The following is a 121,896-nucleotide window of genomic DNA, read 5'->3' as shown; positions in this document are numbered from 1 at the left end:
TGGTGGAAGGGAAGGGCAGACACTTTACTGCAAGGTCCTGGGATTTAGCTTAAACCCCCCATCACTGGCAGCTGCAGCTAGACTTTGTATTGATGCAGCTTAACACGCACATAATGCTCTGTGCGAACAGTTCTTCGCTAGGAATGATAAGCAGTGTTACCACAGTGCTACAAGAGGCAACGCACTTAAAAGGACGCAGTGATTCAAGCTAATTCTCTCTTCCCTTTGGAGGAGTTAGCAAATGATGGGTAGTAGAGGCCTCAGCTATGCCTCTGCAGGGACTGTGTTAGGGATTTTGGATAGCAGAGATGCCATTAAAACACCAACACATTCTTGTATAAAAAAGGAAATACTCCAGCTAGATGCCAAACACAATAAAATAACAATGATTTTTAAGGTCGCACCAACAAGAGAAGCAAACATTTGTAATTTACTGTTTATTTTCATATACAAAAAGATAAACTTGAAATAGTTCTTTCTAGTTTTTTTTCTCCTATCTGTTGGGGTGTAGCTGCTTCACACAGGGCAAATACTACATTCATACTGGTTTATTCGGACACCCAGTGCAAAGCTGAAGCAGCAAAACTCCAACTTGGCAGATCTAATTTCAAACTTGAGACTCATTTCTAAAATACCACAGTAAAAAGGAACAAAGATCCACTGCAAATTCATGAACTATGATACAATGTTCTTTCCAAAATGTCTTCATTTCATAACTGCAATACAATGGATGTCTGCATTAGGCCATTTTATATATACATTTTATATATATATACTTTTGCAGAATATATATATAATATACATATATAAAAAATCAGCACACTTCAATCCAAAAGGGGTTACAGCAACGAGCTTAACTCTCTGTATACTTTTTTCTTTAACAGGATACTTTAGTATAACTTTTGTTAACTCAGTAGTACAAGCTATCTCTGTTCTACATTTTTATAGCTACAAGAGTGAAATATAACCTACAACATTTACATTTCACATATCTTGGTATACAAACAGTACTTATTGAATTTGAGCCAAGGACCAAAAGACTCTTTAAAAATTATTTCACCATCTGATAGAGCTTCCTGTAATTTACACTCAGTTCATTCTGCAATCTTCTAAATCATTTACTTAATCTCATAGTTTGAGTTTAAATCCATTCAAACTGGAAATCCTGGAGAAACAGGTTACTGCAAACTTTTATGTATACTCTATATATACAAGTTAAGTAACACAGCGTAATAAGACTTAGCTATTTATCCTAAAACTGATATACACATATTTCACTACGCTAGACAAGTCTTAGGATTTTTATTTTATTTCTTTAAATAAAGCACAAATTTAGAAGTAGCTGGTAAAACTTACAATAAGATGGTTTAAAATGACAAATGGTTAGGGTGAGATTTCTTTCTGCTGGTGCCAAAACATTTTCTTGAGAGTTTTGTACTATGCTGTGTTGTTTAACTGTATGTGTCTAATGTTACATGCAGAAAGCTCTTTCCACAAGAATTGACATCAAACTGTACTTAAGTCAACTTTACAGTATAAAATTTGTCAAACTTAGGGACGAATGTGAAAATATTAACAGGTGAAAGATCAAGCTTTCAACTCTATCATGAGGATCATGCAGAATTCATAAGCAGATAGTTTGAGCAGATTGACAATGGCATTGTGCGGACTTATGGCATAGAATTGAGGTCAAGAATGTTACTTAGTTTGCAGTAACCACCTCCTTCAATTCTCATCCACCAACAGATCGACTTTTCCATCATCGTTATTCCATTGGAAGGCCAGCAGCATTGCAAAATGCCTCCTTCTGGGAGATTTTAGTACTTTTGTAAATGATTTACCAAAGATAATCATAAACCATCAATAGCCATAGAAACATTAGACAGTCGAGGAAAACATGGGGAAAGAGAAACATCTCCTTTTCTTCCTTTAGTAATAGTAAATTAATCATTAGCCATTAATTACCAGTAATTAATTAATTAAACAAATTACTAGTAATAGTAAATTCATTACTATTCGGATTGGAAAGCTACTATTTTGTCCAAGTAAAATACAGACTGCGATGTTGCATCAGCTACATGGATACATTTTTTAAAAACAGACATTTGGGAGGGGAACACGTACAGTAAAATGTTCATGAAAAGAATGGTCTAACTTTTTGTTTTTCCCCAGAAAATATATCCTGAACAGAATTCTCTTCAGCAAAGTACCATTAAGAAGTCACTGTAGTTGCAGGTCTGCTTTTATGAGAAGGTTCTTGGGAGAAGGTAGTTGGAAAAAGGAAAGGGCTAGACAGGTTCTAGGTCTTGCCAACATGTTTTTTGCTATCCACAAAGTTGCTCTGGTGCTAATTCCGCCTTCAGGAGCTATGAAATGCTCCAACCTCCTCCTCCTCCTCTGTCATGGTTGGATTTTTGGTTTGGGTTGTTTTTTGGGGGTGTTTTGTTTTTAATGGGTGGCAATGCAGAGATGCCAGTGACTACTGAATTAGGATTTTAATTGACTAGGATGGTTACTGGTTAAACTTCAGTTCCTCAAAACAGTGGAAAAGTTGAGTAAGGTATGGCCAATGCCTTCCTCTTCACAAAACAGAAGCCATGAAGTCTTCCCAGAACATGCTTTAGTTTTGCAATACTAACCTTACTGGAATGTTGTACACTGAGGGTTTTTTTTGTTTGTTTTTTAACAACTGGAAAGATTAAGAGGCCTCTGCTTCAAAATGGGCCAAAAAATGCAGAAATAGTGTTTTAATCACATCATCTGCCCCATTAAAATACTGAAATAAAAGGCTAACAAAGGAAGCACTTTTCTGAAAACACTTTCTTGATATATATCCAGCACAATGCCATTACAGAGCTTCGGAGAAGCCCTTTTGGTTTCAATGTTGGAAAACAAAAAAGTTTTGCTTTTTTCCTTCAGTCCTTGGGGATCACTTTCCATTTACATATATATATCATATATATATGTGTATATATGTATATGATACATATATATAAACACCCATATATAGCAAGGTTCCTGTTTGTGTATGTTACAATATTGTAGTATCAAGGAGAATCCAGATAGCAACACTGTTTAACATGAGGTTTGAGGTAATTGGTTCTTGAAATACCTGGATCACAGACTGCATCCAGAAATAACAGCTGGGCAATGAAAAGTGTTTTTTCAGACAGAAAAAACTAGTAAAAGAAAAAAAAAAGCTTACAGCAGTTGCTTTTACATGGAAAAATAAAGGCACAACAGAATAGCATTACATTTCAGAACAGCTGGATGGACATAACACAAGTATGATCTCTTTCTGTGGAAGTGTCCCGACAAAAAGGACTACTGCTTACTCGATAGGTTACTATTTCAGTCAGGGAACCGAGCGTCACCCTAAAACTAGAGTTTTAAAAAAGAAGTCCCATGTAAGCAAGGGACCAGGTGTGTTTAGAAGGTGCTCCAGGAACACACGCACACTCGTGGTCCCACTGAATTAGATGGCAAGTCTCCCCCTGGCTTCCACAGGGCCAGGACTTCACCAAGAACACTGATGTAGGACTTGGCGACTGCAGGAGCCTGCTTGAAGTCGTTGAAGCGCTAATTTCAAAAGGCGCACTGTCAAACCAGCTTCAAGGTAGCGCAATGTATTGTTTGGTTTAAAGCTTTTTTCAGTAACTCTTACCCCACTGACACTGTGCTGTCGAGGTTAAGGGAACCAAAAGACCGGAGTGAACTTTCAGTCCAATGGGAAAAGTTAGCTCAAGTGAAAAGAATACATTTTAAGGTTTTTTCTTTAATACTTTTAGAATACCTTGGATTGGTTACACAAATTTGGAATGCCTTTTTTCTAAGTAGGATGTTGGACATGACAGCGCTCCTTTTCTTTAGTGCCTCCGACCCAGACCGTAAAATCTGACGTTGGGAACACAGAGCACGTATCTGTGTGTTCTGGTGAAGCCTGATTAGTTGTGTCACTTCAGAGAGAAGGAACTTCTAGGAATTGGTTTTATCAGGACTCTACTGGCAACAGCTCCTTACAGATCATATTGTCAATGCAGCAGACGCAGCTGCTATAAACAGATACGGCAGCGAGCGAGATCAGCCTGGCTATTTGGTCTCGGTAAATTCTTAACACCCTGACTTCACAACTCACTGCAGCATCATGGCATATGCCAAAAGACACACTGCTCACACATGGCTACTTGCATGAATACATGAAAAAACTCTTCCTGGTTAAACTGAAGATGGTCATAGAAAAGCAATAAGCATCTTTAGCAGAAGGGATGTGACATGCAAGATAACCTAAACATATACTCAGTGCCGTCCTCAAAGCATGTCCAAGTACATCCAAACTTGCTCCTCAAACTGGTTTCAGGCTAAACTTGTTCTATCCTCTAGATTTTGATGTAGTGCACACTTAATTTAAACATTATATATATATATATATTTATTTATTTGCTGTGCGTACACAGACCTTTCTCCCTTTTCCCTGCAGAAACATATTAGACATTACAAAAATAATTTGTGGTATAAAAGAATTCTCACACAATGTAGAATTTTTGTTTGTATATGTAACTAAAATATATATATTTTTCCAAAAGTAAAAAAGTCAAAATGTCCTTATTTTTCCTCTATTATATAGTCTATTTTATTTACAATGTTACCAAACAATATTCTGTATGTAAAAGTGATAATAGTTTGCGGGACACTTCCTGCTTAGCAACTTCTCAAGCGGAGTGTGGCTTGAAGAGGACTGCAACAACAGCACTGTCACGTTATCAACCAGCACCTTCCTCTGCAATACGAATTTCTTCCATACTAAGTGAAACCAGATCTTTCCCCTGCAAAACAGGGCAAGTTCTGACAGTCTGCCTAGAAAGTAGCACAAGAGGAATAAAACGTGTGTTCTCCGGTTTCTGTGCTGGGATATTAAGGGGGATCAGGATTCCTAATGGCGAGGCCTGACCCAGCCAACATGGCAATATCCCCCCAGCAATGTTGCACTGAGTGGACCCAAGGCTTCTCCTGCTTCTACTGAAACCAACAACTTCAAGTGGAAACAGCCGTGAGTCAGGAGACCCAAGTAAAATGCAGTGGAGTTACTGGGGGGCACTCACAGACCTTCTCTTTGAAACAAACATAGACAAAGATCTCGGCATTTTCATGGGTGTAACCTTACCTAGCATAGTATATTCTGCAAGAGAATTTCAGCTGAAGAATGAGGCAGAACAAAAAGTGGTTTTCTTTTGTCTTAAATAGAGAAAACTTTATGATTGGGACTAGCTAAAATCCTTAATCAATATGAATAAGCCTGGTGCTGCTTAACTGATGGTTAGACTGCTTTATAGCCATCTCTTACAACATGCACGTATATTTCAACATGAGCCACATACAATTTCCAGCCTTGCTGTACTAATACAATTTCATCAGCAAGTCACAGCTCTATCGTCTAAAAAAAAGCAATTTTAGTTCCTGTAGTATTTCCAGTTTCAAAATGTGAACTCAAACTTCCTCCACCTAGGAAACCAGTCCAGCCAGTGCAATAAATTCATAAAGGGAGTTACACCGGAGAGACGGGGAATCCTGGCTCCTAAAGTCAAGGAGAATTTTCACCCAGGATATTCAAGGTTAATATTCACCTAAGAACTGCCACAAAAGAGAGGAAGGTCAACAATAAACTTCTGCGGCAAAGTTTCTGAAGAGCTACTTCCTTTAAGTCTGAATGGGAAGTGAAATTTAGTGCTTGGGAAGTAACGTAAGAGGTGTTGTACCCATCGTATTCAAGGGAGTGTTACGAGGAAAAGAGCCACAATTGCTTATTACAGCTACACCTATGGACGTGCCCGATTGCTGACTCAGAAAAAGCCTCTGCAGTACTGAACAGAACCAAAACCATGTTGTCAATGAGAGTTCAAACGCTAGATTAGCGGTGAGGAAACTACTTGCTTGACAGCTCAAGTGTTGAAAGACCAGTAAGTTAATCAGAGCTTGTCTTCATTAATAAAATAAATAAATAAATCCAGTTTAAAAGAACAGCTTTAGCTAAACTGGTACAAATTTGTAAATAAGCACAAGTTCAGGATTTCCTTCTCTGCTGCGATAGCAAGACACACATACCTACATACATTTGAAATTCGTAACTGAACACACAGGCAATTTGGAAATTCTTTTTAAAATCAGTTTCTGAATCCTGTTGACAAGATGATCTATAAGGAACCATTACACCAGGGAAGATGTAATACTTTACAATCAACGTTTGGTCAAAGTCTGTACAGTCGTGCAGTTCCCTGCAGTAAGATAAGCTACACGTGAGAATTTTTGTTCATGCTTTCTCAAAAGAGAAGATTTCAGAGACTGTCTAATAGGCTATGAAAATCATATGGCACTTTCAATAAATACTTTAAAGCTTCTTAAAGAAATCAGGATAAAAAAGCAACTGCTGTAATAAGCCTGTTTTAGTCATAATACATAATGCTGAAGGAAAAAATCCAGAACAGCAAACAGATATTAACAGTTAAAAGACAGTACAGCTTTTTTCTTTCTGCAGCAATATGAACTGGCTCCCATTCCAGGAGAAATGGGAGCAAGCCCACCTCGAAACAAGTATTCACTCAATCTTAACTGCTCTACGCTCCACCCCAACCCTTACATCACTTCACTTCTAAAACAGCGTCACATTTTTATATAAATCTCAGTGCAGAAATGTATTAAACATGAAAAATACTGATCCTGCAAACCTTTACGACCATGCTTAACGTTAAGTGAGTGCCTAATGTTATGACACCAGAAGAGCTACCTCCATGCTTAATGCTAAGCATAGGTATGTTGCAGCATCAGGCCCAAAGATGTCAACCACCACAGGGGACATTGGCTGGGTCAAAATGGTGTCCTTCTGTCTGGTTTTGTCAAGGTGTTCTCAACAGAAGCACATTAAGAAACAGAAACTTCCAAACCTACGCACGGAAATACAGTTACGTGTGTGTACATACTAATATGCAATATACATTCAGTAACTTGAAAGAATAGGTTAAGACTTTATTCAGATAGACAAATTAAGGCAATTATCTTAATGTCTCTTCAAGATAAAGGATCGTGTCCTCATTTCTGACCTCTAGGTTTTAAAGCTATATTTTTCAAGAAATATATTTCAATTTTCTTTATATTTTCTCCAATTAGTGATTTTGTTCGCTTAATAAATTATATCTGTGCAAGGGTGCACGCTGACAATTTGGCAGTGGCAAGAAGTCCAATTTGTTTATATAATACAGACTTTTTACATTTTTGTTACAGGGTGATTAGTTCAGGACTGCATTTTGGCTTAATGCAAAGAAAAATTTAGAAGTTCTGGCCATCCAATGGACATAACTTTGTCAGTCTAGCAAGACACAGAATACATGTTATATTCAAAGTCAAAAAAATAAAAAGAATTAAAAAAAAAAGAAAAAAAAAAAGATGTACTGTCCTTTCACTAAAACAGACCAAAAAAATAACACAGAATGGAAAACAGCCTTCACAAATAAGAGTGAATAATGCCCAGGTACCTTATATAGGCAGTTATTCTACAACTGTATACAGTTATTTACAATGGTGCTTTATAAAACAAAAAAAAAATGGTAGCACTTCCTAAAAGATTTTGGAACTTTTTTTCTTTTTTTTCTTTTTTTAAAACTCCCTTGTCATAAAAGCCAACTTACATTAAAATATACTTACTACAAGACAACACAACTAACAAAATATATAATAAAACTCATACAAGTAGAAAATTCTGAGGTATTTCTGGTTTGAGGTGGTCTGTGGTCATGAAGTTTTTAATTTTTTTTCAGTTTAAACCTCGGAAGCCACGTAACGTGTGTGTGTGTGTGTTTTGTGGTATTTTTTTTTTTTACTTTTTTTTTTTTAAACATTGCATGTTTTGCAAATTAAAAAAATATTTCAATGTTGAATCAGCAGCATTAGGAACATTCACTGACTAGAGCGAGTTTATGGCATAATAAGAGTAACGGTATTTTAGAATATGCACCACTTTAAGACAAAAGAGTTTCGTCACAGAGTAAGGAGAAAGCAGCGTCAAAGAAACCAGTCGGAGAGATGCTGCGATAATCACTGCTGCTGCTCAGCTGCCTCCGCACCCTGCAACTGGGCAGTTCAAAGGCTTCTCAGATGCTACAGGAGCCATCTGCCACCAGTTCAGGTATTTCCAACCCCTCACAACCCCAAATTAATACGGAAAAAAAAAATTATAGAGCCAGTTTTCACACTTTTCCTCTTTCCACCATCTGCACCGGTAGCTTGGGCCGACAGATCATCAACCTCAAGGCCGAATTTCCTGAACTGACTCACACTTAAAGCCAGACGCAAAAATTTTCCCATCTTCCAATATTTTACCGAAGTGCTTCCGAGAACACACTTTCCCACCTCTTCCAATAACACTGCTTAAAAGAGTCCTTCCCATTACCATCTGGAGTCGAAGAATAAAAGGTCATTATAGTTCTGCTTTGTTCTTTTACCACCCAAGCCCGAGATACTGGAGGAAGAAAGAACTAGTGCCTTGCTTACAACCACTGGCTCTTTAACTCAGCTTTCTCCATACGCCACAGCCGTTAATACTCTGCCCAGAAATGTCCTTCCCCTCCTCTAATGGTTACCTGAGAAGTAGCTCCATAGCAAATGATGTTTCCCCAAATGCTGCCAAATCCAACGTCACTCTCCCCACCCCTATTCTACGCTCCCCCCTTCAATTCTACCATCCAGAATTAACATTCTCTGCCCAGTTACTTTTTTTTCCATGTTACAATGACACCCGTTAGATCCGTAAAAGACACATCTGCTGTTTTTTTTGAAGCTCACTTCCAAAAAAAAAAAAAAAAAGGAACTGAACCCAAAACCAAAACAAAATGGGGAAAAAATCCTTTTGAGGAAGGTGTATTATTTATATAACAGTCTTAAGTTTCCTCCACAGTTTGCAGCATTGCGTTTTCTAAGATGGTAGGTGGTTTTCCTTTATGTCATAGATGCTCCGCTCAGAGACAGACCGATAAAGAGAAACCCAGAAAACTGAATAAAATAAAAACAACTGAAGTGAGTTTGTTGAGGTTCTGAGGTACCTGCACCTTTTCTGCATTCATTAGTCGGCACCTGAATGCTTGCTGAAATGTCCATTTTTTTAATACAGTAGAGCAATGTGCTGGTAAAATTGATCCAATCCAAAAAAATAATAATAATAATAATAACAATAATAATAAAAAGTCAAGATAAAATAGCAGCTGCATTCATGTGTTTGTTGGATTTTTGTGTTTTCGTTTGTGTTTCTTTTTTGTGTGGGTTTTTTTTTTTAACTTTTTTCTTTTTTTTAAATCCACTGAGTCTGGAAAGACAAAAGTGAACCAGGACTTAGATACTAGACTCTTTGGGCGGCAAGTCCACGTTGGTGACGGACGTCACGATGGAGACGAGGCAGTCCGAGGTAGTGCCGTTTACGGATTTGCGGATCTGCGCAATGCGCTCCTCGACACAGCCCGCCGAGAGCCGAGCCTCCGCATCGTGGTCCCAGCACTCTTCGATGGTCACGCAGAGCTGCGCCAAGCCCTGCGGACAACAAGGGAGAAAGCACCTTCAGCAACAAAGTTTGCTCCGGGGACCATCTTTGCAGCGGACAGGGAGGTCCACTTAACACAGCTGAATGCTGTAAAGAAAAACTAAGAATATTTTCTCCACGGTATGCAAATTATCATGAAATGAGCTTTAAAAATTACTTTAAATATGTGTTTTCAGGTTTTTTTAAGCTTCTGCTTTCTAAGGCTGCAGGGCTTGGTCACATCCAGCTTTTTTTTCATAGCCCCAAAAGTACTTTTTTTAATATCAAAATACACCCTGAGATTCAGCAGTTAAAGCTTTAAAAGACAAGACATCAAGTATTACGATTCCCATGATAAAACCATGAGAGCTGGCAGCACCATATCAGTTACTACGAAACCGTTGCTTTGTTTGCAATCACTTCTGTAGATATCCCCAAAGTAACCAAATTCAACACTGCCGGAAGAGCACAGCTTTTATTTGAACCCTCATTTGAACTGGAACACTCATCTTTATCTACAACCCGCGGCTCTCCTTGACTTCTAGGCAATGAGCTAGTACACCTGAGTCTAGCCAAAACCGTGGCAGTTTGGTCAGAATAGAGGCATTTAGCTTCTTACAGAAGCCCTGTGAGATTTCATCACCTGCTCAGTTTCCCAGTCTGAAAAAAATCACCTCTTTTATTAAAAACGCGAGCCTAAGATGACCTACCTCTGGGAAACCCACGCTGCATTTTGCTTCATTGTCTGCTTGCCTTCACGTCTAATTAATTTTTCCTCAAAAAATTGTTCAAGTCTTGCATGCTATCTAGCTTGTGAGGAACACGTCTCCAATGGTATGGATCATTTTCTTAATGAAAGGGACTTTATTTTCCATTCTTTCACCATATTAAATGGGTCCTACTAAACCACCACACGCTCCACGTTCAGCACTGGCTGACTTTAATCAGCTGGTTTACTCTCTAAATACAAGGGACAAATGGAAAGGGGAGCAGGAAGGTGTTAAGCAACCCCTCATTCCCTGGCGCTGACTCGCTCTAGCACCGGGGAGCAGGTCTGTGCACTGGGACGGACTGGTTAGCTTCCCTCTGAAGCTAACGAGTGATGCATAGCCACATCCCTTGTTCCCGTCACACAGGAAAACATTTTCCACCGTTAACCAGGAGGGACGTACGGGGTGTTTCAGCCAGTGATCCTTAAACACAGGGCGCATCTTCTTGTGAACCACCACTTCTTGCAGGTCCTCAAGGGATGGGTGCTGACCTATTTCTTCTTCAAAAGGCAGCATGTATTCATCCACCGGACCTAAGGTGCACATGGAGAAGTGGGTTAGTACAGAAATGTCCTCCACAGAGCCACATCCTCCCCACGCACGAGTGAGCTGCGGCTCCACAGCAACCTCAACCCACCGCAGCAAAGCCTGAAGTTCACATGTCATTGCAGACAAATGTGATTTACATTCCTCCTGCACAATGGACTTTGCTGTCCCCGCTGCTTTTCTGGCCACACATTTTCCACCTCGTCAAGTTACGAATCCGACCCCTCAGCTGGGCCTCCCAATCCCACCGCTCTCCTTGAGGAGGCTTGCCAGGTAGTCCATGATTTATTTTAATAGAAAGAGCAAATCAGCCCATCCTCCTCACATTTTAGCATAGCAATTCAACACAAAATAACCTAGAGAAAGGTTTCAGCATGAGCATAATTTCATTTTAGGCCCTGACTAGCAAGGTCAAGCATATATAACACTTATAATTTCTTGCTTTGTGATCTGGCTGGCTCATAGGTTTGAGTCAGCCCTGACACGCTGGAGCCAGATGCACTTGTCCTAGGTACCAGCTCCTAAGTGCAAAATGATTTCTGAACGCTTTAGTTATACCGGTTATGGCTGTGAACTGCCCTGGGCCATGGGAATGAGACAACTGTTATGAGTATCAGTGCGGACGCTGGACGGTAGCAATAACTTCTGCTTATTGAAACGTCATTTGGCTTTTGGCAATGTGTAGATGCTCCCTCACAAACGGCAGCCCAGCTTAACTGATGGGCTTTTTCAGGGTGCTCCACGGCATCACTTGTGGTGTCTCAGTAGCAGAGTGACCTCTTTCAAGAGTGGAGATATTTCAAGAGGGCCTTTCCAGACCAAAATAAAAGAGCTGACCACTTTATCTGGTCATGAACTGTGACACCAACAACATGACGTTTAGGTACTCTAAAAAAAATGAAATCACTAAAACAGCTTATCATTATTCTTGTTGACACAATGCCAGTCACTAAACCAAACTGAAACACTCGTTCCAATGGAAGGCACAATAAGGCTCACAACCTTTCCTTCCTCTTTCTCCAAGAGGAATCAAAGCTATGAAGAGCTGCACTGGTGATGTCCAAGCCAAACGTGCTGTTTACACAGCATCCCTTCTGAGCTAGAAGGGCAGATGAGGATCAGTGTAACTCCCCATCATCCCAAAGGAAGCCTTCCCTCTGATTTAATGGTGCTGTGTATGGCACCTGGAGTATCGTGGCCAGCTGCTGCCTGAGAAGAGTTGGAAGGAGATCACAAACATGACAGGCAAAACTCCAAGTGGATACTTGGGGGCCCTCAACAGAGAAGGGTTATTCCTACCTGAGTGATCTGGGTACCACTGTTTCACCCCAGTGTGCTCCTACCTCCCTGCTCCTCTGGCATTTTATCTGGTTAGACAGTAAATTTTTGAAGAAAAGACCTTCTCTTACCACACACCTATGCAGACATCCTAATTATAATCAAGCTCCTTGGTCCTACTGTAATACTAACAAAAGCATATGAAGTCCAGGTGAGGTACTGTTACTTTATGAACTTGATAGTCAGTCCAGAGCGCCCATATCTATACATGAAGAAAGAAGTTGGAGCAAGCAGCCTTGGAGCTACTACAATGAAATGATTGCTTCCCTGACCAGGGGCAAGGTCCTGCAAAGGGTGAGGCTGTCACCAAAGGGCAGATGTGCTATTAGGACAGAAAAGATGACCCATTTTGCAGCATCATTTTAGGATAAAAAACCTGAGAAAGCAGACACCATGAAAGTTCATTCTTTTGGATCATTCTGGAGAAAGTGAGATCCTCTAAAGTTGTAGATGGAACAACAAACTCAGCCCACTGCTGAAGAGAGGGCTTGATCAGCAAAAGTCAGACATTAATACCTAATGACTTATGATAGCAGGGAAATGGGCTTACTGACCCAAGAAGATCCTTCCAGCCCTGTGTTCCTGCTGTTTCACCAAGGTGCTTCAGTTCTGGGCTTTCCATTAAGGCTACCACACTGCCCTGCAGAAGAGAGGTGTGACAGCCAAGCCGGAGCTGAGCGCAGCTCTTCTCCGGAGCTCAAAGCCTGCCTTGGTCACAGGAATGCAGAGTGCCATGGAGAGCAGCACAGGGCAGGCTCAGGACTAAAGGACACCCACCACTGACGGAGGAATCACCTTCTCCTTCTCCCTCTGAGTTCTCAGCCAATTTGCAATGTAACTGGCATAGTTAAAAGCACTTTGAGGCTTGAACACTACAAAGGTTATTATCTACAGAGAACGACAGCTTACGTTAAAAAACAAGCAAGTGAAAAACAGGTTAGCTGCTTAATAAAAATATGCCATTGATTATTATTTTTTTAAACAAAGCCATTCTTGGACCAGTAAACCACACTGCAACAGAGCCCTCCAGGGAAGAGACGATCTTTATTCTTACCATCAACTGCTCTACATCTGGAGACTAGCTCCCACAACACCAGTCCCATTGCATACATGTCTATTCTCAGGAAGGCGTCTCGTTGGAAGTTGATTGCTCCCTCTAACACTTCGGGAGCCATATACCTCCTTGTTCCCACCTACAGAGATAGAAAACAACTCAAGTTACGTTCCAGTTGGGCCCCTCAGCCTCCGCTGGTTGGAGATGAATGACAGCTCATTTTATTAGCCTTAAGACTACTTCTGCTAAAGTTGCACCTCCCTCAAAAAACAAGCAAAAGGGGGCTGTTTTTTCTGACACCGATTCTCATTAAGATCACTTGAGTCTAGATAAGCTACCTGAAGGAAAAAGCCAAAGTGCACAGCCACGTGCGTGGTATTCATTCAGCGTACACTATAGGTCTAATTTAAATGCAGCGTGGCACAGTGAGTACGGATGAAATCCTGCCTTCTCTGCATCCCACCGCATCTTGCTCCAGCAGCACATGCTGCATGAGAAAATGCTGTCTTTGGAGACACACAAAACACTCTGAGGTCAAGTCAGACTTGGTTATCATAGTCGTTGAAAGCTCAATCCCCTTTCACTAAAAAAAAATTAAATCTATTAAAAAAAAAAGAGAAGAGTAAAACTGATATATCCTGAAATGGTAGGAAAAGGTGTTGGTTAGACAGCCCTGGATAAAACAAGTCTCCTGCATCCACAGGAGTAGTAAAGCATGAACCCTTCAAAGTCTACCGTACCCTGGCTTGCTGTGATCTGTTTGGAAAAGATCCCCTCTCACTTTGAGGGGATTCAGTCCTCATTATAGTGCCCATCTTGTTGTGTTTAGTCCAGACAGAGCCATACCGAGCTCCTCGTGTGGTTGTGGTTATATACGTGGCAGAATTATAGCCCATAATGTAGGAGAGTGGAGAGCAGAGCAAGGGAAAAAACCCCACCTTTTTAACATGGGAATTGAAATGCCTTTAATATTTTCCTTTAGGAAATTCTCATCTGTTCTTGCTGTTACCTCAGGCAGTGGGGATGGGGAAGCAGGATGTGAAAAGGCGTGGAAAATACTGGAAAAGCCCCCAAAAAAGAGGGCAAAAATGAGGAAAGCTGGGGGGGGGGGGGCCTAACCCAGAAAAGTGTTCATTTCTTCTGAGATAAAGGTAAAAAGGGAGCCTGCATCGGAGACGGGCATTCAAAAATCCCCAGAGGCACAAGGGAGGGATGCTGGCCTTGCTGTGCCCCAGCACGAGAGCAGAATGGGGGCCGCTCACCACAACGCAAAGGCAGAAAATTAAGAACCCATAAAAACATAGTAAATTGTTTATGCAGCGCACAGCCAGCTCGCAAGATCTGCTGTTGCAAAAGGTCACCCAAGCAGCCAGCCTGGCTGAATTCTTAAAAATAAATGAATAATTTTAGGAGTATTAATATTTAATACCAAGACAATACAGAGTCAGCAAGTCCCGTGTTTGACGGAAGAAGCCGCCTGCCTCCGGGGCCGGGGGAACTCCACCTGCACAGCGGTCGGGAGGGCCCGAGCGCTCTCCCCGCTCACCCAGATCAAAGCAGCTCCTGGAATTTATGTCTGAGCACAAGCTTTCATGGAAAATACATATCTCGAAGAGAATTAAATGCATCTCTACAAACTACCCCCCATTCCTGAGGAGCTATGGCAAGCCCAACTTTTTAAAATGTTATTGTTAAAGATAATGATTACCTGTCCATGAGTGTCCCCTGGAGGTTTTCCAGGTTCAAACCGTACAGCTAGTCCAAAATCGGCTAGCACTGCCGTCAAGTCGTTCTTCAGCAAGACATTTTTACTCTTGAAGTCCCTACAGACAAGCCAAGAAGCAAGTTTGGGAAGGGTTTATTATGGCACGCATCTAAATCACATTGCAACACGTTGTAAGTCTATAGGCTCAGCAGCCCCCAGTAAATCAGCTCCTTCCTTCCTTCCCCGGCATGGCCAGCGCTGGCAAGTTCAGCTGCTCCTGGCTGCCTGCATCCCTGAAACACAACCAAGCAGCCCTGTGCTGCCCGGCACAGAGTCAGCCGAAGTCTACCATGAATTAACCTCAAAATAAAAGCAAGGAGTGATACGAAGGGGGTGTTTTAATTAGAGCAGGCACTATAAGGCACCATTTCTTGCTCTGAGCACCAGCTGTGGACCCCCACCTCTGGGCACTTCTTACATTTCTCACTCCCAACAACAAATGCAAGACAGGTTAAGGAGGTGAATTTACTCTTTATCCTAGTAAGGATGTTTGCTGCTATCTACAAAATCAGATCTTTCTGGAAATTAGCAGATGCCAGTGGGACTCTGTTCACCCTGACTACACATTTCAACAGACTTTTGCCATAGTCATCTATTACACTTATGTTTTAATTGCTGGACCGATCTTCCCTGGAGAATTTGGAGGGTTGGAAAGCAAGCAGAGGAGGGGGTGAGCCCACACTCAGACGAGCTGTCGGGATGGGACCGGGCAGCTGACGGGTAGGTGTAAGCATTTGCAGTAGAGATGGTGGGTCTGTGCTTGAGGGTGGCTTTACGGGGACATTTGTGTCAGTCCTACGCTGCAGCAGGATTGTGTTTCAGGGTAGCTCAGGTAAATCTGCAGGGGCTGGAAAGGCGGGGTGGAGGAGGGTCGAGATGCCTAACCAGTCGAGCCCTGTTCCCTGGGCTTCCCGCATTTTCATCTGAAAAGGAATGTTTGGCAATGTAATTAAATTACAGACCTTAGACAGCAGATGGCAATTGTCCTGTATGCTCAGCATTATAATTTCCCTATCATCAATTCACTCGGTGACCCTGCTGATTGCAGGACATTGCAGGCCTGCACAAAATAATTAATGAGGGCAGATACAATTGTTCCGCACTAGAGAGACCTGTCAAAATTCTTTGGGAAGAGAGAAACTGCTGGACCATAGAGAAGGGCTGCTCGCTGCAGCCTCAGATGCCAGAGCACCAGCTCAAAGCACCACGAGCAAAAATCATCCTGTACCACCCAGCCCCTGATTCTGAGCTTAAAAAATCAGAAAAAAGGATTTTTCCTTTCTAAGCGAAACACAGCATGATGGGCATTTCTGGCTCGAGGATTAAGACGGGGGAAGTGGGTGTGAAGTTGGAGAGCATCATACAGACAGGGAACCCTAGCAGAAACCAGCCTCCATCACTTCAAGGGGACACACGGGGTTTCTAGGGACACAATACAGTTTTGCAGAGCCTGCAAAACATTTGTACCCCTCCGTTACCCAGAAAAACACCATTTACCGAATACCTGTCATCTTAGAGACTGACTGCTTCCATGCTATAGCAGTTTCCCCACAGGCTTAGAAAACAGCCATCATCTAATGACACAGATAAACTCCTTTGCTTGGGCAGCATTAGGGGATTATGCCCTCCAGAATGGTACAGATTGTGCACGAGATTTTTGCAGAACAGTGGCTCAACGAGGACCACACAGAAATTATTAGACAGCCTGCCTGAATGATACGGTTCCAAAGCGAAGCGAGATGTAAACCAGTATTATTGTATGGGCATTTGCTGCTGTTGTTCACCCGCACTGCCCTTTGGGCGTGCAACAGTTAACTACTACATCTTGATATGTGATGCAGGGACTTCCCTTTGCGCTTCCTTTTTTCCCCCTATTTCCGTATATTTCCCCATTTTTCCATGCTTTCCTTCCTTTCACAAACCACCTTCAACTGGCAAGTGTCAGCTGCAATGCAAACATATGCAGGACAGGGAGAAAGACCTGATCCAAGCCACGCCAAGTAGAATTCCCAATAACACCGTATGCATTAGAGCATCCTAAAATGGTCACTGATAAAGGAAAGTGGCCTGAAAAGAAGAAAATCTCTTTCTCCGTGTAATGCTTCAAACTAGGGAATAAGGGAGTGAGCAGACTATGAACGACGGGTGCGTTAACTCGATTCAGACACCGGAGATTTTATTTTCAGCTTCCACGTGGGGGCACTTTCGCACCAACAAGCGATCCCATAACCTTAATCCTCCTTGTAGTGCCAGGGGCCAGGAAGGCGTTAGCTGAACCCCTGCCCAGCAGTGACTCGGGCAGTCCCACCTGGCAACTCCGGCATCTTCGCACGCATTGTGTGAAGCCGTTCAAAAATACTCCCTCCTCCCAGATTTAAAATGTATTTGGTGTTTTCTTTTAAAACAAAAATAAAACTAAAAGGAGTGGGGTAATCCAAGGGAAATCCCTTGTGTCCTGAAATCCCTCTGCCGTAGGTATGTGCTAAATTCACACAAATGGTGCGTTCTCCATCTTTTATCATTTGCTAAATGGATGGGGACACTAATGAGCATGATCTGTTGCTTTAAAGCCTTTCTATAGCCTTTCTCTGTTCCCCACCCTCAGGAATTTTCATGTATAAACCACTGCCTTTATTCCACAGGGACAAATGTCAGGGACACAAGGGTCAGCTCCAGGAGCAGCACAAAGGCAGCTGCAGGCTCTTTCAACAGCCCCCAGCTCTCAGAAACCTTCAGGTTCAGGGAGGGGGGGTGTTTCGGGAACAGGGACACCTTGCAAAAACAGGGATTGGGTACAAATTGCTGCAGCTGGACATGGGGTTTAAGTCCCTCCTAGATGAAATGCGGTGGGTGGCGGGTGAGTAGGGCCATGGATTACGGCGTGTAGCCCACATAAATCCCTTCTGGAAAACACCCCCCTCCTGCTGTGCCACTAGCAAACTGCTCGGTAGCGATGCTTTAGTCCAGGGCAAGCAATGTGGGACTGTGGAGAAGGGCTAAAACAAGTATTGTTGCAATAAGGACGGTTTCATCCACTGCTTTCTGGATTCTCGCTGTCCCCACGGTGCTGCCACCCAGGTGGGTTGAAGTGTGTGCCAAGAGGTCTCGGAGGCACCGTGGTGCCTGCTCTGGTGTCTCTCAAAAGCACCCTGGCACGATGTGGGCACTATAAGACTACAGTGAAAAATAAATAGCAGCCATTTTCTGCATTCTTACCTAATGATCAAAAGCTCTGTGGGAAGACACGCAGTGCAATTATCAGTCTGAAAAACTTAGGGAAAAATAGGGTCCAAATCTTGGTACGGCCATAGAAATACACAGATTATAATGTGATTTATCAAGTAAAGTCCTTTCAAAGAGCAGTTCTGCAGCAACCAGATTTCCCTTCCCACGACATGTCAAGAGAAGAGTTGGTGGAAGAGGGAAGCACCTACCCTTCAGACATTTGCCATAAACCACTACCAACCATACTGACTGTTTCACAGACAAGATGCTTACTTCCCCTTCACCATTTCATATGCGGGTAAAAAAAATTCTTGTCTTAGCATAGGATTTGTTGGGTTAAAAGGCATTTACTTCCTAAAAGCACAATCTCCTCCTCCGTTCAACAGCATAATTTCAAAGAGGTTGCAAACATTTGAACACAGCACTTGAATGGCATCAATGAAAAGAGGCCATACCTGTGTGCTATAGCAGGTTTGTGTCCTTCACCTTTGCACCAAGGGACATCTTCATGAAGGTAGGACAAGCCACGGGCCATTGTTTCTGCAACATGGCAAAGCTCATTCCAGCTGATAATATTGCCCTTCAGGTAATCCGTCAGAGAGCCCTGCGAAACAGGACATCATATGTTCTTAGTTGCAGACCCTGCTACGTGACAGATGTGCCAACTCATCAGTTTAGAAAATGGTTTTAATGACTGCTTGAGAAATTTGAACCTTGATTTAACAGGGGGGAAGAAATCACTAGCGAAAGTAAAAAAGAAGAAGAAATAAAAACCAGAAGCGTTCATGGGTCCTCAGCCCTTGACAGCACAGAAAGTACCTGGATGTCTAAAAGGAGTCTACTAATCTGCTAGGAAAGGGGAGGGAGGTAAGGAAGGGACAAAATTATCTCAAAACAGAGCAATTCATCTAACCTAAGAAAGGGGAAAGCCTTCCATGCAAGAAGATGATGCATTGTATCAGCTGGTTGTGGCAATGATTGACTCAGTAGACCTTGGATTAAACAGAGGGATAACACTGCTGGCTCAACTCCGGATTTGTGCGTGTTTGTTTTATTCTAAGTGTTAGTCATGTTTGATAACTAAAGCAATCCATGAAATGGGAGATACGCCCCAAGCTTCAAAAGCAAACACGGAGCCCATCTGCAACGGGTGAGTTGGGACTGCAACTGTCTGCAACGCCCAGCTCCCACGTGCTCATCTATGCACGTTAAGAGATGGTGACCACCACATACGTGAGCTGTGGCCTTTTGTGCCTTTCTCTCTCCCCAAGTCCCACCTTTATTAATCCTATGTTTGTGTAGGAAAGCCTTGAAAGCTTTTGAAAGGAAGGGCCTTTGAAGGAGGGGAGCAGGAGCACTTCTCCACTACGAGTGAGCCATGGCTCACCAGGGACAGACTGGATAGATTACAGGGGAGCTTCTTGGAGAATATTAGACACCAAATCCTGCTGCTTCACAACCAGCTGCCTCTCTGCCTTCCCAAAATGTACGTGCAATGATACGTTACCTTGTCGTGGAAAGCTGTGATCAGCCAGAGCTCTGTCTCTAGGTTTGTCCCTCTTTTCTCTGCTGCGATAAATTGCAAAAGGTTTTCATGCTTCATGCCAGGAGTATTGAAAATCTCCCTCTCGCTCTGCCACGATTGCTTATCCTAAAGCAGGGAGAAATGCACCATCAAAGATCACGCTTCCCTTAGAGCAAACAGCTCCTGCAGCTCAGTCAGAGCTGCTCACGTTCCTCTTAGTATCATCCTCCGGCATTCGGATGTGATGTACCCCTTCAAAATGAGGCTTTTCCTAAAGGGTAGATGCTGGAGAAAGACTGGAAGTTGCTGTTCTTGGTCTCCCTTCTCCACAGTTATCCTCAGCTATTCCTAAAGCACATGTGTGGGGAGGGGAGAGGAATCCAAACCCAACCTCACTAAGAAATAAGATTTATCAAGATTTCCTAAGGATGCTTGCAAGAATAAAGCCTGTGCATACAGCACCCAGATCTGCATTGTAGCTGTAATTGTTACAATTGCAAAATCTAATCTAGGCCCTATTGAATATTTACTAGCAGGTCACAGCTGGCTTGGACAGAAGATGTGCAAATCTCCTTCAGCAACGCTATAACAACAAATATAGGGCAAAAAATTAACAAAGAAAGAGATAGATGAGGAGCACAAAGATGTTTCAGTCATTTTTCTTTCATTTGACTTTTGATTGCTTTTCTCTTTCCATCTGCAATTCCTAGAGAGTCAATTCAGGAGTGTGCAAAGGTTTCCTAGAGCGGAAGACGTGAGCTGACAGAAACGCTGCAGTGCAATTAGCTTTCACAGCGCCGGGGCTGTGCCTCTGTAAGCTGTAAACCATTTGCTGGGTTCAGGTCTGGATTTATAATCTACCCGGGCAGGACACACAAAGCCAGGGCTTTGGTCCTTTTTGTGCACTTTGGGCATTGCAGCTGCACACTGCCTTGCTGGACTTTAACAACAGGGATATTCGCAGTGAAGCTAAAATACCCTGTAGATTTCAAAATGTGCTTGGTTTTGCCCTTCTTGCAACAACTACTACTACAGGAAGCATTTGGTAATGAGGTAACAGAGAAAAGTGTAGGAAGGGAGGGTCCTTGAACTTTTTCCCCCAGCAGAAGAGTCCAAAATGCATCTTTATTATGGTCTTAAAAACACCTCCATAGGCACTTAGAGCTTAGAGCATCTCAGCACCAGTGAGGAAGCCTGGCAAGTGAGAACATAATGCAATACCCTTCTCACCTGAATAGGGAAGATTTTCACTGCTACGTAGTCATTCATCAGCTGAGCTTTCCACACGCAGCCAAAGCGTCCCCTTGCCTTGATCTCCAAGAGCTGCAGAGGCTTTAGGCCAACCAAGGGAGAAGGGGGTGGCGGGCTGGGGTCCTGCACGGAAGAAAAACATTGTCACCAGCTGAAGCTGGACTGTAAAACAGAGGGAGGGGAGGAAGGGAGAGACTGCATATGGGGAAAGAGGCGTAAAGAAGTGACATTTAATACAAATTATTTAGAGGTACCTTTTGCAGCAAGAGCAGCCCGAAATTCCCTGTCTTGCTTTGTAGGGTATTTGTATAGAACATATATAACAACCTACGCCTCCAAGTGTCACTCTGTGTGTCGAACTACTGCCTGCCATCCTCTGGCAAAATCTGAATTCTCCTGTGTTTTCAAAGCAAGAGCTATTTTGGGCTGTAAAACACCGATGACCTCAAGGCTACCTCCTGACAAAAGTAGGAGCTTTTTGATCTTTGTGACCCAACAGCCAACTACACCTAAAACCTCCCACTGCTTTGCACTTCATTAGGCGTGTTTCACATAACCCTAGCAATGGGCAGTAAACAGGTCTGTCAGCATCATAAAGATCGTATCTGTTTAAACTCTGCATTTGTCCAGGAGAACAACACAACCCCGCAGAATGCGTGGGGTTGGAGCTCTGTCCTATCTGCTTTCAGATGGGAAAGGTTCACGCTATGGGCTGTAATGGGCAGAGGAGGGAGGGAGAGGTAGCTGCTTGGCCCTTCAGAAGAAACCAGAAGGCTCAGGGCACAGCAGAGCCAGCAAGGACCAGTTCCCGATGGCTTTGGGCCATGAGGATGACCTCCTGCATGCATTCTCTGATGGCTCATAAAAACTGAGCTTCTGCAGGGAAAGCATCTCCCCTCGCCCCATAAAGCTGGTAGGAACTTTATCATCTCTCTGATCTCTGCTCCTCTGCAAAGTTGGCTGAAATCAGGCAACGGGTTTGAGAGTCTGGGGGGAAGGGTAGCCACCAAGCAGGGCTGTGTAACTCCATCCCTTAGGAATCTCAGACATGGTGGTAACCCCGTCTAAACCCATCAGCCTCACAGGGGATGCTAACACCACCACGGAGGCCAACTGTACCACCAACTATCAAAAAGATAGAGAAGAAAAGTTAGGCCACCTGAAAAGAGTGAAGCAAAAGTGGATATGAACATGTACTGAGCAGCCTCCACGCCTTTTGTACGGTCCAAATAAAGGGGAGTGACTCCCTCACCTCATTAATGTCGACGTGCCCGTAGGGAGGCTTGCGGTGACGGTACATCCAGAAGGCCAAGAGGATGGCCATGGAGAGGACAGCGATGGGGAGCAGCGAGTACACCAGGATGTTGAGCAAGGAGGGCGTTGGCGGCGGTGGCTCGTATATGACTGCGAGAAAAGAGCAGGGTAAACGAGGGAAAGGACCCTTCAGGCATGCAACAGCACTGTCAGCTACACGTCCAGATGCAACCAAACAAACCCCATCCTTCCTTCTACTCCAAAGCCGACAATGCTTAGTGGCATGTCCCAGCACATCCAACAGTATTCATAAGGCTCCGCAGTTTACTCTTTTCCATATGGCTTTTAGTAATGAAGTTGCAATGGTCCAAACCACACTTTGCAAACCAAGCCTCCATCTGACCTTTATTTAAGATGGGTATTTCTTGCTGGGATACGTAAAAGCAGAAAATTTCCTCCTCTTAACCCTTCCGCATGTATTAAGTGAGCACAAAATCCCTCGCAGCGTTGCTTTGCCTTTTACAGTGATTGACAAGATGTCAGTTTTTAGTAAAATGCTGCCGGAGCCACAATCAAATGCACTATTCCCACAGTAGTTCTTGTTCCAAATTACATCAGTGCAGTTGAGACACAAACAATGGGAATACTAAATGGAGCCATGTTGCTATGTTGGAGACAGGGAAGGAAAAAATAGCAAGACTTGCCAAATTAAACAAAAAACTGTGAGAGAAAGAATATTTGCTACTAGGTTGCTACGGGTACATTAATAACAGGAGATAATAAAACCCATGTAAACAATTAAAAACCTAACAGGAAAGCGCAGGAAAATCTGATAATGGTCTACTGGAACATCTCAGTAAATGCAGGTAGTTGATAGCAAAAGAAACCATCCTAAAGAAAAGATCCACCTGCTTTAATAATTTTTATTGAATGATACTTTAGCAAGCCTACAGCTAAAAGAATCATCATTTTTCTATTAGCTTCTGAAGAAGGACCTGCTATTACTTTTCTTCCTTGAAGTATATCCGCAAACTGAAAGCTAACACACATACCCATTCCCTCTCAATCCTCAGACCAAGAAAAGACCAATCAAGTGCAAAAATCCTTGATGCCCAAGATATTTGGAGACCTATGACCTATGAAAATTAATGAAGAAGGTGTCAAATACCTTCTAAGAGTTTGAGATGACCCATACTGTATAAATCACACCGCCCTCTTCCCCTTGTGTGGGATTTTGTTTTGTAAGAGCCCACTGTGAACCACTGTCCACCATAAAAATCTAATCCTTATTGATGGTATACGAGGTGTTGGTACAACCCACAGAGTGAAAAAACATTAAAAAACTATTCTTGAAGAATCCCAGCAGAAGGATTTCTGGACTTTGTAACCAAAATGGTACTTTGTGTCCTGTCGGCTCTATTTTTTTGTTCAACATCCTACAACTCAAAGTCATCACAAACTGCGTCTAGAGGAAGAGACCCCAACTCCCCGTCCACCCAGTCACTCACCTTCTGGGCCGGTGACTTCAGGCAAATGGGTAAATTTCTCATTGCAATAGTTGCCCTCGCAGCAGCAGAAAAACACTTGAGGGTTTTCTTCTGTAGCTACGCACTCCTGCCTGCATCAGGGAGGGACAAACACGGCAATGAAGGGAAGAGAAAAAACAACGTCAGCCAACTTCTGCCTCTAGTCTTTGGGAGCCGACCTGCCCCGAATCGTCTTCTCCCTGTGCCTTCTCCTGCTGCTGCGCTGCACAGATCGGCAGACTCCGCTTACAGAAAACAACTTGGCACTCAAATACCCCAGTGGATAGCAAAGATCCTTGAAAAGACCGTAAAGGATACAAATGCTTCCATATGTACCAAAGGCATTAGATGGCGAGTAATAAATAACAGCCGCTGCCGCTAACTGAATGAGGAGCAGAAAAACGATGGAGAGATGCCTCCTTCCTTGAACAGTGTCTCTCTCGTAGCCCGTATGTATGCTGTCAGGGGAGAGGAGTATTTGATCATGCAATTAAAGATTGTGCCATAAAGCATGTATGACGAGGGCTGAGCTAAGACTGCTCTCACAGCCTTGAGCATCACTATATGCACTAGAAGGGCACCAGACACCAGCAGCAGCAACAGTCCTGCTGCAGGCAGGAGGAAGGCTGAAGGTTTTGGTTTTGGGGGTTTATTTTAAAGTTTAATTTTCAAGTGCCATCTCCTTCTCCTTTAAAAAACTTATTACTGCACAAAAGCCCTTAAGAAAATCAGGCTGCTACTCTCATTTTTCGCATTTGCCTCTTATCCAGGTAGCACTACAGCATTCTCAGCACTGAGGTTTCTTTCCACACTGTGCAAGGCGTTAGGGGACTTCCACGGATCAGACCAACTCCACTTCCACACATCCTCCCTCTCCCGCAGATCAATGCCAAAAGAGATGTGCAGTGATTTTTGCAGTGCTCTAGCAGCCATTTCTTTCTCTTTCTTAAATGCCTGCTTCCCTTCCCTGCCACCTTTTGCTACGTTAGCCTCTGCTTTTAGCTATTAGGGTTGCAGAGCTGCTCTCTGCAGAGAACTGTATCAAACTATTTCCTGAAGCCCAGCTAAATTATATGCATAACTTCCTTCCTTCGACCACTCGGAGGAAGTAGCAAAACAATCATATGTGTTTGACATTATTACTCATTTATGAACCCATGCCAAGCCTCCCTTTCTGTGGTATCACTGACACGCTGCCACGAGAAGAACGGAAAGGGCTCTCTTCAATCACAACGCAGGGTAGTTTTCAGTGCTTTATTCCTTTTGGGGAAAAAAAAGTGGCTATAGCTGAAATGTCTTCTGCAAGGTCTCAGCTGGGAAGCACTTGGTTTGTTTTTCAGGCTTCTATTTTTTTAAACTTCAAAGAAAAAAAGCAGCTATTTGACTTATTCAAATGAACAAAGATGTTTCAACAAGTTAAGCAATGTTTCCAGATGCTTTTTCATGAAATCAGATAACAAGCCGTTTGGATTTAACAGCATCACTATTGGAGTCTTCAATAGAAAACACATCCTTTGCTAAATCTGTTGGTGAAGAAATCAAGCTAATGAGTGAAAACAGCCTGCTCCACATCTGCAATTCATTATCCCTGTCTTTGAGATGGTGTGCGCTCAGGGCAGCCATCCAGGTACATATGACATGTTATACTTAGCAAATATTACAAATGAGACAGTGGGAGAGAATGACACATTTTTCTATGGCAGCAAGGGCACATTTCGTAGGGGTTCACGTGCTCTTCAAGGGAACGTGAACACGACCTCTCCAGTGGGGCTGTGTAAATAAATGAAGAGCACACAAGTCGATTTTTAAACACTACCTTTTTCCTATAGCCTTAAATGTACGTGTGCCACGTTCTTGTTTCCTTAAGGTAAAGAAGAGAGTAAGAAGCCATCACCCTCAATGTCCCAACCCTTGCACTCCTGAATTTTTCACCTTCCAGCGACAAGGAGGCAGCGCTTGGCATGGACCAACACGTGCCGCCTGTGCTAGGAGAGGAGCTGCAGCCTGGCAGAACGGGACCGTGCCCTGCATGCAGGGGACGCTTTTGCAGATAGAGGTACAGGTGCATCTCCCGAGGCTGCACCCAGGAGCTCAGCATCCAAAGGTGCTGAAGACAGAGACAGAAAGGGCATCAGCACAGCACCGTCAATCGAAAAATCATCTTTTTAGCCATTTTTGCCATCTTGGGATGCAACAATACCTGCATGAAAGACTGCCAAGGGCACTCAAGGGAAGGGAAAAAAAAAAAAAGATTCCATTCAAACAGCCTATATTTAATTAAAGCTAACCTTTATTTCAAATGTTGCTTTCAACACTTGTACTGTTTGTTAATTCTCAGAAGATCTTTTAGCTTTGCCCTGGAACTGCGGCTGTGAAGAATCAGGCTGTAGGATAATGGATGCTCAACCCCAGGGCTGCAAAAAGGCTTGTGAGGAGCCCTGGAAACTTTTTACTGTTGTAACAGAGCAACACATTATGACAAAGTTTAAGAACCACTACATCCCTGCACAGAGACACTCAGTGACAATACAAGTGTCACTGTATACGAGAGCAGGCACTGAAAGGAGAAATCTGTTTACAGTAAACACTTCTGCTTGGAAGTAGGAAACTAGAGTGACCTTCTGTTCTCAGAAGGATCGGCATTAAGATGACTAATGGGCCAAGGAGGATTGATTTATCGGGAAAGAATAAAAATTTAACTATATATAGAGCTTGGCTACGCAACTGGCAAGGGAATAGGTGTGGTGGGAAAGTAACCCCAGAGCTAATAATAGAAGGAAGATGAGGAACGACTCACAGTTGGGATAAGCTAAGACAACGGGCACAAAAGCAGGAATAGTGTACAGGGAGAAAACTCTCCAGCCATGGGACAAATCTAGTCCCAGCTTAAGCCCCATGGCTTAGGACCTGATGTCCTAAGACTTTCAGAATGTGAAGCTACAAAGATGCGCAGCTGGGAATTGCACAAAGGCGAGATGAACCCACATTGGTATTATACCAAGGGAAATCCTTGAATTTTATGTCCTATTAATCCTTATCGAAAGGGTTGGGTTTGGGTTTGTTGGTTGGTCATTGGGGTTTTTTAACAGAAACACTGAGTCCAGAACTACTGAGCATTTTCCTTTTAAACCGTGAAACTTCAGAGGGCTATTTTCTTTAGCTGTAATTCTTTTCCTCTCTGTAGAATTGCGTCAAGGGGAATGAGAAAAGACTAGTTTATTTTCCCAGCTATTTAATGAGGCTGGAGCCTTCGTACTACAAAACCTCTCTCCTTTTCAGCTCACTACAGGCAGTGACACACAAATGCACATATTGCTTTTGCTGCCCTGCTCTTTCTCCTGGCCTGTCTCTTAACTGAGCCGAAGACCAGTGAAACTTTTTGCAACATCACCAACGCCAGAATATCTCAACCTCTAACCACCCCCAAATATCTGTGCTTTTCTAGAGAGCTCCAAATGATTCCAGGTTTTCCTCTGTATCACCAAATGCTCCTGGAAGAACATATTGCTCTTCATTTGATGGTACAGGACACGTTTTTCAACACATGCCAGAATTATCAAAGCTTTGCTAAGGAAAAGAAAAAAAAAACAACACACAACAAAAACACCCTTAAAGTGCCTTCTATTTGGAAAGTCAAGGCAGATAAGTGACAATTCTGAGAGCTGCATTAGCAACAGAAGTAATTACAGGGGATGAACGGGCCAATTGACTTGGACTTGCTTTCTTTTCCTCGATGCAAAAATCACGAGCCTTTGCACTTAAGAGGAACAATTAAACCTGCATTCAGAAAAAACAGTTAGGATATTACCTGTCATAACAGTTGAAATCGTCCAACCAGCAGCCTTTCTTCACCAGCTCGATGGAGCCCGAGTTGTTTCTCCAGGAGGCGTAGCAGTGGAGCCGCTTGTCTTTCTCCCCCTCGCAGCGCTCCACGCCGCTCTGGTTCGTCTTCTCCAGCTCCCAGTTGGCATTATAGTAAATGCATTCCCTTGTCTCAGCCTCCCCATGGCCTGGTCCTGAAGCAAAATTCAAACCCCAAGTACGCTGAAGCAGAATCAAACAGATCCTGGGAGATGCATCTCCACGTGGCTTTTCTTTAGGTGATGCATACATTTGCCTCCCTGGGAGCTAAGCAGCTCATCATGTGGAGGGTTATTCTCCTTTGCTGGTGTGAGGTGGGGAACAGAGAGGTCAGGTTTGCCTAGGCTCACAACAGGAGCTCATGGTGAAGTCAAGAGCCCAGCTGAGACCTGCCCTCCCAGGTCTCCTCTGGCCAGTGCTTCAATCATAGGACCCCAACAGGGGGATGTACAAGGCAACCCATACCCAGTATTTTCTAACCACAGAAACCCTGTTTAGGAAAGACAACCTCCCAGGGTGCTACTTGCCGCTTTCTGGGATGTCACACAACGGAGTTACCCTCCCTCTCCACCACTATCCTGGGAAACACCACCTAAAAATAAAGGGTTTCTTACATGGGTAGGATGTAACTGAGAACAGATAATATTCACCCTGGAGAGGAGGGCCAGACCAGTGCCTGTTCCTCACTTAGAGCCCAGTTCAGGCTTATTTGGATAGTCTCCATATGATAAATATCATGTTTTTAGCTGCAGTTGACAAAGATCACGCTGCCTCTCCTCCCAAGCAAGACCTTCAGCAAAAAGCAACTCTGTTCCCCAAACAACTGTGGCCACCCCAAACGGAACTTTGGCCACCACAAACAAAGGCGTGTCCATAGCCTGTGGGTCCTTCCCCCTTTAGAGCCTTGTACCAAAGCACCAAGGGGTTCCTACTGCCCCAAGTGAAACAATTCCCCCATAGCCACCATGGCACAGAACTGAAACACGATTACAGACACATCCATTAAAAATGGAGTCAAGTAAGGGAACACTGATATCTGCAGGTGACCTGTTTTGTCCTAAGACTTAGAAATCCTCTCTTCATTTGAAAATATTCTGCTTTGTGGCATTTTGAGGATTAGTTTAAAATGAGAAGAAGAATGAAACAAACACACAACATGTAAGCAGACAACCAGAAAAGGTACCATGAAGCTCGTGATTTCGTAAATCCTGAGATGCCCTGCAGCCATCTCTCTTTGGGATTACCCAACATAAGGTAAGGTCAGACCTAGCCGTTATTTTGATGGATTGCAATCATGGAAAATGCAGGTATCCCAATAAAATGTGTTGACAACTGGGTAGAAAACACGAATTGGTCCCACAGGATGGTGAAATGAAAGTGCTACGCTCCCAGAATAGCTAGACCTTTGCAAAGCACAGAACTAAGTTTCTGGCTGGAAAATTTTGCAGTGCTTTCATGATTCTCTTCTCCAAAGGCTGTGCAACCTTCAATGTTGAGATTAAGGCAGTCGGGGCCATGTCTGGATGATCTAAATGCAACCCAGCCTGTGATTCCCACTCAACGTGGCAAACCAGCCACTTCTGAAAGGTCTCTACAAGGTGAGGCAATTCAGTCTTCATAAGACACTGAGAAGAGAGTGGCTTACAGCCAGCAGAGAAAACACCCAGCCTGGGCACAGGCACCAGCTCCAGGCCCCGGATACCTTCTGTAGCTTCATCGTTTCCATACCTGAACACCCATCCGCTACTGATGTAAGTACCCTCACAACACCCAGACAGAGACGGGAGTATTACTTCCAACTGAAGACTGAACATGCCAAGATTAAATGACTTGTCCCAAGTAAGCAGGATGCTGGGGGGAGCCTGACCTGCCTTTCCACAGCCTGCAACTCCTCAAGTTGCCAAGTCTCCAAGCTGTTACCTGGTGGCAGGATTCACCTCCAATTTTGCAGTGCATGGAGAGCCCTTTAGAGATGGTGCGTAAGCTAGAGACTGCATTCAAGCTATTGAATGTAGCCTGATCTGCTGTAGGGAATCAACCTTCTGCTGCCAACAGCGTCAAGCAAGGAGTGCAGATGATCTGGCACAGAGAAGAACTGGAACTGCAAGAAGGTTGCAGGAGAAACCATAGTTTCTGCACAAGCTAGGGGTGATGTGTCCAACCTGCTCCTGATACCAACACCTGGACCCAGCGATGGGTAATTTTCCTGGTATGGAGCAAACTCATCAGACTAGGAAGATCTCTTTGCAAGTTGAAGAGGTGTTCAGTCCTTCAATAACTCCTTTTTTGGGAAGAATGTTTAATCTGCATTGTGGGAGAGACTGCAAGGGAGGAGGGGTATGAGAAAGTCATAAAGCTGACTTCTGAAACTGGAAATTATATTCAAAGCACACACAAACAAGAGCTCGATTCTAATAGCACCTGCAGGTTTTATCGGCACTTGCAAAGCTCCATCTGAGTTTTCCTCTGACAAGTTGCTTACTATAATAAAAACTACGTACCAATATCCCTCAACACAGAACAGTGTCAATATTGACACTCCTTGTTAAAGCCTTGATATTTGTTCTCTTGATACTTACATCACGCTTTGTTAGGGCAGATTAAGCATTTTTGCTAAATACTGGTTAAATCAGCAGGAAAGCGAAGGAGCGTTGTCTTGTGTGCAGGGAGGGTGGTATCTTTTTATTTATAAAGGAATAACTAAATATCTTAGCTTCATTGTGATCCTAGACATGGCTTCCAGCTGATACCTGATAGCTAACACTCACTATCACCTTCTGGTCCAGTCCTTCAAATACATTTTGTAATATCATTTCCATCAGCCCAAACCGAATCCCTAGATGGAAATTTCCTCTCCCTCCCCAACCCCATCTCACAGAAAGCAGGAAGGTTTAATGAACCATTTGCCTGGGAAACAGCCCCAAAATCTAATCCTGGCTCAGCCACCTCCGTCTGTAACCTCGAGCAATATTGTGTAGCCTCTGTTTTCTCCACCTGCAACGAGGGCCAATGCAATGCACAAAGCTGCGGTGAGATTTGATGTTTCCACTGTGCTTTGAAAAGGGAATGTTAAAAAGATGTGAAGCAGGAGCTGTATCAGCTCTGGGACCAGCAAACCGAGTCTGCTAAATCCTGTGCTGAGCCCAGGCTCCCTTCCCCCAAGACAGTTGTCTTTTCTGGAACAAGTTTCAGCTGAAAACTAAGATCTGCTTGCAAACACACAAACCCAACTCAGCAAACAGCAACCGCGCCAGGAAAAAGGCCTTTTGCAGTTTTTCCCCCCGCTGTCAAAGTTTAGATGAATTGAATAAAAGCATGTATAAAGTTTTGGATGACTAAATGCATGCATGTTTTCTTTAAAACAGTTCCTAAGGATGCTTGCATTAAGGAGACACTTTAAAAACCTGCGTGTTTGCCGCCTGCTTTCAGATCTTTTTTAAAAAGCCGTTTAGTAAGGATCCTCATCCTGCTGGGTGCTCAGGACTGCAAGAAAACCTTTTGTTTGTGCCCAAGATGGTCTCAGCAGGAAGGGGCACAGCTCCAGGACTGGGTGTTAATCTACCTGCTGCTTCAGCTCATCAAAAAACACTCACACCTTGCTCTGTAATGGATCACACAGAGACCAAAGTTTGTAGCTAACTGCCTTATCAGCACCCTCAACTGAATGGAAGGAGAGGAAACGGAAACAGGCTTTTGTCCCTTTGAGGGAGAAGGGTGGGGTGGTGGTGAGTAAGAGGAGGAAATCTGAGCTCTGCTCCTGCATCTCTGGGAAGCCATGTAGTTTTTTCTGCCTCTTCTTTCCCCCCTGGGCAATGGGTATGGAAGTGCCCATTCTGTCAAGGCCACCGGAGGTCTGTAAGAAACACAGAGCTGGACACTTCTGCAGAGCAACACAGGTGGGAGAAGCACAGATCAACCATGTCCTGCTTCTCATTTCAAGTTGCAAGAAAAATCGGAGGGTATTGCCCCAAAATGGGTGCAAGAAGTGCTTGTCTCCTTCCATTGGACACAGCTGATGAATTAGCGCAACAAGGGTTGGACTTGAGTGGGCTTCCCTCAACCCACAGCAGCAGGCTCAAAGGAGGTGTTGAACCAAACCTGAGCAGCTGAGGGAAAGGACAGGATTAATTTTGGCAACAAAAAGCTTCTCCTGAAACAAAAGCCTTTGGGTGCAGCCACAAACCACAGTTTGAGATGGACTAAAGGGGCTGTGTCCCCCGCCCCGGTCCTGCCCTTCCCTCCCCACGATGCTCTTGCCGTCTCCCTCATGCCAGCACTGGCACGTGGTAGGAAAGCTCCTGACCTCCTTCATTTGGTGGCATTGCCTGGTAGGGACACCCATGCTTAGCTTTTGGCAGAAAGTCAACAGGACTTGCGCGTAACGAGATATAAAACATTTGCTAAGCAAGTGTTGGAAGACTGCTGTTGGAACTTCGTCTAATTCATTGGGCCCCCGTTCCCCTCCCACCTAACCCAATTCCACCAGCCACAAAGCAAAAGTTCGAAAAAAAGCTGTTTCCTACCCAGCAGGGAATCCCATTAGGTACAGGCAAGAGGTACAAACGCAGGAGTGATCTGCTGGCCCCTGCCACACGTATGCATTTTGCAGGGAAGATGTTTCAACCATGTCTGCAGAAACTACCGCAGGCAGAACCACCTCGCTGCGTAGGCACTGCTTTGCAGAAAGTGCTGAGCAAGCAAACCAGGAGCATGCACATCAGGCAGGAGCATGGCATCTCCAGCAGCGCAGCCTGCTATCAGCCCTAGTTCTCTCCACGGAAAAGAGAACATGCTGCCTCATGTCAGCAGCCAGGCAAAAACGATAAACGTTTTAATACCACAATCCACAAATAGTCATTTAAGGAATAAAGTCTGAAGTCCTGTTTGAATTCAAAGTCTAAGGAAGAATTAGGCTTTGCAGGAGCAGATGGGTTTCTGGTATCCCACTGCATCCACCCAGCGCTTTGGGGATGACGCAGAGTGGCTTCTCCCAACACCTTCCTCAAACAAAAGCCGCACACAAATACCTTTACAGAAAACACCACCGAGCCCATATAACTCTCAACACATCATGAAGGCAGAGGGAGGCTACCCACCACCACCTATTTTTGGGGTGGAAGTCAACTTTTTGACCTCAGTCCTGAGAAACTATCATTATACCAATTCCTTTGGGTCAATTTTCTGCTCCAGTTGACTGAAGCATCACTAGGATTTTGCCGAGCAAGACCCCCAGCACCTATCCGAGGCATGTAATGATGGGAAGAGCAGTCAGAACACTGTGCGACGCAGGAAGACCTCTCTCCTCTACTTGGGAGTTGCAAGGCACAGAGGGAGCTCATTAAAAAGGCTCCTCTTGAACTGAAGGACTTCAGCCTGCTGAGGCATGGGACCTCGCTGCTGATCTGAGACTAAACTCTGCTCTCCTAATTTGGAGCTGCCGACAGATCACTGAGGCTGTGTCATTATCCAACAGCTGCTAAACTATAGGCAAGATCCAGTGTTGCAACTCCAGGTCTAGGTGTTAGCAGTTGCTGGGCTCCTAACCCATAATTAGATACACAGGGAATATCTTCCCCAAGGCTGAAGGCTGCTATAAATCTCAGCTCTTTATCTCTGCCTGTCCCCTTTTTAAAACCTAAAATGAAAGTATATACGAAAAGATGGGATGTGTCAAAATAGTCTGCATAAACACTGAGTGATTTACCAGACAGTCTGTTTGCCTAACTGTCAAAACCACCGGGCTTTATACATGAAACTGTGTATGCAACTGAAGTTATTTGCAAACACTTAGTTATGTCCCTATATAGCTATTTGTACATGTAATTTTATAATATAAAATGACAGAGATTGTACACTGAATTGGGGTAATTGCCCTCTAATTTGGAGGGTAATTGCATGTAGCAATTAAGCAACTGCGGATGCATTCTTGCATGTGTGATTATGAAAGTCGGGCCCTTTGTTTGAGGTTTGGGTTTGTTTTCAAGAGCTATCCCTCAAACCACAGTATGGTTGAGCAGAGCTGGGAAATAAGAGGCTGCTGGGCGCTCACCTTGCAGCGCAGCATCTCCTGGGATCAGCCACTTCAGCATCAGCTCGCGCCCGCCCCTTCCCATTGCTCAGCGCCTGCGGGGATGCTAAACCAGCCGCCTCCGAACCCGGGGCTGAATTTTGGCACATCCTGGTGGGGACCACAATCTAAGCATGTGTAGAGCACACTGGGAGGCACTGGTGGGGAGGGAAAGGCAGGGAAAGAGGGCTGCTGCCCCCCAGCTCTCCCTCTTCCAGACACCTCCCCAGAAGTTATATGCAGGACTGCAAATGAAAGACATTCAAATAGTCGTTGCTAGCATTTTGGATCCCAAAATGAAACCAGAGGAAGGCTTGCAACTGGGAAAGTTTGGAAAATGTTGCTCTGGAGAGACCACCCAGCTGTATCTCTACAGAGCTGATAATGAATTCACAATTAGTAAGTGTTGCTCCAGCACTTATTCCCCAAGCAGGGTGATTTCATTCCTGCTGTACTTAAATAATAGGATCTAAATACATTTTTAGGCAAAGCATCAAACTAGCGATGACATCTGTGGTTAAGTACGTAATTGTACATGAGGATTTAAAGACTTGTTGCTTGTAACCCCCGTTCTTTCACAAAGCCTTGAAACGGCGGAGCCCCACATAACAGCAATGAGCTCCATGTACCAGAAATGAGCCCCTTTCTCAAGGCAAAACTTCACCCCACCTTTGGGGACCCCCGTGGCCAGCGTACACCCAGGCACGGAGCGATCAAATACCCAGGGCTTGCCCCTTCCAGCCGGCTGGGTGCAGGGATGGGCAGTGCCCTGGCTAATTACAAAAAACTGGTAAAGCATCAACTATTGCAAAATGTTTTAGCTCTTAAGCCAGATCAGGTAAAACCGGGCCCATGCAGCACTGAGAACGGCAACGGTGTAACACCTAGGGAGGATATTACTTTGAATTTTGTTTTCTGTCAATACATTTGGCATATCCCACGATAAAAGAGCTCTAAGTTTTCAAGTCAATCGATGGCTGTTAATCTATTATCTCAGCATATATTGCCATGGAAACCTGCAATGATGCCATTGACAACCAGTCTCAAAAGGACAGGAGGCTTTAAGTCATTTTCTTTCAAAATTAAAAAAGGAACTTTAATATTAAGAAATACATCCTCCCTGCTCACCAGGGATGACAACTCAGGGCTTCTATATTCACACCATGACTCACGCTTCACAGCTTCCACGGACATCTGTGTAGCAATCCCCCCCCCCCCCATATATCTCTTTTTTAACTTGGGCTTAAGTCAGTAAAAGATAACAAGGAAATTATTCAAAAGAATTAGAGCTTTATTACAATTTTCTCCCAAACTGCTAGTAAAACCTGTTTTGTAAAATATAGGGAGCATGTTTTAAGAGTCATTACTACCAGCTTGGGGGAAGGATGCAATAAAGATTTAATTCTTCTGAATAATTTCCCTGGTATTTTAAGTGGAATAGGGTGGATAGAAGAAGGATCTAGAGAAGGACACGCAGCATTCCAGCTCCTTACAAATCCATAAAACCAGGCAGATTCCTGGTTAGGGAAGACGGAGCTGAGTGAGATGACAGTGTTATTCGATTTAGTGAAATACTGAGTGTACACACACACACACAGAGCTGATGAGATTAATCTCTTGGCCCAAAGGGGAGGATCACTCAGGAAAAGGTTTAGTAAATCATTCCTCTGGCCAGGCCGAGCGATCCAAGGAGGTTTGGCCAGGTCACTGGCTGGATTGGCGTGCAGCAGGACAGAAACGTTGCCAGTAGTTAATCAATTTTTGGAAGCAGTGCATTTTTTACTTGAACTCAGCTGGTCATTTCTATATTTTATTTAAAGAAGAGATCATTTTAGTTATCCATTAGAAAAATCCTATTTTGTAGCATTTCAGTTAAGGACAAAGCCAAATGTAATTAGATTTCTTCCTTCGCATCACTAACTGTATCTGTCTCCCCAAAAAAAGGTTTTAGTTCTTTAATAAAACCATCAGGGAGATCAATCAAAAGCATTTAATGCCGTGGTGCTTCTGCAGTTCATGTTTAAATGCACTTTGGGTCACAAATGAGGCAATTTGGACAGCAGAGCTCAAACCAGATTAGTAATAACACACAAAAAAGGCCCAATTTATTTTTCTTTTTTTTTTTCTAAATGCAGATACACACTTCTCCGCTACACCCAAGAGGATAAAAACAAAATCAAGTCAGCCTTGATGAACAGAAAAGTTACACATCCAAAAAGGGCACCGCCACCGACCGCCTGCCTGCACGCGGCGCAGGGTGGAGGAGAACACACGAAGCTGCAGACCACCCGGCCAAGCTTCCCAAGATGCTGAGCTGCTGTCTACCCGTGTGTGACTGTCCCCAAGGATGCCACCTCTTGCAGGACCTCCGCCACAAGCGTAGCAGGAGAATCCCGACTGCTCCTCCATCCACCCCACTCATCAGGAGACACCTCTGGGCTTCCTTTCCACCACTACACCAAGAAAATGCCTTGCTCCGTATAGGATTTCCACAGAGCAGAGGCTGTGTTTCCCCCCCCCAGACCATGAGTTTTCAAACAAGCATGTAGGTATTGAGATTATTTTTTTTTCTTAAATTCGAGGTGTGCATTTATAAAAGCATTAAGCAGACCATTTATTTGGCTTGTAACAGCAATGACTACTCTCTGGCATGAAAAATGGACCCTTGTGGGCTAAGCACTGTGCAAATAAGCTACCGAGAAGGTTGTCTCAGCCCCCAAACTTTGCAACCTCAGTGACAGAAAATATTAAGAGTTTAATCACAAGATTAAGATATTTCCAACTACACTCCTAAAAATCAAATAGAGGGCAGATTTTTACCACATGCCACAAATCACTAAGTAAAATATGCAGCAAATTCTGAAATGACATTTAAAACATAATCATTTGTTCTTTCCCGTTCTCCTCGGGAGCCAGCATGAGGTCTCCAAAGAGCATGGGAGGAGGAAGTGAAATCACGTATGTTCGTAAATATTTCCCCCACACAGAGTGAAGTTTTGAAAAGCTTTCAGAGCAAGCTTACAAAAGAAATTTCCTTCCAGGCAAAGGGATGAGGATATGGCAGCATCTCCTTGTAGAGTGCAGAGATTTAAGGAACGGCACTAACCACATGGCAATACCTTTCCCAGCTCTTTCACGTGTGCCTGCTCCATCCCACTGTCCTCGTCCTCCTGTGCTGCTGCCACCAGCAGAAATGCCCCTGAGAGCTCCTGATTTCTAGGGTCTTCTCCAGGGAGAGACTGATGTGAGTCTAAAACACCACAGCCCACCTGGCAAGCCACAGAGAGCTTCAGTACCCAAATGGCAGCACCTCAATTCATAATCTACATGTGGTCCTCCGAGATTTATCAGCAGGGACATTTCAAATATGCTTTAAAATGTGCTGAGTCTACTAAGATTGGACCCCAAGTGCTTTTCTATTGATTCTGCTTGACATTTCCAAATACCACAATTCCAAATTTAATTCACTGGTAATTGGAAAAACTGTAATGCATGTAAATGGACAAGAAGATGTTGGAAGTCCAAAAGGTCAAGCATCAGGAAAGCGTGCCCCCAAGAACTAAATGATGTTTGTTTGTCTTCTTGTCACCCTCTTCCACTTGAATAATCAAAGCTCAGAGTTGGGCAGTTTTCTCAGCAGGATGGAAGAAGAAAGGAAGTAAAAAAGCACAATACTCTAAACTGTGGGACAGGGTTTAAAATCGCTGTTTTAAACTCCATCATTGACCAAAATTCAAATACACCATAGAGATGACTCAATCAGCAGATTACATGAGCAAGTGGGAAACTCGGGGAAGAATTAATTTGATAAATCTTTGTCAGCAGAAGAAGATTCTCTCCATCTAGAAATCGGGTTTCTAAGATTACTTTCTGCTACTCCGTGGCTTTAAAGGCACTGAGCTTCTCCTTGCCAGCCAGTTGAAGGGGAAGCAGTGGCCAAGAGAAAATCTTACCAGACGTATAAGTTCAAACCTCAGTTCCAGCACGATGATGGACGTTTGTTGGCTGATCCCAACTGGGGTCTCTACTTTATTCACCCGAGAAAACCAAACTTCTGCTTCAGAGGAACCAAGGGTTTCAGCAAGAAGAAACACTGCAGGACCATGCGGGGGATGCTTGTCCAGCTCTTTATGGAGGGCCCTGAGTTGCAGCAAAGCCGGTGGCTCCCTACAGAATACTTGAGGGTTCAATGTTTTGATGGGTAATTAAGTCCTTTTGGGCAAAGACCATTCTCATCAAAATACAGTATGACAAAATTCCCGTATTTCCCTATGCTCTAGAGAATAAAACACGCAAATTTTAGCTGCCAGTCCAACCTGCATTCCCCAGCACGTGAGCAATCGCCGATGCTCTGACACGCTGGTGCATTTTAGCTCAAAGAGTAAGAGTATGGTCGAAGTCCAGCGCACAAACAAGCACTAGCACCATTTACAGCCAGTGTCACACTGATGAAGGACAAGCATGCGTTACCACCTCCCAGGCAGAGTTTCCTCAGTTCAGCCCACAGCAGTATGTATGAAAATACCTGATAACTCCTTGAAGCAAGCGACATCTTTTACATTACATCCTAGATCTTCAGCTGATTCAAGTTTTGCAAAAGAAGAAACCACTGACTTTTAAAAGCCTCTTTCCCAGTGTACACTGGTATTTCAAGAGTTAACAAGCTTCAGGCAAAGCATGAGAAGGCAGCTGAACCTAGCCGGAGAGAGAAGGGAGGCAGGAAGAAAAGCAACTCTCTAGCCCTTGCAATCCCACACTAGCCTTAAGCCTTCCAAAAGGAAGTAAAGACATTCCTAAAATTCTTTGGAGGATGAGAAGCAAGTTGTCAGCCGAATCAGAAGTCCATTTCTCCCGTCTTTACACTTTTAATGGCAAATCCCACATGAGCAATTTTAAAAGCCTCTTTTACAATGGAGTTTTCTCCCAAGTGGCTACAGCACATCTAGGACTTGTCTCATGTTTACAGAAATGTACCTTTCTCCTTTGGGTCTATTGAAAAAAGCTACCGTCAAATGACCTGAGGAAGGAATGTAGCACAATCCAATACCATCATGCAATTTCCAGTGATTGTTTCTGTTACAATAATGAAAGGCACAGAAGAAACGGCTGGATAACTACAGTGATTCGCTGAAGACAAGTTATAAAAGAGATGCTGAAGAGATACGGGGAGGGGGGGATAAAGTCACCTATTAGCTTTCATCTTGATTACATGTACTCACCAGCCTCCAGATTCCACTTTGAAATAAAAATGTTTCTGAGCAGTTTGTCCCAGAGAGTTGAAACTCTGCCTGTTACACAGGCAGAAAGCAATAAAATAATTGCGTGCTCTTGGAGAGGTCTTCTCCTTCCTGGTGTTTTATAGTTTTCTCAAGCCGTAAAGGAAGACTAAAACACTTTGGACCACAATGCGCACATGGCATGGAAGGAGAAGCACTTACCCTCCAACCGCGTCCGAGCTTTCTGGATGACATGAGCTCGGCAGCTCCACCCCAGAAACTGGGTACATCCCCTTCCAGTTCAACTTTCTATTTAGATGCCTGTTCCCATGGTGACCAGGCTCCAATATTACGTAAAACGACATAAAGTAATATTCTAAGATTCAGTATTGTACTCCTAGACAATTTCCTAACCTCAGATAGGTGGGAATCTCCACAAGCCCCATCTCTGATGCTGCTCCCACATATTCAGATGCTGATGTATGGGAATACGGAGATGGAGGTGCCCTCATCTGGGCACTTGCAGAGACACCACAAGTATTTAGAGAGATTTATCACTGGACACGCAATGAGAACCCAAGAGAGGAGAAGGCTCCAGGGAGACCTTATTGCAGCCTTTCAATGTATAAAGGAAGCTTACAAGAAAGACGGAGAGAGGCTTTTTACCAAGGCCTGTAGTGACAGCACAAGGAGCAATGGTTTTAAACTGAAAGCGGGTAGGTTCAGATTGACATCAGGCAGAAATTTTTTATGGTGAGGGTGGTCAGACACTGGAACGGGTTGCCCAGAGAAGTTTTGGATGCCTCATCATTGGAAGTGTTCAAGGCCAGGTTGGATGGGGCTTTGAGCAACCTGATGTAGTGAAAGATGTCCCTGCCCACAGCAGGGGGGTTGACTAGATGATCTTTAAAGGTCCCTTCCAACCCAAACCGTTCTGTGATTCTATAATGGAGACAGTTGGGTCTCTGAAAGAAAAACAACAGTATATGGTTGTCAACCTTGATTACACAACTGTTGTGGTGACAAGAGGACGTCTGATCCCTGGTGATGCTCATCATGTTGAGTGTTACCAGCTGTGACCCAGAGCACACAGCACCGCTCTGCTGCCAAAGTCACCATCCTGATTCCACCACAAGGCCACTAACTGCCCCAAGTCACCCCCTGACTTGCCATGCCTTGCTTTCCCTGTAGATAAAAAGGACTATCAACAGGCATCTGAAGCACTATGTAAGATCTAGCTGAATTTCTAAGCAATCATTTTATATAAATCCTCCCTCTACTAACCTGAACACTCAGTGGAGAGACCTTTCCTGATATCAGAGAGTAGGTCAGACCTTAACCTTGACAGAGCAAACCATTTCAAAACTTGAAGATTTTCTTGAAGTTTCAAGTTTCAAAACTTGAAGATTTCTTTCTGTTCCTTCTCCTCCAGATTTCAGTAAGAGGGCAACCAAGGATCAATTCATCCTTGTTTAAACCACCTTGAAAAAAATCTTTCAATACTCCCTCCATAGCCTGCAACATGACCATTTTAAGCTGCAGTCAAACCCTTTCCTTTCTCCTCAAGAGCTTCATCAGCAAGATGCAATCATCACTTGTTTACCTCCATGTGCATGAGTTGTTAAGATGAGAGGTGCCTGCAGGAACATACACACAGAGGTCTGGCAGCTACACAGAGATGAGCAAACTGCAACCCTGAACACATCTTCTCACTACCTCCCCCTGCTCCGATATACCCAGGGACACAGGCGTGCAAACTACTCCCACCTCTCTAATAAAAAGGTGCAGTATGAGGCATTACCATACACTCCTGTTAATAAGCAGGAACAGAAATGGAAGACATACCACCGATAAATTCCATTTTTCTGTAAATAAAAAAATAAAAAATTCCAAGGCAACGTGAAAAGTTTCACTGAGACAGCAGCCAGTTGAGCAATAAAACCACTAAGCTATCCACTAGGTTCGAACACATGGGTATCAGTGTTCTTCAGCCAATTTTCCTGAACTTTGGTAAGGCGTTGCAGCTATCCGAGAAGAGCAAACAAAGCTTTCAGTAACTTTTCAGCAAGCACAGGACCGTCCATCTGCTTCCACACCAACAAGCAGGTGAATGCACCTGCCCCAGGCAAGGCAGCAAGAAGGAGAGGAAACTCTCCGCCTTTTATATCTTTCTTTTTAAGGTCAGAGTAAAGATAGGACTATAGGAGGGTTTTAGCCCACCACTACATGTACACATTTCCCCTGGGTATCACGTCACAGTTCAAGCTTTCCAATATAAATACTCTAGTACAGGATTCACTTTAATATAATAACACCAGCAAAACATAACCTATCATTCTAGCTGTTCTGGGACTTCGGGTGAGCACTAAGAGATGCACTCTTCTTAATGATGAATTAAGACTGGAGAATAATATTGCCGATCAATCTCCTCCATCTCAAAGATGGCCCCTACTTTGCAAGGGTGAGACAACTGATGAAGTGTGAGGCAGCTGATGAAGCTATAATCACAGCTGGTGGGATTCAGGTTCTAAACAAACCTGGAGAAGGTGGTTCCTCACGCAAAGGGCAGGCGATGTGGGGAACGCCTTCTCAGAAGATGCCCCATAATGTTTTAAGAAGAACCACATGGACTTGCTTGTTCTGCCATTCCTCTCCAGGCATCTTTTGGCTATAGATGGGGACAGGCCACCGGGCTGGGTGGGCTTTTGTTCTGGCCCAGTTTGGCCGTTGTCCACCTCCTATACTAAATGTCTTCAAACTGAAAAACATCATTTAAAAATACTTCAGATTTTGCAAGACCCAAGCAGCTACTGGTAAACCAAACGCAGTATGTTACTGACTGCGACTTCGCTCTTGATTTCCATTTGACCTATCCAGATGGTCTGCATTTCTTTTCATGTTGGGATTCAAGGAACCCAATCCCTTCAAACAACTGCCCCGAGCCCAAAAGTGCCACCTGGAGCCAACAGCTGCTGGGAGAAGGACACAACGCCTCCACAAGCTCCTCCCTGCCAGAGCCCACCCCTGCTCCCCTTCAGAACAACCCTCGCCACCGTTTCCCAATGGGCAGAGATTGTGCACGGGGTTTTCATCTGTTCATTGGTATTTTCCATCTTAACAACTTTTTAATGTTTTATGTAGCAAGGATGCCCCTGCCATTTAAAAAGGGAAGCACGCAGTAGTAATTATTCATTAACAACACATCATAACTGACCTTTACAGTGAAGCAGAGGAAGCTGCCTAGCTGTATTCTGGAAGAAGATGTGGGCCAAGAGTTTCATAGGGAGTAAAGATATTCATGCAGGGTAGCCAGCCTAAGCTATCTTGAAAAGGTGCCTGATTCTTGAGGGGACAAAAAATGTTTAAAATGTCTCCAATTAAGCATCCACAAGCCACTACGCAGTTTTGAAAAATCTAAGCAGAGAGGAGAAGTGCTCAGTCCTAGCTGGCATCTCACAACCACCTTTGATCTTAGCATAGCGATGAATTAACGTATAGTCTTCCTTGCCATAAAAGGTGCATTTCTAGCACGGGATAACTAATGGGGATTAGCTATTTCACAGTGAAATCTGAATGATACTGGTGTTTCTAGTGAAAAGCAGTTCTACAGATTGAATCAAAAGCAAGGGCAGAACTACAAGCCTTGCAGCAAGAGCTGGAGTCCCTTGTTTACAGCAGGCTTTTCTAGTGGGATAGGAACCACATGTTAGTTATGCTGATACAAGCCACACATCCCTAGCACAGCAAAAATAGAACTCCTGTCCCTGTGCCACTGGTTTTTCAGAAGGAGATAATTAAGCTCTCTTATTCTTTGGAAGAGGACTAGTCCCATCTTACGTTGCCATCTCAGGCATACGTGGATGCACGCAGGAAGCAGAGCACCATACACACAAGTGAGAAGCAGAGCCAAGACACACACACACACAAGGTCCAGGCATCAGAATCGTTTGTGAAGTAAAAATAACATGCATCACTTTATGCACAATTACATTTTCAAAAGCAGAAAGTGGTAGGAAATGTTTTTGAAGACAGCCGGTAACGTTTTGCAAGGATCGCTGACTCAAGCCCTCGGATCTGGCTGTTTAGCTGATGACTGGAAAACAGCCCTGGCTATGTTTATTCTTTAGACAAAGTCCAGCTAAAAATGCATCCAGGCTTAAATAATCTGTGTAACAATGACCTCAAAACCCCAAATACAACATTGCATTGCATGCAGGTTTCCCAACAGGATAAAGCATTGTCAGGGCTGATACCCCGCTATCCCCTTTTGATGCACAGCCTACCAACACGGCATTTTCATCTTTATACCACCACTACTGCTCTTGGAAGTAATACACTATTTCATTTCCATTTGCATTTCAATATGGCCCTAAGGCCTTAACATACATCTGGTCCTCACTGCGCTTGTCTCTTCCCAAAGAGCATATTGCCTAAAGAAGGCGAGACAAAGGATGCTCCGCATCTTCAGCAAGCTCACGCATCGGCTCTCGGCCGAAACCGTAAGCGGAGCCTCCCACATCCTAACCCGGTGAAGCATCCTGGTTTACTTTGCAGCTCTCCATGTCAGCGCTGCTTTACAAAGAGCAGCAAATGCCGTCATCCCAGTTATCACAGGTGGGGAGAGCCAGAGGAGGAGGCACAGCTCCAAGCCCAAGGTTATACATCAGGTCAGGAACGAGCCACTAGGAATATTTGACTCATCGATGTCAGAAGATCCCAAACTTTCTGTGTTACCTAAACAACAAAAGCTTCACATAAGACACTATAACAGGTCTGCTGAGCACAGCTTGGGAACTACAGATCTTGCATGTAGGCTTGTGGCTTTAGATCCATCACCTGGCTATAAGTGCCCCTCTCTCCTCCCCCTGCACAGCCCAACCCAGCAGTGGTTTTGCTCCCATCATGAATATTATCTTCAGTGGGAGAGAAGGACTTCATATATTTTTTAAGACATTCATACATTTATACAGCATTACTATTTAGGATTTGTGAGCTCTTCTAAGTGGCGAAATACTGTTTTTTTTCCAGACTGAGAAGTATTTTTATTCACACACAGTGTCTCCTTCCCCAGTGCTGCCCCAACCCCCCTTCAAACCCATCATCCTGTGGCTGAGCACAGGTAGAGATGATAAATGAGACCAAGTGCCTCGGACCAGCCACGCAGCTGATTAACCCTCTCTCCTCCTTGGAGACCTTGGGTCGGTCACATCGATTTTGCTCGTGCCATCCGGGGGACTGGCAGTGGCCACGTTGGGCACAGGGAGATTGTCCCTCCTGCCCAGTGTGGGGTCAGCCTCCGGCTGCTGGTAAGCAGAGAACTGCAGACAGAAGGATCTTCAGACCCATTTTAAAATCATCTTAAATAGGGTGATGCCTCTCAATCGAGCTGGCAGCACAAGCCCTGCCAAGATGCTTAGGCTTTCAGCCGTTCACTTTCCCCATCGGCCGCGTGTGTGTTTATTCCTACCCAACCACCTGCACGTCCCAGCCCATCCCCAGCCTCGACCACAGAGCTGCTGCGCATTTTTTACCATAGGTATCTTTAGCGAGGGCTCAGTGACATGGAGTATAACATGCTTATCTCTCCATCTATAAAATAAATATATAATTTTTTAAGCAAGGACACATATCAAAGAGCACAGGATGCAGTGCAGTGACTCACGCAACCAGCAAAGTACAAAATTGGCTGCATGCATGCCCGCATAGGGCATTCTGCAGCTCTTCCTATAATTAGTCCTTCAAACGCTAGAGGGGAAAGTAACAAATTCAAAGAGGTTCCACTTCCCAATTATTCACATATTTCCAAATCAAATGGTTGTCTGTCAGAGAGCAACATGCCATTGCCCTAGGATATCAAAATGCAAACTGAAAAGTCTCTCCAGGAACAGGATTTGCTTTCATTACATTTATATCACCTAATTCATTTTAAGATTATATATAATTAGTCTCTCCCTCCATTCCCCCCCCAGTTCAATATTCTCTCCCAAGCAATTGCAGAACATACCACACATGCCAATGGCGCTTCTTCTAAGGCAGCAGTCTCTTGCTTTTCAAACAATGTAAGGAATTTTAATTTCTTTTTTTAGCATTTTCTTTCTTTGAATTGCCAAATCTTTTGGGTGCGCATTAGCACCAAACTGCTTCCACAATATTTTTATTTTAATTTTTTGTTTTTTTTAAGCAAACACCTCTGAGGAACTTTTTATCTTTACTTTTCATTTGCCTTCTGACTGCCTGAGATTTCAGGCTATCCTCCCTAATGTTTTACAGCTGTTTCCCATCACCGTCAGACTCAGCACACTATCTTCATTTGAACCTCTCCACTTTCATTTTAAATCCTCTTGATTCCAGCAGGTAAACCCCCTGTAAGGTTTAATACAGGAGGAAACCAAAGTGCCCGGATCGCTTTCTCATCAACACACTATTACAGCATCGCTCCCAGCAAGGATGCAATTTTCATGAACTAGAAAAAAGTAAGCCCTGCAACCTGAAAAAGATTTTCAGCAAACACATAAGGAGACTCCTGAGATGGGCAAGTTATTTCTGACCAGCTATGAGTATAAAGGAATTATTTCATTACTGTTAATTTTTTAATAGGGAAGGAGGGGGATCTTTCCCCATGAGGGAGAGATGGCGTTTGCTGCTGCTTCCTGCTCTGCTCCATCCTTCTGCCAAGTTTAGTTTCCCTGAATTTAGGGGAAAAACCACATCAATCATCAACCATTTTAGCACAGATGATGTTGGGGCTAGATGAAAAGCATGCGATTTCTACCAGAGGTGAAACAGCACAGTATCCAATACAAGGAATATACCTGATGTGCCACTGCCACCATCCCAGCACAAACCACCCAGTGGGTTTTGCTAAAATGAAATCAGTTGTTTCTCTATGACAAGAAGATGCCACAGGGGTGTGACGACTCTCGACAGTCCAGGATCCCACAGCATTTCACTGCTTTGCTACCACCACCCGCAATCTCAGCTGCAGCCCTGTACCTGTCCTCTTTGCCCTTTCGAAGTGATGGGTTTGTGGGTTTTTAAGCAATAAAACAGGGAAATCAGTTTTTAGAGCTTCTTCCAATTTGCAAAACCAATTTATACAAAAGCCCAAAAAGTAAAGAGCTGTTTCACCCAATTCCCGCAGGCACCCACGACCCTGGGCAGCTGGTCCTTGGATTGATGCTGTTTAGCACCAGGGCTTTGAGCATCTCTATATGACTAAGAGAAAAATACCATAGCTCTTAACTCAGGTAACTCACAGCCGTGAACGTGAAGCCAGGGTGAAGATGGGCTCGTTTTATCACAAAATAAACCAGGTGAGGGCAACCTCAAAGGAAGGAGCTGGGCTGTGCTAAAATACAGACCGGCACTAGCAGGCAGGGTTGTCTGGATGTATAAATAGCTGAAGCAGAAAAGCATCACAATCCCCCATGAAAAGAGAAGAAAACAAAGAAAATAAAAGGAAAAAAAGGAAGAAAAAAAGCATTATTTAACTCTCTCAAGGCAAATGTGGCATCCTGCACTGCTTCCAACCAGCAGACCCAGGGGAGCGCAGTGGCCGGAGGAGCCTCGTGGCCACACACCCCGGTGCCACCAGCGCCTGTCATCCCTCCACCCTGCCCAGCAACAACCGCGCTGGGTGCGGGGACGCCGGCACCGGGGCCAACCAACCCGCCTGGGACCACCGGCACAACGCCAGCGGCGCAGGCAGGGAGAGGACGAGGAGGCAGCCCGGCGTGGAAACCTCTGTCGGAGCAAAGGCATCCCGAACCCATCTCAACCCCTGCGAGCCAGGAACTTCTCTCCCTACCCCAAAATGTGGCCGAAGGGGTCAGGGAGGAGCATTTCTGATTTGGCATGTCTGGAGCCGCGCACACAGGCGATCACCGAGAGTGGAGGGGGTGATGGAGTGGCAGGGGAGCCCAGCTCAGGCATGTTAAAAGGGGAAAACACAGTGACCACTTATACCCGCCATAGATTTATTTTTCCTTTTTAGCCTAATGAGTTCCCAGAAACACCTTGAAAACTTCCCCATCCTCTGGCATGACCCTCGGTGCAAATGGCTCCTGCAGAGACACCTCCTGCAGAGCCAGCTAATTTAGAGCGGGCCTCGCGTGAATGCCCCAGAAAATGGTGCTTTGCAAGAAATTTTGATCTATCTTACTGCTTTTAAGACACTGATCAAGAACAGGCGCACTGGCTCCATTTCTTTTTTTCAAGTGTTTTTACTTCTTATTCTCCAACATTATAACTTCTTGTACGCCGCATGGCAATTCCCCATTAAGTCCCAGCAGCTTATTTCCAGCTTTACTCGAGTTTTTGCAAGCTGCTCGCCCTCGACTGGGAAGCAAATGTGCTGTTATCCCTCCCTCCTGGCTGATCCTCAGGTATGACTGACATATCAGCTGCAAAGGATTTTCCACATCATGGGTTCCCTCTTAAAATCGCAGCAGACGATTGCTGCCTGCAATCGGTTTGCAGCTTGTGCACACACGGAGCTGTTCCAGCAGAGCTGTTCAGGCTCCCGTTTCTCCTGAATACCCGCAGGCGAGCATGTTTATCCTGGAATAATATTGTTTTGTTTCAGTTTAGCCTCGTGGATATATTGCAATGAAATACGACAGATTAAAAATTAATCTCCGTTCCAGATTAGGAGTATCTACATGCACGCAGCCATTTAGGAGCAGCTATTTCACATTAAATTCATACTGCGTTTTAATTTCAATATATCTGACCACATCTTTAGCAGCCACTTCTTAAAAGCTGTAGGGCTCAAGAGCAGGGAAGCTAATGAGTTCCTGCAAATAGTTTCTGTATTCAGGAACTAGTAACACTTTAAACCAGGTAGGCAAACACGGGGTATGTTGAGCGAGAGCATTACAACAGCAGTCCAAAGAGCTCTTCCCAACGCAGCATCCAAGGAGCTGTTGGCAGCAGTGCGAGGCAGGTTTGTGCCACTGGAGAAAAGCCTCACGTGGATGCGATTTCACTGGTGAAGGACAGAGCAACCCACCTTCCCCGCAGAGACTCAAAGTCACTCGAGGACTCGAAGAGCACGGCACTCAGATGAGGACAACTTCCCCACCGCACCCAGTGTTTTGGTGCCAAGACTTACTGGCTGCATCCAACCTCCCCCAAATTCCTGTCTCATCCCCTTCTGCAGGGTGTCCTCTTGCTCTTCAAGTAGGAGAGCTTGCAAACCAGAAAGCCACTGCCCTGAGTTTGCCCACAATTAAAACCCCGCTCACAGCTCCAGGGATGCCCGCCGTGTCTTCCCGGCACATGCCAAAGACAGTGCCAAAGTTGCACTGGATGGGGGATTGTCACCGTAAAGGCAAGACGTACTGAAAGCTGCTGCAGAGCAGAACTTAAAAGTCTTCAGGAACCCCGTCTATCTGCTCTCCACAAAATCTTTGTTTCAAAGAGCAGCAGTCGGCAAGATCAAAGCACATGTGGAAGTCCCCACAGACCTGAGCAACTCCAGGAGGGGATTCCAAGTGCCTCAGCAGATATTTCCCTTGGCTTCTGGCAGCAGGGCTGAGTCAATACCAAGTGCTCTGGGGAAATCCCGCCTTGCAAACCATCCGCCTAAGGGATGGCAAGAACAGAGCACGCCGCAGTCAGGGCTAGAAAGCAAGAGACTCTTTCTCATGCATTTCAACGCACAGGGAAGCCCGATGAATCGCAAGATGTTTTCTGGGGCGCAACAGGAATCCCAAACTCAGGGCATCCCCAGTAGGAGATTAAGGATTGACAATTTTTTTTCAGAGGAGTCGTCTGCAGCAGCGAGATGTGCCTTCCACGTATTTTCTCCCGATGCTATATTCTGTCATCTTATATCCTAGGATGGAAGATTTCTATCTCCCGATTCTTATTTCCACCCCCACTTACAGACGAAGGACACTTCTCCACAGTTCCTCTAGGAAGCACACAAACTTCCCATGCTGGACTAGCAGGAGAGCTCAAGCAGATGGTTTTCAACTCAAACACCAGCGTGGATTTCATTACAGTCAGATTTCTTGGTCCCATACCTTTGGCAGAGCTTTCCGTCAGTAGCAACAGCCTCTGCCACATCATGGGTATCCCCGCAGGATTTGGAACCGATATACCCAGTATCATTTTGCTCCTCAGCCGACCGTGCTGTTTCCAGCTCTGACTGCTAAGCAATCTTAAAGGCTTAAGCAGACTCTTATCTTGGAACAGATTTTAAGCCTGAAGGGTACCCAGTAGAAAAAAAGACAGGCTGAGGGTATCGGAAGATAAAGTTTCTCTGTCTGTACTATGTAGAACATTAAATTAGTGCATCGCAGTCCTCTTCAACAACCTTAACGTCTACAAAATCTCAAGCCCATCGCAGTAAGCTTCTGCTGGGTGACTCCTTTTGTCATCTGCTTCCTTGAATGGTCAACCTATGGCTGGGTATCACATAGCATCTTCCAAGCACACAAGCATCATAAATCCTGCTGAAGATAGCATCTCTCCAACTCTGTTTGACCACGGAATGGAGTAAGTTTGGCTGCAGTTTAGCCCTGGTTTTAAAATGTACTTGTCAGAAAGAAAGTGAGAAATACACATCCTGCCCTCCAAAAATGAGACATTTTGGAGATTAAAGCACATGGCTCAGATAGAAACCAGCTTCACTTAATCATGAAGCATTTCTCCCAGTTGGCCTTGTAAAATGTCACGGTTAATCCAGCCTCATCGTGAGTGGATATTTTGTGATAATCAGGTGCAAACCAGTAATTTCCTCCAGACGAGGCTGAATTAGGCAACGGCTAAGCAAAGGCAGCTCCAGTAGAGCAGACCAGGATTTCTTCCCTGTATATCCCCCTCTGGGGAAGAGGGACACATGTCACAGATTTTCCACACGGGCATTTCACGGGATAAAGATCGTTCCTTGCCCACTACAAGCGGACAAGTGGACCACGACCTGCATCTTTGGAGCCATCGCTCACGCAAGCAGGATTTCCCATGGCTGCCTCATGTTGTGCAGACCTGAGCCCAGCTCTGCCCTCTCCCCTGGGTAAACCACATCCCACACACATGCATGAACAAGGTACGAGAATGGGACAGAAAGGGAGATGAATAGATGAGTAATTATATGTTTGGTTTTTTTTTTTCCCCCAACCCAAACAAACCACCTCCATCATTAGTGGCAGGTAGGGATGAGGATGTACTTTACATTCTCCACTGAACAATTGTTCTCTTTCAAGAGGATGAGAGATTCAGAAGGTGCAAGAGATACGGTCCTTGTGAAAGAGATACTGTCCTTGAAGCAGTCATTGCAATGGCGTGTGCCCACGAGACAAAACCTACCTTAAAAGATACCGTAACAGCGGGAACCCAGCTAGTAACATGCAGTGATAAAACAGTATTTCCATGATGGGATAGAGCCCAGCCAAGGATGCCACATCTGCAACTAACACAAGGCAGAGATTTTCACATCAATTTGAATAGTCAGAAGCAAGCCCCTATTTGCAGGATTTCCCCCCAAAAGCAAAAAATATGCCTGGTTTCTGCCTGCCTTTAACTAATGCAGCATCTCTGCTCCAAAGCCAGACTGCTTAACTTCTATCCTAATAAAAAACATACTTTTTTTTTTGTTAACGTTAAAACATTCGTGACCACACGCGCCCGTTCTCCATTTCATTTATAGCATAGTTAAATTGAGAGTCACTGGCCAAACAAAAGCTATTAGTAGTCTAGTGCTCAAAGCATGGCTAATCTTTCTCTATATTATGAAATACAGATAAATCATTCACATACACTTATTTTAAATGCAATCTCCTTCGCCTTCTACATTTTTTTTTTTTTGCTGGAATTAAATCCCAGCGGCAGGTACTATTACAAACAACATTTCATATTCAGCAATCAATGGCTGGATGCTGCATCAGTTCACCCTCCATCACTAACACAGCTGGCTAAGTTTGCCGATCCCAGCTGCGGCAGGACTGTATGGCAGATACACCTCTACGAGGGGTCACAAGTTCAGGGTGTACATCCCGCAACATAAATCACAGAACCGATTTTTCGCTGATTTTTCCTTCTACTGATATTTTTCATCTTTTTGTTGTTGTTGTTTTTAAATGGGGTAGCATCGATGTAAAGCACCAACTCTTTATCAGAAGAGCCTCGTGTTATGCTTACTAACAGCCTCAATACATTAGGTAACGTAGACTAAACTGCAGTACCCATTGGAGGAATTAATGCAAAGGCAGCTTATACCCATACTAGGGGCAGAATAAGCCCGGATAGAAGCAGCACATCTGCTCCTACCATCCTCAGTGTATTCTTCAAACAATGGGAAGAAAAGCCTGGAGAAGCACTGACCCTTGCTTCATTCAAAGAGTGCCCCTGCTCAATTCATGAAAGTTTGCCTTTCCTTTTCAAGTGAAAAGGCCAGAAGAATACTTGGGAAACCAAAAGATTGCTTGAAAAAAAAAATCATTTTAACTGCAGGAGGCTTCAAATCATCAAACCCCATAAACTTTGTTTAAAAGATTTTCAGCAAACTAGTGTGCTGGGGATTTAATTTTTTCTTTCTGGGTTTTTAGGGTGGAAAGTAAATATAGTTTTTTAATCAATCCTTCCACAAAGAGATTTACAACGCTAATGTGCTGAAGCATAAACTGATACAGTGACAAACCCCCTTTCTCCTTAAATGTGCTAATAAGGTTGATCCTTTCTCCAAAGCTTTGTTCTTGGGAGGTTTCTGCAATGTGTTCACGTCTTTCACCGGCACAGAGCCCTGCTCATGTGGAAATCATCAGGCTGAATACGTTCACTGCCTCATCTGCCCCTCAGCATCAGGTCTCAATTGGGATTTGGGGTGGTGGGCAAATGACTGGCCAGCAATGCAGGGAAAAAAAAAAAAGAAGAAAAAAAAGAAGAAAAAAACGGGGAAAAAAAAAGAAAAAAGAAAAAAAAGGAGGGGAGGGTTACTTTTGCAATGCAAAGTAAGGCACAATTTAAAATGATCTGCCTGGGAGTGGGAGCAGCTAGCACAGGGCATGCCAGTCCTTGAGTGCAGCTTCCCAGCACCTTCACGAGGATGAGCAGCAGCATCCACCGGCAGTGTTAATACAGCCGGCAAGGAAGTCCATCCTACACCGCGAATCTATCGAGGCAGCAATAACCCCACACTATGGGTTTAAGAATGGAAACACTAAGCTGAAATTACCTGCAGGGGTAAAAGGCCCTAAAGTAGAAGGTTAAGCCAAACATAAGAAATCCTACCCCACTGAGAGATGCACGGGAGTGGTTTGACTTTTCAAAAGCAGTGAACTGATCAAAGGCATGTGCGGTTAGAGGAAGACAGTCGATTCACGGGGTCAATATCCATTTTACCCGTTAACACAGTAAACCGGGTGCCTTGCTCGATGAGGAAGGTTCCATGTCACAGATTGATTCCCATGAAAAGTTAAGCTGAGACATTTCTCCTCACCCTCCACCTCTGTGCAGCAGCAGATTGTCACACTGACGAGCAACCTCAAAGATGCTCCATCCTGCAGCCACCCAAGTGCAACTCATCCCAGTAACCTCCAGGTTTTCTGCTTTTGTAGAAACTGCAAACAAAACCAACAGCCTCCTCCAACCCACATTGCAAACAGCTGCCAAGAAGTCCTAGTCCGTGTCCACCCTCGGATGCAAAAGAAGGTCAATGGGGACTTTGGCTCCTCTAACACCCCACAACTGCCACAGCATCACTTTGAAGGCAGATAAAGTTTAAAAACAAACAAAATCCCCACGACTCACAGCTGCTCTCCCATATCGGGGCTGTGGCCAAGGAAGGATTCCTCCTGCAATATTTTTAGCTGAACACGTGCTACATTTACTTCTTGAAGAAGAGAAACCTCCTCAAGGCTGTGGCGATCAACACATGTGAGAAGACATTTAACTCTTTCCTTCCAAAGAGTCCATGAGACAAATATGAGGATAAATGTCCCTGCAGGCATTTTATGGGAAGACAGGGATTTTTTTTAATACCCTGAAGGTTTCAGCTCTTGCCAAACCCTTTTCCTCCACCTCTGAACCAAGAGGCACCTCCAAACCCCTTTTACTAGCCTGAGTGCCCAATGGCCAGTTCATACCTATGTTCCTAGGAGGAAAATGTACATTAAACTGTACTTTCCAGGGACTCCACAAGTGGGATCATTGCCATAGCATAGCAGGGCTCATATAAACACACCAATCCCTGCTAAAAAATTATCATAGGCATGAATCTGTGATTGCTCCCAGCCCAAGGAGTCTGAAAAACTTTTCAGTGTCTAAAATTAAGTTGCCCAGGGATGGAGGAGGGAGGCTGGTGACACCCATACACGTGTGCACGTGGATGCCCTAACCTCTAACTCGGGGCAGGACCATTCGTCTCCACACCATCCAGCCCCCTGCTCCCTCTTAGCTGCCATGCGGTGCAGGATATGGTCCTTGGGAAGGGGCTGTATCCCATTGAAACACCCCTCCCCAGCCAGACTCCTCCATCCAAGCTGTACACTGTGCCCTATGGCCACCCTGTGCTTGCTGCTGACTGATGGTTAGAGGAGTATTTATGGCAGAGGTCTTTCTCCAGAAAATAAACGACTTAACAGCACAAATACAGGCTGGACATGCAAGGCAGAGTATAAATAACCTGCTTACCCTTAAAACCTTTTTCCAACTCACCTATGCCAAGTGTTTCTGCAGAATCCCCATCTTAATTTAGAAACCGAATGCATTTTGACCAGGAGCTGGCACTGAGCATCCCCCGCCTCCGGGCGAGCAAACGGGCCACGCTGGCGCCACTGACAAGCAAGGAGCCAGTTCCTTCCAGCTCACGGTTTCACCTTCCCAGTGGGAAGATATTGCAGGGGAATGGTAAGGAATAAAATCAGAGTCGAATGCAGAGTCTGCTATTCAGACGTGCTTTCTCCTTCCTTTTAAACAGGACCTGAAAGCAGCACAGAAAGGCAAAGCCCAGCCTGGGGTGCTGGGATTTGCAGAAGTGGCAATGCTGACTCTCCGGCAGCACTCAGGCGAGCTGGCCAAAAGGGATTTGAGGCTTTGCCCCAAAGCCGGCCGTGTGCGTGCCAACCGCCTCTCAAGTCCATTGCGAGTTCGGATGTAACCAAGGCTCTTAAGGACACGAGTTCAGCTAATCTGAGCTCATCTCACCCAGCACCACCCTACTGAACTCGAGATGCTGACTCCGTGGCACCGCAGCGCAAGCCCCACGTTCACCCCTTAGCAGGTGCCTTTCATTTTTTAATTGGTCCCTTTCTTCTGTTTGAAGCTCAAAGCAGCAGCCTCTGGCCAGAAATGCTTCATGTAAAAAAAAAAACCCAGTTACTGGAGCACAGCCGAAGCTCCGCAGCAGCCCATGTACGCCTTCTCCTCGTGCGGCTGTTTGGCTGTGAAACATGGTCCCCGCTTGACCGAGTCGGGGACAGCTCACTCATGGCCAGCATGGGCTGGCACCGGGCTCCATCGCTGCTCTTGGCAGAGCCAGCCCAGCCCAGCTCAGCTCCTTCTTGCACCGTCCCAGGGCGATGGGGATGACGAGCCGGGCAGAGCTGCTGGAGGGGCGGCTCATCACGGCACGCCTGAATTGTCACCGCTAGTAGCAACAGGTGGAAGGCCAAAACTCAATTTATACAAGCTGAAGTTGTGTTTACTTATGCAATAGGAGATGAAGGGGGCAAGATTATCGCAAGATAATCACTGCCTTGATTAATTATAAAGCAAAGCCAGCTGCTTCCAATTCCTGCACGGTACCGGCTGCTTCCCAAGGAACCAGCCGGCACAGGAAAGTTTCAATTGCTTTCCTCCTCAACTGTTTATTTCTAAACTTAAGAAAATAATCACACTACAAATAGTCCCGCATCCAGACCCCAAAAGTGCTCACTTGCTTAAACTGAACGGATTGCTGCTTAAACATGAAAAAAAACCCCAGTCATACAAAAACCATTCATTCATCTGCGCTCAATTAAAGAACACAGGAGCAGCTGATGAAAACATTTACAAGATATTATTAAATCTTACAAGGAAGGGGGAAGCCAAGAGGAATCCAGATATTCAAATCCCTATTTGCCTCATTCCTCAGTGCAACCCTCGGGTACTGGCCACGATAGCGATGGGCAGCGCATCCCCAGAGCAGCCCAGGGGCTGACTGCGTGTCCCCCATCTCCCTGGGGTCCTGCTGGGCACCACTGCTGCCCCTTGAGCCTCGGGGGAGAAATGCTCCCAGAGTGGACAATTTAAGCAGATTTTTGTGACTGTGAATTCACCCAGGAGGCTACATGACACTTGTATGAAAGGGAACGTGCACCACGGAGCTGCTGCAGCGGGGATCAGGGAGAGCCATGCAAGCATCCCCGCTCGTGTTTCCCTAGCAACTCCAGCTCCTGCTTCCCCTTACACATTCCCTTTCTCTCGCTTCAGAGTAGACCAAGACTCTCTCCATCGCTCAGCCACACAAACCAGAGATTAGGGGGATCCAACGAGCCCTATTTCCATTTAATACAGATTTTGACGGAGGATGCATTCGCATTAAATCCTGTCTCTGTATGTGCACTCAAGCTCCCCTGCAAATACAGGAGGAAGCCATTTGGAGAAAAGGTGTCTCAGCATCCCACCAAAAGCCTCTTAGCACTCGGTAAAAAAACAAGCATGAAGACAGAGGACCGAACTGCAACACCTGCTTGCAAACTTGGACATGCCTGGGCAGATATCACCTAAACCCAACAATCACGCAAGGGGTCCGATTCCCTTCGGAAAACTAGCTGTAAGGCTCAGACCTGCCGTGATATTGAGAAGCTTCATTATTTTATGGGTTCTTTTATGACTGTGGTCTACAACTTCTTTCCCATCCTGGAAAACAAAGCGCAGCTGAGGTGGGCACCCCGGTCTCCTGGCCGCCATGCCCCTCACTCCCACACAACACCAACACTTCACCAGTTAAACCAGCTCACGCAGCCGCTTTTTTGCCTCCCCTATCATAAAAATGATACCTGGAGTTCAGGCATGAATGCCCAAACTCAACGGCAGGCATTAATCAGCCTCCATCCACTCAGACCTAGGAATTAGGAATTAGTTCAAAAAGCAGCTATTTAAACATCTGATGTGGTGCTTCCCCCAGCATTGCGGCCGCCCGATCCCTGGCTGATGTAGCTGCGGCAATAAAAGCTCAAGTTCAGGCACAGCGATATCAGTGAAAAAAATACCAGCTAGTTGGATGGTCTCATCCAAAATACCTCTGTCTGCACAACGAGAGTTACTGGGTATAGTCATGGAATATGTTTCATCCTTCAGGAAAACACTGAGCTGCTTATTTACTCATGACACAAGCATATCTGAAAAAATGCTAGAGGTTTGTGTTAATTTTTTAGGCAGATTCTCAGGGAACGGGCAATATAGAAAGTGGCAGTTCAGGACTTAAATCCTCCCCTATCCAAGGCAGTGCATAAGCATGTGCTTAAACTGAGATTAAAAGATGCTCAGGCTGCTGGGCTTTATGGAAGGCACACACTTAAACAAAAAAAGACAAGAAATGGAGCAAGAAATGCTACCGGGGAGAGGAGGCAGCCAGCTTTCTCATTAGGAGAAGACATACTGGATTGCAGCTAAATCTAAATCCACACTGCAGGAACACATCTTCATCCCCACTGAAGCCAAGACCAATTTTCAGCCCCATGGATTAGAATAAAAAAACTCCCCCCAAAAGCCCGTCCCTCAAATTAATCAATCTCCGGTTATTTATCCTGCTTTTGCACCAACGTAGAAAGAAGGGATCTAGCTAAATTGTTTTGATGTAGCTGGCATTAAAAGAAAACCCATTGTAATGCTGGGCAATTCGGTGCTGCGTGCACACGTGCTTTGCCAACCGAAAAGCCTTGCGACATGCTTGACAATACGCACTCGAAACTCAGCCACTATGGCTAAAAACCACACATGGCCAGAAAGAGAAAGCACTCCTGCGGCGGAGTAGAGGCTGTCAACGAGGTACCTTCAAGTGGAGCTTCTCAGTGTATCTCCTCAACTGCACAAAATCCATTACAGCCAGAGATGAAGTCAAAACACTTTAAAAAAAAAAAACATGGGAAAAGGCAGCAACTGTAAAAGTATGCAGTATTGCACCAGCACTGGGATGCCCCATCAGCAAGAGGTTTGCTGAACAGGTCGCTGGAGGATTGACCCACGGGGCAATCTCTTCTGCAGCTCCGTCTGACAGCTGGGGTTTGCACCCCAAAACCCCAAATAGTCCAGATGGGAGAAAATGTCTGGCCAGGAAGACGGCAGAAGCACAACTCTTTCAACCCAGCTGCCTTTTCTCAGGATAGCTGTAGAAACACACGTCGTGTTTGAAAATTTCATCCACCAAGATGGCGCCAACATCAAAGGCTGAGCGGGAGCAGAGCGGGCAGACATGTAACGCTATTGCCTAACATCTCCTTCAGGAAACACTTGGGATAAGAAGAGCTCATGGAAGGAAAGCCGGAGCTTTGAGAAAGGATTTAAACAATTTTGCTGAGAAATGGTTAAAACCAGAAACATTTATTTTCATCTGCATCTGGATATAGAAATATGGATGACGAACAACTGTGTCCTTAGGTGTTAGAGAAGCAGAGCATGATAGAAAGAGCTGCCACTCCTACCCTCCATCTACATGTCCCCCCAAAAATAGGCTGCCTAACATCTGGTTAACATTATTAAAAACGCCGATTCAGAGCGTTCAGACAACATGCTTCAGTCCCTATCTTTCAGCAAAGGCCTTAACCATGACATTAAGACAATATATATAAATATACGATGGGTCTGAACTAGAATTGCAAGATGTGCTCCACTGAACAGGGGCCAAAACTGGGACACAGGAAGACTTCAACCAAAATGTCATGTTCTTTGAGTGAACTGATCCGCTTCAACAGTTGAAAAAAATTAAAAGAGAGAGTAGTTTTGCTTTAGAAGCATCAACACGCTCGACTCTACCCTGCAGGGCCACCACCTGGCTGCCCTACGGTGAGGGACTTCACTGAGGACACTGCAACCTGGAGACTGCAACTCCAGCTGCAACGGGATGGCTGGCAAAATGTATTTAAACCGAATTAAAACACTCATGTACTATCAGTAGCACCAGCAGTGAATATATGTTTATTTTATATTCACATACTGTATTTATGTGTGCATGTGTATATATGTGGTATTTAAAAAATTCAACAGTAAACCTTTCACTGGCCACAAATCTCTTTTTTTTCTTCCACAAAAATGAAATATTGCCTGGGTTAACTGGCCACAAATCTCTGCAAAATTTTGTATTTTTCTTCCCCAAGAATGAAGTATGGCGCAGGTTCGGAGATGAGCGCCGTGGACCAGCCCAGCTCCATCACACATGAATCCTCCTCACGCTGGGGAACACTTTGCATCAGCCCCATAAGGTTATATAGGAATATAATTAATCAGGTGACATATCCCACGTAAATAACTTATGAGAAGCCTGCCGCCTGGAGAAGAGATGGTAGCCAAAAGGCATCCTAATTCACTCTAATAACGGATTGGAGAGAAAATACAAATACCTGGATGAAGCACCCATCTTTGCACTGTCAAATATCCTTGGCTAAGAGGAATCTGTGCATCTGCCTGGAAAATACTCTTCTTTTTTTCCCTTTCTTCCCCCTTAGCCCTTTTTGGGGGTAAAGGATGGCATTTGGGGCGCGTTACAGTTTCAAGCTAGCGTGAAAATGATTGAAGGCAGAACTTCTAGACAAGATGGGCTTTCAAATGTCCTGCAATGAGTTTTAGGTATCACCCACCCTTGTCCACCAAGGGTGTCTCTAAACCACAGCCAAATCCTGGTGAGATGCCAACTGCCGGCCAGGCAAAGGACAAGAGTTTATGAGGCATTTCCAGGAGCTGCAGATCAGCTACTGAAAGGCAGAATAATCTATAAATCACTCCTTCAAATAAATGGATTTGCTTTTGAGCACAGTAATCTGACAGTCCAGGTACACAAACACAACTCCCCCTCAAAAAAAGAATTTTAATCCTTTAAATATTCCCAGTAGTGCATGTTAAACAATTTTGAAGTCATTTAGTTTATACTAGAGCTGACATCAGGGGCATCCTCTTCCCTCTCTCTGGAGCCCCTCTCCTTCTCCATCTGTGCTATGAGTGCAGAGCTTCTCCATGTGTCCATGCTCCTTGCAACCTTCTGCCTGGGAGCTACCACCATGAAGCCACTGAAGCTATCAACCACCCTAGGTCACCCCGACACCCAGGTCTTTGCACCCCTCTCCTGCCCTCATGATAAAGCCAACTTTTTCTGTTGCTTTGCAACGTTCCTGTGCCGAGAGCTGGTGGAGAGGGCAAGGAGAAACCACCTTGAGGTCCACCAGAACATCACTCCTACCACCCCTTATGAAAGGGCACGGAGCATTTCAGGCAATGTATCAAATCTGCAGCTATTACATGCAACAGCTCGAGATTATTTGCTATTTTATAACAATGGAGCATGGGATGCTCTGGCATCGCTCCCACTCTTCGAGCATAACTAACCTCCAAGACTGCTCAGACTGTCAGGAGGCTGATTACATGAAATAAAACACTGCATTTGACTATTAATTAATATTGACTTCACTGCTTGACCCCCGAACATGTAGAAATTTATAGGATCACTCTCCAGGTTTATTAGTGCACTATTAATAATCTGAGGAGTATTTGGAGTCAGTCACCTTAAGGAACTAAAAAGAGCTCTTTGGTATGATGCATAGACATCATCTCAGGCTACTTTTGGCTTGGAAAAGCATTTGGCTAATTTTCAATTTGTCAAGTGAGTCCCTGACAAGTTGGTAACGTATAACAGAGCAGATCTTCAGGAATCTCCAGCAAGCTTTTTCGCAGCCGCGGCCGGTCACAACAGCGTGGCACAAGGATATTACAAGAAACAAGATAATAACCAGATGGAGCAGAGCAATCATCTAGGCTATTTTGGTAGATCCACTGCAGATGAACAAGATACAAAAGCCAATTAACTCCAAACTATCTGACACTTAAAATAGTTTCAAACTGAAATTATTTTTTTTTCTTCCACAATTTTCCCCAAATGCTGGGACTTCTTATTAAATTATATTCTATTTTTTTTTCAGCAAACACAGAATTAGCCTTTTCAAAAACATTTCAAAGGAAGTATTCAAGTATGGAACATTTTAAGTCCATTAAAAAGTGGAAGAAATTAACTGCTTTTGTTAAAAACCTGGGTTTCCTAAAAAAAAACCACACAAACCTCCTCCCACTATTTTCAAGCTTTTACTTGAAAACTAAAAAGCATCTTACTTTCTTACATGTATCACATATTAAATTGTTAAGGACTGTATTTTTGGGTCGTTTATTCAGTGACACGGAGGAGACTTATGAAAAAGACTCCAGAAATCTTGCTTCTAAGCCATAATATTCTTTACAAAACCCAACATGCTTTTTAGAAAGGCCAAATCTGTGAATATCAATCTCTACACATTACAAAGGGTAAATTTAGTAAGCGTGCTCTCCTCAAAAGAAATAATAACTAAAGTATGCACTGAGAGAACTAATAGCCTCCAGCATTTTATCTTCTAAATCTATTTGTGACTTACGGATGCTTAAAAGCAGTGGTCCAAGGCCTGGGAGCTCAGTGCCTGAGATGTTAAAAGCACTTTAAATCCTTTAGGCTGCTTTGAAAAATCTCCGCGTCTTTGCCACGTGCGGATAGTTTGCAGTGCGGAGCCAGGAATCAATGCAAGCATTTAAACTTCCTTTTGTCAGGAATGACTTAAATCGGGAGAGCACAGAGGCTCATAAACAAAACTGCTGACACCTCCTGCGTTACTGAAAGCGAACCATGATGCAGCATTAATTGAACGAGCACCTTCAATCCAAGTCAAACAACACCCACAGGGGCTGTTCCTGGCAGAGCTCGGGTTGATGCTGCAGCCGTCAGGACCATGCCATTAAACCCAGGATTCTTCATGATACCTGAACAACCGTGACAGTGCTTGGGGTCATCTTGGAAAGATGAAAGGACCAGCACAGCTGCTGAGACCATCTTCACAGAGCCTGGGCCTATTTATCACTAACTATGTGGCTCCTGGGAATCTCACTCCACTTGAAGATTTCTTGCAGACTGGTTGATTGTAACCCCACTAGCAGAATGCCACCTCCATTGCGTCTACACTGCCCCTCCAGCCCAAGAAAAAGGTTCTCTCCCCCTCACATGGCTCCTCCAGCCCAAGAAAATAGGTTTTCTCCTCCTGTGTTCCTCCTCCAGCCCAAGAAAATGGTTGTTCTCCTCCGTATCCCCACGCACGCACTTGTGCTGTTTCCACCATGGAAAGTATCAGTTGCAATGGGACAGCTCTGTTTTCTCAACAGGCAGAGAAAGGATCAGGTACTCAAGAGGTCACCCCAACACAAAAACCAAACCGTTTCCTTCCAGCATTGCGAAGTCACTGCAACCAAGGCTCTCGGTTTTGCACAGCTTGCCGAGATGACACCAAATAGCTACAGCAGAAAGGAGCTTTCAAAAAAAATAAAAATAGCATCATCAGGATGAACATAAAATGCAGTGAAGGTCTGGGCCACCACATCAGCACGATTGCTCCTGTGGAGCTCCTGCCCTCTCCAGACCAGCAGACTTCACTGGTGCGAATGAATGATGCAGAGCCAAAGAAACAAGCAAAACCAAAATCTAGTTTAAATGGCTCAACTGCTTAACATCAGTGGGGTTTTTTGTTATAGTTTATAAAAACAAGTAACAAGAAGGCATCGTCTGAACCTATGCCCATTAGATACAGCTAAAGCAAGCACCGAACAGCCAGTCATCATCGACACCTCACTAACGAAAAGACCATTTTTACCTTTCCTTTTAACCATACTCTATCTTCTCCACTTCTTTAGATCACGGCATTTTGCAGCAGGAGCTTCTGCTTGGCACTAGAATTAATTCTCCCTACTGACTCATTTTTGGTAAAAGCCTGCTAGTATGAACACTCGAATTCGACAGACATTCGCATTATTCACTCTTGCAACTCAAGGTACAAGACCCCTCTCAACCCTCTCTTGGAGTAAAATTACTGTTTTTTCTTAATTACACCATTGGTGAATGCAACCTCTGACAGAGGAAAGGTTGAACATTTAATTTGGCAAGGTTTAGTGCCAATCTGCGTTAGGCCACAGTGATTCAACCTCTATCTCCCTGGCAGTGTGCCTACATCATTCTCCTAATAGCACGCATCCCTGCCCTACATATTTCATTGGGATCCCTACGGCAGCTAATGCCGGAGTGCCCTGGACCAGCAGTTCTCAGAGCAGTCATTAGGGACACTGTGCAACCCCGTCACATCGATACGTATTCTTCCCAACCACCAGGACACTATTTTGGATGTCAAAATGAAGGCTTTCATTAATTAGATGGCTAATTACACTGCTAATTACACTGTACACTCAAATACACTGCTTTGCATGTCTCAAAAACACAACTCCGTACCATCTCATACTCCAAAGTTTCAAATAGAGAAAGAAAACATGATCTAGTAGTGCTTGCAGCCCACTCTCTCCAGTCACTACAGGCATCCATATCACTTACGGTGTTTTGCTCCTGAAATAACTCTGGAAAACCCTCTCCGTAACTTCAATGCACGTATGTATAAGTAAACACAAGAAGCACATAACAGTAGCAACAAAGAAGAGATCTGCTGGTCGGGGATGACGCATCTTGTTCTTCGCATACTGAACGCACTTGTCACGACCTGGTAGTCCCTCAACCCAACACAAACTGATGCAACCTGATCACCTAGGAAAATGAGTACCTTATACACATGTGGTTTTATCACAACAGCAATTTCTTGTACAAGTAACCAGAAGACAATTTCAGCATGCACATGCCGGGTGCATACATAACCTCCACTTGATAGTTTGAGTACCCTACAAACCCTGATACATTATTTTCAGCCTCCCAGCATTTTCTGTGCTTACAGACTGGGGGCTTGGACACTGAAAGGCAAAGCAACTTACCAAGGACCACAGGGGAAAGCCCTTGAGAGGGCAGGGGATCAGACCAGGATTTCCCACATGCCCAGAGCTCTGAAGACTGCTTCACCCTTCCTCTCATCAACAGGACGAAGCAGAGGTGGCCCTCAACTATGGCTATAATGGCTATAAACCAATATGGCTATAGGTATTTTTAATGGGAACGAGCTTATCTTCTCATCCCCCCTTTTTTTCTGACTTAGCAGAGGAGTTAAAGCATGAAGTCTCGTACTTTGTTTTGCCCGCAGTTCAAACAAGCAGTGTAGTTTCGATCGGTCTCTCTCCATTGATGCATGACCTTCTCATCTGCACCGGGAGATATGAATCCCTTCTGGAGCAGCGAAACTTGGGTACATGGCATCATCCCAAGCAGCGGGTCTTCTGGCTGCCTTCGCTAACTATGAGTGTTAGGTGCTTAGAGTACTAAAAACTGTGTCATGCCGGGAGATTTTTTAACTAGAAAATACACTTAATACAGTTAAAAAAAAAACCAAACCCAAACCCAAGCAACCAGTGCAAAATGGAGAGATATTGTAGCATAATTAGCCAAAGCAGATTTTAGCCTCAGAGCTAACAGTAACTTCCTAACAACCTTTATGCTGTCCATGAACTGTGCAGCCCAGGAGCGCACCAAAGTCTGCATGGGAAGGGAAACACCGCCAACAGCCCCCAAAGTGCTTTTGGTGTTTGTTTCTCATGCAGCACCTTCCACCATTAACGCGTCCTTATCCGCTATCTCTCATTTATTAGAGGACAACACTTCCCTATCAACAAGCTACGCTGCCACAAACGAGCAAAGGCCACTAAGGAGAGGGAGTTCAGAGGGACCAGCAGCGTTCCAAGTGCCTCGCTTGGCTCAGTCTCCTTAAAACATCCATCCCGCGCAGGACGATTCAACTCCTCCAGTAGCTGTGACTGTAAGGAGAGAAGGTTATCCGCCAAAAAAAACATAAACAGCATTTTATCGCAGAGATAACAACATTTCCCTGGATAGCAAAGTCTTGCTGTCAGAAAAAGGCTGCTCCAGTCACCTCCCGATGCGGCTCAGCATTGCGGCGATGCCAGGGAGCGGCTGGAGGGGCGGCCAGTCCCCTTGCAGCCCACCTCAAGTCCTTACAGACCTTCACACAAGGAGAGGGGAGGAAAGGCACAGAACCACAAGCTGGTGATAATTATCTGTTTCAAATAATCTACATGACAACTGCAAAGGGGAAAAAAAAAAAAAAAAAAAAGGAACTTTCAACATTTTAAATTGATTCTATCAAACCAGAGCTGCTCACTATGGGGCCACAGTCTCTGATCCAGCCCCAGCACTCAGCAAAGCTCACTTTGCCGGATGGCAGACCACAGATTTATATATATTCTAGCAAACCTTCTGGGGGAATCAGCCAAGAGCAGGTTTCTTAAAATCATGGCGCAGCAGGAAGGAAAATCACCAGAGACGTGACTTACCTGGCAGCACGGGACACCATACACCCGCAGCAGCGACTACAGCAGGGTCCAGCCGCCATGGGCTCGCTCCTCCCAGCTGTGCTGGCCGGGCACGGTGCAGGCAGCACCCATGTCTCCTCTAGTGCTGCCTGTGCAGACAGCTCGGCTGGGAGCCCCTTCCCCAGCTGGGCAAGGGCTGGGCTTGAGGAATCGCCCGCTCCTTAGTGCGGGCAGAGACATCAGCCCCATCTCTCCTTCCAGGACTTAAAGCCACCTTGTTTTCTTGGCATTGCAAGTAATCAGGGACAGACACACATGGCCAGGCAGTCACTAATTGCCAGCTACCAAACCCCCACCCTAAATTGGGGTTTGCTCGAGTAACTGGAGCAGCACCACTAGAAACCTCCCACATCTACGCACAGTGCCAGCCCCAGAGGGAGAAAACACAGCCCAGGAGAAGGCTTCAGACCTCATATTGAAAGTGGTGGTCTCGTGTCCACTTCTTTACAGACTTCTCAAACTATTTGCTTGCAGCCTCCCTGCTCAGCCTGGCATTTGAGCTCTGACCTGGGTTAGCAAACACCACTGTGTAGAACGAATTGTCTAGTTCGGAAAAGGGAAGAGCAGCCCTCCGCATCTCGGTTTCACCCGGGAGCGATCCTGCAGCCTCAAAGGGGCAGTGCCCCACCAGGACTTGGAGGTCGCAACCTTCACTTGGGTTCAAGGAAGGGCTCTGCCGACCTTCATCGCTCAAATTCCCCTAATGGCATTTCCAGCCTGTGTCCCCCACCCTGTCCCGCTCCCTCCAGTCACAGAACCATAGAATCATAGAATGGTTTGGGTTGGAAGGGAACTTAAAGATCATCTAGTTCCAACCCCCCTGCCTTGGTCAGGAACACCTTCCACTAGACCAGGTTGCTCAAAGCCCCATCCAACCTGGCCTTGAACGCTGCCAGGGATGGGGCATCCACAACTTCTCTGGGCAACCTGTTCCAGTGCCTCACCACCCTCATAGTGAAGAATTTCTTCCTTATATCTAATCTAAATCTACCCCTTTCAGTTTAAAGCCATTACCCCTTGTCCTATCACTACATGCCCTTGTAAAAAGTCCCCCTCCAGCTTTCTTGTAGGCCCCTGCAGGTACTGGAAGGCTGCTATAAGGTCTCCCCAGAGCCTTCTCTTCTCCAGGCTGAACAACCCCAACTCTCTCAGCCTGTCTTCATAGGAGAGGTGCTCCAGCTCTCCGATAATCTTCGGGGCCTTCCTCTGGACTCGCTCCAACAGGTCCATGTCCTTCTTATGTTGGGGGCCCCAGATCTGGACGCAGTACTGCAGGTGGGGTCTCACCAGAGCAGAGTAGATGGGGAGAATCACCTCCCTCGACCTGCTGGTCACGCTTCTTTTGATGCAGCCCAGGATACGGTTGGCATACAGTCTCTCTCTGATCCAGCTGCCTGAAGAATTTAAGCGGGGAAAAAAACCCCACTTTGGTCTCTCGAGCAACCCTTCATTTTGTAGCATCTTACATTTCATCATGGGAGATCAAAGCAGCCCCGATATCCCGACAGCGCAAAAGAAACTTCGTATTTCGGGTTCTCCTGCATGAGCTCTCTGTCTCCTGCTCCAAAAACAGAAATTACAAAATCCCAACCTAAACCTTTAGAAAAGAAATATCAGAAATTCAAATGAGGCAGATTTTTTTTCTGGTCCTTTTACTCTAGCTACAAAAATCAGATAGTGAAAAATAAGACAGTGACACAAAAGACCAATCATAAAAATAGCCCAATTAATTTTCCTCTAAACAGTTCAAATAAATAGAGTGCCGTTTCTGCATTTGAGACTATTCAATTACAGAAGAAAAAAAAAATTATCCAGCAATATAACGCAGCCATAGCATTTGAACAGCTATGAAACCAAAAAGAGAGAGACTGATTTATTTACTAAATTCATGCTGCATTATCTGTATTGCAGGATGATCAACACAATTAGCAGGACACTTCAAAAAAAGGGAAAGTCCCCAAAACATTTAAGAGAGCAAACCCCACAGTATATGGCTTTTCTGAAGCAGATTGTGCAGGATCTGAGGTTATGCTGGGCAGCGATGGTTACAGTAACTGCTAACTCATAGCACGACACCGCATAGACAACCATAAACATTTGAATATATTGCTCTGCCATAGAAGCAATCATTTACTCATTACCATCGCTATTAAAAACTAACACTGCTTTCATCAGCATATCAGCTGAAGCCTCATGTCCTGCTTACTTTCTTGTAGAGCTAATTCATCAGTTTTGAAGTTTTAAGAAATCTTACCTGGTTAAATAAATCATTAATTGTACCTCTTAAAGAATATAATGTGGGGTTTTTAGCATAAATGTTTCCCACTGAGTTTGAAAACAAATTATAATAGGGAGAGGGATGAGAGAATAAATTCCCTAAATATTTCTACTTCCTGACCTAAAATTTAGCAAATTCATACTATACTCAAAAAGGAAATTTGGTGGAGTTTTTTATTGTTTTTCTTTTTAAAACTGAACGCCAAAGACAGCAAACTCTCCCCTCATCCTCTTTCCTTCCCACAAACCTGGCAGGCTGTCCAGGCTGAGCTGTGGCTCCTCCTAGAAAGCCTTTCAGTAGAGCTGAAATAACTGGACAGAGGACAGTCATGTTTTGCCCAGTCCAATTCAGGTTTTATTGGAAAAGTGTCTCTAAGTGTTCTGATAAAAACTCATTTAATCCAATAGTAACAGTGCCATTTAATCCGTTCTTCTATATATAGCACTTAAAGGCACTTCTTTTTCTTTTTAATGTATGTATAGATAAAAGACTTGTCAAGCAAAGTCCTTGATTAAAATTAAGTTATCTATGCATTGATGGGAAAAAAAATATATATATATCAAGGGTTGATTTTGAGTCTTTCCGTCTAGTCTATTTGCACAGCCCCAATTGCACTGGGGTCCGCTCAGTGCTAGAGTAATGCAAGAAATCATCACCACCCCCAGGAAAGAAGAGCCTGGGTGCAAGGAAGCAGGTTTGGGGTTATGGGTGCCCTTCGGGGTGCCCAACCAGCGGCTCAGCCCCAGTGATGATGGGGGTGAAGGGAGCGATGCACGACGGTCCCACCTGCCCGTTTCAGAAGGACCACTCCCATTTTCTGAGCTTGAAAGTCCAAAACCCACCAGGATCACAATCTGTCATGAGAAGCGCTGGAGTTGGGACACCCATAAACACATGCAACACCCCAGTTCGAATGCGATGGCACATTCCCAGACCAGAAAAAAGGGAGAAGAAACTTGACCAATGTTAAACACATCAGCAGCAGGGGCAAAATCACAACCCAAACCTACCTGATTCCCAACCCGGCACCACCTCGCCAGGGATCCTCCAGAGCATCCTCACCGCTATGTCCATCCCAAGGCTCACTCATTAACACCTCGAGGGATCAAACCTCGGTAGGAAGCCGCTCGCAGCCCGCAGCATCCCTCGCCTGCAGCACCGCCCTGCCCGCAGGCAGCCATTCATAAAATAAAATCCCAACAAAAGACACACACACAGACATGCACACACACCTCTAACCGGAGAAAGACCATCTTACTCACTGCTCTCTCCTTCCCACGCTACCTCAAAACACTCATCTGCTGAAGCAATGCGCTGCTTGGCCGGCAGCCAGCTGGAAGCCAAAAGGGGCTTTTCCTTTCCTGCCGCTCAACCTCATTCAGGCACTTCTTGCTTGTACACAACACTATTTATAGCTGCTGGCGAGCAACCAGGCGCAACCCAACCGCAGAGCCCCAGCGGTTCCAACAAAAAAAAAAAAAAAACAAAAAAAAAAACCAAAAAAAACCCCAAAATAATAACAACAAGAAAATAAACTCAAGCGCAATCAGTTTGTTGTTCTGCTCCCGCAGACCCCGTCGCGTGCAAAGGCGATGGCAAGGGAGAGGAGAAGCGGGGATGGGCTGTTCTGAGTTAAAAATAACCCAGCCAAAAAAGCCACCGCAGGGAAGCGTGACCTTTACTACTACTACAGGAAGAAAGCAATGCTGCACCCTGCGTCGGGCTGGGTAGATAGTGCTGCTTTGTAAGGCAGAATTCAAAATAAAAGTGGTGGGAAGAAAGGGAGATGGAGGGAAAAAAATATGCGCCAAGAAAATCTTTAGATACCGCAAAAAAAAATAATGCCTTTTTCAGGAATGGTCCATTTTTCCCACTTTTAGGACGCAAAATTCTCATTCCTTCGGAAACTTCTTCCCAAGGAGTGACCCTGAAATGTGGTTTGGGGGGGGAGAGGAAGAAGCAGCTTAGTTTCTTGCAGATGATGATGATGGTGACTATTATTATTATTACTATTACTATTATTTTGAAAGGAAAAGACAGTAGAGAGGATGCAGTTTCACTCGTAGGCAGAGCTGATCCCCAGGCGAAGCCGCAGCCTGGGGGTTCATCTTCCCGCGCCATCCCAGAGTGCCTGGTGCTAGCGGTGATGCCACGGTAAAATCCACCCCTCAATCCTCCTGGTTTACACCCGTTTTCCTCCCAAACCACATTTAATCCCAATGGAAACATGCTGCTGCCTGTGACGGAGACTTCAGCTGCCGCTCACATACAGCAAAAATGTCATTTGACCTAAATTGACCACTCAGCACTGAACTGTCCCCAGATCAATGGCCAGAGGAGAGTTTCATGGCCACCACTTTGCCCTCCCCCAGCAAAGTGACTGGAGCTGAGATTTTCACAAAAAACAGTGGGCTTTGGTTCTTTCCTCTCTGCCGTGATCTCCCTGGGGTCAGCACATGCATTATATAGAAGACACTCAAAATTTCTTAAATTTGGGGGAGTAATGGCATGAACTGGCAATGACATGTCTCGAGCACGCGTGCACACATCAGTGCAATTAAACACTTGTCATAAATTGGACAGTTAAAAAGAAAAGCATCACACGTCGCTGAGGGTGTAAAATCAGGGAGCGACCCCGTGAGCTGGCAAACATCAGCGACCCTGAACTCACTCTCTCCTTCTCTCCCTCTCCCCTATTTTTTTCCTCCTAAATGAAAGCACTTTGATTTTGCCGAGACAGGTGTTTCAGATACAGCTTGAAAACTAATTAAATCATATCTGCAGCTTGAAAACTAATTAATCCTTTATTCCCTATTATAATAGATAATTACAACGCATATTAGGAAACGACTTGTCAGGTTTTCTGTTTAAAATGCTCGCACTTTATGGAAAATAAAATGGGGGAAATGGTTACAGAGCCTTCCCATCCTCCTGCAGCCCACCAACTGAGGCTGCTAAAAGGGGGGGTTTTTTTAGATGTAGCACAAACAAAAACTACAGTTACTGAAAATAGCTTTGAGAATGAAAGACAACAGTAGGTTAGATTTCTCGGGTCGTCTTGTTCATTTGAGTGTATGGTCAAGGGGCTACTGCTAGAGTCCAGCCCCCATGCAAACAAAAGGATGAGTAAAACATTTGTAATTAAAATAACAAGCAAGGCAGGATTCAATGTGTGAGATGGGCAAAAGAGCTGCTCCTCCCTTCCTCCTCCAACACATTTCCCACACCAGGATCGCATGAAGCCACTAATCCAGTGCCGCCAAGAAGGTGAGCAAACACCCACAGCCACCCATCAGCAAAGGTACCCCAGAACCTACCTCCCCCCCCAGATTTCTCTTAAATGCTCCAGCATCTTTACTCCCACTGTGAGACAAAAAGTGTGGTCATGCTGAAAGTTTCCATAACTCCTTTGCAACACAATAAAGTTTCCAGTCTTGCTCTGCCTTTTAGAAGAAAAAGAGTTGAACAGGTCCCAGCCCATCAGCTGAAGCACTACCATAATTCAAGGGATTAGGAGTTTTAAGCTACTGATGCACAGACCCTTAAGGATTCCGGGACTACTTGCGAAGGGTCTAAGAAAGCAGCAAATAAAAGCAACTCTATTGCCAATATTCTTAAAAGGTGTTCCCCGAGATCTGTAAATCCTTAGTAAAAATGTGGAAGGGTCTGCAAAGCCACGTAAAATGAAACTCACCAGGTACCAAAAAACAAAGTCATGCCAAGAGATGAATAAAATTAGATGACTCAATTTGCACTAAACAGAAAGCAGCCTACCACAGAAACACCCCGGACAACCATTGCTCCCCAAAAACCCAAACTAATCCCAGTCTTTTTGTGTTCACTTTTCCTTTCTCCTCCACCTGGTTGCTATTCTGAAAATTTCATGACCTTGATACAGCTCCACACTGTCGTGCACTCCCGTTTTGGGGAAGCAAGGAAAAAAATAAGGGCAAGTGATCCTGCTCCTTGCTTCCTTTGTTTTACACCTTCAGTTTGGGGTTTTTTTTCTTTTAGAAACAGATTTTTCTAAAGCACCCAAAGGTGAGAAGCACCTTTCAAAACCACCCAGCTGTCCACTGGGTTCACAGGGGTCACCCTCCAAACTGCCTCCACCTCCTCAACTCCCACTGAGCGGCACTGAAAAACGACCGCTGCCGTATGAAATGATCAAAAATACAGGCAAGGTTGCTTTCTTTCCAAGGAAACTCTTTGCCATTCAGGAAAATCTCCAAACCGTGTGCACCTGGCAGCGGGGAGAAGGATGACACAAGCAATTAGCACCACAGACGAAGATCTTCAGCACGTCCTGGTGCCAAACGCTTATCGTATAGTCCTTTAGCAAGATATCCTTGGGAGCAATCGCCCAGAGATTGATTGAGGCCCTGTATACCGTATTAATGAGGTTAATTATAAACTCTGTTACCAGCAGGGGGACTAAAGGGTGCGAAAACAACTCAAAAGGGCCAGCTCCCCTCCTGCCTGCCCAGGGAAGGTGTAATCCAGCTTGGTTTTCCTCTTTCCCCATGGGGATGACCAAAGATCCCACATCCGACAGCCGTTTTGGACCACACTTCATCCCAGCAGAAAGCATCCCCTGCCGCCAACGCATCCAAACCAACTCCCCCGTCTCCTCCTTCCCTCCTAAAATAGTGCTCACCCTGCAAGCCACAGCTTTCCAACCCAAAAAGATCAACACATTACCCAATTCCACAACCAATGGTCTGTCGCCAACAGGATGAATACAGAAAGAGATTTAGGGAGGGGGAAGCAGAAAGAAAAGAGGGGAAATGGGTTTTAAATCAACACAATTAATTGCTTCAGTATTTGTTCATATATTAGATTAGTAGACTCGGAGGCAATTAAGCATCTTTGAGAAGAGGATGCCCCGTGGCAAAGCTTACCCTGCTCCTCCTGATGCTTATGAGATCAGGAAGGGAGGGGTAGAAGGGAGGGAGGAGACTCCACTATCTCAGGTTATTTTGTGATAAAAGAAGAAGATATTTAGAAAATTTACACAACAGGTTAAAATATTAATTTGGAACTAATCCTTTGCATCTATCACTTTCCTTTAGAAATATGAATTTTAGGTAATGAAACTAATGCTGTGTATGAATGAAGAATATCAGAGAGAAATTAAACCCTCCATCTAATTTTGCCTGTACTGATTTACCTTCTGATTTTTAGCCCAACCCAACCTGATACTCTTCTAATAACATTTAATGAAACCTATAATGGGAAGACATGCTTCTTCAAGCATTAAATCATCCGAGGATACTTAAACTGACCTTTTATATATACTAGACCCTATCAAAAAAATCTCATCTCTTCACCTATTTCCGACTTAGTTTTCATTGCTGTTGTCAGCATCTCATGGACTCTTCCACCTATGCAACAAATACACCCTCCAAAGCCACTGAAGCATATTTGGGTATGGATTCAAAATACAACTGAGGTTATCTCCTACTTTTCATCACTCAAGCACAGCTCTCCCTCCACTTTGGTATTACTTAATCTCCCGCACAATCCTAAACCTGTTTTTCACCCAAACACTCATTTCCTACTCTTCCAGTAATTAACATTGCAATGGAACAGCCTGGCAGCACTTAATGCTGCTTTTATTAATGCTGCAATTACTCGAGTTACAAGATATTGAGCCATTTTCATGTTTTTGCAAACGAGGCTAAGGGTTTCCCCCGCTGCTGCAGCGTTTCTGGTTCTCAATATTCCTATTCAACATATCTTTCAGATTCCAGTGCAACACAGGCATTTCTAAGGAAGGCATAGTCCGAAAGGCTTGCCAATTGAACTATATAGTCTGGGCACAGAGAAAGATTTTTCAAAACTAATTATATTATAACCTTTTTTTTTTTGGTGTCCAATTTGCCCTACTTTCTAAGAGAGCAACAGCTCTTTATCCACTGAACATAAACCCATTTAAAAAGATACCTCTACTTCTAAGCCTCTGAAGGCACCGACAATACTTGCAAGACACTGGCCTAACATCTCGCCGTTATGCTGAGAAATACTCAGTGGCATCTCTTTTGGTCAGTAGTAGCAACATTTTCTTTAAGGAAACTTTGAAGTGGTTTCAGGCAAGTTACAAGACATATTAAAAATGACACGCCATCTGCTTCCCAATGTGATGTTTTGCATTGTGTAACTAAACCAATTTAAGAACTGAAGTCTATTTGACATCTAATTAGTCTGTTTGGTAGCCTGATCACTTGTAGATGTTTTGGAGGGGAAGCAGCCCTCTAACAATCTTGATCTTTTTTTATAAAGAAAACAATTAAAAATAATTAGTCACAGAACTGTTTTTCCTTCCTAAATATTTTCTTTTTCCCCATTTAGGAATCAAGGCATATGTTTCTCCCATGCCACCCTCTATTTCTGGTAGAATGTAAATCTAGCCATCCTTTTTTGGGTACCACAACCACAGAGCTTTACCAGAGCCCTGGAAAAGGGAGAGGAACATTCACTGGGTTGCAGAATCAAAGGCTCCATCATCAGTGCCCAACGTCACACGGCGATTTGCCAGGTCATTTGTTTGCTTGCTTAAGTTAACAGTATGTCTCAGGAAATGCGTGGTCACCTCAAGAGTGATTTATCCTGGCAGGGTAACACTAGGGTATAAAAGTGGTAGGCGCAATCCAAACAGAAACAAAACAACTCATACCAGAGCATTTAAAATTCAAAGTCTAGACTCCAGCTTGCATACTGCTCCAGCTTCCTCACACGCTACACCAGCACAAAGAAGAGGACCGCAGATAGCTAGCAACGTGCCACATCTTAAAATACCAAGCAGGTCAAACGCTAAATCAGAAGTACCTGTTGGTATCCACTCACCATGGATGGGGACGTTCAGATTCACGTATCCATTGGGAATGCCCAGCAAGAAACAGTTAACGAGCATCTTTGATAGGGACAACCCGTGCAGTAGTCACACCAAGGAGAAATGAGTATTTTTCATGCATGAGTGGATGATGGAGAAGGAAGTGCACACAACATCTCCAGAAGCATTTCAAACATGTCTTGTAGAAATCAAAGAAGACAGTTTCCAGCACTGCAGACTCACTGCACGCACCCACACACGAAATGCAGACACCCGCCAGAAGACCAGAGACAACGTTTGATTCCAGCGTCAGCCATGAACAACAGCATGCAGAAGCACAACGCATTGCTCCACGCACCATTCCCCCAGGAAAAAGAAAAGGGGGTATATAAAAAGAAAAGGGTGGAATCAAGCAGTTTTAACCCATGACGTTTATGTCAGATACATTCATATCCTGATGGATCAGTTGGGGAAGTTAATGACAAGATCCGGAGCCTTTCCCAGCAGCACTTACCTCCAGCCACGCTGGGAGGTCCCATCCCACCTCTATTTGGAGACAACCCCATCTCCAGCAGTCTCTACCCACAAACCACACCTGCTGCAAGCCCTAGACATATGGGGTTTGAAGATATCTTGGGTAGGGAAGGAAGATAAATGAGTGAGAAACACAATTAGGCAAGGGTAACAGTTGGAGGGAGGGTCAGATCAGGTCACTCACAGAGGATGTTGTTCCTGGAACCGCCAGAGTTACGGTTTGCAACCTTTATCAGCTCCTGCAATGAAATACGACCACTCTTCTGGCCGGTCTTGTTTTCCGAGTTTTATTTTCTATTGTTCTGTACTAAGCAACTGTCGGCCCTTATCAGCACCGCCCTGTCCCGCTTGTTTTCCTGTTACCTTCCCTTGTATCACGCTGGTTTTTCAGCCTTGCCTGGACATTTTGGAAGGTGTGATGAGTTTGATAGCCTGATCTAATTACCACCTTCCCAAAACAAGTCAAAAAGAAGAAGAAAGAAGAAAAAAAAAAAAGACCATTTCAGTTAGTTAAACATGCTGCTACCCAAGAAAAGAGCTGGAAGGAGTCAGGGGAATTTGCTAACTTTCACTCGGTGGCGGAGCAGAGCTGCTTTCAATATGCCATATTGACTTACCGCTGCTGGAGGCACAATAAAGGCAAGCCTTGGAGTCAATGCGGGCTCCTGCAGCTCTGTGTAAACTCCGCTTAAAATGTATTTCAAGGAACTTGATCTATTGACATGGCAACTGTGAAAACTTGAGTCCATTTGAAATTTAAATAGCATTTCCACCCCTCTCTAAATGCCAGCCGCGGGGTGGGCCCCACGGCCGTTGTGTGGAAAATGCTTTCACTGGAAGACATCTCCCCCAACAGAATGCCTCCAGACACAACTGCTCTCCTCAAAAGCAGCCAGCACAACTGATTGGGACCCCTTTTTGATGCAAATTCATATTATTCTGTCGGGGAACAGCAGGTGTTCAGCCATGCTTTCCTTTAGAAAAATTAGGACCTTGCTTTCTCCCCCTCCTTCTTGCACTTGGCTCCCAGTTAGCTTCAACCGCTCTCACCCTTGGCGCACACTTGGGTGCCTCCTGGGCTGTAAAGTACAAATCAGCGCTATTCAGGAACGGGACAGTGTCCGCTACCAACCCGTAAATATGACTTTTATTACACACAACAAAAGCTACAAGGCAAATGCCCGCAGCAGAGAACGCCGAGTCTTGCCGGCATGGTGAGCACAAGTCCTCTTTCCCACCACATGGCTGTCGAGACCCAGCATGGCACGACTTGAGGTTAAAATACAGGGGAAGCATTTAACAACCAATTTCATTTGACTTATGGAGCTGGACTACCAGGAGCCCTACCAGCAACCACACCACATAAATAATTTACTCCAATTTTAGGAAGGGGTCAGAAGAAAATAAAACAGGTTGTTGTTGAGTATCTCAGGGTCACTGTGGTCTATATAAAAGACACGTGAAAGCTGCCTGCCCACGCAGGGAGCACAAGACAGCCCCAGGAAGGTGCCAGTGGACAGTGCTGTTGGGGAATTACACGTGTCACTCAACAAAAAGGTCTACAGTAAAGTAGTATCAAAAGGTATGAAACAGGACCAAGGTCTCACTGTGGTAGGAACCATTCAAGCACATAAGGAAAGGTTCCTGCCCTTCCTCTCTCTCTGCCACCCTGTCATTTGCAATTTAATTTGAGAAGAAACAATGGAAAGGGAGAGCAAGAGAGATAAGAACAGAAATCCACAACAAGATACACAGATAATGTGATTTTACACAGGCACCATCTAAAATTCATGGGGTTTGGAAAGTTAAAACCCTGAGCCTCCTATGGAACTGCATCTCCAGGATCCCCTGAATTATCTACCTGAGCAAATCAAAAGTGCCTTTCTCCTAGCATGTGTGAATACCAACTCTCTGTAGGATCCCTGGAGTCTTAAAGAACAATTTGGAGGAAAAAGAAGCGTCTTCATGGACCTGTTTAAGGAGCATATGAAAGAGCAGCCAAGGACCCCCGCAGGAAAGCCAGACAAACGGATGATTAAGGACGGCATCGTCCGAGTGACACAGCAAAGCATCACATCACCTAAGCGACCAGAGAGGGAGCCGCAAAGAATCTTTGAAGATGAGGAAAAGGAGCTTAAAAAAGATCGCGTGATACTGCAGATGGAGGAAATGTTGAAAGGGGAAGGAAAGGCTGGGGAACGTTCACAGAGATGATGCAGCAGGGATGGCTGGAGGGTTGGTGGCTGGAGAGGAGAGGCCAAAGGACCAAATGCTGGGAGCCTAGACACGGGAGAGTATATAACATTTGCCCATCACTGCAACTTATTTTAAAAACTAAAAATTAAAAAAAACAAACAAAAAAAAACCCAAAAAAACCCCAAACAAAAAGGATGGAAATCTATGTCTGATGTCTTCTACTCAAGCCTCAACTCAAACCTGCTATTTGCAGTTGAAAGCACCTATTAAAAAGTTACATAACCAACATTTCATCTGACCACATTTAAAATACTGTCACTTCAGTCCTCTTCAATAATAAAAAGGGAGGGGGATGAGTGATAAACCAAAGTGATTTTATTTCAGCTCTTCAAGTCAAAACAAAAATCATGAAACCTGTGGGAATATTAGGCTAACTTAAGCCTTAAATTCCTAATTTGAGACCTGTTTATTTAAGCATAATGTAAGACAGACATCTGAAGTTATAAAATCACGACACGCTTCCAGCAAATTTGCCAGTTTTTATTGCCAATAATGATCACTGTCTCTATTATGTTGTGGTGAATGGAGTTAAATCCAGTTGGTGGCCAGTCACAAGTGATATTCCCCAGGGCTCAGTATTGGGGCCAGTTCTGTTTAATATCTTTATCAATGAACTGGACGAAGGGATCAAGTGCACCCTCTGTAAGTTTGCAGATGACACCAAGTTGGGTGGGAGTGTTGATCTGCTTGAGGGTGGGAAGGCTCTGCAGAGGGACCTGGACAGGCTGGATCGGTGGGCCGAGACCAATTGTATGAGGTTCAACAAGGCTCAGTGCCAGGTCCTGCACTTGGGCCACAACAACCCCATCCAACGCTACAGGCTTGGGGAAGAGTGGCTGGAAAGCTGCCCAGCGGAAAAGGACCTGGGGGTGTTGGTCTACAGCTGGCTGAATATGAGCCAGCAGTGTGCCCAGGTGGCCAAGAAAGCCAGTGGCATCCTGGCTTCTATCAGGAATAGTGTGGCCAGCAGGACTAGGGAAGCGATCGTCCCCCTGTACTCGGCCCTGGTGAGGCCGCACCTCGAATACTGTGTTCAGTGTTGGGCCCCTCACTACAAGAGAGACATTGAGGTGCTGGAGCGTGTCCAGAGAAGGGCAACGAAGCTGGTGAAGGGTCTGGAGCACAAGGCTGATGGGGAGCAGCTGAGGGACCTGGGGTTGTTTAGCCTGGAGAAAAGGAGGCTGAGGGGAGACCTTATCACTCTCTACAACTACCTGAAAGGAGGTTGTAGTGAGGTGGGGGTCGGTCTCTTCTCCCAAGTAACAAGCCATAGGACAAGAGGAAATGGCTTCGAGTTGCACCAGGGGAGGTTTAGACTGGATATTAGGAAAAATTTCTTCACCAAAAGGGTTGTCAAGCCTTGGAACAGGCTGCCCAGGGAAGTGGTGGAGTCACCATCCCTGGAGGTATTTAAAAGATGTGGTGCTTAGGGACATGGTTTAGTGGTGGACTTGGCAGTGCTAGGTTAACGGTTGGACTTGATGATCTTAAAGGTCTTTTCCAACCTAAACAATTCTATGATTCTCTGATTCTATTATGGGCTCCAGTTAGGACTCTATTATGCTGGACTTTTTATAAAATACAATCCGTACCATTAAAAGTCTACCTGGCTGCCTTACAGCAGTTGGATGATACAAAGAAGAATAGCTAATAAAGAACTGAAAGAAGGTTTGAAAGTCTTCTCTTTATTTTCTTTTAAAGAAAATTTTAATCAAACAGACCATTATTCAGTGGTTATAGTTGCAATGCTTTTTTTATATATATTTAGATTTTTATATACACATATATATATAAAAAATATTTTTCCCCTCATTTATAAAAAGCTCAGGCAGGTCCTCTTTGGAGCAGCTTGGTGTAGATACACAACCAGAGCCCACAGAAGCAGTCCCAGCAGTTTAGCAGAGATGAAGCACATGGACTGAGGAATTCATCTGCTGAGAGCTGCTCACAGCACTAACACTAAAGTGACAATCAAACATTCAGTGGTGAAAGCAGAGATATTTTTTCCTTTCTTCTCAGCCATACAGTCATAAAGCAAAAGTAGGCATGTGCTGATGCAAACTAACCAGTTTTAAACAATATCAAACTTCTAGCTCTTATTTTCCACCAAGCGATCAACACTCAACCGTTCCACAGCTCCACTTGAAACTATATATTCTTATTGCAGCAAAAGAAGACCCATCTGTGTAATGGCACAGCACTTCTCAAGTGAGGAAAAAAGGCAGAAAACTAAGTAAAAAAAAATTTTGAGAACATATGAAGGGTTATGCTGCTAATGCTCTTCGAGATGAATGGATATACAGCATTTCCATTAAAACCCTGGTCTGCCAGGAGGATGGCTTCTCCTGTGACCAGCACGCACGGAAAGGATGTGGGAAGAAACTCAGATTGTCAGAGAAAAAGCTGAAATATAGATCCAATATCGAAAGTAGAGGTTTTACACTAAATGTAAAAAAAAGTGGGAAAAATACGCATGTACCCATCATTTCATATGCCTGGCTAAATATCCTTTAACAAATTAAAACTCTAAAAGACGCGCTGAATCAAAGTCAATGTCAAAGCACGATGCTTGACATTTGCCTTCCAAAAATTAGTTATTGGCAGCATCTAAAATGCACTGTCATACCAGAATTACAGCCATATAATTCACTTTTTAGCTGCTCAGAAACAGGGATAACAAAAATGTATTGGCCAGTCACATCACGGTTCGTACCAACAACATTCCCGACATCTGATGTTGCTTCATTCTGCCTTTGGCAGAATTTTGGAGTTTCATTCTTGCAGTTGTATAATAGATACTTTTGATTTGTGATTGAATGGAAGATTATAAGCAACCTTGGGACATTCACTCACTCATGGAATAAAGCCACCCAGTCCACTATAAATATTTATAATTTTTTCCACATTTGTTAGTATAATTAAAGGGAATGAAATTCAATGCAACAGTTGGGGGAGGAAGGGAAGTAAAACCTGTTATTTACAGTGTCCTTTAAAATTAAATGTATAGACATTAATTGCTTATTATACACACTGTTATTCAACCAGCAACACACAGAAAACTGAGCCAAAGAGAAGAGCCTGCTGCTTATAAATACCCTGCAGTAATTTGTCCCAACCGGTCATTCAGACAAGAAAAGACGCAGGGCATCTTGTTCGCTTCGTTTGCGCCAGCAGCGAGTAGAAGATGCTACCGCAGCAGCAGGGTATCGCTTTACACACCACAGCACCCGCCTGAATGACTGCGCAGTGTCAGATGCTACCAGCCCAATTTAGGAGTATTTTATACAGCTTTGTCCCAGGCAAGGTAAATACAATGGGCCCCATTATCACTATATATAAACCACCTACGAGTGCCTGGCAGAGATGCAAGGGTGCAGAGTGGTTAGGAAAATGCTGGTTCCAGCTTCATCCTTGCTGCTGCTCCTCTTGGAGAAAGAAAAAAAAAAAAAACAAAAAAACCCCACACCCATCACCTGGGAACTAAATTTGCAAAGGCAAACAACCAGCTTGCCATAAGCTGAGAAATTCAAAAAGTTTACACTGCAGTTCCTGAGGAGTTGCTCCCGTTTTCAAGAGGGTCAAATATTTTTGCTTAGAGGTTTTTAAAGCTTCTCTTCAGCGAGAGGAAGGGGGATTTTATTCTGGTTCCATCGCCTATTCATTCTTTCCTTAATAATACACGCTTCTGTTAAAAAGGGCAGCACACTATTTTTAGACTATCCCATAACGTATAAGAAAGCATCAGCTAGGTTTTTTTTAAGCCTGGTACCGCAAAGGTTTGGGAGACTGGAAAAATGGGGCACAGGTAGGAGTTGGACCCAGGTTGCAGGGAAGGATTTGCAGGCTAGGTGAGAAAGCACCAAAAACGTGCCCGGCTTTCTTTGACTCTTCTCAAACCTGAAATGTGCCGACAGAAAAGTAGGGAGAGAAAGAAAGAAAACAAAACCACTGAAGTGCTATTGCTTGGAAACCACTTTAATGAAAGCCACTGCAGAGTATGACAAGATACCTAACCTACGCTGACAGGGAAAACAGGCAAATCAAATCCACACAGCCACTTTTACATGCCCTCTGCTACAAAAATAGCTGGATAATAACCATTTCACAGCTGAAGATGTTTGCAGGATCCAACACCTCTCTGAATCTAAAGACTGTTGCTGTACATGGAGGAAACCCTTCTGGAAGCATCAGCTTTGAGGCAGGAAGATCCGTCTTTGCTGCCGCTGTAAAGGACAAAGAGCTTATTGGAATTAAGGGATGTCTCAGTCCCTTCTCAATAAAATACTAGTTCTTCTTATTTGCTTTGTTACAAATAGGCTTAGATTTCCTTTCCCCCCCCGCTCCTTTCAACACGGGAGCATGGTGCAGAGATGTCTTTCTAAAGGATGCTGCCTCTACTCATTTTTAGGAGACCCGTGGGAAGGAGTCCCACCTCACTCCCCAGCCTCCATCAGTTCAACACCCTGGGAAGGGGAGTGGGAAAAGACCAGAGTCTCCCTCATTTCCCTCAGATTTCATTCCTCTGAGGGGAAAAAAAAAAAAAAAAAGAAAAAGAAAAAAAGGGGGGTGGGGGGGAGTTTCTCCTTTTGGCACTGAAACTGAACTCCTGCTCCAGGATTTGATAAGCAATGCTGAGTTAGGCTGATAAAGCCCTGACTCCAGCCGCAAGCGCAGGGCAGTCAGACACCAGGCTCTACAGCAGGATCCCATCCAAAACAATACACGTGGAAAAGGTCAGTGCTCCAACCTTTACTCATTAAACCCTTCCTAGAGCCCAGCACGGTTTGCTTGCTGGATAGAACGGCATCCCTCAAAAACATGTCAGTGATACAGGAGCTTTAAAACAGATCTCTGAACCCAAAAAATAAATGCCAAGTCAGATGCAGCTACATATGCCAAGGGACTTTTTGCTCAAACCCAAACGCATTTTAAACCTGCTCTGTTGAATAACCGTGTCCATCCAGCACTCCAGACCTCCCCACTGCCTACCTAGACATATTCTTGTACCACTACAGGGAATGTCACTTGTTCTCCCACACAAGAACAGTGAGAAGCTAAAAAGGATGATATCATGTTTAGAAAGCCCAATGACAAATGGATAAATGGAAAAAAAACCAAACATACCCAAGCCTAAAACTAGAATGACTGCTCTCTAGCCCAATATTTAAAAAAAAAAAAAAACCAAAACAAAACAAACCACGCGGCTGTGCAGGGTGCCCAGGTCACACAGCCAAGCTGCCTTGAGATATATATCCTAATCCCACCTTTATTCTTTTCAGGCCATACATTATTTTTTAAAGAAATCTGAGTTCAACAGGCCCACATTTTATAAAGCATGAGGAGAAGGTTATTGCTCTCTTCTTCCAGCAAAACCATAAAGTGACCCAGCCAGGGACTAACACTTTGGACTGGCAAAGCCCTATGACTGAGCATCATGCCCTGTTTGCTGGAACATTTGCAGGTACCACTGCAGTGCAGTGGCTCTTCCAAGAGACTATACCCACATATGCTGAACTTCCAGTTCAGAAAAGCACATTTTTCACTTTTTTTGGCAACACCCAGTATGTGTCCCCTGCTGTGGTCAGCCCAAACTGGGAGTCCAGCTAACCACCCTCACCCTGACCCCACCAAATTCATCCACGAGAGCAACGGTCAGGGACAAGGGCTGAACTCCCTGAATTTTTCTGTACCCTCAGATCCCTCCTCCAACACCAGCTGTTGCAGTATGGGGACGGGAATAGCCCCCCATTAATCACTCCTCATTTCGGAGACAACATATTCGTCTGTCATGAGAAGCTATTCTGCGACCGAGAATACACCGTCATGACAATCTCCACCTGCTAAGGAGCAGGAAGAGCTCTGCCCTCTCCCCCTTCTCCCAAGATTTCAGTACCTTATATCCTCTTAAGAGCCATCACAGCTCCTGACCCCCCGGGAGACTTAGAGAGCCTCAGCAGGAATATACGCAAAATCCTCATCAGCTGATCAAAAGCTTTGCTTACTACCACCCCTTACGTAACCAGCTAGCAGCACCCTAATTATCCAGCTAAACGTAACGAATTCCGTTCGCCTTGACTTCACGCCCTTTCACCACCACACTAGATAGAAATTAAGGCACAGGGCAACTCACCCCATAGCGCTTCAGTAAAACTAGAGAGTTTGGGGACGTGGAAATGCTGGGTGAAACCATCCGCCAAGTCTACAATTGAAACATTAACCTAGATCAGGACCAGCAAAAACTGAGTATACCCAGAGGAAAGCCCCGTTTACTGCTCTGGGTGGGGTTTCTCAGTGCTTTTTGCCCAGCCAGAGATGGAAAAGCAACAGAACAGCTGCAGCAGAGGAGTCGATGGATACTCCCCCCCCCCCCCCCCCTTGGTCCAGTTCCCTATCACACTGTAAGTAATCTCTGCTCTCACCATCAAGAATGCTTGCAATGACTGCAGAATATAACCCAAATTTTCTCTGTTGGGTCCCTCTACCCTGACTTGGGTTAACATCTGTCTTAAGCTTTCATTTCCTAGCCTGGGTTTTCAGCTTTCGGGTTGGTTTGTTTGGTTTTTTGGTGGGGGGTTTTGGGATTTGGTTTGGTTTTGTTTTTTAGTTGGTTTGTGGTTTGTTTTTTTTTTTAATTGAACCTCACTGTACTCCATATAAGCCTTGCACGTAATGAAGTAAACAGCACCACAACGCATTCCTCAACACTAGCTGAACCACTAAATAGCTGCCTAGAGTTTGAGGCTGAAGCAGCTGGGTGTTGGATTACAAACGCAAAACAAATGCCAAGGCATGGCCATAATATGTGCAATACATTGATGACCTACTGCACTTAAGTAACTCCTCGGAAAGCAGATCAGCCATTCAGAATGGCTTTTTACACCTAAGAGAGAAGAGAAAGTAATTTGTGCTGATAAGGCAAATTTGAAAAATTCAAGGCAAAATTTTTTACACATATAAAAATTACATCAGCAAGAGGGGGCAGGGGAAAAATTCAGCCTTGCGGGGTCGGCATGCTGGGAAGGACAGCATTTCACGCTACTGAAACGTTTCCAAAGGGTGATATCCCTCCCCACCAATGCCAGGAGCGAGGCTCTTGCTCAGCACGGTCCCGCGGAGGATTTCCGAGGCCAATCGCGGCAATTTGAGCCCCCTCAGATCCTCCTTTTTCCTGCCTAGAGAGAAACAGTGCTTTTCAAAGCACGTGGAGTCCACAACCAAAAGCCCCAGCCAAATAGCTCACATAGCATTTTAAAGCAGCGTATCAGCATACTGCAATCTCAAGTACACCTACTAAAAGCTATCCATGGAGTTTGCCGAGTGCTTTTGGGTTTCAGAAGAGTTATGCAGGGTCTCTGACCCTATGCACAGCAGGATGAAATGGGTGTTTTCATTCAAGCTACAATGTAAGTTAAGCTAAAGCAGCTAAAGAGTAAAATTTCCCCAAAAATTGGGTTTTTTACTATAAGGTAACAATTGCATGATAGTTATAACACTCTAAAATCATCACAAGGGCAAAGCAGGGAAGTTCTCACCCACAGTTAAGCGAGGTCCTGGGAGGTGACCTAACCATGTCACCATGAACGCTACTTGCATCTCATCTCCAGCAAAATTTACAGCAGAGGAGGGAGGATGCGGTAGCTTATCTCCCTGCTGTAACACGCCTACTCAGCTGCAGTCACAGCTCCCCATTGCCTTGTCTTCCCCAAAATCAGAGCATGGCCTAGTTTCAAGCTGTTGTTTAAAGCCACGTGGTGTTGGACCACAAACAACATTTCAAAACCTTAGTTTGGTGCTGCAAAGTTAGCTGCGGGAGTTTGCACCGTACAGCTGCTACTCTGCAATAAGAAATGAATTGCCAACGCTCACAAGTATCATGCTTTTGCTAAAAGGCATCAAAGTGGAAGCAAGTCTTTGGCCATGGCAGACTGCAAGGAACTGGAGGAAGCGGTTCCTCCTGTAGCACTTCCAAGGTTTTCTGGAGAAAGAGTGACAGAGGGGCTAGCATCCACCTCCTCTTTTGTTGTTAAATGCTATGTTCAGTGCAGAGCAGGAACATCTCAATCTGCAAGACTAATTCAAGTTGTTCTAAGGGAGTCAAAACTTCTTTAGTATCTCAGCAGCAGATGGGGCATAACCAGCAGCATCTCACCAGTTCTGTCAACCTCTTGCTCAGCTGGATGGAGAAAGTTGCAGACTCCTGAATACAATACTTTAAAGGGTTTAGGGTTTTTTTCCTTTGGGAGGTTGGGGAAAGGGTCCCTCTTATGTTCAAATATCCCTGACAGCAAGGCATTAAAGCTGGATTCATTCAGAAACCAATGGTAGCTCACCCCAGCCAGCGGTGGCAAGGCTGTGTCTGGACTTTGCTGTTCCTGCACAGGCAGGACGGAGTAGCTGGCTCCAGCTGACCTGGCCGGATACCTGACAGCAGACAACAAGCAAGTGCAGCAAGAAAACAAGAACAAAATTCCTATCTCTGTGCACCTGATTGAAAACCGGATGGATTAAGAGGTGATCCAAATTGGAAAGGGGAAACATTTAAGAAGTGAGTCAAAAAGGACATATGCTTCACAAACAAGAAAAGTAGCATCAGGCTGAAGAATCTGTCTCTCCATTTTGCTTGATGATAATATTCCTTCCCATGAAGGAGGGCAGATGCTGCTGGGAGAATTTTTGACTATGCATCCAAAAGAAAAATAACTCGAAAGCCACTGGGGCTGCTCTGTGCTCGGTCCCCATCCAGCCCACTGCAGCTGCCCCAGCTGCTCGGGCAGGGAAGGAGGCTCATGAGCCTTCGTGCTCAACCACAGCCCTAAATTAAAGGGTTAGGATATACTCTTGGGAAGGCAGAAAATTTCTGAGAAACTGGATTGGGCCCGAGAGCATTAGACTGAGGCAGACACGGAGAGACCACTAGAGGAAACAGAGATGTTCAAGTGCCAGCCTGGATTAAGATCAGCACAGGTCTACCTGTCCCTGACGGACCCCTCCTGCTCCCCGCTGGATGCTCTGCTGAGTTATCTCAATTACTGCAAACTCTTCCTTTACTCCCTCTGCTGCCAGGCCACCCATTGAGTGCAGCAGAGGAAGAGTCAGCTCATGAAGGGGGTTGGAAAGGCAAGGAAAACTCTGCCATCAGAGGAAAAAAAGCTCTCTCCACTCTGTCCCCTCACATGTGCTGTTGTCTCAGGTCACCAAACGCCTGATGGAGGCAGAGAAACCAGCTACCATGAAGGAAACGAGTGCCCTTTCGTGCCGCAGACTTACAGCCCTCTCCCAGTGCTGAGACAGCTCAAATTTTAATTAAAAAGTGCAGGATTGTGCTTGTAGTGGAATGAAGGAGGGGGGGAAATCACTACAGTAAAATACCGTTTCTTTTTTGGGGCCCAGGCTATGAAACCCAGGCTAGTTTATGAACAGCCTGGGTTTATGAAACCCAGGCTAGTTCTGCCAACAGCTGGTCCACAACCTGCACAGTATTTCCAGAAGTGCTTCCAGTCCAATCTACTCAATTTAGCTAGAATAACTCACTCATTTCGTAACGGCAGCTGGAGAGGTTTGCAGCCCTGCTGCTTTTAAAGAGGAGAAAAAGTCTGGATGATTTTTAGGAATGCAAACAAAAAAAAAAAAAATAGAAGCAAGTCTTGGTTCAGCTGTGATTTCAAATTAGAGGGCACTCTCAAACGTGATCCTACCAGGACAACAGCAGCTTTTCCGTACAGGGATTTTCACCCAATGCAATTCCTTCTAGGAAGGAAAATCCTGACTAGCTCTCTGAAACACACGCTGCCGCCTGGAAACGAGGGATATGGGAGAGCTGCCACATGCACCCTTCAAGTGGGTGGAAGCTAACGACCCTTGCTCTCCTGGGATGGCTCCGCTGATGATCCCCAAGTGTCCTTCACCTTCCTGCTGCACCCCACATCCCACCAACTGCATGTCCTCATCACCCCTTGGCCCATCCCCACATCCACCTGGGGCGGGACGGCTGGGTGGATGTCCCCAAGGCCACGGCAGTAGTCCACCTGCTCCTGCGGCAGCCGGGCGGGACCTCGCCTCGGAGAGCAGCTCCCGTCCCACAGCCTGGCTGGTGGCCTGTAGACCACATGGAGCCAATGTCTGGATTACAGTACGTTTTAAAGAGCACCCAGCGGGGTATCTCAGAGACGAGTGCTGGGCCAAGGAAAATCAGGAATGTTGGACGAGATGCAACTGTAGAAGGGGACGTGGGCAGAAAGCATAACGGCAGAGCGCCTGGCTCGCTCGCAGCCGCAGCGCTCCCCTCTCTACGTCCTTGCGGGACAGGGACCATCGGATCATTCTTCTGACTCTTCCCATTCTTTGGCTGCACCCAGCAGAGAGCACGATGAGAAATACAACCCCAGCCCAGCACGCTGGTGCACCAAGCGGGATGTGGATGGGACAGAGGAGCAGCCACCTCGTGAGCCAGCTGCTGGATGTTGGGAGAGAGCGGACGAACAGAAGAGATGCTGCCTTTCCTCCTGGAGACATCACACGTGCCAATCAAAAGTGAGCAAAAGCACAAACTTTCAGTAACTTCTATTCCCAACGACAGGCATTTCATTGCCTTAAACTTCTCCGCAGCGGCTGCACCTGTTCTGCCAGTCCAAGTACGAGTAGCTGAAATAAGGGCAGGGCACGTAAGGGCTCCCGCGCCAAGCCAGGACCACTCGTATCTGCTGTCTGCTGATGGCACACTCCAAACTGTACGGTCACGGAAAGCTGGATGGCAGGCTCGAGAAACCCTCAGCTTGGGCACAAAGTCAACAGAAAGTATCGAGATGCCTCAAAGCTAACGCCGTTTCACACAGACCAAAAAAGCAAGCAGAGCAGCAGTCTAAATTTCCTACCCATGTTTATGAATTCTAGACCCCATTTAAAACAAAAATACTACAGTACGGAGAGGTGCTTTATATTCTGTAACCTCTAGCTGAATGCTTCCTAAGGGAGGGGATTGCATCTGACAGAGAGCAGACGGGCTGAAGTGGAAACTCCTTCGTCTTCAAAGCACACTGCAAACTTTCAGCTTCTCCAAGAAGGAGGGCTAGAGAGCAAGAATATATTGGCCCAACTTATAAGTAGGGAATGTGCACGACATCATCCATAAAACCTAAATAGAGGGATAATTCAGGAGGCTTTAATTTTACAGAATTAATGCACATGTTTAACCAGGTATACAACGGCTTCTCAACATGCTTCAAGTGAGGCACACAAACATGTCAAGGATCCAAGCAGACTTAGGCGGTCCGTGGAAGAAAAAGTCTTTACCACAGAGTAAAAAACCTTGTTTTATAAGGCTGTAATTCACCCTGAAGCTTAATACATCATACGGGGCTGCAGCAACTCAGAACTAGCCCTGCTATTTCCATACCAAACCTCCTCTTTTCAAATAAGCAAAATGTCAGATGGCATCAGGTCAGCCTCAAATGGGATTTTTCTCTCCCTGCCTTGACTGCTAGCCACTTACCCAGCTTACCTTGAAGGACATGTGGTACAGATCAACTGAGGTGAAGCCCGAAAGGACAGAGGTTACGCTATTCCCTTCACAGATGGAAGGTTTGCACATACACATGGCGACCTTCGTGTTTTGCGGAAAAGATGATTTCTTACTTGAAAAATACGGTTTGTGTCAGCCACCACGACCGCTCGAGGAGGAGAGGTTGCAGTGCGCTCTGGCAGGCAAGAAACAAGAAACCGCTGCTGGGTTTTGGAGTGATATCCCTATTACAGAAACTCTCCCCTACTGGTTTTTGTCTTTTCTTGGCCAGCATGGGGACAGGATTTCTGAAGTTTGTACTTTCACCGACAAGTGAGGGGAATTAGTTTGTCAGTCGCTTCCAGAAAGTCCATCTCTTGCACCAAAATCTGATCTTTGTTACCATCAGCACCAGCCCCAGCTTCCAGCCCTGGCTAAATGCCACCACCGCTCACAACAGGGGTGAGTCCCATGTCTTTACAGAGACAGAAATAGTAAGAAAAATTTAGGTAGCTACATCTCATAAAAAGATACCAGCCACCAGAGACTCTTAAATACCTTCCAAGCTATTTTTCTCCCCTGTATTTTCCTGACATCAGGGATTTCCAAGTGGTGCTCTGGGACCCACAAGTGCCCCACTGCCGGTTTGTGTTTGCAACTACATGTCCGACAACAAACATCAATGTCTCCAGGAGAAATTCAAAGGGGGGCGATCAGTGCTGAGAAAGCCCAGGACCATCTCCCCGTTACTTTATAATCACTAATTCGCATCCCAAGGAACCTGCGATAACCACTGCGCAAGCCAGCCCCCAGGTACGCCTGCACCCCAGGACGTGCCACCACCTTCCCGCACCACCATATGCCCAAGTGCCACTCGTCCAGCCCCGATGGACGAAAGCCAGCATGGTTTCGACAGAAGGGGCTTAGCAGAGGGACAAAGAGATGCGTAGGAGATGCCAATATCAAAAGCATTAAGTCGCGTGATACCAAGATCCGGAGGCAGGAGAAGTGCAGAAACAAAAAAGTAAGGGAAGCGGTGAAAGGAAGCACCGACAGCGCCTTGTCTCTCTTCCTGCAAGTCTTCCCATTACCCCACTCCTTCCGCTCCAAATTATGTGAATGGTTGACGTTCCCCTTCCTTCTCTTCCCTGGGAAATGTGCCCTCCACAGCTCCAAAACCAGGATAATTAAAACAAAACAAAACAAAACCACAAACCCCCACACACACTCCCTCCCCCAAAAGAACAAAAAACCAACCCACACCAAAAAAAAGTATACTTATCTTTTTTAGGAAGACCTTTGTATACTGCTAAACCATAGCATTATTTTAAACATTCCTTTTCTGCTGCTAGCTCAGCTTTGACAACAGAAAGCAACGGCTCCTTTTCCTTTTCAGGTTCATATCTGGTAAAGAAATACCAAAAAGCCAGGGAAACAAGCACTTCCAGGCTACGAGGGTTTTCTTGGGTGGGATTTTTTTTAAGTACCATTAAAAAAAGAAAGAAACAAAAACATTACTTTCATGATGCTGTCCACAACACTTTAAGCCAGTGAGGTCTCAATAAATATTTTTACGAGGAAGCCTGCAAGAAAAGATAATACTTAAGACATTTATAGGGCTTTTTTTTTTTTCTTTGTAAATGTATCATGAAAGTTGAAGTGGAAAAGACAGAACGATTACTTCTATTCTAACTTTGGAAAAATTAGGGAAGAGAGGAAAAAAGATGCCTTAACATTTAACTAAGAGGAGACTTTCTTAGGAGACCTCTCTCAGGAGCTCCCATTAACTCATTCTTGCAGCTTCTTTGAAGCAACCTCAACAACGATAATTTAATTTACAGTCCAGATAAAAGGCATTTCCAAAGATGTGAGAAGAGGGAGAAGGGGTTTAGTAGGGCATTACCAGTTTAATTCGGTCCAGTTACCTGCCGCCTGTTTGCAATTTAACTCCTGACAGCTCATCCTCCACCGAACAACAGAACTGCTGTAGATAACGGCGTCCCAGATACCACAGGGGAAGAGGGGGAGGGATGAGTGTCAATGCCCGTACACGCAAGAGGACCCTGTAACATCTCTAAATTGCAGCCAAAATGCATCAGATCACAAGGGGCACCAGCCAGACTCTGCAAAAACCGGGACGTGTGTGGTCATGCCGGGAAAAGGAGCTCACCCCGGGGTGGGGGATGCTCCAGCCAGCGGGTTTGATTCGGCTCCTCTCCAGGGCCCTTTGAACATAAGGAGCAGGAGAAGAAATATGCATAAAGAATTGCAAGCATCCACCCCCAAACAGCCACTTGGGAGAAAGATAAATAAAAAGCCTTTATCAGGCACGGTTTTAAGGACTCCTGACTAATGGCAAATCATTTGTCACTAGGACTCCAAAGAGCAAGTTGGAGAGGACCTTCCCCTGTATGGGGAAAGAGAGGGCAGGGGCAGGTTTCTCCGTTCCTAGGCTCCTCCAGCTGTGAGGAGCAACAAGCACGAGAGGAAGGGAAGGGAGCAGAGTTCTTTGCACAAGCAGAAGGATCAATACAACCATCACCGCAGGATGACTTCTCCCCAGTGATGGAGGGGCTGGGAGAGGGTCCCCATCCACAGCACCCATCACCCCTCTCCTCTGCTAGCAGACAGGAGGACGGGTCAGTTGGCAAAGGCACTGCATGAGTGGTTGTGGTTACAGCCTTCTCCTCTACTGAACTGTCAAGACTGACTTCAGGCTACCCTTCCCTGCAAACTGGAGATAAAAATCTGTAAAGATATGTAATCTGTAAAGGAGCCTGGCTTTCCTGGCCCAGCCGCCGCTGACAAGCTCAGCAGCAGCGCCTGTAAAAACACCCTGACACATTCCCTGCACACACACGAACAAAAAACCCACCGGGCTCAGCTGGTTTTGTTCTGACAAGGGAGAAAACATTTACTGAAGTCGGAACAGACAATTCCTTCTAAAGAGAGAGAAAGGTGGAGAGAGCACAACCCCCAAAAAAAAGGGGGTGGATGGACGGCAAGAAGCGAAGTAGGCAAGTTGCATGAGAAGTGATAGAAGAAGGAGGTTAATTAAAAAAACACAACCCAAGCCCATATATCACTTGCTACTGGCCATTTTTCCCATTAGGAGAAACCTCCTGTAAACACCACATCTAAGCAGCGCGCAACCCAGGATGGACACAGATACAAAGAGGTGACCAACGTGAGGAACGGACAAGTCCTGTGTCTTGTAGGAGGTGCCTGATCCTGCAGCCTCCTGGACCTGGAGGCCGATGAACCCACCAGGCAACTGAAGAGAATAAAGCTGCCCTAATTGCCGGTGTTTTTCTAGTACAGAACAGGGATGACATTTTAGAGCTGCTGTAGGAATGGTTTACCTTTCTGGGGAAAATTTCACCGACTACAGAGAAGACATCAACCATATTCTGCTCTTCACAGAAACCCCCAAAGGAGCAGAGCTGCTCACATAACCCATGCTTTGAGCAGTACCTTAACCAGCAGCACTAAGATTGCTGCTAGCAAGTAGGCTGCACCACAAAAAGACAAAAAAACCTTTGTTTGAATAAAGCATGCAATAACAAACTTCACACGCTGTCATGTCCAGCTGGCATGAGCCAACCTGTCCCTGCAGATATGGTGGCATTGGTTCCTGCCCTGTTCTTCCTTCCCAGGATTTCTCGCTACCCAGCGAAGAGCTGGATTTTTGCCTGCTACAAACTCATCTCTCAGAGACATTTAGAGATGTAAAACATCACTTTCCATTTAAAGAAAAATATTTTCCAGCCCTCAAGCAACAGGAAAAGAAATATAAAAAGCACAAAAATGCAACCAACGCACGTTCTCGCACTTGAAACCCCAGAAAGCAAATAAAACCAACCCAGTTATATTTGTTGTTGTTTGCTTTCAATTCCCAATATCGAAAGCCAAGTCTGCAGGTTTTACTGGGAGGGAGGAAGAGAACAGGACAATGAATTCATCACTTCTAACGTACTGAAAATAATCTGCTCCTCGGACCTGTCCATCCAGCGTGGTGATGGAAGGGAAGGAGCAGTAGTATTTCACACTCCCAGGTCCATGGTCTACATCCATAATCAGCTCTCCAGTACCGCCACATGCTTCAGGAGAAGATCCAAGCAGATTTATAGGAGGCTGATTCTGGATTAGAAGTCCCCAAGGAAATTTTCCTCCCAACGCCCACAAGTCAGAAATTGATTTATACCCAACATATAATAGACTATATTCCTTAGAGACAACTCCTTGTCTTCAACCCCACTGCCATTGCTGCAATTGGAGGCTTGGTTTGTTTTAACAGTTGTAGAGTTTATAAATACTGAAAGCAGCACTCGATTTAGGCTGGAGACAGTTAAACTAGCTTAGACCAACAGGACGCCAAGTGGTAGGGAACAGTAATGAGATGATGACACATTCATAACCTAAAGCTTTCGTTAAAAACTTGCAGCTCAAGAAAGCTCACCCCTTCAGAGCAGAAATGTTCGGTTCTCGTAATTGCTCAAAGAGCAAACTTTCACACAAACCAGCAAAACCTGGGGAGAGTTCCTGAAGAGCACATGTATCTGTTAGGCAGAAACTGGGGAAGCACCAACCAGGGGGTTGTAAATGAAGTGGTGCACAACCCATTTCAAATGCCACTGAGCACTTCAGCATGCATCCACGCAGCAAGGAGCCACTAACGGTGGTACCACCACGAGGTCCAGAGCCCTTGTTAAGCGGATTCAAGGAAAAGCAGGATTCCTGAAAAGAAGTTGCTGGGTGCCAAAAGTCCCTGGACAGAGCTTTCTTCATCCGCAAGCACAACACATTGACTTTTCCAGTTTTTAATTATTTTTCAAGGCATAACATGTTACTCTGAGCAGAGCCACAGCACATACACCAACCAACTACAAAACTAGGCATTTGTCACAGCATCCGTGCTTGAGGTGAAGCCATCTACATGGTACGTTATTAAAATAATAACAACTGTGGGTATCTACCTCCCAGTGTGGGAACGTTGAGATGATCTAGAGGTCCACATACAAACCCCTCCCTGTCTTTGAGGATCAGGGACCACAGACTTCAACTCGCCCAGACACCACCAAGGGTCCGAGCATCGCTCCTGTAGAGCGCGTCTCTCTGTTCCGGTCTTCATCTGTGTGCGCGAATAACAGCGCTTGCACGTCCCACCGGGGCGGAACTCTCTGATTATCATCTTCAAGATGTATGAAAGTGAAGTTGGCAGGGATATTGCAGAAGACAGTCCTTTACAGAGATGATCCGATACTGCTGTTCCTGCCTCTGCAAGCATTTCTAACACCAGTGAGTGTCTCAAGGACACAGACACTTCCAGCACATCATCCACCCAAATATAGGTGATGGAAGGCACCAAAATTTAGAGTCTCCAAAACCTTGCAAATGAAGCTCTGCCAAAGCATGGGTCTAACTTCTATAGCTGTGCAAAATCAGATCTAACTGCCTAGTAAGTGGGAAAGATCCATTTGTCTATCCAACTAGAAAAATATCTGCCAGTTAAAGAAACAGCAATCAAAGAGATGGTAAGTGCTGGCTACGTTTTACGATGCAGAAGTCAGAGCCACAAAAATATGTCCCTGGGAGTGCTAACACCCTAATGAAAACAAGACCCAGAACACAAAAAAGGGGCAAAAGCACAAACCCCCATTACTTTCCCCCACAATTCTGCCCCGTGACCACGTGCCACAGAAAGAGTTCTGTTTTGGGTTGGGTTCCCCCCCCAAAAAAAAAAAATTAAACCCTTTTGTTCGGATTTAAAGAAAGAGAAAAGTAATGCCAACCACTTTTTAAATTAGATTTTGGTTTCATGAAGTTCTGTGTAATTTTGGTGGGGTTTTTTGGAGTTTAAAATCACAAACCAAAACAAGTGGTTGCTCTTTCCAGAATGGTCTCCTCCTGGTTTTTCTCAACACAAGATGAGAAGAGGAGGCTGAACATCCCAGCTCTCAAAACCACTGTCACAAATGGGAACTTTCTGGGCAAAGAACACCCCAAAAAGGGGAAACCAGCAACTTTTCATCCCACCTCATCTTCAGACCCTTCCCCTTCGTGGGGTTTGTGGAGGAGGAAAAGAAAGGGAAGCAGTAACACAAATTCGCATACAGAAGTACGTTTAAGAAAGCAAAGCACCAAGATTGATTAGAGTGTTCTGCTGCTTTAATAAAGAGCCTAATGATGTCCAAATTATAGCAAAGCTCAATTGTGTAACCAAGCAGCCAAGATTTCATCCTTGATAAGGACATGGATTTCTGTCTCGCAGGAGAAGCCTGCAGTTCACTAACAAAGATGACCTTTTATATTATATCCTTCAAGGCCACAATTAGCTGGAGAAATACTGTACTAACTTGGCAACATGAGTTTTTGTACACTGTGCTAATTTTTTGCAGAATCTTGCCAAGACCATTACCATCTTCTAACAAGACCAAAAAAAAAAAAATACAAATACAAAACCCACTGCTCTCCAGACCCAAATTACTTTCCACAATTCAATGCAGTTTTAATTAAGATGATTAAATTACAGCAAAAATGATTAAGATTATATCCTGCAGCAAACCACTAAAGGTATAACACCTTAATCTAGAAGAAGCTAGCATACACATATCCATGATAAAGTATTCATGAAAAGCTAGAATTTTACACATGAACCAATTTTACATCACTCAAACAATACCTTGGGAGATATTTGTCACGAGTAAAAAAAACAGTGACATCCATCAACAGAGCACAGTTTTTCTGAGACTACACAGAAAGAAATCTACACAGAAAAAAATGAAAAGGCTACAATTACTTTGACAATGTTTCTACAGCTCAAAGGAATTTGGGGGTTGAAATAAATGGTTTCCTTCTCCTTCCCAGGGCTCCCAAAATCAATTTTATATATAATTCTTTTTTTTTTTTTTAAACAGACGTTAGATCAGAAATGCATGTGAAATCAGGTCACTGCAATAATCATGTACATGGTACATTTCCACTATTGCCTATTAACTATGAGGTTTAAATGAATGAGGAAAGTCTCAGATCCGTATTTCACCAGTGGAAATTATTAATATAAACATAGCGCAGCTCAGGTTTTAACCTTACCATCCAACTAGGCCTATTCTCCTTCAGAGAAGGGTAAATGGTATTAAATGAATAGACAGGGGTCACAAGGCAGCTACACGGAGGCATGTATCCCATTAAGACCTGGGAACGGATCCTGCAGCGGGAGCCCTGGGCATCAGGTAGCTTCTTGTGGTGCTTCAGCACTGGATAAATTCAAGCCCATGATCTTCAAGGAACGTTAGCTTCAGCGTATTTTAAAAAAAGCTGTGCCACCGTGATGAAAAAAAAAAAGTTACAAACCAGCTATTTCTAGGTGCAATCTTCTGGAAACTCTCTGCGGGAACAGAGACAGACGACAGAAAATGGTAGGAGAGATTTGCAAAGAGGAGGAACGAGTGACACAGATCTGGCCGGTGCCTCTCCCAGCCCACGCCCAGGGGACGGGACAGGACAAGGACAGGGCTTGAATGCGGCCATCCTGCTTGGGTGGGAGGAGAAGTGAAGTACATGGCACCAGTCGTGCCGTGCCATGTCATGCCACTTGGCCAGGGAGTGTTTTATTCTGGAATACAGATGTCTCCCCAAATTGTCTTAGAAGTTGTGGCTGAATACACAAGAAGGTACTGAGCAACTAAGCTTTGTCTTGCTCTGGATGGCTGTGACTCCTCTACGACTGACCCATACCAGGGGATTTTGCAGAGTTAACTACATCGGAATAAAGTCCCACAATGTAGATCCATTCCCAAAATGCTGCTACCCTTTGCATCTGGGACTCCTTTGGGGCTGTTTGCTTGTTCAACACTAGCTGTTAGCTCTCAAAATGAGGGGGGGGAACCCTAAAAAATAAGACGAAAGGAAATCCACATATTGCATTACATGGCCATACTAGGGAGCTACTAACAACCTGCAGTCACCCAACCACTCAGGGATCCAGGACACAAAAACCCTGAAGAGCTCTTTAAGGACAAGTGCATTAGTGAAACTTGGAGATTTATCTTTTTTTTTAAACATAACTCTGAATGCCCAGTTAACAGCTAGCTTCCTCCCAGTAGTAATTAGCTGGATTTGACAAGAGGCAAGACCCAGTCCAGGTGAGAGGTTAACTTTGTATTTTCCTTTAATAGACAAAGAAAAGTCTAAATGGAGAAAGATAAAATTCCAACATAAATCCTCCACCAAGGCTGCTATGAAATAACTCTTTTGTTTAATTATTATGAGTTGGATGGGCAAACACTAGATCCCAATGGACAGAGAGCAGCTGTTACTATAACAGAAAGACATTCATCTTCCCTTCTCGGGACCCTGAAACTCTATCAACAATGCCTGTAAAACGACCCTCAGCTCCCCCCTCTCCGAGTTTTTGCCTGGCTTTCATATTCAGACCTATTTTTAGCCGACTTTATCTCGTCGTACCGCACTTCAAAGTTTTGCACGTTAGCTGGTTCGAAATCATTTCCATGCACAAAAAGCGTCGGGGACATCAACGGAGCGCTTCTCGAGTGCAGGCTGTAAGAACGGCGCGTCCCTCGCTCGGGGTTTCTTCTTTCATCAGCAATTGCATTGAGAAGAAGCCTATAGACACAGTTACACAGCCAGATACACTTGCATCTCAAACACGGTAGGAGTGATCTCATTTACCTTTGGGGCTTACAGTTACCTTGGAAGGGCTTCTTTTAACTGTTATTTACATAATAAATAGCCAATCTGGACAGGATTGCATGGGAAAGGAAATTCTATTACCAATAAAAAAAAAAAAGGGTTTCTCATGTTTGCTTTTAGCAGCACTAACTCTGTCCCATTAGACGCCAGCAGAAGCTATCTACAGAGAATTATCTATAGCCATAAAAATTATCTGTAAAAGACTTCCCCAGTTATCTCAGGTACAATATAAATGTTAAAATACCCCCCTAGGAACGGATGCATGGGGCCAAACTCCCTGCCGATGCAAACAGGCACATTGCCAAGGCTTCAGCCAGCTGACAGTCACAGGGACACATACTTGCAGGGACAGTATATTCGGGGGGAGGGGGGGGTGTTTGTTTCTTGGGGGTTTTTTTTGTTTTTGTTTTTTTTGCATCCATCACCTTCAAAATTCAGGCTGAATGAGCTTTGTGCCACCAAGCTGCACCCACGAGGGGAAGAGCCCAGCAACAGCAAGCGTGCTCATCAGAAACGCTCCATCAGGCTTTGCTTCTCTTTATCGCTTTTCTTTATCGCCTGCGCAAAGAAGCCTGGAAATCAAGAACGAAGGGCCACCGTGTTGCTTCCAAGACACTAAAAGGTGATTAAAATCTACACGGTAATTTCTTGCTATAACTAAGCGTGCCGAGCATGCCCTTTCTGCAGGTCCCTGCTTCATGCTTTCACTTTAAAAAGATGCTCCAGGAGCCTGAGGAAGGAACTAAGGTCTGTTGTAACAGCGAGGCAGTAAAACAACAGTGATCAGATAAAAATGTTCATCTCCATTAGGTTTTTCTGGGGTTTTTGGTTTTTTTTGTTGGTGGTGGTTTTTTGGGGTTTTTTTGTTTGGTTGGTTGGGTTTTTTTAAAAAAAAGTATGTGTCTGGAATATTTTGAAGGAAGCCAAGGGAGCGTGGATGAGGCAGCTCTGTGGCAGGGCACACCGTCTGAGAGCATCCCCACCCAAGGGCCCACACGCAGCATTTCAGCCAGAGATGCTACGGCTCCAGTATCACCACCGGAGTCGGGGACTCAACACCACACCAGCCTGCACGCAGCCAGAGCCGACATCCCGGTAAGGCAGTGCCAAGCATCAAATGCACCGACCTCCTCTTCCCCTTCGGGTTGTGCTAAGCTTTACCTCCTGTGCATCCCAGGCACCTTACTGAAACGGGAATTTCACAGCAGGGAACTGCTTCAGGTATGTCAGCGACGGTGCCTACTGCCACCACCCCAAACTCGCTTTTTAGGAGCCAAGCAGGTGAGCGTTATCCAGTGCAACTGGAATAGGTATTTGGAAAAATGCCTTGCCCCAGGCATAAGAATGTGCTTTAGCAGAGACTTTCCTATAAAAATAAAAGTGCCTGGTAAGTTGTGGGTACATGTGAAAGCAAGGGATTCCGAGTTCAAACTTTCCTGCACCCGAGAGCTACCCAACAGCCGCCGAGCTGTAACTGGATACTCCCACCACGAAAACCCAAGGACAACTGAATTTCTCAGCCTGCACATATATAAGGGAATTAGCATTCTTAACCCATTAATTACTCTCAGGAACTACAGCAGGAATACAAAAGCCCGCTGTGTTTCTGTTGTCATACTGGGGAAAGAAAAATAAAGACTTGGAGAAACAAGTGAGCCGCGCGCCCACAGGTTGCATTGCCATGGCTCAGTTGTCCCAAGAGTGAACTTGCCAGGACAGGGCTACCACCGAGGTAACTGCAAATCTGCACTTTGCTGAGCTGCCACGTCTCAAGTCAACCATAGTTCCCCTCTGCTGAGTACGGGGACTTCTGCAAATCCAGGCGGTAGCGTACGGGTCTCAAACAAAGCAAATGCCTCCTTGCACTTGAGCCCCTACAAAGCTCACAAGCTCTTCCAAGACGGGTACCATACTCTCCTTACAACTTTAATAGTGTAAAGCTCAGCTTGCTGCCTCAGAGAAAGGCCTAGACATCAACTGTGTGAAGCTTACATGCCCTCGTTTCCCAAAAAAATAAAGTATCGATGGCAAATAGAGCCACTGGAGAGGGGAGATTACAGACAGCTCAGCCAAACTGCAGCAACAGCCACCAGTCCGCAGAAGCAAGCTGGAGACTGCAAAACATGAGAATAGCACTAAGAGGGCTTAAAAAGCCTAAAATACCCTCATTTTATAAAATGCTCTTAAAAAGTCACAAAAAGGAGACAGAGCTTGATTAAACATTTCTTCACTTCAGATCTACAGTTGCCTTCCTCCCTCCCCAGGAATTCAAAACTGTCTGCAGAGGTAAATTATGTATAAGCAAAATATTCCTAAAAGCCAAATTTTAAAAGTTGCACACATTAGACAAGGCATTTTAAATAGATAATGCTGGAGGAAAGAAGGGTTAGCCACTTAGATTGACTATTTGATAGATCAGGCACAAATGGAGCTAACTTTATCCCTCTCATCCACTCAAAGGCTTATAATCTCACACCTTGGAGCAATAAATTAGGAAGAAGCATTACATTAGCACTACAGGCACCACATAGAAAATTTAAACTTCTGCTACCAGTTAGAAAACAAGTTCTATAATGGGAAAAGCTTTAAATAAGAAAAGGTAGAGACACTCACAGCACCTAAGACACTACAGGGCAGTGCCAGCTACCGTGGACTTTTTAAAACTACAACCTTTGCCACTGTGGTTTCAGGATCGTTCAGCACAGGCCTGGGATTTTGTATTGGTCTGGAAAGTGCCAGAGACCCGCTCATCTCTCCTAGTTTTTGTTTCTTTCTCTATAAGAGTGACAGCAGTACATTCCATTTCCAGTTTTACTGGAGGAGGATTAACACACTCCCTCTGCTCCTGTGAGCCCCTTTTTCTTCTTCCCTCATCACACAAGGGTAGGTATTAGACATGAAGAGTCGAGTTCAAAATCCAAGTCTTAATTTGCACGAGTATCCACTTAGATGGAAAATTAATGTAGCTCAGACTGTAAAGCACTGCATCTTTCCGTGAACATGCTTTATTCTGTTTAAATAAAGAGGAGGAACTCATATATGGATCTATTAGCATGAGACTGAGACAGGAGAAAGAAAACAAAATGATACCTCTAGTTTCATAAAATTAACAGAACATTCCGTTTTTCTCAGCAAATTTAATCCCAGGTGGACAAAAAAGGACAACAGGGTGGTCAGAGCACCAGCCACAGACCCAAGAGGATGGGGAACAACGCTCTTGCACTGCTACTGACTCCCAAGATCTGAGAGAAGTCACTCCCGCCACAGAAGAGGTGGGAATACCTCGTAAACTTCTGTTACATCCCATAAATTATGCACTGTAGGAATAGGATGCAAACATCCACGGATACAAGCTTCACTTCTAACAGCTCCTGTGCAAACATTTTAACAGGCTCATTTCAGCTCTTTAATACACCCCTGCTTCCCGAACCCATCAGTGAGCCAAAAGAATGGTGCTTCAGGTCCAGGCTGCCTCCTGCCCAGCGCCTGCGAGGCAGCCCTGCCCGCACCCAGCCCCGCGTCCTCCTCCGAGCAGCCTCCTGCCCGCAGAGCTCCCCTAAGATCCGAAACCCAATCTGCAATGAAATGGCACACCAAGCTGGAAACTGCAGAATTATTAATGAAAAACGGGTAATTCGCATCTTCCTCCAGCCGAGCACAAACAGGCTCACTCCTTCCGCTGTGTTTCTTTTATATTTAAATTTACAAACCTGTATGCATGAGTCAGTCCCTGCTTGCAGACAACCCAACCGAAGAGGAAAGAATCTTCTCTAAGAGCAAAAACACACCAACCACCTCCAACAAAGTCACCAAAAGAAAACAAATCACATAAGGTGGCCAGAGCACACTACCAGGTTAAAGCCTGATTTTACCCGATACATAAACACTTCTTCAGGCGGCTTATTTTTTTAGTATAGGTACAAAATATTTGGTGTGACCTTGGGTGAGCCGCTTCACGACGCAGCAGGGAGCACTTGCAGACAGTAACATTTTCTGGTGCTTGGCCCCTCTGCTCAGTGGTTTTGGGGCAGGGACCTTCTCTCTACACAAACAGCACTTTGCAAAAGAGGAGCCATATTGTTCCAAAAGCACCTAGACATCAGTAACATTTTTTTTCTTAAGTAGCATGACGGACCAATGCCACATGCAATAACATAATCAGAGCGACAAGACTCAAATACTGGCAAAATAAGAGGCACTTGTGTGCTGGAGGGAAGCATATTATTATCGTACAGCGTACACTGACAATTGCTGCTCTTAACTTTTAGTTTGAATTGGAGCTATACCGTAGTAAAGGCAGAAGATGACAGAGAGAAAAGAACATGAAATTGGTGAAAAAGACCAACAGTTATATTCAAATCTAAGCATAAAATGTGCTGGGTCTGCAGAATGCAGGCAGAGTGTTTCATCTTTAATTTACTTCTCTGCCCCTCTGACTTCAGTGGCTCCAAGAAAACTTACAAGGAAGATTTGGGGGGGGGGGGCGGGAAATAGGGGGGAAGTGATGTATATTTTTTTAATATACCTTAAAGGAACAAATGACTAAAGAGATACAAAATTATTTCAGAATGAAGTCATAATGAAGAGAAGAGATTAGACATTGGTTGATCGTTAATGGAGGGGAAAGGCAGGGGAGAGGAGAGCTTATACTGGTGAATGCTGCGGCCACAAACACCTCTCTTAAACACATCCAATTTCACTGATGTGAAAATCTCCACATGAAGGAACAGGCGAAAAAGAGCTTAAGTGGGAACAGGGTGCAGAATGCCAAGTGCTACACTGAATAATTCAGATCCAGGCAGCGCTATTGGCCAGGCAAGAAAATCACACCCCCCTGCTAGTTTTAAAATCAAAGGCCAAGGAGGGATAAAAGGGAAAGACAACACCTCTTTAAAGCAGAGATTACGCTCTGCGGTTCCCATTTCCCAACTTCCCACAATGTTTTGTTACAGCGAGAGCACGGGAGCCGAGCTGGGGTACTGCGGTAGTGCCAAGGCACGGCACCGCGCTGCCCGCATCGCAGCCCGCGGCTGACCAAGGAACCTGGAAAGCGCTGCCGCCTTATTGACGCCGCTCCTTCAGTCCAACAGCAAGAGAAAGCCAGCTCTGAAGCAGGTACCCACCAACCCTGACTCCGTAAGAGTTGCCTTCGCAAGACTTTTTCAGCGCATAAGCAGTTCTTCCATCTCTGAAGTTGAGGGTAAGACCCCATCAGGGCTTTCACTTGGGTCTAGATTACCACTGAACTCAACCAGGTTCAGTGGTACTCCAGGGCTGAGTTCACCACGTTCAGGTGAACTCAACCCCGCCTTCCCAAATTACAGCAACACTTCTTCAGTGCCAGCTGACGGGGTCGGATAGACGGATTTCCAGACGAGGAACGGAAGGCACCGTAAGGAGAGGCCATGCCCCCGGCGCTGGGTGCAGTATCCCTGGAGAAGGGGCACCCAGCAAACTACCTTGCCTTGGCCACACGCAGCCAGAAGCAAGTCGCTTCCCCAACTTTTAGACTACAGCTACTAAGTTAAGCTCGAAATAACTGTCCTCGGTGTGTTTGGTAGAACGGTGTTATCTTTTTACGGGGCTTGAAAGATGCAGTGCTACTAAAATCCCATTTAATTCTGACTACTCCAGTGCAGCTCCACGCAGTCAACTACTATTAACATTAAATTCTAGAAATGCTCCTAAAAGTAGGCCCTGAAATGTGACAGCCATAACACCTCCACTACAAGGCCAAAAGTGAAGCAACTTTGATTTCTTTTTATTTTATAGCTGTCCTAGCTTTCTAGAAACAGGCACCATGTGGACAGAGCACACAAGCACATCTCTGCTGGGTGCCCAGCCTCAAACCATCTCTTCCATCCACTTCCTTCGCTCTTGATAAATTAAGATAAAACAACCCTTGGTTCCTCTTACACCTGCAACACTTCTGCAGAGGAACCCACCCGTGGACAGGCACGAGGCAAATCACAGCAGCGGGGTTCCTGGGCTGGTCCGAACGGCAATCCCATTACCAACGCTCCAAAAGCTGCTCCTCTTCCATCTGAACCTGTGTCCTGCTTGCCAGAACTGATGAAACCAGGAAACCCCTCTAGGTTGATCTGCAAAGCAAGGAGTGTGTGCGTGGTGGGCAAGGGGGGAAAATAGTGGGAGGGAAGAGAACAAAAACAACCAACAAAAAAAAAAAAGGAAGGAAAAAAAGTGGGGCTGGCCTGTTTCTGTCTTCTCTACCGTCTATTCAGTGGCAACAGGGGAGGTCTACAACTGTTGCGTCACATAAAGCACAAAAAAAACCCTGACAAGCGTATTTTAGCTGATGGAGACCAGAGTGGACAGGAGGCTGGTGACAGCTCGAACGCGGGGAGTAAGAGACCTCCGCTGTAATTGGCTGTTCCTTACTATCTCATCAAGCGAGCAGGAGCATTACAGCCCGGATGGGCTGCTCAAAGACACAAGAAATAGCAGAAATTTCAGCGCATAAATACTTTAGCTAACTACCCAGGCTCAGGTTAGACTCTCACTCCGGTCCAGGGATACTGAATGTTTTAACCCTGCCTGAGCCACAAAAACCTGCACCAAAGGGAAGGTGCAGAAGGTGCTTGGCGGGGGGGGGGGGGTTAAGCCACAGGCTGTGCAGGACCTGGAGAGGTGTTTATAAATAATGCCACTAAAAATAATACACTGCACGCTCGCATCCCTAACATAGCATTTTCTTCTCCACAGAACTGTGACAATGGTTATCTCAGTGGTATAATTATCTAGATTTGATGACAGATTAAAAAAAATATATATCCCAAACACCTGTTCAAGAGTTTTGTGTTTTTAAAGGCCACTGCCATTAACCTTGGGCCATGCACTTCATTGTGTTTAATTAGCAAGCTAATGAAGCCGGTTTTATTCCCTTTCTCAAGCACAAGAGGATAAATACAAGACAGTGAAAGAGGAGACCAGATCCATTTGCAGCACAGTTCATTGCTGCATGGCACTACTTAAACTTGCACCAAAATAAAAGTAATGTAATGGCTCGGGAAAATGTGTTAGCAATGCATTCTGCAAGACAAATCCTTTTACACCTTCTGTATTTTCTAAAGCTCATAGATTAAAACATGATTTCTGAACATTTGGGCTGCAGAAAATTTGCAAACAAAGGGCTAAAAATGAACATAATGTTTTCCTCAATGAATCCTCAGTATTCCAAATATTAAGCATAACAGATTTATTTTTTTTTTTTTTTAAAGAATAGCAGCCCGTGCTTGCTTTGTTACAGCCAGCCAAGGTAGCGATGAGAAGCATCAACAATGGAGGTCAAGCGATTTTCAAAAAGCCCACCACTTTCGCACAGTCCTAACGTACATACACAAAAGACATACTTCAAGCAAAGCCCAGCGCTATGAATCCCAGCAACACATCGCAACTTTGGGTATTTGAGGTTGTTTTCCTTTTTTTTTTTTTTTTGACTGAACAGCTTTAGGAAAAACTGGACAATAAAGATCACATTGATAAATACTCACAAATATCACAAGAAAGGCAAAAAAAGGCTTTAAAAGAGAGGGAGGGATTTACAGCATTGCTAATTCACTGATTTAATGATCCAAGAGGAGCTTTCCAAATAAACAGAATTATATTCATTTTGGGGGGGGGGGTTATTGTATTTTCAAGGGGGGAGAAAAAGTCAGCGTAGGTATGCCCTATCAGATTATCCTTTTCATAACATGATACATTTAAGAAGCTTTCAGGGTTCATTTTTTTTTTTAAAGCAATTGCTTTTTTTTCCTCCAACTTCGATTTCTACCACTATATGCACACAGCCATAGGACCAGGTTAAAAAACCAACCCAACCCAAAAACCCCAACCCCATACCCAAAACAAAAAAAAACCCCAACCCGGAAGCCATCTCTTTTACTGAATCACCCGAGATAAAAGGATTCCAAGATATATGGAAAGAAAATACATTGACCATTAATCTCCTTTATGCACATAATAGAATTTTCCAGCCAAGAGAGCTGTTGTGATGATAGCAACGCCGAGCACCACGAATCCTGATGGCACTGGCACACACACACACACACACACACACACCCCGCCTGCTTCTTCCAAAATACCTGCTCTCCCTCAGCACTGCTATGTAAATACAAGCCCGCACAACCCCCTTCCCAACACATGGAAACAAAGCTGCGTACAAGTGTCCCAGCGATCAGATAAAAAAGCCCAAGCTGGCTTTGCTCACCATCAAATTAATTTATTTTAATTTTTTTATTTTTATTGCCCGCTCCCTTTTCATTGCCTCCCCCCCGCCCCCGCCTCACACTTTCGGTGTGACTTAAAAAAAAAAATAATAATTAAGCGATGGCACTGTTTATAATGCCAAAGGCAGGCGGTGGCAGTGCATATTTAATGGGCACTCGGAACAAAGGAAGCCCGGCTGCAGGAGCGCCCCGGGGCCGGCTCCGCCGCCCGCTCCCCCCGCGCCCTGCCCCGGCCCCGCCGGGCAGCTCCTTCCCCGGGGCGCGGGGAGGGGGGGACACGCGGGGAACCCCCCCACTCCCACCCGCTCTGCAATACAATGAAGCCGCGATGGCAAAGCCGACGGGAACTCCCCGGCTGCCCATCGCGGAGCGGGGAAAGGGCACGGCTGCAGCATCGCGGCCTCCCACACCCTGCCCCCGGGAAGCCCTCGGCCACAAGCAGCCGCCCCTCGACCCCGTCCCGGGCTGGGGAACGGAGGGAAGGTGACAAGTGACTGCCCAGTGCCGGGCGGGGAGCGGCAGGCTCGGCCCCTGGGGGGGTCGGGGGGGGCTGTGGTGACCAGGCGAGGGGGGGCAGGGGCAAAATTGCTGCCGCCCCATTTTCTCCTGGGGAATATGGAGCAATAATAGAAAGGAATTGGGGGGGGACGACGACAACCAATTAAAAAAACAAAAACAAAGAGGAAAAGTGGGGAGCGTGGGGACTCCAAGCGTGCCCGCGGTTTTAGTGCTGGGGGACAGGGGGTCTGACCCCTCCCGCCCCCCCGACGGCTACAGCATGGGGGACCCTGCGGACGCCCCATCCGGCCGCGCTGCCGGGTGCCCGCTCCTGCTCCGCCGGCCGTGCCCGGGCGTTGGGCTAACTTCCACCCCGCGTCCCTCGGCAAAACACGCACCCCGCAGGTCGGAGCTGAAGTTTGGGGGCCAGCCCAGTTCCATCAAATAAAAGGGATGAAGAACATAGAAAGCAAACACCACCACCCCCCGCCACAAAAGCCTCCTCCCGGGGGATGCTCCCCCAGGCACCCCCGCCCTCCCTGCCTCGCACACCCCCTTTTTCCCAACTTTCTCCCAGCTCCCCGCAGCGCCAGCCAGCCCCAAACGGCTCGTTTCGTGCTAACAGGCAAACCCCGACGGGACCGCGGGGTCCCGCGGGGCTGAGGGGGAACCGGGGGGTCCCCTTCGGGACGGAGGGGGGGTCCCCTCCACCTCCCCGGCTCACACAACCGCAGCCCGGCAGGAGCGGGGTGCACACACGGCCACTACCTGAGCCGCTCCGCACCATGTCGGAGCAGCCCCCTGGTCTCCTCCCGCTGCTCCCAACTTCTCCCGCCTCCCCCGCAACCTCCTCGGCTTCTCCCCCCACACACACACTCCGGCAGCACCCGCCCAGAAGTAAATGCCCATTTTTTTGTAAAGTTTCCTCGATATCGCGCCGTGTTTACATTGCCGTTAATTCCCACAGGCTGCCTGAAGGGAACAAAAAGCAGCACGGGAAGGCTCGTCCTGCGAGCAGGGAGAAAACAGGGGGGGGGGGGGGGGCGAGGGGGTGAAAAGCAAAAAAAAAAAAAAAGAAAAATAAAATAATAAAGAAAATGAAGCAGATCGCAGCGGTGGGGTTATTCCCCAGTTTGCAGGCTCGCTGGTTGCTCTGCTCTGTTTTGGAGGGTGGCTGCAAATAATTGCACGGCCCATTCAATTCTGCATTTGGAGAAGCGACCGTAAGCCCGAGCGGGAGGTAAACACGCAGAAATGCACTTACCTGCACAGAAAGTTCCACAAAGCAAGGCGAAAGTCAGCCACGAAGCAATCATATTCCTTTACTTTTTTTTCCTCGTGTGCCCCTCTATCCCCAAGGGAAACAAAAATAAAAATAAAAAGATCGAGAGAGTGAAAGAAGGGGGGAGAAGCGAGGCTCTGCCCTCTCTCTCGCTCTTAAAAAGCAAAAAGAAGAAAACAAAAATCCTGAAAAAAAAAATCGGATTTAATTCCTTCGCAGTCGCAAAATGTATCCAGTGGGGAGGAACAGCCCCGCAGCGCCCGGACGGTTCGACCTGCTCCTGCCTGGCCCCGGCGTTTGCTCCGAGCTTTCCAAGAGTTTCTTTCCCTGGGCTTTTGTGCTGGGAGCGCGGCGTGCACCACACACCGACTCCCCCTCCTCCTCCTCCTCCTCCTCCTCCCAACCCAGCCCCTCCGGCTCCCCCAGCAGCAGGGGCGAGCGCACACGCACACGCCCGCGTGCGCGCACCCCCCCTCCCCTCCCCTCCCCGCGCAATGCACGCGCAGCCCCGTGCAATGCACGCGCAGCCGTGTGCAAGGCGTGCAACACCCCCCCCCAGCCAGACACACAGACACACACAGACACACACGCTCCCCTTCCCCGTGCAACGCACACGCGTTCCCAGCGCCGGCAGCGAGCGGGGCGGCGGCGGTAGCGGCAGCGAAACTTTGCAAGGTTACCGACCCCGCATCCAGGGCGGCTGCGGAGCGGCAGGCAAGGGCCCGCGGAGGAGGCGCGGAGCGGCGGCGGGGGGCTGGCGGCGGCGGGCCGCGCCGCGGCATCGCGGGCTGTGCGGGGCGCGGAGCGAGGGGGCGGCGGGAGCAGAGGCTGGGTCGGGAGTTGCCATGTACAGGGGAGGGGAGGGGAGGGGGGGGGAAAGGCGGAAAAAAAAAAGCGGGAGGGGGGAAGGGGAGGTTTGTTGGTTGTTTTTTTTTTTTTTTTAATAATTAAAAAAAAAAAAACTGAACCGAGTCCAAAATGGCTTCTAAAAAAAGGGAGAAGCCGAAGCGGAGCCAGCGGGGGAAACCCGGATGTTTGATACAAAGAGGCTGGAGGGGGCGGAGCGGCGCGGGGCTCCGCGGCCGCTGAGTGGGGAGCGGCGCTGCCCGTCACGGCCGCGCCCCGCGGAGCGCCGCGCACCGCCCGCCCCCGCCCCGCGGGGAGACCCGGGGTGAGGGGAGGGGGATGGATAGGGGCAGGGGTGGCGGGGGGGGGAATAGGGGCAGGAGGTGGCGGGGGGGGATGGATAGGGGCAGGGGTGGCGGGGGGGGAATAGGGGCAGGAGGTGGCGGGGGGGATGGATAGGGGCAGGAGGTGGCGGGGGGATGGATAGGGGCAGGAGGTGGCGGGGGGGATGGATAGGGGCAGGAGGTGGCGGGGGGATGGATAGGGGCAGGGGGTGGCGGGGGGGATGGATAGGGGCAGGGGTGGCGGGGGATGGATAGGGGCAGGAGGTGGTGGGGGATGGATAGGGGCAGGGGTGGCGGGGGATAGGGGCAGGAGGTGGCGGGGGGGATGGATAGGGGCAGGAGGTGGCGGGGGGGATGGATAGGGGCAGGAGGGGTGGCGGGGGGATGGATAGGGGCAGGGGGTGGCGGGGGGTGGATAGGGGCAGGAGGTGGTGGGGGGATGGATAGGGGCAGGGGGTGGCGGGGGATAGGGGCAGGAGGTGGCGGGGGGTGGATAGGGGCGGGGGGTGGCGGGGGGGATGGATAGGGTCAGGGGTGGCGGGGATAGGCAGGGATAGGGGCAGGAGGTGGCGGGTGGGGTGGATAGGGGCGGGGGGGGGATGGATAAGGGCAGGAGGTGGCGGGGAGGGGAGTGGATAGGGGCAGGAGGCGGCGAGGGGTGAGAGGAGGAGGAGGATGGAGGGGCGCAGGGCGAAGGCACCGCTGCCTCTCGGGGAAAGGGGGTGGCCGCCCGGCAGCTCCCCGCGCCCCCCGCCTGCCCAGGGGAGAAAGCGAGCAGCACGGCCCCCCCGGGGCTGGGAATACACCGTGTCCTTGCTAAAAGAAAAATCCTCCTCTTCCAGGCGTCCCGCCTGCCCTGGAGCCCCCTGCACCCGCAAAAGTCCCGCGATGCCAAGATCTTGCAGGAGCGATAGCTCAGGGAAAGTGTCCAGGGGTGCCAGAGGCACCTCAGCAGAATCAATTTTGGGGCCGTTTCAGGGTTAATAAGGTTTTCTCTATTGCCAGGGTTACAGGAATTGAACTTTCTCCGCAATTCATTTTAATTATAACTAAATAATACGGCATTAGGGAGCACCGAAGGAATCTTAAGGGTAAGGAAGAGGAAGGGAAGATGCTGAAGTTGGGTCATTCCCAAGACTTTGGGTCTGCGAGGTCCACTGACTCATCGGGAGAAAGGGCTGCGGCGCGGACGCTGCCCGTCGGCAGAGCTCATGAGCACGGTGGTGGATCGCAGGTCAGCTCACGCTAATTTGTCCGGTGGGGAGTAAGGCTGAAAATATTCCTAAAACCATTTGCTTTTTCCTCTGGAGGGAGATAAGAGAAATATGAATCATTCTTTTAAAAGTTTGAGAAGTGTTTTGTCCCAAGAAGAAATACGGATATTTTTTTACAGTAAGAAGCTCGCAGGAAACTTCAGGAGGCTTTTATAAAAGCTTGTAACATCTTTGAAGCTAGAGACTTTTTTTATTTATGTGTAGCACTTGCGTAACAAGGTCTTAACTGTGAATGGGATTCCTAGGTGGAGTTGCAATAAACTGATTAATAGTATCGTTCATGGTATCATACCTCATTCATATGTTTGCTATATGTAGAGGAATACATCGGCAGGAATATAGTGGTTGTGACTTTAAACACAAGACTCTTGGGGGAAAAGTTACTGCCAGCGTGTGCACCGGTGGGCACTGCAATCGGTAAAGCTACAAAAAACGCTCAAGAAAATAATTTTTTGGAGCAAAAAGCAGCAAAAACAAGCCCACAAAGAGCCGCTGTTGGGCAGGTCTGTGGCACAGAAAAAGCAAGGTGGGTAATGTCACCCAGCTAGTCAAATCACGGACGGAAAATAAGAAGGAGATGTCAAAGGGATGGGTTAGGGATCGATCCCTATTTATTCAGAAACAAGCACCCAGAAGTAGGGTTTGGGTTTTTTTTAATCTGGGAGCAGTGAGAACTGATTTTTGTCACTGAACACTTGTGGGACAAACTGCTGAGAAGGCCACGCAGGGTGCAAAAGGGAATGCAGAATAGCAGTGAGAGAAGTAAACGTCTTGGCCATGGGCTGCAGCAGCTCGGGGTGCATTCGGAGCCTCAAGAGACGAGACAAATAATGGGTCAATATTTCCTATAAGGCTGCTTATTTCATTTGAAAGCAAATAACAGGTCAATATTTCTGCTTATTTCATTTGAGGAATAAGTTCTTAAACAGCTACCAAGTGGCTGAAGTGTGGAGAAATGCGTGGGGTGATAAAATATGACCCAGTGTTTCACTGTACCGGCATCCCCATGATTAGCTAAAGCGAGACATTTAGTTCATACCAAGAAAATATGAGTCCTCGGGAGCAGGGAGCGTGGCTAATGTAGCCATCGTTTGGGCTGCGTCCCTGCCCAGGCTGAAACGCTTCCTGGCAAACGCCGCTCCTATTTTTAATTGCTGCACTATGAAAAGCCCTGTTTCACAGTACCTGAATTTGTGCTTTACAGGCAGAGACCTGGGAGCACGTTTATCACGCGGCTGTCATCGCTTTTGAGGAAACGGGCCCAGGGCGCTTCGGGTGTTGTCCTAAAGCCACCCAACGAGGCGGGCGTAGCGTGGCCTTTTGCACTTGGACAGCGTGCTGCTTCGTGGCGCAGGCGATGCTGCACAGAGCAAACCGACAGACAGACCCGGGGCGATTTTTGCCCAGGGATAAATGATACCCTGAATTTTCATTTGTTAAACACCAGGCTTGCAGTCCGTCTTGCTTACATTGTTTCACAGGGACATGTTTATCCTCCTGAAAAGCTAAAATGTTTTCTCCACTTGCAACATAAAAGCCCAGGAGTGAGTATTGTCACTGGAGATAATGTTACAGCCTTAGCAAGATGACACTTAAAAACTTCGTCAGCCTCCAAGAATTTCGAAAATAGCGATGAACGAAGGTAGCAAGTGTTAAGAGCAGGCAGTGCTTGCAAGAAGTGCCCTTACAAGCAGCGTTTTCAAGAGCTTTTTTCTGTTTCCAGTTATCATTAGAGCTGCAGAGCTCTGACCATTTTTAAATAATTATACTTAACAGTTAAAAAACCCTCCTGCGCCAAAATAAAGTTTAGCTAAGATGGTTTTATGCGTTGCAGCCTCGTATGACACTCAATCTTTCTTGTGTGACTGTTGTAACAAGTCAAATTCATGTATTTTGATACCCTGCACGTGATAAAGATACTTGGATCGCTTAAGCCTGTACAAAACTGCAGTGCTCGCATGTCATTTATCTTAAAATCCTATTGTAGCTCTCGTGAAATGTAATTTCTTCAGTGAATGGAAATTTATACTGACAGAGGTGTTATAAAACATGGAAAATACTGGGGGAAGGGGACCCAACGTTTCCTTTATCTCTTCATGTGTTCACTAACGGGGATTTATTTTTCAGCTCGGCATTGGTTCGGTGCAGGTTACAGAGCTCTGATGCAATTAAAGGGACCCGTTTCCAGTCGTCTTAAGCAAAACTTGCATTACTTGCAACAGGTGAGAAATGTGTGCTGAGGCACCGAGACAGCAAACTGGTTCACAGGCTGCCGTTTCCATATCGGTTCCTAAAGCTGCTTGTAGGAAACCACTCAGCCTAAAGAAACTCCTGGGATCCCAGCCTCTACCTTCCCATTTCAAAATGCATAGGTAAGAAAAAACAATTTATAGTCATAACCTTGAGTAAATAAATTGTCACTTTAACTACACATTTTATGGTAATTAAGCGCTTCCCAGTAATAACCAACCCACACTATGAAGCAGTTTCTTAATATAACAGTAAGCTAAGTTCTCGGTTGTGAGCAGAATTAGGAAGCTTTTAAAAGTACAGACCAATTAATACAGCAGGGCAGTGCTGCACGGTTCTCAACATGTGGAGAAAAGATGGTTTTGCTAAAGAACTTTATCCTTATTTTCAAGAAATGCCATTGCTGTGTGGTCGGTATCTCACCTGCAGAATTTCCCAGTAGGATTTATACCCAGTATTAGCCTAACTCTAAAGGGAGCAGAGCTGTGGCAGATTTAAACCTTCCCCAGCTTTCTAAGGACTCGCTGCTGTCACCTCTCCATAACGCAGCTACAATTAACTTTGCTGGAATTTCTATATTTGAAGCAGATTTAAATTAGAGCCTGAACTTCCAGACATGTATGCAGATGGTCTTTGCTACTGTCTGTACGAGCCCTTGGTTTTCGCACTAAAAAAGCCCACCCACGTTGACAAATTTGCCCTTTGCGGTCTGGCTTCAGTGTGGCCGGTAAAAATAGCGAGTGATACGGCAGACAGAACGGGCCCTAAACTATATGAAGGTATTTTTTGATAGCTTTTCTTAGCTCCAGACTAAAGAGCAAGGCATCAGATGTTGACAGATTAGAGGGGAATATACCAAGCAAAGGGATCTGTTACCAAGATGCCCATAAACCGGCAGTTTTGCCGTCCTCCAGCATTTGAACTTTTCCCTTGGTTTTCAGTTGTATTTTGATTAAAGTGTAAATACCAGCACCTGGCACGTGTCAGCCGGTGTCAGAGCCGCATGCCAAGGCTTTGTTCAGGCTGGATCTTTAGTGTCGCTTTACTCGTCCGTGAATTTTGTTAGGACTTCTGGGGCATAGCTCATTATTTTTACCACTGTAACCAGCAGAGTTGTCGTATAATTATTTCCCTTTAAAGCCGGGAGAACTTGTCTCGCCTATTGGGTAGGGAACTTAATTGCAAGAAGGCTCCGGAGGACAGTCGGTGCTGGATGGTAGCTGTACCATTAGCATGTTACCCCTCCCCAAAAAGGAGAAGCCAGGCTCTAATCCATAGCCCCAAGTCATGCCAGCTTGCCAGGAACCAAAGCATGCTCACGCTTGAGTTGGGAGACTTCTGTGCTCAGACAAGGAGGATTACGGACATCATATGACTAATTCTGCAATGACGGTATACGCTTAATTGGTAAAGGACTGCATTTTCTATCTTTTTTTAACCCAGGACATAGCGTCAAAAGTCTGCCTGATGTTTGAGGTTCCTTTCAGGTATTTTCTTCATTGAGATTCACTGTACTTAAGGTTACTGTGGCCACTGGCTTTGTTTTATGCCCTTGAGCGCTACTATGCTTTTTAGTGATGAGAAACCAGCATTCAAATTCCCCTGAAACGCCAGGCTGCGCTGCTCTTGCAGCTTGCAGAGGGACTTCCCTGAACCTCAGGTACAAAAGCTCCGACTGTTGCAAAAGCCGGTGGCCAGGAGTCAGGAAAAGCAGAGTATTTCTGTAAACGGACTTTAGACATTCATTTTAATGTCCTGCTTTCAAGCTCTCTGCCTCAGTTTCCCTGTAAAATACAAATACAAATGAGTGATGCTTAGCTCATAAAAAAAAAAAAGGCATCTCTCTAACTTCCAAGAGTGTGTGTTGTAGCGAGTTGAAGTCAATGCATCTTAAATTCGGTGGTAGGAAGATGTTTCTACCAGCTGATGGTACTTAACCATCCAAAGAGATTACCAGGTGCCACAGCAGCAAGATCCCTTCTGCTGGAAATCTTTAAAACTGCCTGGATGCCTGTCAGGAAAACATGCTCCCAAACTGGTGGTAGCAACACCGGAATCGCTTCTTGGTGACAATCCTGGTGACTGTGACAGCCTCCAGTAATGGGAAACTAGTAATCTCTTGCTCTGTGCCCATAAAGCACTCTGTCCTCCTTCCATTAAAAGCTGAAGGTAAATAAATGCAAGTCCCGTCATCAGATCATTTTGCTTGCATAGAGCTTGTCTACAAAGCCTCTATGTGAGATGGACAAGCAGAAGGGCAAAAGAAAATCTTCCCATCCTCGGTGCAAAGCTAGCCAGGGTGCAACGCTGTGAGTTTGGGGCTCGGGAGCTGCCGAGTCGCCCTGGTCATTCCGCTTTGCTTTGCTTGGACCAGGTTAGGGCAGCCATAAGTGCTGCACTCTTTTAGGTGGCTGCCAGCAGATCCCATGGGAGGGGAGGGGGTTGCAACACCTAAAAAACAGCCTGAGAATACAACCACCCTTGAATCTGCAGAGTGAGAACAGCATGTTCAGTCACTGCCCTTAGGCTGTTCCCTAGCCCTATCTGTTTAAGTTGCCATCCTCTGTAGACGAAGATAGTAGGTGTTTACCCACATTGTCTTCAGCTGTTGATGTTTTACCTGAAAATGCAGCGCAGGTGTTTTAAAGTGCATATGGTGGCTACGGCAGCCTAGAGCCAAGGCCTGTCATCTCTCCAGTTCCCTCACCTGCCTCCCTCCCCAGGTGTTTGGTTGGCAGAAGAACGTCTTTCAAATTCCAATTTTTTATTTAAAAAGTTAGACTCGGGTTTTTTTAAACTGGTTGCAATTAAGCTTTAACAACGGGAGGGTTCATATGGAGGTGCCGTGTCTCTCTTTGAAATGGCTCTGTACAAGAAAAGCATCTGTATCCCTCCTGCAGCCAGCTGGACCGCGCTGGAGGGCTTATTTCACTACTCTTACCTGTGGCCTTGTGCCTCCCGATGCACTCAAAGCATGTATGGAAGGACCAATAAAATGTGTCCTGCAGTGTTCGGTGTATTTTTAGAGTTTGTCCCAGATTATTGGCCTTTGTCCCAGATTTCAGTGGTTAGGGTATAAGAATGCCCGGTGGGGTTGAGTGCTTCCTGCATTGCTCTCAGGAAGGCTTTAATCGGGAAAAATACTCTCTCAAACGAGGCAAATAATTAAGTTTTTGTGGCAAATACTCTTCTGCCATTAGCAGGAGGTGGTAAACACTCAAGACCACAGTATAAATAGAGCAAGGCAGATGCGCTAAGCTTTCAAGTGCAACATTGTTGTGTTACATGGTATTGAGTAATGAATTGGGCATCACTAGCAAGGTAGTTTTCCTTTTATCTTTATTGGGACCAGAGGTTGTTTTACACCATAAAGTGTCTGTCTCTGCTGCTCGTTGTGGGGGAATGCTGGTACAAATTGCCTGGAGGAAACTTGTTTCCACACACTGGCAGCTGGCAATGCGCAAGCAGGGAGCAAATTCTGGACGGGATCATCAGGTGTTATCCAGTCCATCCTCCTCCCTTTGGCAGTGTTTATTTGACCTGTGTCATTCCTGGGAAATGCTCATCCAGCCTCTTCCTGCACTGCTGGCCACTGCATGGTGCTCCAGGCTCCCAGGGCTTCGCAAGCTTTGTCTGCAGAACATTTGCCCTCCTGCATAACCTCAGCCTTCCCTGCTGCAGTTTGGTCCTTACTGAGCACGTGGGGGATGGATTGCTCCTTTTGTCTCTGCTCCAGCTTTTACACGCTGGAAGATTGTCTCTCTTCAGTCTACCAAAGCCAAAACAGGCCAATTCATTTGTCCATTCCTCGTATTTCTGGCTGTGCAGCATGACCCTTGCTCCATCCCTTGGGCTGCTTAGCCATATCTCGGGGGCTGAATTCCCTTAGAATCATAGAATAGTTTGGGTTGGAAGGGACCTTTGAAGGTCATCTAGTCCAACCCCCAGTGCAATGAGCAGGGACATCTTCCACTAGATCAGGTTGCTCAGAGCCCCGTCCAACCTGACCTTGAATGTGTCCAGGGAGGAGGCATCTCCCACCTCTCTGGGCAACCTGTGCCAGTGTTTCACCACCCTCATTGTAAAAAATTTCTTCCTTGTATCTAGTCTGAATCTACCCTCTTTTACTTTAAAACCATTACCCCTTGTCCTATCGCCACAGGCCCCTGGGCCTCACAACGTTTGCCATAGCCCACCATGGTTGATGCAGTCCTAGACTCCCCGTGCCACCATCTCTGGCATGTGCTCCTCAGCTCTGGGGACTTCTCTCAGCTCAGCCCTCCCAGTTACGCTGCAGGTCTTTGGGATGCTGAAGGGCTCCCTTATGGGCTCATCCAAGCAATTTCTGGGTTTCATGGGCTTCCACATTGGTCTTACTTCTTTACCCTCCTATCAACTGCTTCTTGCCCAGCTGCCCTAATGCCCTTTCTCAGACTATTTCCTTAGCTTCATAGCATAGGACGTACCACATGTCATAAAAAGTACAAAGTGTAAAAACTGTTCTGCTAAGAATCCAACCACTGGTCCATCAATTTTGTAGAGAGACAGAAGTGACATATTGCCAATACAGATGCCAGTAAAGTCCTGCTGCGCTTGGTCATGCCTGTGAGAAGAACCTGCTTTCCTTCCCAGCACTCACCGGTATTCAACTCTTGGACATTTTGGCATATTATCAGTGATAAATGTATTCACAAGTGAGAGCAGCCAGCCCTGCAGGCTGTGATGCCAGGGTATTGTGGGCTCCTGGCATTGGCAGTGCCTCTCTGTGGGTTTCAGAAGAGCGAGAAAGAAATATTTTTTGTAGCCAGCCTCAAGTTTTTATCTATTTGTAGGTGTCTTTGTGTCCCCTAAATCGGGATTAGGTCCTTTGGAAAGAAAGCTGCACTTCGTGTCTTGACTTTCCTGGCCCCGTATCCACTCAGACTCTCTTGCTCCCAAAGGCCACTGATCTTGTCCTTTATTTTTGCCACCAAATGCCACTCATTTGTGTTGAGAAGCAGGAACTGGCAAGAGGGAAATGATCAATCATCCAGCAAGCAACCAATCTGTTTCCCATTTTTTGTGGCCTATCCATGCTGTGGGATAGGGCACAGACCCTTAATTGTTCACCTACAATAGTTTAAATGGTTGCAAGTGGCTACTAACATGAGATTTGAAAAGAATGCAATAATAATGGAGGGAGAAGAAAGATTAAAAAAAAAAAAACAAGGATGGCATGGGACAAGGATGAGAAGGGTGAAAGACATATGGCAGAGGTACTGGTTGGGGGTATTCCAGTGGCCTGGGTTCCAGCTCAAGCTTCTGCAGGATCTCTGATAGGCTTTGCTTTACTTATCTCTTAAGTCCTGATCAGAATGGGAACAACAGGCTTTATCCACAGAAGTAATTAAAATGTTGCACTCCCTGGCAGGGGAGTTAAAATCAATTTCTCAAATACAAGATGAGGAGCAATTGGCCAGGCTGCTGCCGTGTGGAAAAAGATCCGGGGCTGTGATGCTTGGGAGCACATCAGAAATCCAACAAAAATCCGGCAGTCCTCCCGGGATGCCTGTTCGGAGGGGCACACTGGGACAATCTTTCCATTCAGCTTGGCAGTGACAGGGTCTTGGCTCAAGAACAATTTCCACACCTCAGGAAAGATATGGCTCAGCTGGGAAAAGCCCAGAGAGGTGCAAATAAAAGATTGGAGGTGTAGAAAACCTGCCTTTGACGAAAAGCTGAGAGAGTGTGTGGTCTGTCGAGGGGACAAAGGAGAGACAAAGCAAGTTGCCAAATACATGCAAGGCTGATGCAAAGAGGAGTGGTACACTGAAGGCTTACACCTTCTGCAGGTAGGGTGAGTTCAGTTTTGGGCCCCTCACTCCAATAGAGACATTGAGGGGCTGGAGCGTGTCCAGAGAAGGGCAACGGAGCTGGTGAAGGGTCTGGAGCACAAGGCTGATGGGGAGCGGCTGAGGGAACTGGGGTTGTTTAGCCTGGAGAAAAGGAGGCTGAGGGGAGACCTCATCGCTCTCTCCAACTACCTGAAAGGAGGGTGTAGAGAGGTGGGGGTCGGTCTCTTCTCCCAAGTAACAAGCGATAGGACAAGAGGAAATGGCCTCAAGTTGCGCCAGGGGAGGTTTAGACTGGTTATTAGGAAATTTTACTTCATTGAAAGGGTTATCAAGCCTTGGAACAGGCTGCCCAGGGAAGTGGTTGAGTCGCCATCCCTGGAAGTATTTAAGACGTTTGGATGAGGTGCTTAGGGACATGGTGTAGTGGTGGTCTTGGTAGTGTTAGGTTTACGGTTGGACTCGATGATCTTAAAGGTCTTTTCCAACCTATGCGATTCTGTGATTCTGTGTGAGAAATGGGCTTCAGCTTCAGCAGGAAAGACATAGGTAAAAGATCAGGAGACACTTTCCAGTGCTATGGGTAGTTCAGCACAGGGATGTATTCCCCTGGACTGTTGTGGAATTGTCACTGCAGGAAAATATTAGACAAAGGGATAGTTGAGGTATTGTCAATTGTACCTGGGGCCTCTTAGAGGGCTTTATCCAACTTTCCTTTCCTATTTCTTCCAGTTGCTGCTGAAACCATTGGAATTCAGCACTTCAGCATTTGGGAAGACCTGCCACAACAGCAATTCCCTGTTTGCAATCAAGGAGATTGCAAGAGCAGTCCCATGCGTATTTAGCTGGTGTGCAGCTCCTAGGGTTGTAGAGGTACAGAAACAAGCTAAGAAATAAGTGTGCCATAACTGTAGAAGTTGGTTATTCTAGAGCATGCGAAATCCAGCCTTTCTTTGACAAGGAAATGCTGCACATGAGAGGAGCTTTTCTCTGTGAAATATTGTAAAGAAATCTCAGTTATGTTTAGTGTTAGAGAGGCGCAAACGAAATCTCATTAGAACCCGCCGACAATGATCTGTTATAAAGGGAACATGAGCAATTTGTGAGCTCTCAGAAAAATAGAGTGCATCTCTGTTCTGCCCGTCCTCGCTGTCTGCTGCTACTCTAGGACACAGATTTCTTGTGCCTTCTTGCTCAGATAGCTCTTAAACATCACATTTTATTTGCTAGGAGACTTGAACAATGAGCAGCAAACACTCTTGTTCCTATTTTAAACACATGGAAACTGCAGTACAGAGAAATAAAATTACTTGCGCAGGGTCACAGAGCAATTTTGTGGCAGAGCTAGGACCAGAACCCAGCTCCCTTGCTCCCAAACCCATGTGCCAGCCTTCAGCTCTTCATTGACCCTTAATTTTAATCACCTTCCAAGGAATTCTGTTGGCCTCTTCCAATTGACTTCCATGGGAGTAATGCCAGGTATCAAATGAAGTAACTGGGAATATAAGTGCAAAAGAAGCCAATATTAGATGCAAAGAAAGAACTGATGGAAGGGAAAAAATAGATTTTACAAAAAAAGGAATAGTTCTAGTGCCGCTTCCATAATATCATTCCCCCTTTAATTTGTGCCTGGTCAAAATTAAAAAAAAATAGATTGCTAATATTAATAGATGAAATGAATCTTGAATTTTATAATAGTGGAGGAAATGAAAGGACCAAAGTAATATTGTGTTGTTAACTGAGATTTTAATAATGATTCTGTCCTCAGTTAGTGCATTTATTCTGCAGAAAGTAAATCATTAATGAAGAGGGGGGGAAAACAGTTTTATGGTGATGGATTTTTGAAAGAAAAGTTTAATTTTGTTTAACTTCTAGAAACTCTGAAATGTGCCTGCAGCTCCAAAACTAAAAGACAAACACCTCAAAACCAGTCCGCAAAGCTGGGATTTAGCCAAGTGGCTAACACTGCCTGGGGTAGGATGGAGCGGTGTCTGTGGCTCCTCTCCGAGAAAGCTGAGGTGAGTGGAAGAGGTAGGTTAGAGATGTTGGTTTTGATGGAGGAAGGAAGCTTTGAAGGTTTGCTGTTGGTTTGCTGCATTCTCATAGCTATTTCTGAATGGCATCTGCAGAGCAGTAAAGACATCATCATTACCCTAAACCAAAGACCAAACTGGGCTCTTCCTACAGTTTCGGTGGGCTTTTGCAAGATCTGCTTCCACCATGTCCTCTGCAGGGGATGGGTGGACTCAAACCACTCTCAGTGCTGTGAGGGTGTTTGACTTCCCAGGTGGAGAAAGAGCCCACCAAGGCTAACGTGTCCAACAGTAGCTCTTGACCTACCCACTGCTATCTTCAGCCACCTCCAAGGAGTCCCAAAAAAGGGCTCCCTGGAGCAGCAGCCCATTTCACACCAAGTCCCCTGGTTCGAAATGTCGAGCATAGGGAGGATCACGGTCTCACAGTGCTGGAGAAGAAAAGCATCTCTCTAGCTGAGATTTGGTGCCTAAGAGAAAGCAAATATGGACCATACATGCCTGCGTGTGCGTGAAGGAGGTGGGGGAAAAGACAGAATTCCCCTGATTCCTTAATGAGCACAGAACCCCGACAATGAATGTAGACATTTGCAAATTAAATGACATTTTTGTATTTAAATTATCAAATCAATAAAGAGAAGTAAACATTAAACAACATCATATGAGAGCCTGGAGTGTCACCACAAAAATTAAGACTATGTAATTAAAAGTACAATGCAATTTATTTTTATATTGTTCTTCATTCAAATCAACAAATCTTATTACTTACCCAAAAATGTAAAGCAGGCTGCAAACTAATTCAAAAGATTAAGACAAAGTGGCTATTGAAAAACCTATGTTTTTTGGTCCCTTAGATCTGGCAGCAGTCATGATTTAATATTTTAACTACTGTAATAGGTTATACTGCTGAAGAAAAGTACATTAATTACTATGGGAAACCTAAAAAAAAATCTAATTAAGAAGAATAAAATCATTCTTATTGACTGGGAAAAATAAAACTACGTAAAGGGAAATGAAGGATGGAAAATACTGAAGGCATACAAATATTAGTAAGTGTGCTCTGCGCAGGGTAAAAAATGCACTTCTGCGGTTGCTGGGGGTGTGGATTTGAATCTGGCTGGAGATCACGGTTTGCTGTGGCTAAAGCTCTTCTCCAGTATCTCACCCGCTGGAAGCATCTTCTAATTAACTGCAGCACAGGGAGTTGAGTTCGCTCTAAATTCAGCTCAACATGTCCATGCAGAGCCGGCCCCACTGGCTGTGTCTGAAACAACAGGCCAAGAGCATGAGATTGCACTGCATTTCTGGATATACTACGGGTAACGAAATAATTATCTCGATAGTTGCCATCCTTCCTAAAAAGTCACAGGGGACGTGTAAGAAACCAGTCTGTGTCCCAAACCATGCAATACATCATGCCTGGGGACACCGTGGGGATGAATCGCCATGGGCAGATGCAAATCTGCCTTTCAGCTAGCCACGGCCCTTTAAAATAACATAAAAGGAACCTTTCTGTGTGAAATATCCACCACCTTGTTTGCTCAGACCCAACTAAGGTAATCTTTTGACTTTATCCCCAAGTAGCTGCCATAAGGGAGTTCCTGCACCCTCATCGCATGCCTTCACGGGATCCCCAGGGATGCAGGGCTGCTTTCGGAGCAGGTGCATCTTGTATGGCCAGAAACGGCAGCCAAAAATGTTAGGAGGTGTTTGACCATTTTTTCCAGATGTGAAACTAGATGGGACCGTGTGTGGTTTTGTCATTGCCAGGTCTGAATGCTGGGGCTGTGATTGTCATCTTTCATCCGGATTTGGAAGAAGGGTGTGTTTATTTCGTGATCTTGAGCATTTTTGTGATGGGAAAACTATGTTCTGTCCCGCTTTACTGCCCTCATTCCTAAAGATCCCACCGATGTCGAAATATCTATGGATGTTAAAAAGAGCAGAGGGGATGCCACAGGGTCAACAGCTCCACTGCGTTTAAACAAATACATGCAGTTTAATTACTTCAGCTGATATTAGTAGTATTAATGCATTTTCAAGCCAGATGTTATCCTTTGATCACTTATATTTACTTCACATATAAAATAGGCTACAGCAATTTGGCCTGTTATCTTGTACTGAATGCAGTGACTTGTACATCATTAATATCTCCAAATATGAAAAATTAGTAGTATAAATTTTGAACAGCCCTTCCAGGATTACAAATCTTCATCAAAGGCAAGAGGAATTGTCTGAGGAATAAGGACATCAAGATTCAATGAATGCATTCTGTGCCAGAGAGGAAGAAACTAAGTGAAATCTTTGTAACAAATGATGCTGTTGCAGATATGTGCTTGCACAGAAAGCCAGCAAAAAGGCACTGCACCACCTCAGCTATATTTTGGTGGTATTACTGACACCCAGAGTTGCACAGCTCTTTGCTCAAAGGTAAGCATGTTCTTCTTTCCCACCTTCACCCACAGAAAACAACATTGCAAAGCTATAAGCATAGGCAGGGATTGTTGGAAGGGAGTTTGATTGACTGAGGGTTATTTTGCAGCACAGAAACAGCCAAGCAGTTATGCCTTTTGATTAGCAAAGAATTTTTATGTTGAACCTTGCAAAACACCCAAGGATTACTCATGAAGAGTATCACATAGACCATGTGTAAGTATCTACACAAGGGTTGCAGAAACAGCCTTTAGTTATAAAACATATAAATAAGCAAAGAT

At 45.4% G+C, this 121,896-nt stretch overlaps 1 protein-coding gene across 3 annotated transcripts; it reads right to left on the bottom strand.

The window, feature by feature from the left end:
- Positions 1–217: 217 nt before the first annotated feature.
- ACVR2B (activin A receptor type 2B) lies at positions 218–107,443 on the bottom strand. Of its 3 annotated transcripts, none has more exons than XM_072854772.1 (12): positions 107,218–107,443; positions 106,587–106,789; positions 27,619–27,826; positions 23,793–23,902; positions 22,283–22,434; positions 21,010–21,153; positions 19,762–19,905; positions 18,710–18,858; positions 14,973–15,087; positions 13,265–13,403; positions 10,729–10,859; positions 218–9,567 (listed from the first exon to the last, which is right to left on the bottom strand). In XM_072854772.1, the coding sequence occupies exons 2-12, from the start codon at positions 106,636–106,638 to the stop codon at positions 9,373–9,375; spliced, it is 1,539 nt and encodes a 512-aa protein (XP_072710873.1). In that variant the 5' UTR covers positions 106,639–106,789; positions 107,218–107,443; the 3' UTR covers positions 218–9,372. The 3 variants fall into 3 exon arrangements, with proteins under 3 accessions (XP_072710873.1, XP_072710875.1, XP_072710874.1); XM_072854774.1 differs by having other exon boundaries at positions 106,587–106,670; XM_072854773.1 differs by having other exon boundaries at positions 106,587–106,670; positions 107,289–107,443.
- Between the last annotated feature and the right edge of the window lie 14,453 nt (positions 107,444–121,896).

The sequence above is a fragment of the Ciconia boyciana genome, chromosome 2 (assembly GCF_034638445.1).
Source record: "Ciconia boyciana chromosome 2, ASM3463844v1, whole genome shotgun sequence".
In the NCBI taxonomy this organism is placed as follows: domain Eukaryota; kingdom Metazoa; phylum Chordata; class Aves; order Ciconiiformes; family Ciconiidae; genus Ciconia; species Ciconia boyciana.
This window is presented reverse-complemented; position numbering and strand designations above follow the sequence as displayed.

Bases quoted from the DNA above. Each gene is read 5' to 3' on its own strand.
- ACVR2B (XM_072854772.1), bottom strand. From the start codon at position 106,638: ATGATTGCTTCGTGGCTGACTTTCGCCTTGCTTTGTGGAACTTTCTGT. The intron at 27,827-106,586 runs GTAAGTGCATTT...ATTTTGCTTCAG, and splicing joins TTGTGGAACTTTCTGTGCAG to GACCAGGCCATGGGGAGGCT. The intron at 13,404-14,972 runs GTAATCATTATC...CTATCTCTGTAG, and splicing joins CAGGGGACACTCATGGACAG to GTGGGAACAAGGAGGTATAT.